The 144,179-nt window shown below is 42.8% G+C and overlaps 2 protein-coding genes across 8 annotated transcripts; one reads left to right on the forward strand and one right to left on the reverse strand.

The window, feature by feature from the left end:
* Positions 1–8,039: 8,039 nt before the first annotated feature.
* On the forward strand, positions 8,040–61,421 carry LOC119804053 (phosphatidylcholine translocator ABCB4). 5 transcript variants are annotated; one of them, XM_038315594.1, is made up of 28 exons: positions 8,040–8,058; positions 8,524–8,609; positions 10,933–10,987; positions 13,849–13,999; positions 19,000–19,057; positions 20,004–20,195; positions 21,569–21,740; positions 22,994–23,118; positions 25,415–25,586; positions 28,112–28,225; positions 29,325–29,435; positions 29,641–29,766; positions 32,198–32,401; positions 32,967–33,137; positions 34,249–34,410; positions 37,715–37,891; positions 39,103–39,249; positions 40,714–40,818; positions 42,260–42,337; positions 43,532–43,615; positions 44,676–44,879; positions 49,165–49,265; positions 51,177–51,317; positions 53,596–53,752; positions 54,292–54,489; positions 56,215–56,421; positions 60,499–60,645; positions 61,166–61,421. In XM_038315594.1, exons 2-28 carry the CDS (start codon positions 8,530–8,532, stop codon positions 61,370–61,372), a joined length of 3,846 nt encoding a protein of 1,281 aa, XP_038171522.1. In that variant the 5' UTR covers positions 8,040–8,058; positions 8,524–8,529; the 3' UTR covers positions 61,373–61,421. The 5 variants fall into 5 exon arrangements, with proteins under 5 accessions (XP_038171522.1, XP_038171520.1, XP_038171523.1 ...); XM_038315592.1 differs by lacking the exon at positions 8,040–8,058 and adding an exon at positions 8,165–8,352; XM_038315595.1 differs by lacking the exon at positions 8,040–8,058 and adding an exon at positions 8,165–8,352 and having other exon boundaries at positions 54,370–54,489.
* A 9,265-nt stretch (positions 61,422–70,686) lies between these two features.
* Crot (carnitine O-octanoyltransferase) lies at positions 70,687–106,046 on the reverse strand. 3 transcript variants are annotated; one of them, XM_038315170.2, is made up of 18 exons: positions 105,910–106,046; positions 105,314–105,399; positions 102,061–102,196; positions 96,088–96,212; positions 94,072–94,253; positions 93,619–93,743; positions 89,398–89,506; positions 86,386–86,479; positions 85,265–85,390; positions 83,847–83,948; positions 81,893–81,976; positions 81,383–81,490; positions 81,034–81,164; positions 78,131–78,254; positions 77,283–77,361; positions 77,107–77,200; positions 76,888–77,007; positions 70,687–71,536 (listed from the first exon to the last, which is right to left on the reverse strand). In XM_038315170.2, the coding sequence occupies exons 3-18, from the start codon at positions 102,173–102,175 to the stop codon at positions 71,416–71,418; spliced, it is 1,839 nt and encodes a 612-aa protein (XP_038171098.1). In that variant the 5' UTR covers positions 102,176–102,196; positions 105,314–105,399; positions 105,910–106,046; the 3' UTR covers positions 70,687–71,415. The 3 variants fall into 3 exon arrangements, with proteins under 3 accessions (XP_038171098.1, XP_038171099.1, XP_038171100.1); XM_038315171.2 differs by lacking the exon at positions 105,910–106,046 and adding an exon at positions 105,754–105,891; XM_038315172.2 differs by lacking the exons at positions 105,314–105,399; positions 105,910–106,046 and having other exon boundaries at positions 96,141–96,212; positions 102,061–102,118.
* Positions 106,047–144,179: the final 38,133 nt, after the last annotated feature.

Consider the following 144,179-nt stretch of genomic DNA (forward strand, 5'->3'; position numbering starts at 1 on the left):
CTGAAGCTTTTTATCTTATAATACATTTTATAAAATGACGGAGACATCCTTGATTGGCTACTCAGAGAACTACCCCAAGATCCTCCATGGTCACTGAGGGCAAGTCTCAGGGATATATCTGTCTTCCAGGTGACTAAGAAGCCCCAGAAGGTCCCACAGGCTCCTATGGAGTAAGGAGTCATGGAGGATTTACTTTGATCTTAGGCAATTTGAAGCAGTTGGTTCCCCAGTGTCCTGTTGTCCACAGTCTGAAGAGGGTCTCTGAGGTGAAAAGAAGGCTTTCTCAGTAGCTAGCACTATCACTTGTGGAGCAAGCTCTGGGTGGAGGTTCTTCTGTTCACATCCATCTTTTTTGAGGAAATAAGGGTAGGAACTGACCTGTCTATTATGAAAAGCGTTTTTAGAAAAAACAAAAAAAACAAAAAAAACAAAAAAAAACGCCAGGCAGTAGTGGCACACTCCTTTAATCCCAGCACTTGGGTGGCAGATGCAGGCAGATCTCTGTGAATTCTAGACCAGTCTGGTGTGCAAGAATTAGTTCTAGGACAGGCTCCAGAGCTACAGAGAAACCCTCTGTTGAAAAACAAAGCAAAACAAAAAAGTTTTTAATTAAACATTTTAAATGCCATAATCTCCTCGGAGCATTTGAGGTCTGTCTATTGGGTCTGTCTGAGTTATGACAGCAGAGACACCAGTACAGGATCTGCCTGGAGAGCTGGATCCAAGTTGAGAGGTTGTAGAGGGCTGTCTTAAGGAGATACAATGAACAGAGCTCACCCAGAGTGTTTAGAAGAGCTCATTGCTGCTGTTTAAAACATTTTTAACTGTCATTATATGAACACATGTGCGCAGTTGAATAAGTTGTACACACACATAAAGTTAAAAATCACATGCACACACACATTAAACAGGAGTCGAGTAACAATAAGAAAGGGAGAGTCAGTGTGTGCAGACTGAGGAAGCTGACTTCTCCAACTCTGATTTGCACGTTGTAACAGACAGAGCATTTAAAGAAAAAGGGAGTAGACAGGCATGCACAGGCCTTTGGAGCAGAGAAAAGGAAAAACAGTGGAGAATGAAAGCTGCCAGTGAATGAGAGAGCAGATTCATTGTAGGTGGAAGAGAGCGGGTCAGCTGGAGCATGGGTCCCTGGCAGTCCCTGCCAAAAAGCATGCCCCGTGTAAACATGCCACACGCAACAGAGTCAGTGTGAGAGAGAGAATTAGAGATAAAAACATAAGTAAAAGGTGAGAGATGAGGCAAAGAGTACCCTTAGTAAAGATGGCGACTAGGTCATCCGACCTGTCTGAATTGCCCTTAGCCAAGATGTCAGTGAAGCATCTCTTTTATCCTCAAACAAAATGGCAGTGGCCCTTAGTTGGGTCATCTGACCGGCCCTTAGCCAAGATGGCACCTGCCCATGTGTTGTAAGATACTGACAAACCATTTGTTTTTTTTTTTTTTTAGAGCAGTTGTGCTCAATTAGCAACACACACACAAAGGACATATAAAACATGCATTTAAAATCGTCAGAATCACACGCGTGTGACCGCTTCATTCACACATCTTTCATAGGTACCGATAGGACAGGAAACATGCTGGGCACCTCCCGCTCGTCCCAGGCCAGCCTGCCACTTGTCCCGGGCCAGCCTGCAGCTGGACAGGAAATAGGGAAGAAGAAGCAGACATCCACAGACAGGCAGAGAGAACAGAACACGCAGCAGGTGAAGAGGATGATGAGGAAGGACAGAGGGAGCTCGGGGAGGAGAGCATTGACAGAGAGAGCATAGGGAAAGGGGTCGGTGTCTCTTTCCATCTCCTGGATCCCTGGCACAAGCTGTGACGGTCCCGTGAAATACCGGGATATGGAGTGCCAGTGATTGGCCGTTTGGGTTGATATTTGAGGGGTAAGAACCAGTTCCCACCAGGGAGGTAGAGAAAGATCCAATGGCCTTTTATCCCAGGCATTCTAGAGACGAACTGAGGATGGAATTAAATGGCACAGGCTGCTCAAGGTTCCATCAAACAGAGCAGGGCTGGGCTGCGAAGCCCAAGAGCTGAGAAACAAGGGACAAGGTCGTAGACAAAAACAAAAAACAAAAAAAACAAAAAACAACCGAGGGCTTGGTCCTCAGCTGTGGGGACCTGCCCAAGGTGACTGTCGGCAAAAGGGACCAGTTGTAGCCATGAAGGCAGTGGCTGCCCCAGGGGGGTGGGGGAACCTCACCAATTGAAGTAGCCAGTGTTGCACAAAGTGATCCAGTGGCTGGGTAGTTGGAAAGTGGGCTGTTGGTCCAGGTCAGGGTCCCTGTTTGCCTCAGGCCTCCTACCCCCAGGTGGGAGGGACACCAGGGAGAGCCTGGCAGAGTCACAACATCAATGTAATGATTCTGCACTAGGTGGACCTTGGTATCAAGGAGCCACGGGTCCCCACAGGGGTTGAGAGACAAATATGTCATGCAGACAGAGCTTAAGTGGGGCTTTTACTGAGGTAAAGGGAGTGGGGGAAGGGAAGGGAGAGAGAAAGAGAAAGAAACAGACAAAGAGATGCAGAGACAGAAAGGGAAATGGGAAGAAGAGAGAGCTAGGTAGAATTTTCACCTTTTAAAGGGACAGGCTACTGTCTGCCATGCACACAGTCCTGACGCAGGGGCGATGAAGTCTGTCAGGTCCTCCAGGGATGGGGCCAGGTTCTCCTGGATGCTACAAAGGCAGGCTGCACACAGGGGCGTGATCAGAGTGAGCCCAGGTGTGGCACGAGGGCCCATGTCTTTGTGATGGCTCCTATTATCAATCAGTGCAATAAGAAGCGCCATGATTCAGTAGGATACAAAGGCAGATGAGAACAACAGCTCCAAGGAAAGAGACGGCAGGAAATAACCTAGAAAAGCGATACTGTGGATGAACTAGAGAGACATTTGTGTTTATTGGGGTGCATCAAGGAATGACACAGAAAAAAATATCATTGTGAGTCTTGTTACAAGAACCCACGAGAGTCTGTTAATAGATTTTAAGAATTTACTAAGGTATAAAGTGTGGACAGACACTTACTGATACAGCATAAGGGAAGCGCCCCTGCTGGTCTGAACACCCACTGTGTCTGGCTGCTCTGCCCAGAGGAGGAGGGCACAATCACAAGGCATTGTTTGCTGCTTGCTCCAGCTCCGACTACCCAAGAGAGCAAGAGAGGGCTCTCTCCTCCATTTTAACCAGTCATGTACCCAAAGAAAGCCAAGCCCATAGGGCTTATAACCCCAAAAAGTCATTGGCTAAAGGGATCGAAATCCCACAACTCTTCCCCCCATTTTTTTCTAAATAAGAAGATTCTAAACCTAACCTAAAACTATATACAATAAGAACAGCTATTAAGTATTGTGCTGAAGAAAGAAATGGTAATAACATTCACAAAAATGAAACTACAACCACCAAGAACAACATCAAACAAGAAACACATTCTAGATGTCCAGACCATAGGTAATTGGCTAATTGCAGAGATTATTCCAATAGCTGTCCTATCCCGAAGAGTCTAAGTCTTGTACCTAATATGCCCTAGCTAAGATGTGAGAAGACTGTAATTGTAGCTATCTAGTCTTCAGCCCCGTCAAAGACCTGAGAAGGAAAGTGATATTACCTGAGTAAGTAGGAAGTAGAAGCAAGCGACTTCCGTAAGATGCGAGAAATAACAGATACAGCTGTCTTCACTGTAGACAACTTAAGCATGATTAATTTCAAAACGAGCCACAGAGTTGAAAATAACTGGAAAATGCAAGCATATTAAGAATGCAGTATAGAACAAATTTAACGCTTGGCAAGACTAATCAAGTGGTTTATGCTTTTCACAGACAGGATATAAGGTAGTGGTGGGTATTGGAGCTTTCCAGGGCTGTGAAGGCAGAGAGGACAAAGAGGCTGTAGCTGCTCGCAGCTTCAGTTATGAAGGAGGGGGAAACAGGAGCAGCAAAGGCGCAAAGGTCATGGGCTGGGGGCTGCGTTAAAGACTGAACACGGTCAGCTGTCTTTCCTGTTTGTCTCACCTTCTTCTTTGCTTCCAGGTTGTGGTTAAAAGAGTGTCTAAAGAGGCATCCTGAACCAAAGACCAGTCTCATCAGTAGTAAGTTCTCTGTTTTGATTTCCCTTAGTTCTGTCTCTTTCCAGAACACATTGTCTTGATTACTGTAGTTGCATGATGAATTTTCATATCCAGTGAACCAAGCTCCCAAGTAATCTATAATTTTTAATATTAAAAGTGGAATGAATTTTCAGATGGAAAAAGCTGACAAAATTCATCACCAACTTTAAATAAATATGGAAGAGTGCTCTTAAGATAGGAAGAAGATTATCTGAGACAGTTGAAGTAGATCAAGTGTGGATACATTAGAGTGAAGGAAAGGATCCAAGATAGTGCACTAAGTTATGAAAAAATCAGAAGAAGATGATAAGTATACACATAAAACAAAAGTATCAACTCATGATGTGATGACAGTCCAAGAGCCACACATACATAGATAAAATTAAAGTGCATGGCATAACTTAGTATCAAAGTTGTGGGTACAGTAAGTGAGCCTGAGAGTTCTAGAATCCAGGCATTATCCTAGAAGAAAAAAGCACAATGATTAGCCAAAGGTACCTGTTATAATTCTGATGAAGGCAGAAACTATTAAATAAAAAGGATAGAAATGAAAACAATAATAAAAACCTTTATCTGAAGGAAATAAGAAATTCAGATAGGAAAGGAAAATTTCCAGAGAGCAAATAGAAAAAGACAGCAGATTACAAGAAAGACACACACACACGTCTCCGTCACCAGTGTACAAGTATCTAAACATCTTGCCATAAAGAGAAAATTAAAGGGCAGGAGAGAGATCTCGGACAGTCAAGTGCTTCTTTGCAAGTACAGGGCCTTAGCTCAGGGAGAAGTACCCATGTAGCACACTCACAACCCCAGTTCTTGGCAGGTGGAGAAAGGCAGATTGCTGGCACTTGCTGGGCAGTTGGTCGAGCCTCATCGGTGAGCCGCAGGACCCAGGGAAAGGCCATCTCAAACACAAGTCCCATGGCTCCTGAGGATCAGCCCCTAGGGATGACCTTTGGCCTCCAAATGCACACATGTGCATTCACTGGCACACACATGTGCCTACATACACACAGTGTACATACACACATGTGCCATACATACATACACACTCGTCACACACGTGAGTGCACACACACACACACACACACAAACACACATGGTGGGGAGTTCTTTTACTAGTGTAGTACAGAGGAGAAATACAGTTTATCATCGTGGTGTAAGCTAACTGATGCATGAGTAACTGAAGGAACATACGAGAGAGAGTTGTCCCTGTTACCAAACAAGTGCAGACGGAGCCCCCGGATTAGCTGTGATGCGGATATCCTGGTGCCGACCATAATCTTCAAAGACACCTTCCTGAACATGATGATCTTAAACGCCCCAAATCAGGATCCTGAGAGATTAAGACCCACATGTTAAAATCCTGAAATTTAAAAGTTCTTTTTTGCTTTTAGTTAGTATTTTAGTTGTTGTTAGTATTTAAATTTCAGCATCATTCTCATTGCCTGGTTTCTTGAGGAGTATTTTTAGTTCTTGAAGTTTTTATTAATTCTTATTCTTTATTATCCACTGGCACATAGTTCTTTTAGTCGGTGACCACATTGAAATGGAAACTCTGTACGGATGTTTGCAGACTCCTGATTTGGTTTAGGCACCTTTTGCAAATTTAAAGTGCATTATCACATGGCATACTTCGTGTGTAAGCATGCTGGGTGTATAAAAGCGCTCGAAAGTTCTCCTCTTTGAACATTTGCATTTGTAAAAGGGGAAATCTCTCAGGCCCTTGACTCCTTAGGTGAGTTGCATGTGCACTGGTGATTAATTTAAATAAGTATGTAGTGGGGGGGTGCTTGTTGGTTCCCGCTGCCCAGAGTTCAGACCTGAAATAACCACACAGAAACTTTATTATTTAAATTACTGCTTGGCCCATTAGCTCTAGCTTCTTACTGGCTAACTCTTACATACTAATTTAACCCATTTCTATTAATCTGTGTATCGCCACGTGTCTGTGGCTTACCAGGTAAAGTTCCAGCACCTGGCAGGGCTCCATGGCTTCTCTTTGACCCCGCCTTCTTTCTCCCAGCATTCAGCCTAGCTTTCCCTGCCTAACTAAGTTCTACCTTGCAATAGGCCAAGCCAGTACCTTTATTAACCAAAGGTTTTCAAAGCACACAGAGGGGAATCCCACATCAAAAGTATATCTCAAATAATCTTTAAATTTTTTCTATAATTGAGCCACTGGGATTTTGAATGGTTCAGATTTTCATTTTTGGCAAATATGTAAGCATAGCTATGGGATAAGGCTTCTCATTCCCTGTAGATATTCTGTGACCCACCTGCTAACTTCTGTCTTCATGCAGAGAACAGAGTAGCTCTCACAAGGACAACCTGTGGGCTGACTCAGACAGACAGACAGACAGAGCAGTGCACCTCATTCCCCCTCATGTCCAGTGTTTGTTCATGTATGTTTTAATTCAGACTCCTTTTGTTCCTTCAAACAGTCTGTTTCGCTCCGACTTTCTTATATTGGAGACTGACAAGCATATATTACCCCTTAGATCCTAACGAATTTTGTAATGTCCCCCAGTTACCCAAAACTCCCCCTTGTCCGAACTTAACAATTCTAATTGCTTTAGCCTCAGAATATCTTAAAACGATCATTTGAACACCTGCTAGGCCCGCGAAGGGCAGAACCCCATCAAGGAGACCCGCTTGTGGCTGGGGTAGGCTGGGAATTGAGCCCTAACATGTAACTCCATTCATGCCTATCATAGTTACGGTCAACTCCCCACATGCTACACGAGTCACTTTCCAGAGATACACAGCACACTCAGGTGTGGGCATCTGGACTGCCTGCTCCTCCTCTACCCTACCTGTGTCTGTCTCTTCTGCACTTTTAACCAAAATAGCAGCTGCCGTTTATTAAGTGGCCCTATGTGAGGGACATTTTACACTCATCTTCAGTCTTACTAACACCCCTATTTTAATGGACTTTGAGACTGAGTTGGCAAATAACCCACCCAGACAGCAGTAAATGGCAGTGTGGAGATTCCTGCAGGGTCTGTGTGACAGCTCCTCCACTCTGCGCTCCCTTAAGGTTGTCTAGAGATCTGAGAAAGCAGTGAGACCACTAGTGTGCTGCTAATAACCACACAGGAAGACCAAAGCTCAGCGGATAAGCCTGCTACCTGAGGAGGAGAAAAGCAAGCCCCTTATTTAACAGGTGCTACGTTTTAGAAACAAAATAGGTACTTTGACAATAACCTAGTAGGCGAGACAGACCCTTAAGAAACTGAAGCCTAGAGAAAGAAGCATTGTCTGCAAGCCACACACCAAGTTGTGAAGCTCTCTTGCTTGAAGCATGGAAAGTGGCGATGTTCTGTCAACTGATTTAGCGCCTTCATTTAGGGTAGAGGGGAGAAAGTAAGGAGAACTGACAGGGAAGCCATCTTCCCATAGGCACTAGGAATAAAAGCAACTTAGCATTGAGGGAAGTCTGAGAAAAGAGCCGAGAGCCAGGGCAACAGCAGACAGTAGGCCTGGCCTGGGTGCCAGTCCTACAGATAGAGCCTTAGGGGGCATTTAGCTGCTCTGAGCACCGATGAAAACAAAAACTAAAAGAATGTGCTTCTAATCGTGGAACCATTCAAAATCCTTTCGTCACTCAAGTTCTGGGTCGCCAAGTGCCCCTCCCCGGTGGGGGTCACCAGCAGAGTTCCTCTTCTTCAAAAGGCGTCTGGTGATGATTCTGGGCCGGACCTGCATAATCCTCAGCATCCGGAATGTTATTTGTGTTTGGTGCCATGGACTAAAGCTGAGGTTGCAGAAGTGACGGCCTTTGCTGCTCTCCCTGGGTTCTCTGAGCGTCTGGTTGCTGAGCCTGAGGACACTGCCTCCCTAAAGTGTTCTAAAAGAAAAGTCAGCTTGGGGAAAGAGTGACAGTCACTTTTAGGGGCCGGCGGCCTGCCAGGCGAGCATATCGGGTGCGCTTATCGGGGCTGCAGCTTGTGCTGCACTGTGGGCGGCTGGCAGCTCGCCCGGGTGGGCGGCAGCGGAGACGCGCGCGCCCCTGGCGGCGAGGGCGACGCGTTGGTGGCGCTGGGGCCTGCAGAGGCAGCGGGCTTGCGGGGACTCTCCTGCGGGCCCGGGCCCTAGCCCCCGCCGCAGCGGGAGGTGTCGCTGGCTCGGGACGCGTGTGGGAGGCGGGGACAAGCCACGACGAGCAAAGTCCAGGTCTGCACGGTACCCGCTGCGGCAGACACGCGCGCGAAGGCCAGGTGAAGGGAGGCCGCGCCGGGTGACCCGAGGTGGCGGGAGGGCGGCTGCAGCGGGACCTGCCCAGGAAAGGCTCCCATCCGTGCGCTCTGCTCTGAGCCTTTGGCCTGAGGTCCCCTCTCCCCGGGGCTGGACTGGGTGCACTTGGACCTGAGGCTGTGGTTTCTCCCCAGGCTGAGATGGATCTTGAGGCAGCAAGGAACGGAACAGCGCGGCGCCCCGGGACAGTGGAGGGCGACTTTGAACTAGGCAGCATCAGGTATACAGGGCAACAAAGCCACAGGCTTTGCCTTTATACCTGAGTCCTGGAAAGAAGTTGAGAAAATCGGTTGATGCCTCGTGCCTTTGGGAAGAAATTTTAAGTGGTCTTGAGGAATGTTGCCCGGTCTCCGTTTGAAATGGGTTGTCTTCAAAAGAGCTCCCCTCCTTGGGGCACGGGTGATTCGATGACTATTGATGTTGTATAACTTTCGTTGTATTTTTATAAAGTAAACATTTCAAGATAACTCTCTTTAGCCATCATCTGGCTACAGCTGGATGAGCATCGGACACCTGCTGTTGATGTCTTTGCTTCTTGAACTAGGGTAGTGAAGCAAGACCCCCTGCTCTCATTTCTCTTCTTTGTCCCTGGTCTTCCCCTACTCCCATGTGTAGGCTGTGTTCCCCATTTCCCCTCTCTGGGGGTGGTGTGTGTGTGTGTGTGTGTGTGTGTGTGTGACATGAAGAGCAACCTCATTCTTCCCTAACTTCTGCTTCCAAATCAGTTTTTGTCCAAGTGCAAGAGGGGAAACCGCGGTGCTTCCTCTGCCGATGGGCCTTTCTTCCTCCCTCTCCTCCAGCCCACAGTGCAGCACACATACAGTCTTTTGTGAGGCAGAAGAGCCCAGTCAAGTGTGTGTGCGTTTCCTCTTTCATTGTGGGAATAGTGAATCATTTTTGCCTTTAGCTTCAAACAGTTTGTGAGGCTATTACAGTCTCTGAGTTCATGCTAGGCCACCCGGAACTAAGTGACATGTGTCATGAAGTTGTCAGCTAGAGGGACAAATTTATCAGGTTCTGTAGTTGGTCTTCCAGCTGCAAGGGGTCTGATTAGCCAACTGAAAGTATGCCTATCTGATGCTCAAACCGAGGCATTACTCCTATCTGTTAATATGTTTGGACAGTGACATTGACCTGTTGTTCATTCTCAGAATCATGGCATTCATTCACAGAAAATTTAGGTTTGTCCCTATAGAGTTACAAAACCCTACGGGTGGTGTTACTTCTAATAGAAAAAATGTGGTTTTCTCATCTGACAATTTAGGCTGGGGATGACTGTGAATCTATTAATAGCTGGCATTTTCATGAAGAAGGCTATTTATGTATTACACTCGCTGAGCACACTGACTAGTAAAAGAAGGGGCAGCTCCTGCAAAGGGGGCAGTAACCCTGGCGACGGAGCAGGGACGTTCTCAGGAAAAGTTCACAGCCTGGGGTGGAAAGAGGGGAACAGCTCAAACTGAAATACAGAAAGTTAAGAATAGCTCGATATTATAAGATGGTAAGATGAAATATGAGACTCATTCTTACATAGTCATACCAAGGATTATACACTCAAGGGAAGCTAAGCCCACTTTCTGCTATGTAGAGCAAATTGTTTATGTGCTTCTTTTGAACATGGTGCACACATAGTCTGTGGCACATTCTTTCATACATATAGGTGCCAAGTATGAAGAAAAATGAATGAAGTCAGGAGAACACAGCAGAAGTACTGTCAGTTTCAAGTAGGGTGGTTACGGTAGGTCTTATTTTGAAGCCAATTATTGCAAAGAGAGTGGAAGGATATGAGCAGAGGGAGTCGTGGTTATTTGGGGAGCATCTTCCTGACAGCAATACTTTAGAGCAAAAAGACCCTGCGATTGGGGCTCTGATTGTTGTACCCAGAAAACAGAGCTAGGTACCACAGAGAAGCTAGGCTGCCTCTCTGAGACGTCTATGTAAGGCGGGGAGCGGTTGTTGCATTCACCAGGACTCACAGAGCCGGTGGACTCAGTGACCAATAGGAAGGTTTGGATTTCACTGAGAAAAAGTGCAGCAATTGTTCTTGCCTGAGTAGAGAAGTAGCTTGGGTTTTAAATGATTATGTTGGCTACAGGTTGCCAAAACCCTGCACCAAACATAAACAGAAGTGAACTGGGGAGGTTACACAGGATGCCAGCCTAACGGGAGAGAAGCGTTTGGATCTTAGATGCATCTTGAATGCAGAAAAACAGTATTTCCTGAAACTACTTCCATCACTCGGAAGAGTTCTCTCCCTATAGGTCAACTTGTACTTTTCTTAGGAACAGAATGATTTAAATGGTTTGGTAAGCATCATTAAGATGTTCATCTTCTCTCTTTCTATTATTTATCCATGTCCTCGTGGTACCATGGACAGTTTCTTGATGGCGGCCTTGCTGCCGTATTTGTGAAGCTGGACACTTCTGGCAATGGTAGTCTTCTTGTATTTAAAAATGTTCTGATTCAAAACCATAGCTACTCATATTTATGTTCAACTGATTGCTAATGACAGTTTTAAATTTGAACAATTATATTTTTTACAGCAACCAAGGCAAGGATAAAAAGAAGAAAGTGAATTTAATTGGACCATTGACACTGGTAAGCTGTGAAATACTAAATGGGAATAATTCTGCCTTTCATTCAGATTTAGAAGCTTGAGCCAATAGCCAGCGAGCAAGCACTTTAAGTCTGTCTGTCTTACGCAGCTCTAGACTGTTCCTGCTGCACCTCTGCTATAAGGCTGGCTTATTATAAACAATGGCCTCAAATCCCAAGACAGATGAAGACAGGTAGAACAATCTGGCTGTGTGTTCACTGATACATAGGTAGACAGAACAAAATGAAACATTTTAGAAACACCATGGAAGCTCATTGACTTCACGAAACATCTTGCTCCAAAAAAAAAAAAAAAAAAAAAAAAAAATCCCTGTCTATACCTCCCAGCAAAAAAAAAAAAAAAAAAAAAAAAAAAAGTAGTTGAAAAACATTTAAAGCAGGGAATTTGTAAGTGCAATTAGTTTACAAGGAAATTAGTTAAACTTATCATAACGATTATAGATTCTGGTTCTGCTTCAGGCCATTTCTAGTATTTTCTGAGGGTACAAGGTAAGGCAACATGTGTTTGGAAGAAATTGAATCTGTTTTCATTTGTAATGTGTCTCAAGAGAGGCAGGGCAGAAAAGTGTTTACTTGCTTTGGGTAAATGTGATATGTTTCAAACAGACAGTCTTTGACAGAGAGAGAGAGACAGAGTGAGAGAGAGAGACAGAGAGAGAGACAGAGAGAGAGAGAGAGAGAGAGAGAGAGAGAGAGAGAGAGAGAGAAAGCAAATGGATGAAAAAGGCATCAAAGCATCCTCCCGCCACGCAGCGGCCCCTACTCTGTTCACACTCTTCCCCCACTACTCTGTCTTTGTTTTAAACGTTTCATTGTGAGGACACTTTTATTTGCTTTGTATTGTGTGTGTACTTATGCCATATTGACTTGTATGAGTTGTAATGGACAATGGCCCAAGATCCCGCCTCGGTGCATGTCTGATGTGTGTCGAGTACAGCTGTCTGTGCCACAGCACATGTGTGGAAGTCAAGGGACAGTTTTTGGGAACAGGTTCTCTTCTCCCAAACCTGTTGGTTTCAGGGATCAAACCCATGTTGTCAGTCTAGACGGACAAGTACTCTTACCCACTGAACCGTCTCACCAGCCTAGAAAAAAGAATTTCATTTAGTGCCACGGGGAATACAGTGTGAAACATTTTAATTTCAGTTTAGAATATGTTTCCTATAGAAAAAAGAAACATACCTGATGCAAAGCAGAGCGATGGACATTTTGTTTGCCTTTACTAATTTTAGTTTAGACTGAATTTAAGTTTAATCATTATCCTGTGTCTGAGTAGACATTTTGGAAGGAAAAACCAGGACAAAACCAGTATAGTAGAATTAGAAATGCCTTGTTGTGTTGAAAAAGACCAATCTAGATTTACTTAGGAAAGCTGCCTAACTTTAAAGTTGACCTTAGAAATTTAAATTTGATTCAACTAACATGAAAGGCATTAAAACCCTCTTCACTGCCATACAGTATGCACTGAAAAGCAACACAGGCTGTCTGACCATGTACCCAGAAAAGAGGCTGGAAGATGCACATGATGGACACGGGTCCTTTCGTAGTAGTCAGGATCCTGTTTATGTTTGTTCCAGACGTTTGTCGCTGCCTGTGTTTTATTCTAAACTCTTTCTGGTTCTCAGCCTTCATTTCCGTTAGTTCTCTTGCTTGCCCCGTGTGTTTGAGGGTGGAATCTGCCCCTGCTGCCCTTGGCCCCAGATGAACACTGAAACTCTTTGAGAACTGTTTGCACACGTGCTCAGTCTCCACTGTGTGTTCCCAGACTCAGCATCACTGGTTAATTGACCTGTGTGACTCAGCCTCCGCCCTCAAAGATGCTGCTTCACCACCCTGAATCACTGTGTACTTTTCAGATAACTGTTTCTCGTCTCGAAACGGAGATTTGGGGGGGGGGGGGAATGAACAGAGTATAAAGTTTAAAAAGAGAGGAATAATACAAGAGATGGAGAGCAAGCTAACATGAAAATGTTCCAACACGGCTGCAGTCTAGAGCAAGAACAAAGAAATTCATAGAAGAGTTAATCAAAAATATTTTTGCAAAAGGTGTGAATTGGGGAAGATTAAAAAGGCAGAGTTACAGTCTTCCGAAGCGGTATTTAATTAGTAGTTAGGAATTGCATACTTCACTATGATAATTGGTACCCACCCTGCTGCCCAAAGGTAACACCAAATCCCAAAGTTCCAATGGTCTCTCCTCCCCTGTAATGTGTCCTTCAGGGATGCTGCTGTGCTGTGTGTAGTTCCCAGTCCCCTTTCTTTGCAAACCTGCAATCCCGACTTGCTCCATGGTCCCTATTCTTTTCCAGTTGATTCTCTCTCACCTTTCAAGACTCTTCATGAGCAAGACTCCCCTAAAGCCCACAGACAGATTCCATAACCTTTTTATGAGCTCTTCATTCCTCAACTACCTTTACAGGCCAATTTTACCATTTCAAAGGGTTCTGGCCTCAAACTGAGAAGGTCTGTTTGTTCCTATTTTTAATTCTGCTGAAATCATATTCTGTGCCTACACTATTGTGAAGGATATGTTTATGTGTGTGAACTTAATGTCTGTCCCCAACTCACCTTATTTCACTACACACAACCTAGGAGAGATTAAATAGTATTTCTCAATGAATCCAACTCTTTATTCCCTTGATTATATTGTAATAATTCACCCAAGTTAAACATTAATTAGTAGAAATAGATTGATTTCTTTACATGTACATCATGAAACTAATCTGATAATTATCTGGATATTGATGAGCACATTTGCTCCTGCGATAATAGAAAGAACTAGAAATAAAAATTCCCAAAGCATAACTTATTAAATGTAATCTTAATTTGTTTCTTTTTTTCAGTTCCGATACTCTGACTGGCAGGATAAATTGTTTATGCTCCTGGGCACCGTCATGGCCATAGCTCACGGATCAGGTCTTCCCCTCATGATGATAGTCTTTGGAGAAATGACAGATAAGTTTGTAGATAATGCTGGGAACTTGGCCTTGCCAGGTAATTGTTTCTCTCCTCCTCCCTTTTTTAAAAATAAATTGTATTTATTTAACTGGGTGAAAGGTAGCAGAAACTGATCTTAATCTGCGTCATCTGTTTATTTATTGATGTAGACATCTAGGTGACCCTGAATACCACAAAGGGAGTTGTGAAACTTTTATAAAAGTTAGTAAGCACTCATTTAAATCTCAAAAAGCACAGTGTGATGTTTGGCTGACTTTTAAAATAATAAAGACATACAGGAAACTCTGACCCTAAATAAAGAGGGCCCATAGTATCACTCTGCAGTGTCTGTCCTCTGGTGATGTCAGACAGCTTTGAAACACATCCCAGCAATTCTTAGATGCAGTAACTTTTGTAGGTTTTTTTCCTAAGTTTTGTCTTTTTCTCTCTTGCCCATTCTCATTTTAAAAATATCTATTTTCTATGTTTGTTTGGACTAATGAGATTAACTAGAATCGAATGAGGCACTTTACTAAATAGCAACGACCTCAGCATAAATCCAAAGGAATGACATCACATGGGCCCATGTCACCTTAAAGGGGGTCCCAGCCACACCATTAGGGTAAGGAGCAGGTCGACACACTTGTTTGTATATAGTTAAGCTTAATCTAGAACTAGTCCCATGGTTTATCCTAAGCCCAAAGGGCTTGTTCTTCCGAGAGACAATGAAGGTGTAGGAGAAAAACAAAGGGAAGCTTTATTGGTACTTAGATGATAGAATAAAAAATAGTAAAGGAAAGCCAGTCTTCATTGCAAATGTAACTGAGTAGAATATACTCCATCATTTAGATGTCATTACATATACATTTTCATAGTCCCACTGATTGAGAACTACATATTTAGTTTCCATTAAAAAAAACGTAAGTGCAATTATTTAGAGAAAATGTGATTGCTTGATTAATATAGAAGATATGTTTACATTACCACTGATAAATATTAGTGCTTTTCAGAAAGCCAATGGAAGTGTCCACACTCTGCTTGTGTTAGGACGGAATTCCAACCCAGGTCTTCCCACCATCCCAGCTATAATCATAACCTTGTATATTCCTCCAGTATAAATAAGTATGCCTTCTCTATGAGGAAAAAAACTATTTCAAATCAGTTTAGGTTTCTGATGCTAAACCAGTGACCAAAAACCTTAACATAAGCATTGTAAAGATAAGTTGAAAGGGATAATAGAGCTTTAAAGGCCAGGATGATGGCTCAGCAGTGAAAAGCACTGACCGCCCTCCTACGGACCCAGGTTCAAATCCCAAAGCTCACATGGCAGTTGCCAGAGGTCTCCAAGGACACTGCAAACCTGTGATGCATAGACATATACATGCAGGCAAAACACCTGTAGTCATAACATAAAAATATATCTTTATAAAAAATATCCAACTTGAGGCAGAGGCAGATGGATCTCTGTGAGTTTGAGGCCAGCCTGGTCTATATAATGAGTTCTAGGACAGCCAGTGATAGTAGAGAGACTCTGTCAGAAAGGAAGGAAGGAAGGAAGGAAGGAAGGAAGGAAGGAAGAAAAAAAGGAAGGAAGGAAGGAAGGAAGAAAGAAGGAAGGAAGGAAGGAAGAAAGAAAGAAAGAAAGAAAATTAAAAGTATTTAAGGAAATGAAAGAGATAAGAATTTTCTATTTGTTCCCTTTTATTTCATTATCTGTTACAATTATATATTAATGATATCCGTTATGTGTTAATTACACACACACACACACACACGCACACAGATGACTATACCAGGGTGGTACCCATAATGGAACATATCAACCAAAAATTGTCTTCCATTTAGGGTTTAAAAAATTAGATTAATGTGGGCAATACATACAATGGAATGTTGCAGCATTTAAAGGGGGATTCTGATGTATGACACAGCATCAATGTACTTTGAGGATACTATACCAAGTTAAATTAGCAGAGGAATGATGAATATTGTATGCACCATTCACTTATATGGATTGCCTAGAGTAGTAACATTGCATAGAAACATGAAGTAGTCCCCCGGGGACTGTGGGAGCTGGGTTTGGAGAGCTACTGTTTAATGTACATATGATCTTTGATAGTGCAGAAGACTGGTTGGACAAAACTATGAGAATATTTAACACCTTTAAGCTTAAAATTGTCAAAATGGTAAATTTTATTCTATGTGTTTTTATTATTATGACCTTTATTTTAAATAACCAGCTTAAAACAATGCAACTGACTTATGAATGAATTTACCCCTAGACCAAGCATCATAATGTTGCTTCTGTTTTTTTCTACAATAATTCAACGACTTGCTTATTTGGAGCGGGTTCCTTTGTTTTATGTGTAGCTAATTATGCAATTCAGTGGCTTTGAAGTTGGCAGGTACTTTGTGCTAAGGTCCAAATTCAAGGTCTCTCTGGGGAATTGAATGAGCCAGAGATTACTGAGTGGTGGGTTGAAGAGGGTTAACATTCCTGTCATGATGTCCTCAGATTATAAAGGCTGAGGTTTGGACTCCTGACTCTGAAGTCACACGGTCACAGGTCATATTGCCTGTCATGGAGGATTTGTGGTGGGGTTTCCAATAAGTGACAAATTTCTAGTCAGTAATTTATTCTGTAGGTTGTGGAAGCAATAGACTTCATTCTCTTTCAAGAAAAATGAAGTCATGAATGAACTGACTCCAACTGTGGAGTGCTCATTGCTGTGTTTATTGATGTAGGACTGAGCTAAAAAATCACCGGGGTTGAGTTCTGAAGTCTTAGCTAATTACCAAGAGGTGCTTTTGCTTGTTTTGTGTTTTTTAGTATGCTATTTAGAATTTTGTTGGACTCTTGGGCAACTAGACTTACTGAAAGCCGAGTGAGAATGGAAAGAAGGTTTAGATTTCAAAAGGCTCCAAGAACGGCTAACTGTGGCCGGAGCCATCCTTGTCAGCAGGGTGAAGTCACTTCATGACAGGGTTGCTGTCTCACAATGATTCGGTTGTGCGCAAACTGTTAACAGACGTCATTCATCCGAAACCTTAAGAACAGAGTCATAGAAAACAGTTCATCTGAGGAGAATTTGTTATTGTTTAGGGCAATTCTGTGTGGTTATAATCGTCTAGAAAGTTCTGTGGGGAAGTTGCTACAGCTTGCACGCTCTTGTATTGCTTTGTGGTAGAGAAGAAAGAATGTGTTTGAGCTCTGATTTTATTAACCATCCATAGCACCCAAACTGCCTGAACAAATCCCACCCATTTGTTTTAATGCTGGGAAATTCATGTGATAAAGGAATTCCCGAGCAATCTAGAAAGGAGTGTGTCGGTTCACTTTGAGAGTCCCACGTGATAACGCTGACGCTTTCTTTATCCCCTTAATGCCACTGCGTATTATTTTCATCCTTCTTGGCCCATGACTCTTAGGAAGAAGCGGGTAGGAACTGAAATGCTCATAGATTCATCCTTCCTAGAGGGGATAGGGGAGAATCCACTTGAGTTACATTGTCCTTGAGGAAAGATTTTTAAAGGTTTGATGTAAAGATTGGAACAGATAAAAATTTAAGGTTTCACCTAATCTCTAAGTTTACGGGGAGAAACACCTAGAGATTTCTACAAATACTGCGGCTTCAGTATTTATCTGCCTCTCACTCCAAGCATAATACTCAGGGCGGAGAAGGGCACACACAGCTGCGCAGAAGTGAGATGAGGGGATTCCTCAAAGACTAGGCAGCGTCTCAGAAGCTCTTTGCAGCAGCGCTGCAGTAGGAAAACGTGCACTCACCGGGACTGCACTCCTGGCAATCGACCCTGACATAGTTTAAGTTTAAAATAAATTTGAACTTTTTATCTTCCTTTGGAGAAAGATAAGAAGGGCACACAGCCACACAACAGCAAGAAAACATGACCCCTGGGTCATTTACACAGGACAAAAGGATAAAGAAAGAGCACTTCCTCTCCTGGGACCCAGAGGAGTGGGAAGTGCCTGCCTCGTACTTTCGCAACAATGCTTCAGGGATACTTTATCCCGGCTACTTCGTAAATGCTGTAAATAGATGGTTTGCTTCTTTCTTTTTCTGTGGGTGTGTTTGAAATGGAAATAAGCCGTCACCCCACAAATCCATCAGCACAGCGCCATGTGAGAGCAAAGGGCACTCTGCCTAGGCCTACAGAGTCCTACTTGCTAGCTGTGTGGCTTTGGACATGTTTATTTCTCTCTGCTTCCGTTTCCTTTTCCATAACGTGATAACTTTTTGAAATATCCCTACCTCGTCAGGTTGTTATGAAAGTTAAATGAATGTTTGTAAAGTATTCAGAGCAGAGCCTGGCTTGTAATGTCATAGTAATTGTCATTTAAACAGAACAATTCGGAATGTCTTGTTGACATTTTTATCGTATTAGCTCACATTAATCAGTATAATTCTTTTCGGTGAAAGCTACCTAAAACACATATATCCAGTGTATCCGGTGCTGTTAGTAAGCAAGATGTATTGTAAGACTGACTAATTACCGTAGATCCGGGGGGTCTTATTTTTGAGCCGCTCATTTGGGATTTCCCCCGTCTATAATTTTCTGCTTTTTTCACTGGGAAATATGTAAGAAAAAAGAAGAGTTTAAAAATAAAAATTCCAAGAGCAAGTCTTTTGAATCACCAAAAAAAAAAAAAAAAAAAAAAAAAAAAAAAAAAAGGCGCTGTCCACCAAATCTCCAAGTTTCCCTTCTGTCCAGTTCCTTTTGCCTCCTCTGCCTTCAGTATGCTGTGTGACACCTTGACTCTACCTTTGACCAGCTGTTCCACGTGCCTTAGGAAGCTGCTTGGCCACAGGCCCAGGAGTGCACGGGAGGGGTAGAACCAGGACAGCGAGTCCCATCTGTGCCTAAACACGTAGGCCTGTGTTTCAGGGAACTGTAAAGTACCTTGGGTGTGAAAAACAAATTTCTTTGAGAAACTAAGCTGCAGCATCACATAGTTACATTCTTAAAAGTTTTTTTTTTTAGTCTAGCAATTTCTATTAGTAATCTCTCTTTTTAAAATGTTCCTTTTTGTTTTTATTTAGTAAATTTTTCATTGTCAATGATAAATCCAGGAAGAATTCTGGAAGAAGAAATGACTAGGTAATTTATGTGTATGTATACGCTGTGTGTTCCTTTTAACATTCCGCTAAAAAATGGTCTCTTATTGCAGTGTTTTAAGAATATATAAAATACCCGATTTCTTTACCGAGATTCACCTCCGCTAATTGTTTGCGTCCCAGCCCCCAGTTTCAAGAAAGTTGCTTGCTTATGACCCTTTACCTGCATGTGATTCCTAGCAATAAATATCCTTTTCATAATCATGCTAATCTTTTAATAAAATCAGTAAAACACAGTTATTTACTGTTTTAATTCCCATTTTGTCACTCTGATTCCAATGGAGCCATTTATGACACCCGCGCCCCTTCCAGTCTTCCTAACAAATCTCAAAGGCCTGGAGCACAGTGTCTGCATATTAATGGAAAAGAGTCTGTCCAATCAGATTAAAGATAGATTTTTAAACATTGAGAAGGAATCTAGCAACTTTAAAGAAACTGTTAGCCAGTTAGTTACACTTTTGTTCCAAACCAATTTGAATTTATTACCTTTCTTATAAAATTCATTTTTTAAAAAAATAAAGTCTGCAAAATAGGATGATTTGGGGTTTCCTTATGGAAAACCTCCCACTAAGAACTGTTTACATATTTTGCACATTTAGTGCTGTTTGCCACGTGGAAGAGGTAGAGACATTTTCAGAATAAGTACACAAGCTACAAAGACAAATGGTCACCAATTTAAAACAGAGCACTGCCACCATTGCTGGAGGGAATCACAGCAGCGTGTCACTGTGTGGTGCACTGCCACCATTGCTGGGGGGTAATCACAGCAGTGTGTCACACTGTCATTGTGGTGCACTGCCACCATTGCTGGGGGTAATCACAGCAGCGTGTCACTGTGTGGTGCACCGCCACCATTGCTGGGGGGTAATCACAGCAGCGTGTCACTGTGTGGCATTTCAGGCAAACGTGCCTTCCCCATTGCGTTCCAGATACGCCTATTACTACTCGGGACTAGGTGGTGGAGTCCTTATTGCTGCCTACATCCAAGTTTCGTTCTGGACTTTGGCAGCTAGTCGACAAATAAAGAAGATCAGACAGCATTTTTTTCATGCCATCCTCCGACAAGAAATGGGCTGGTTTGACATCCAGGGCACGACTGAACTCAATACGCGCCTGACAGAGTAAGTGTATTGTTGACGTCACATTTCGATGAAGAGATGCCGCACTCTGTGGAAACTGTTAAGGGAAGGCAGATTTGAAACATTAAATCATGACTTTACGTGTTAGTTATGAATTGGGTGTGTATATCTGATAGTCATATAGACGCCTCTCTAGCTTATGGCACACGTCCCGTTCATGTTCGGGTTTGTTTCCCCCTCGGATTATTTAGTGAATCTATTTGAAGACTGCGTGTGTGTCGTACACGCATTTCTCTTTCATGGAGCATGTTACGGGCCTGGCAGGTGCCAGCCCCTAAAGATGGTGGAATGGATGAGCAAGTGGTGGCCCTCACTACAAAGACTTACTTTAGTAACTGTGGGCACTACTTCACTTGTTTAACAAATACTCGAGGACCTGTTAAATGCTAAGCGTCCTCCTGGGGACTTGGGATATGAGCAGACAAAGCAAGCTGCTCTGTCTCTTTGGTGTTTTGCTCCACTAGGAGGAATAAATGACAAACTTTTCCTCGCCGGGCATCTGGCACATGCACAGGTAAGGTCAGGAAGGGAGAGAAGACCAAGGCATTTAGGGTCTCCGTGCTTCACTCCGAAAGAAACGGCAGCCGTGACAAGGTGTGAGCTGGTGACACTGTAAGATTTCCTTTCTTTGGACGGTCACACTACAGTCACACTGACCATGAGAGAACACAAGCAAGGGAACAGGTTGAATACCTCGTATTCGAGATGCTTGTAACCAGAAGTTGGTCCTGATGTGTGGGCTTTTTGGATTTTGACGTGTCTGCAGACACTTTACCAATGGAGCACTCTTACATGGAAAAATCTGAAATGCATTTTGGCATCAACACAGTGCTCATAAAGTTACAAATGCTGGCTGTGGTAAAGAGGGAAAAGAAGAGAGAGGGGGGGAGAGGGAGGAAAAGAAAGAGAGAGAGAGAGAGAGAGAGAGAGAGAGAGAGAGAGAGAGAAGGAAAGAGGAGGAAAGGAGGGAGAGGAATATACATCTTTAATTTTAGAGAAATGATGTTTGACTTAGAATAGGACATTTCTCTGTGAATGTGCTTTGACTGCTGTAATACCGTTTCTGATTTCTTCTTTTAAACAAATTGACTCTTGGCCACAGCGTTAATGCTTCTGTGATAGGATTAACGGATTTCATAGGATCAGCTTCATAGCCTTAACTTCTTAGAAACATGAAGTCATCCTGAGTTTCCTTTGTGTAGTGTTTTCATAGGGAAAGAGCCAAGAGGCTGACTCTAAACAGGACTCACCGTAGGATGGGCATGGTGTTCTTATCTGTGTGCTTATTAAATGTCTACTTCACCTTCTGACTGAAGACCTCCTGACTGTAACCACTTAGGTGTGATCTTTTTTAGTGACATCTCCAGAATCAGTGAAGGAATTGGTGACAAGGTTGGAATGTTCTTTCAAGCAATAGCCACGTTTTTTGCAGGCTTCATAGTGGGGTTTCTCAGAGGATGGAAGCTCACACTGGTGATCATGGCAATCAGCCCCATCCTGGGGCTCTCTACAGCTGTGTGGGCAAAGGTGTGTGCAACCCCAACATTCTTCTGTGTGCTGGCCCGTGTATTCAGAGTGTACATGTATCTACTGCCCATTCAGACTTGTGCTCAGTGTCAGCAAAAGCCTTGTACAGAAGTATGTCATTCACGTAGAGATTTAATATGAACATTAATGTTTAATATGATTCCAAACACTACAGTTCTTACCTTAATCACTATTCTTCATTCACTGTTATCTCTCTGAGTAAATATTCTCATGTGATGTTTGAAATGACAGGTATGGTTATGTTTCTATTTAAGAAAACACAAATTTAAACATAGTCTTCTAAATGATCGAATGAATTATAGAAGTTTTAAATGGGGCAGGGGTTATGGTCCCTGTGACAGTTACATAGCACTCTGTCGATTTTAACTTGTATGCATACACATAAAATCATATTTACTTGAGTTAACATGTTAGAGTTGAGTGAATTTGCTAGCTATTTTTATACACTCTAAGATTGATGATTCACTTAATTACTTGTAACTCTTTTGTTTTGATTTTTTCTCCTCTGCTATCTTATTTAAACATCCTATTATCTAGTTCTACTACCTAGAATCACCATTAACAGTTTGAAAGTATCATTTTCATCTTACTTTGCAAAAATGAGGATAAGTCCTTCTTTTAAGTTAGATCCCCAGAACCCAAATTAAAAAAAAAATCCTGGGTTTGGTTTTACAAGTTTGTAAGGTCAGCACTGGGGAGGTAGAGACAGGCAGATCCCTGGGGATGGCCATTGAGCTGGCCTAGCCTAACTAGTGAGTTCCAGGCCTGGGGAGGACTGTTGAGACATCCTAGACTAAATAGTGAGCTCCAAGCCAACGAGAGACTATCTCTGAGAAACATGGATGCTCAACTTGGAATAAGATAGAGTATTTTTGCTATTAATACTATTTTTATGTGCACAAATATATACACATCTCTCACACACACACAAATTATGACATTAGAAAGGAAAAGCATAATTCATCTTTCCAAGGTGTAAGGTTTTATTTTATCTAACTTCAGAGTTGACAGAAAAAAACATATGAGAGGTGTGGAATTTGGCAGGATTCTCTAATAAGCTTTCCCTAATGATTCGGGTAGCCCGGATTTAGCCTTTATAAGAGGCACGCTAAGACCCGCCTTGAGACCTGGTTTCAGTGTTGAAAAGCGTAGGGTTTGGATGGGGAAATGGGGGGTAAAGCACTGTGGAGACTGTCTTTTACCCCTTCTCTCCATGTGTCTTTTCTCAACAGATCCTCTCAACATTCAGTGACAAAGAACTAGCTGCGTATGCAAAAGCAGGTGCTGTGGCTGAGGAGGCTCTGGGAGCCATCAGGACCGTGATAGCTTTCGGGGGCCAGAACAAAGAACTAGAAAGGTCAGGACGTTTCTTTGTCTGCTGATTCAAAGAATCCACTTTTACGTGGTTTCATTCGTTCTTTTGTGGTATGTGTTTACCGCTCTCTCTTTCCTGGTAGTCACCTTCCCCATATGATAGAAGCATCTGTCACCACTGGCTGTGACTTGTCAGGTTCACACTGGGGGTTCTCATCCTTCTGTGCTCTACAGACTCTTTTAGAGGCCTGATGATGCCTAGGAGCTTGCTTCCCAGCATAATATTTTAACTGCATAAAAGGAAATATGAAGGATCCCAAAGGCCATCAGTAAAGTACAGTTACCAAGGTACTTTCTACTTTTCCACCCCCTTAGTAGCAATGAACTGGAATACAGAAGAGAAAAATCTGAGATGTGGATCTCCTGGTCACAACCCAGGATTTTCTGTGGGGCTGGGCGAACCGGACATAGCTCTCCACCTCCCATCTGGCTTTCTGCCTCAACGCCAGAAGCCCTTCTCTATGGCCATGTGCCTGAGGACACAAGCAATTGCTTAAAAAACACAACAACACAAACAGAAGCAATTTCATTGAGATAGCATTGATAAAGGGCTCGATATACTTAGTTTGCATATCTTGATGAGTTTGGAAATAAATATATGTGTATATAAATCATTAATATTCTCATTAAAATAATTTACCCAATATAGTTGAAATATGACCCCATATAGATATGTTTTTTATGTGAGATTTTTGATACCCACAACTCTTTGAATGTGGTATCTGGAAATTTCCCAAGTTTCCAGTGTTAAATACACGGGTTCTCCAACCCCTTCCTCTTCATTTTCTGGTTCCCCGATCTTCATCCCTCTTCACAGCCAGCATGTCTCTGGTTCTCTAACCTCTTCCTTTTTTCTCTCTCACTGCTGCTTCCTGTACACAATAGTCCCCACAGACCACACTAACCCTCAGTTGGACCTCAGGATGGCAGTGTAGTCACGCCGCTCCGTTACCCAGTGAAGGTAATTACAGCATGCCCACTCTCAACCGGAGCATTGCGTCACCCCGGGGCACAGGGCAATCTTACTGCTGCATGCACCTGGAGGCTCTGCCGCTCAGCGGTGATCACAGTGTTGGATGTGGTGCCCTGGCTGCCTCCTCGAACGCAGCTCTGCTGGATGAATGCAGCATTCACAGTGGATGAAGTACTCTAGAGAACGGGGTGCTTAGAGGCGTTTAGGCAAACCTTTCTGTGTGGCAGCATACATTTAAAAAAATGACTAATGAATTTCCATACCTCATTTGGTTGAACTAAAAATATAGTGACGTTGCTGGGGAGTGTTGATAAAAAGAAATACTCCAGTTTATATGATGTTTTCCCTCAGAGTTTCATTGTAAATCCATTAGGAAGCCAACCCTGGAATTTCTACAGTGATTGAATCTAGCACGGAAGAGTGTAATTAATTTAACCTGATGTAAAAGTACTTTGATTTGTTAAACTCATTCATAAGATTTGTAAATACATATGTGTACATATATAGCTGCATATGAACTTAAAATAGTCAGATACTAAAAATCATTCAAAAGTAAGATGACAATAGGATGAAAAATATAAGAAAATATATTCTAGTATGGTAGGGGCAACAGAAACAAGAATTAGCAACTTTGCTACCAACTATATACCCGTTAATATACTAACTCCACTTTGTAATTATCCGCCAGCCTCGTGATTATCTTCCTAAGTAGGCATTAGTTGGTAGAGTTCTTGCCTCCTTTCTCAGTCAATGAAACTAAAGTCGGAAAAAATGGAGAAAGACCATATGTCCTGTAAAAGGTACTTTCTGACCTTACATCTGACTTGGCAATGAAGGCAGCTTGATTTATAAAGATCCCTTACCCAGAAGAGCAACCTAGGGGAAATTTCCTTTTCTATAGAGAGGAAAGTAGATTGAGTTAAGAATGTAACCATTAAAGAGTCTAGAGTAGCCACCTGGGGTTATCTTGTTTATTTTCCTTCTACCTTAATTCTGACTGGTGATGCTGGCCATGGAGATAATAATAAGATTTTTTTCTATCCCAGGAATGCAACTTCAATTCTGGAGCAGTCATGGGAACACTAGTTGGCATGGGAGAGTTCAGCGTAGATGAGGCAGGCCGGTCAGGAGCAGGCTAGGTCTGTTCTAGTGAGCCCTGATCCTGAATAGTACCATTTCCCAGGATGCTGGGGCTCCCAAGAGTTTATTACCTTTAAAAAAAACCTCCTTGCTGAAAAGAAGTGATTATGGTTCAGGTTGTAATTGTTTTTCTCATCATAACATTCCCCTCTTCATTTTCTGGCAGGTATCAGAAACATTTAGAAAATGCCAAAAAAATTGGAATAAAAAAGGCTATCTCAGCAAACATATCCATGGGCATCGCCTTCTTGTTAATATATGCATCCTACGCACTGGCCTTCTGGTATGGGTCCACTCTGGTCATCTCAAAAGAGTATACTATTGGAAATGCAGTGACCGTAAGTAATACCTCCAATATTTACGAGGAATCTGTGTTGATTTTCCACCCATCTTCTCTTTCTTGTTTAAAGATTTATTTTTCGTGTTATTTTAAAGGTGTGTGTGTGTGGTGTGTGTGTGTGTGTGTGTGTGTGTGTGTGTGTGTGTGTGTGGTGTGTGTGTGTGGTGTGTGTGTGTGTGGTGTGTGTGGTGTGTGTGTGTGTGTGTGTGTGTGTGTGCGTGTGTGTGTGTGATATCAGTGCAAGTACCTACTAGAGGTGTAGGATTCCCCGGACGGTTGTGATGAGTCACCTGCTATAGGTACGATGACCAAACCTGGTCCGTGCGGGAGCAGTATGTATTCTTAACCCTAAGTTATCTCTCCAGCCCCTGCCTATTGTTTTTCCGTCTTCCTTCTTTTGGAAGAATAAGTTGTGATTGTTTGTTTTATCTTTGCTGTCATGTGCGTAGAGCTGACCTTCCGACACATACAAGTCCTAGAGATGAATGGGACCAGATAATAACGTGGTTTGACCACCAGGGAAATACTTACGCATGCAAAGGGAAGTGAAGATGGAATGAATTTATGAATTTATGAGTGGAATAGCATGTATTGGAATTACCCTTATCCTCCTGTTGAGTTTAACTTGAGGATACCGTATACGTCTATTATCATAGATAGGTCATTGTATAAAATAGAATTAAATTCACAACACAGTAAGTACCAGCTTCTTAAAATATGAAAGAAAATTTGTTAGTTCACTTGTCTATGTGAAAGTGAAAATACCCTCATGACATGGTTATGAAAATGACATATTCTAATTATTCTAAAGATTAAAATAAACACTTTTAAACTTTAAATTACTTACAGTCTAAGACTTCATGTAGACTTGATGGTGAATTTTGGTATGTAGTTTTCAGATATATACGCTTTCTCTCCCCAAATTGAGGTCATAATATCTAGGTCTTTCTTGGGCAATCTTTTCTATAAACCATTGATATTTTGTGATCATCATCCCATGTTGGGGTTGGTCAGTACAAAATCATTTAAACAGAAATGTTTCAAAACTTGTTTCTTGCTTGTTTCTCAAAATGAAAATCCTAAGTATAATTTGGTCCCTGAACTTTTTCCATACAGAAACTTAAATCTCACAATGTACCCTATGCTGGCTTCACCAGGCCTTGGGCAAGGCTGAGGGCATTAGTAACAACCACACCGCCCCAGCCCTCTCTTCTCTGGCGACACTGTGGCAGTTTGCCATATTTTCTCACTTCCTCGTTTCCTCCTGATGGACGCGACAGAGTCATGTCTTGACTTTGCCATTAACCTTGTGATGAATTTGTCCACATTTGTAGCATGAGGAGAATACCCGTGTCACAAGGCTGAAAGTGGCTTCCAAGATAAAGGGAACCTGGCAAGCCCCACACAAAGGGCTGAGGCTATTTCATTAATGTCTTAACATCTACTCTGATGGAGAAGTTTTTCTCATTGGTCCTTATTTATATTGAGATAAGAGACAGATAATTAAATATGTTTGGGTTTTATAAACATGAACAAGACTGTTGTTTCAGAGAAAATAAGCTATATGTAGAAGTTTTACTATGCCTGGAGAGAAAAGAGTAATTTCTCTTCTATATTTTTCTTAAATTATGTATGCTATTAATCTGGTTTCCTGAAACTGTATTCTTGGATTTATATATCAGTTTATTTTTCAATGAAAAAACAAGAAAAATGCATTGTTTTGTGTGCTGTAGAACAGAATAACCAGAGTCCTATAAATTTTGTGTCCTATAAATGGGTGAACTGACTAGGAATGGCCACACAGACCTTTAATCTCAGCACACAGGAGACTGGGGATAGAGAATAGGAGTTCTTATGAGGCCCAGGTCAGCCTGGGCTTCATAATGAGTTCCATACCATCTTGGTCTACAAGAAGATATTTTTTAAAAAAAAAAAAAACATAAGTTAACATTTTGCATAAAATTTTGTTCATACGTCCATACATAAGTCTGCAATAGCCTTTTAAGGGAAAATTCCATGGGGTCAAAATCTGTAATGTTTCCTATTGAACGATTTGTGCAGTTCCCTGCAGAGATAGAGAAAACGATAAGGAACTGAATAACACTAGTGGGAAAGTACTTTGGTGGCATTAACTTCCGCGCTAATGAAATGGGTTTCAGAAGTCTTTATGACAGGTAACTGTATAATCAGAAAAAATGCAGCAAATAGTTTGGAAGACTAAGCAAAACTTATTTTTGATGCTGAAAAGCACAGGTAATAGAATGCTATATTAATTTTTATAAATTTTGTTCTCTGCTGAAGCAGTTTTTATTTTTTATTAAAATGATGAAAGTGCTTATCACTCTAATTACATACATGTACCAAACTATCACAATGTGCCCATAAAGGCGTACAAATACAATTTCTTAATATGAAATAAAGATTGCTAAGTGTTCAATAAATCTCAAATCCCCTCTTTTGTGCATGGCTGTAACTCGGATGGTGTCGTTCTGCCCTAACCATTCCCCACGCTCTTCCGCTCAGGTGTTCTTCTCAATCCTCATTGGAGCTTTCAGTGTGGGGCAGGCTGCCCCCTGTATTGATGCCTTTGCCAATGCACGAGGAGCAGCTTACGTGATCTTTGACATTATTGATAACGTGAGTCTTTCGTTAGCTGAAAGCCGAGGGTCATGGCGGTGTCGGTAACTGAGTCTGGCTGCAGGCTACACACTTTGAATCACGTGTACTAAGCTAATTAGTAAACTACACTGTAAGAACGAGAAACCACTGAGCCCTCCGTGGAAACAAAGGCAGTGAGAGGGCTCTACAAGTCTATTTGATAATATAGTATCACCAAACTCATCTGTCTCTATATGAGTCCATTACTATACTATTTGATAATATAGTATCACCAAACTCATCTGTCTCTATATGAGTCCATTACTATAGTGCAGGATAAATAAGGTTTGCTTCTGATTTATCTGCTTCTTACATCATAGCCAGACGGACAGTTTTATGATTTCTGTATAGAATAGTGTGTGGAGAGATAAAATGTTTATAGGACCAAATTAACATTGAGTTTCGCAGCGGTTTCCTTTTCTCACTGAATTGCTTATTTTGAACTTATAATCAGCTGTATTGAAAAGAATTGAATTGAGTACATTGAAAACGGATGATTTTTATGTACTAAAGTATGTTATTACGTTTACGCAGTAAAATTTAAAGTTGTAACTAAAATTAGAGCGTTAGATCTAATGCTGAATTCTAATGAGAGGGTACACAGTTCCTAAGTCATACTGGGCTCTCCACTCCACCAGTCTCCTTGACTCGTTCTGTGTGTTTATTATTGAGGAAGAAATAACTTTCACTGAAGGCAGAAATACTTGGACTTATCTAATGTGTTTTTGTTATTTGTAAAAGCATACCTATTTGGCCATTTAGAAAAGTCTACGCATATAAGCCAAAAACTGGAAGTGAAATGTTGCATGAAATAAAATGAATATTCCCCATAAACTTTTCAGGAAAAAAAGTTTCATGTAACACAATACACACATGCATACACACATGTATACATACATAGACATAGGCGCCATGCACATGCACGCCCGCACATCCACATGCACACACACACCACACCTTCACTGTGTGTTTGCTCACATGAACAAGATTTATTTTTAGCATTTGATGAGCCTTATTCCTTAAAAAATATAATTGCTTATTCTTTGATAAAATAGCCATTGAATTTTGTTTTATTTAGAATCCTAAAATTGACAGTCTTTCAGAGAAAGGACACAAACCAGACAGCATCAAAGGAAATTTGGACTTCAGTGATGTTCACTTTTCCTATCCATCTCGGGCTAACATCAAGGTACCGTCAACAGTACTGGAATTCCCAGCTTAAATTAATCTCTGATCATCGTTCTATAGTCTACTTCCTGGGATGTTTATGTACTTTGTCCTGTTGGAGTTAAACTCTTTATTGATACTTTTTCCCCCTAGTTCTAACTAGTATTGAATTATTCCTTTTTTGGAGCTGTGTTCTGAAGTGTGTTCTGCCTTGCTTTCTCCTGCAGATCTTGAAGGGCCTCAACCTGAAGGTGCAGAGCGGACAGACAGTGGCCCTGGTGGGCAACAGTGGCTGTGGGAAGAGCACCACGGTCCAGCTGCTGCAGAGGCTGTACGACCCCACAGAGGGTACGGTAAGTGGGAAGAGCCAAGTTCCCCAGCTCAGGAAGCTGGGCATAAATAGGCCCTAGATATTGTTTTCTTACAGATAAATCTGTGTGTGCATCTGAGCTTGACAAGAGCACACAGTGTCGCAACACACTGGGACAGGCACATAGTTTTGGGTATGGGGCAAATGCTTTCAGTGAAAGCCTTGAAACAACAGGCCCTGGACGGAACTCTTCTGTCACCAAAAACTGCTCCCAGCTGAGTCTCAGTTGACAAAACAAATTCCACAAAGTTATTTCTGACAGTCTGGAATTGTGGCCACAGATATCTTAAAACTGCAATTACATTCAGCAAAAAATGGTTGTTTTCTTTAGCCTTAGTTTAACACGGAGAAATCAGAATCTCCTACCAGAACAGAGGTGAGAACAGGCTAGCATATTCTGCTTTCCCCCACCTCAGGGAATACTCATACCCTTCACTTAGATCTACTATTTATCTTTATTTTTGACCCATTTACTTTATTCTCCTTTTCCATGTATGTGGGCTATGGTACAGGATACGACAGACTTCAGAATATGCTTCCTAAGAGGGCTATATTCTCTTGTACAGAGAATGACGATCGGAATGGTTGCAATCCCAAGTTAACAAGACTAACTCAGTTTACACTCCTCCAAAGCTGTCCCAAGTGAAGGACATTGTGCTTGCCAAATATTAGTCATCAACTATGAAACATGACTTTACAAAGGGTCTTAGCTCTCTTTCTGTGGCCTTGACAAACACCATGGCCAACAGCGACTGCGGGCAGGAAAGAGTTCACTTGGCTTCTCCTTACCGGCGACAGTCCATCACTGAGTCAGGATCTTGGAGCAGAGGTCATGGAGGAAGTGAGTTGGCTAGCTGGCTCTCTCTGTGTCATGCTCACTTACATCCTATAGTCCAGGCCACCTTCTCAGGGAACGAAACTACCCACAGTGTGCTGGGCGCGCCGACATCACTTAACAGTTTACTATTTTAGAAATTAATGTGAGTCTATGAAAGCAACCCTGCTGATTTTAGGATATGAACAAACAAATGATTGGAGAATAAATATGAAGAGTTATTTTCTTTACGTACCCTGGTAGGTCTACCATACTCTAGTGCATGACTACATCCAAGAGCATATAGACAACAGAGATTGGACTTCATTTATGTGTGTGTGGTGTATGTAAATGAAGACACATAATTTTATCTCTCTATATAAATCATAGTTTATATATGTATATATAAATAAGAGTTTTGGGGTGTGGAAGGGAGCTGGATCTGGGGAAAGCTGGGACAAGAGGGTGAATGTATCAGACAATGTATGGAATTCTTAAACAATTAAGCTTTAAAGGAGAAGATAAATATCAATTTACAAAGCATTTTTGAGAAATGGTCAGCTTAAATTATGGGCTATAGATTCTGGGAGAAGGACAATCATTTCTTTACTTGTATACTCCTGTCCCCATGAGCCCACCAGGCTCTAACAGATAGTTCCAAACCCATAGTCACAAAGATGGCCTTGGTTAAGCTCAGTGGGTCAAAAAATACAGCAAAAAGACATGAACCAGGGAAAGGAACTGTAGGTAGGAGGGAGAGTTGACAAGGGACAGGGACGGGAGGAAGATAAGAGGGGACTGGGGTGAAAATAAGCAGAATGCATTATTTACAATATATTTGTATTAAATTGCCAAAGAACAAACAATTAAAAAATGGTCAGCAATGGATCCCAGTCCTAGTAAGGTATAATGAAGAAAATGCATTATGTATTTCTGCTTGTGCTATCCATTACTAAATTACTTATGAAGTGATGTATTTAGCTTTTCTTCATCAGGGAGTAAATGCCCAGCAAACAGCAGTAAATTGGCATTAAGAAAAAAAAGTCTTTCTTCTCAACTTAGTAATTCTCTGCTTTTAGAAAAATTTCTTTTTGAAAAAAAAGAAATGTTCAAACGTTAAGAAATGATAAAGTAAATTATGGTATGTTAAACATAACAAAACACCAAAATGTCATCTAAATATATGTGGATTAGTTAGGTAAGGGGGCATGTTAACTTAAATTTATCATTAGTAATTAAAACAGTGGCATGCCTAAAACAGAACTGCACTGGATGGGTGCTGCAGAGGAAGAGCCCTTGAGTGTATAAAAGGCCTTGGGGTCATTTTTTCAGCACTGTGTAAATAACTCTATATCTAAAATAAACTATATATCCTCTTATGGAGGATAACATAATTTTTTCTTTAAAAAACTATATATATGAAAATACCAGGAGAAAGTATGGATGCTTTATTTTATTCTTGCATATTACTGTTTAATTGTTATATCTAACTTTTGAATGAATTCAATACTAGCTGAGATGTTCTCACAGTAAAGAGCCATTGTGCCTTAGAGATCAGGTTGTTTAAGATACCGAATAGAAAAATCTTTCTTCCTTCCAGATTAGCATTGATGGGCAGGACATCCGGAACTTCAATGTCAGGTACCTGCGGGAAATCATTGGAGTGGTGAGTCAGGAGCCGGTACTGTTTGCTACCACGATCGCCGAGAACATTCGCTATGGCCGTGACAATGTCACCATGGAGGAGATAAAAAAAGCTGTCAAAGAAGCCAATGCTTATGAGTTCATCATGAAATTACCACAGGTAAAGACTCCCTTAGAATCAGAACTGAAACATTAGGGATTGAGTTATTGCTTCAAAGCCTAAAGTTGGTGTTACAATGTTGCTCAACCTGGCTGGGTGAATCCCTTAAATTATTCAGTTAAGGGTGACAGACTATATTTGCATGAAAACAATATAAAAGCATATAGGCTATGTGGTGGTAATTTTTTAATTCCGTGTTCATTTGTTATAGCTAATGACCCATTATGGCAGTCAAAGCTTCAGCCGTGTCTCCACCTATTTCTACAAAGTCTATACTTTCGTATTTCAAATATTTGAAGAAGGCTGATATGAGCTGGAGAGATGGCTCAGCACTTAAAAGCACTGGCTGCTCTCTGGGGGGGTCCAGGTTCAATTCCCAGCACCCACATGGTAGCTCACAACTGTCTGTCGCTCCTCTTCCAGGTGATCCCTCACACAGATATGCATGCAGGCAAATGGTGGACGGCTTGCCAAGCATGCTCAAAATCCTCCTGGGTTTGATCCCCAACATTGTAAAACTGGTTGAATGAATGTTTCCAGAGTTTTTTTTGGGTTTTCTGTTTAGAAATTTGACACCCTGGTTGGTGATAGAGGGGCGCAGCTGAGTGGAGGACAGAAACAGAGAATCGCCATTGCTCGTGCCCTGGTCCGCAACCCCAAGATCCTCCTGCTGGACGAAGCGACGTCAGCCTTGGACACAGAAAGTGAAGCTGAGGTACAGGCGGCTCTGGATAAGGTCAGTACCTGGGGAATAAACACCCAGGATTGGGGAGAGACAGCAAATTGGAATGGTTTGCAAATCTTTGTCAGTTCTTTTGGAGTCTAGATTGAGAAACAAGCCCATAGGGCAAATGAGGTCATCTCTTGGGGTTTATTGATTCTCCTGGTCTGCTGCAGAGAGAGGCCAATGGTCTTGGCTACCGTCCACCATGGTGCAATGAACCTAGATTAAAGCTTGTGGGAGGAACCGTATAGTTTTGCTTCTTCCTTGCACTTGGTTCTGTTTGACAAAAGCACTTATGGTAAAATATGTGAAGAAATTAATTCTAAAAATTTATAATTTCTAAGTATTTTTCTTTATTTTTTTTTTTTTTTTGGTTTTTTCGAGACAGGGTTTCTCTGCAGCTTTAGAGCCTGTCCTGGAGCTAGCTCTTGTAGACCAGGCTGGTCTCGAACTCACAGAGATCCGCCTGCCTCTGCCTCCCAAGTGCTGGGATTAAAGGCATGCGCCACCACCGCCTGGCTAAGTATTTTTCTATAACAGTTTTTAGTGATAGCATAGTGTTCCTTTCTGTGGTTTACTGTACTTTATTTTAAATTTTAAGCTATTTCTTTGTAAATTTACTAATTTTGTTAAACCAATAAAAAGACAAATACATTGAAATATATGTGAAATACATATAAATAAATATGTGAATATATATGTATGTAACATATAAATTATGTTCAGATCAGGTTCTGGAGAAAGCTATGGCTTCATAATGACCTCCCTAAAATGTTTCTGCCAGTGTTCAGTGCACCATACAGCTCAGAGGTAGGGCCCCTCAGACAAACATGAAGACACCTATCAGGTCAAATCTTTAACTTTCTTGAGTATCAGATACCACATAGTGTTTCAGGGTAATCAGCCCTCATATTGAAAGGGTTGCCCCCTGCCTGATCTGCAACTCAAATGTGACTTTTGTCTTCTATGGACGAGAGCTGCCTGTGCTTTCAGTACACCAAAATGTGGCTGTCACTCTCACCTACTTCAAACAGAGTCTACCCAAGGCTTGTTTGTGCCTGTTGATTGACAGTGTTGGCACCATAATCCCAACGTACCACAGATTTGTCCATTTCCCCTTTAGGCTAGAGAAGGGCGAACCACCATTGTGATCGCTCATCGACTGTCTACAGTCAGAAACGCAGACGTCATCGCTGGGCTTGAGGATGGCGTCATCGTGGAGCAAGGAAGTCACAGGGAGCTGATGGAGAAGGAAGGTGTCTACTTCAAACTCGTGAACACGCAGGTATCAGGGGCCAAGCTGCTTTCCCTCTGCTGTCTGGATGGCTAATACGGCAGTCTTTAAGTTACTAAAACAAATTGCAGCTAATTTCACCCAAGGAAATAATGACTAGATCGAGGCATTAAAATTAGGCAAGCCTTAAAAGCCTTAATTCATAACCTGGGAAAGGGCGAAAGGCTCAGGGGAAGACGGGCAAAGGCAAAATTCACAGTTAATGTACCCATTAGGTCAGTGATTATTGATTGTCTGGGGCATGTGTCCAAACTAACAGGTCCTTCTCAGTGGATGGAGAGAGAGATCTACAGTGGTCGGGGAAAGGGCTGCAATTTCCCGGTCCTTTGTAGACAAACTTGGTAAAGCAAGTGGCAACACTCATAGCTTTCGGAAGTGAATGGTTGGTTTTAAAAAATTTGTTTTCTCTAGCCACTAAAACATTATCACCTTGTCTCCTGTTGTGTACTCTCATTTTAGCAGCCTTGAAGAATAAGTAACCTTATTACTTATTCTATAGCCACGTCCCTGTGACTATAGTTCATACATTTTAAACTATGTGTATCTGCTTTGGCATTATAATAAGCTCCTGCGTGTGTACTGCCGATTTCCCCCTTGACATTTCAGGTACACATCATGAAATATTATTTCAATTGCTCAGCGGTAGTCATAAAAATATGTGAAACTATTTGTTTCTCTAAAGTTGAATACTTAGCTTGTTTGGTTTCTTTTTAAACATTTTTTTTCTTTATTTAAACATTGCAGTACAGGCACAGATGGAAGCAATGCTAACAATTCCCTCAGTTTCCCGACAAACCCCAGCCCGCTGAGTATCAGTCTGGCATTTGGATTAGCAAGCCTGCTGTGAGTCATTGCTATATTTCCGAATGCCTAGCGCTGAAATGTGAGAGCTAGGCTGTTGCTCTTTAGAACAAGAAATAGAATTATGGTTTGTAGAGACTGGGGAGTGGTAGGGAGCACCAGAGAGAAGATGACTGACAGGTGCAGAGATGCAGGCAGAGGGAAGGAATGTTCCAGAGCCCAGAAGGGCAACTGTGACTGACCACAGTGAGTTCTGGATGTCAAAAGAGCTGAGACAGATCGTTTCCTTTTCTTTTGTGCGGACTGAAACCAGAGCCTTGTTGTGCAAGGGAAGCATTCCACCACCGAGTTACTTTCCTGGCACACTAGCACAAGGAGGGGAGACTTTGAAAAGTAACCAAAATGTCAATCACCCTGACCAGTCACGGCAATTTTAAACACCTGTAGAGAAGCACACTGGTGGCTGGGATGGCAGCTCAGTCAGTAGCATGCTTCTCTTCTAAGCACGAGGACCTAAGGAAGTTTCCAGAAGAAAAAACAAAAGTCAGGCATGATGGCATGTACCATGTAGTGTCTGGGGACAACAGGTAGATCTTTGGGGGCTTCTGGGCGGCCAGGCCAGCTTACTTGGCAGCATCCAGACAAATGAGAGACCCTCTTTCAGAGAAAGAAGAAAGGTGGACAAATCCAAGGCACCAAACCTGAGGTTGTCACCTGCCCTTCACTCACACGTTCAGGGGGCACGCATACACACACACACACACACACACACACACACACACTCCCACACATACATTTGCATCCCACACAAAATAGCACACTGAGTTCACTCAATGTGTGTGGTACATGTCAAGTAAAACATATATGCTAATATATCACACATATTACATACATATCCTAAAAAGTAAACAAATTACACGAACATCTGAGTACCCTGGAAAGCTACTGACCACTTTTACAGGATGGATTCGCTATTTGTTTTGGATCGTGTCTTACTGAGCTGTTACTGTGTTTTTAAAGACCCGGACACAGGATAGTTTCAAGATTTCAAATTCCTCAAAGAATGAAATGTCAGAAAAAAAATTTATAATTCAGTTTTATATAAAGCCTCTTTATGAATTTCTGTTTTAAAATAATTATAAATAATTATAAAGTAATTATAATGGGTAAGGATGTCACTTGGACAGAATCTAGACCCCCCCCCCCCAGGGCCTCTGAGACAGGTCATCTTGGTCTCACTAGTGATGTGGGAAGACCCACCTTGACGGTGGGTGGAGCCATTCCCTGAGCCGACAGTCGCAGACTCACAAGCACCATTGCTTTATCGCGCTCTGTTTCCTGATCCACTGTAGCTGCTCCCTCAAGCTGGGATGGACTGTAGCCTGGAATTGCCAGCCAAACAAAGCTGTTTTCTCTCCCTTAAGCTGCTTTTGCTCGGCTATTTTATTACAGCTAAAGAAACAGAGACATGGTATTTTAAATCCATTTTAGTTTTCATGTTGACATGATTATTAGCAAGGCATTGGGATGGCATGTGGGATCCTCAAGTGAAATAACTCTTACCATCCTCGCCTGTCCCACGTCTGTTTAACCCGTAAGAATGACCTCACGATTGCTCTAAAGTCTGTACCATATTCTCTTGGTCTTCTTTCCCAAGAGAACGCGTTCATTTTCAAACTGAACGGCGGTCCAATATGAATAAATAAACTGATACGGAGCTAGTTGGCAGTAGTAGTGCTGCCAAATTTAGCCAATTAGGCCTTGTTATCCCATGTGAAGTGAATCTGGCTTACGCTGAATCACCTCTGCTGCTTCTGCCAGTTCTGGGGATTTTAGGACCTGTGTGTTTCTCCCTTGGTCCCCTCACCATGCCTACTTCTGAGTTTTGTTTTGCCCTCCCATGTAGTGGCATTTCAAATGCATTCTAATAAATAAAGACTGCCTGAAGATCTGAGAGTCAAACAGTCCCACTGGTCACCCTTAGAGACCAGGTTATGGTAACACACACCTTTAATCCCAGTAGCTACCCTAGTTGCCATAGAAATCAGCCCTAGAAAGGAATATAAAATGGGGTGAGTCTGCTCTCAGATGCAGGCTCCTGAGATTCTAGGAGGAAGGATCACCATTTCAGACTGAGGTCCAGGTTAGAGTTAGTGGCTGGCTCTTTTGCTTTTCAGATCTTCAAGTTGAACCCCAGTTTCTAACCCTGAGCTTTTATTAATTGTGCTTCATTCCCAGTTCCTTGTTGATCCTTTAGCAGAGATGGAGGATGGAACCATGGTGACCTTGAGGGCTCACTGGATGCTCAATTTAGTGCTGTTTCTTTGTTCTCAAACCTCAACCTGGTTTTAATTCAACTCTGTAGATATCTTGATACATATAACATTTAGAGTTGCTTTGTTATTCTAAACTTGGAGATTCTATTCATCTGGGGACACACACACACACACACACACACACACACACACATTTTAATGATTTATCTGTCATTCAGACATCAGGAAGCCACAGCCTGTCAGCAGAATTTGAAGTTGAACTAAGTGAAGAGAAGGCTGCAAGCGGCATGGCCCCCAACGGCTGGAAATCTCACTTATTCAGGAGCTCTACGAAGAAAAGTCTTAAAAGTTCAAGAGCGCATCAGCACAGGCTAGATGCAGACGCCAGTGAACTCGTAAGTTGTTTTCCGCTCTGGGTAAAGCCTTTGTCTCGGGGTTTTGCTGTTGAAATCCTTAGCCTTGAAGAATACGTGTTTCTTACCGTGGGCTGCTGCATGCTTTTTTAAAGAAAAGGAAATCCAATTTTTAAATATATTTGACAGTGAATTAAACAAATGGGAATGAAAAATGGATTTCCTAGGGAAAAAAAGATAAAATATAGTCTTTGTGCTGAGATGTTTAATATTTACCTTCGTAGTCCAGAGATAATGAAGCTAGTCCCAAGTGAGTCCTGGGATGTAGTGGGAGGCCACTTGTCGGTTCTCGGCTGCTCAGCCCTGAAATAATCACACAGAAACTGTATTATTTAAATCACTGCTTGGCCCATTAGCTCTAGCTTCTTATTGGCTAACTCTCACATCTTAATTTAACCTTTATCCATTAATCTGTGCATCACTATGAGGCCGTGGCCTACCAGCAAAATCACGTCTGTCTCCGGCAGTGACTCCATGGCTTCTTCCTGACTCCGCCTCCTTTCTCCCAGCATTCTGTTTAGTCCCCACCCCACCCCCCCGCCTAGCTCTGTTTCCCTATAGCTCTGCTATAGACCCAAAGCAGTTCCTTTATTAACCAATGATATTCACAGCATACAGAGGGGAATCCCACATCACTGGGTTCAGCCTATGTGATGAAAAAAGTGGCTGAGATTAATCTGGCAGCCCTGGGCAGAGAAAGGAGGCCAAGCCATGTCCCTTGATTATTGATAATGATCCTGTTCTACATTTGAGAGGATATGGATCCATCTGTTTCTGTCTATTGCCTCGTTTGATCTGATAGCATCACTGTTAGAAAGGCAAGGCCATAGTGTGATACGCTGATAGGAAACTACAGCTCAGCTCAGGTGGCCTAACCGTGACTGTCACACAGACCCCGAGCTGAAACTTTGATCCTGCTACCTCACAAGCCGCAGACCAGAGACAGTGGCCACACCGTGGAAGTTTTCACCTGTGTGTAAGGTTCATGCTCAGCCCTGTGTCATTGTAGGTACTGTCAAGGACAGGACATATTTTTTTGTACTGAGTCTGCATAATAGATCTGCATAATAGTTGAGGGTAATAGCCATGCCTCCTCTTTGTCTACAACACCAGATGGCTGTGTGGTCACCAGCTCGTGTCTGCGGCACCAAAGGGCGGTATCACCAGTTTGTTCTGACATTTATATGTTCTAGGATGCCGATGTGCCACCAGTGTCTTTTCTGCAAGTCTTGAAACTGAATCAAACGGAGTGGCCCTATTTTGTGGTGGGAACCGTCTGTGCCATTGTCAACGGGGCCCTCCAGCCGGCCATCTCCATCATCCTGTCAGAGATGATAGCTGTAAGTGTGCAGCATCCATGGCAACCTGAGCAGAGACAGGTCATCAGCCACTGCTCAGCTCAGCCTCGCCAGGTCTGGGGCTCAGAAGCTCCGGATTAACCTAAGCCAAAGCCCTTAATTCTTTTTTAAGGTCAGTCTTATTATAGGAGGAAATGAGTAGCCTTTGAAGCATCCTGTCACAACGTTAGGGACTTACAAAGTATAAAGTCAACGAAGAAGTCACTCTGGTTAACTGTCATCACTTGGGTGAAACCTGGGTCAGGTGGTAGCTCGTATCTGTTTATCTAGAAGGGCTGGCAGTTGGCTCACAGGACCACAGGCCCGGAGGGGTGGGAATGGATGGGAAGGTGAGTTCATGTCTTACTCTCCTGCAAGTCCAGGTTCTAGGCACGGGCTGGCCTCCATGTTGAGCATGTGGGTGACCCCAGGAACTACGCTTCCCATTGCACAGTTGTTTCTTCATGTGTGGAATAAGCCGCCTCACAGAGTGCCTGGGAATGGAGAGCACATAGCTAACCATGTGGGGGCATTTCAGAGTGTCTGCCCAGATATGCAGCTTCAAACCCAATCATTAAATCCAGCGAAGGACACAAGTATGAAGCTATCCGAAGTGTCTGTCTTTGTGTTGTGTAAACACCTTAACCACCCTCTATGATTACTGGGGATACTTGTTGAATAGAAACAAATCGGCCTCCAATATGCTGAAACGTATTAGTCTCATGATGTCGGGCATTGGTCTATGTTAAGACCATAAACAACAAAAAATTAGAAAGGACCCTCTGAGTCCTTAAATTTCAGTCTAAGACAATCTGTGGCTTTCTTGCACCTCAAGAGACTCATGACTTGCAGGCATATTTTTTAAGGTCCAGACACTAGAAAGACAGTTCATGAAACAAGTTAAGTGTGCCTACAGCAGCCACCTTCCTTTGGCGTCTCTCACACACAACACACACACACAAAGATACAGCCTTAGAATGTGCCCGGTGTTAATAAGGGTTTTAAGAGCAGATCATGGGACAAGGGAGAGGTGAAGGTTGGGCAGGGTAAGCTCCTGAAGGGGAAGGCTAAGGGCTGGCGCTAGGGGACAGAGGAAGAGGAGAGGCACCTCAGAGGTCCCTGCTGTTCTCAACCTATGTATGACCCATAATCCCCCAAGTCACAGAAGACGCCAGGGCCTACAAGGAGGAAGAACAAAGAGTTGTTTATTGGGATCATGAAATCACGCTGGCAATGGAGGGGAAGCATAGCTCTATGACAGTATGTATGTATGTCAGGCCACTAAACTATACATTTAATAATGGTTAAAATGGTTGGTCAATCCTATGCTAGTTGTACTTTCCCGCAATTTAGAAACACCACATATTGAACAACCGCTTTCACAGATGTGACCTTCAAGCCATTGTCTAGGGTAGGAGTGAGCAGGCTGGATCTGGCCATTCACGCCTGCTTTAACGCTCTCTGTAGATCTTCGGCCCCGGGGACGATGCAGTGAAGCAGCAGAAGTGTAACATGTTCTCACTGATCTTCTTGGGCCTGGGAGTCCTTTCATTCTTTACCTTCTTCCTTCAGGTAAGCAGTGACGATTGCTCTGCCTGTCTGGGACTGGAGAAACTGGTACAGACCTAACCAAACAACAGATACTCACACTGAAGTGAGTGAGTGGGAGGCGAGGCTCGCTAGAGGGCACAACCCTTCACCGGGAAACCCCAAGTGTGCAAACAAGTGTGTCCTTGGCAAATAGTCTTCATTATGGCAGAAGAAGTCCCAGGCTCATCCACTGGAAACTGAAAACAACCAATGGAATAAAATCCTCTCTTTTTTTGTTACTAATTTCCCAATATCAAGTAACTTTGAATTTCTTTTCCTTCCTAATTGGCGAACTATTAGAAAGGACATACATTTATATCCATATATTATAGACCAGGCCAGGAAAGCTAGTCAAAACCAGGCAGGTGGTACATATCTATAATCCCAGCACACGGGAAATTGAGGCAGAAGAATCACAAGTTAGAGGTTGGCCTGGACTACACAGTGAAGTCCTGACTCAGACAAGTAAAAAAGAACAAGAAATCGGTACCTGTTTTTCTTTTCTACCGAATTAAGCTTTCCCCAAGCCATGGTCAATCCAATGGGCATGACGGGGTTCTCAAAGACAATCTAGGGTGCCAGCAGAATGTAACTAGTCATGCCCAGCATGCTTCTCCCTTTTCATTATGGAGTCAGAGGTAACGGCAAGGTGAGATTTTTATCTGGAAATCATTGCCGTGTCAGGAGCGCCTCAGAGGTGCCAGGCTCTCTGGGGAGCAATGGGACAGCATGCAGCAATCCCCGGGCAAAGACAGGTGAGGACAGGCCTGTCCTACACAAGGAACCTGTGAGGCAGCTGCACCCCACTCTCCCTCCTGGCTTAGTCAAGAGTTCAGCAGCGTGCCCTCACAAGCGTTCACCACAGCCGGCCCCGGCACTCACAGCGTTGCTGGAGCCCAACCACGCCACGTGCTCCAGAAGCAAGGCCAGCTCTGGACGTCTGGGCTCCTCTCCAGCTTGGACACAATTGTTAGGGAGAGGGAAACTGTCTGGCAGGGGAGGCTTGGAGAGGAAGTGAAACCTAATTGCTGGCTCTTCCAGGAGCAGGTGGGGCTGTGCCAGTGGAGGGAAATCTCCTCCTCCTACAGCCCAGCAGCCAAGCCTGTCTCTGTGCAGAATTTGGCTTCATTACGTTCGAAGTGTTAGGAACACGACAAACCTTCTAGTTCAATGCGGTATCTTGGTTACTGAGATGCTGCCCTCGAAAGTTACTGAAATGAGAGAGAAGCCAAAACGGGACGTGTGCGGGTTTTCAGTGTTACCGCTCCAGCTCGCGCCACCGACTCCTCAGCGCCTGCGTTTTAAGTTGGCCTTCATTATTTACATTGACATACAGATACTGTAAAATCGATGCGAATGCATGCAGTTGTGTGAGGACAGTCATGAGAATCCAAAGGAGCCTGAGCCTTTTTCTCTCCCCCAGGGCTTCACATTTGGGAAAGCTGGCGAGATTCTCACCACAAGACTGCGGTCCATGGCCTTCAAAGCGATGCTGCGGCAGGTGAGGGCATGGGACGTGGTACCCAGTGTTTAGATTTAAGACTCTGCCTGCTTCGCTTGGCATACCAATGGTCATATACCCCCTCTGAGACTGCCATGCCAGGAATGACTAGGGTCCTACAAGATGACCTAGTCTTGAACTAGCCAGTGACATCTCAGGAGCTTCATGGGAGCAGGCTTTTCAAGACAGTCAGCTGTCTGTCTCCATGCAGATACTCCATTTCCAGTACCTGTATCTGTTTCCTGGATTTTGCACGGACACTGGCCAGTCTTTGGAGACTGTAAGGTGCCTTTGTACAAAGGAGGAAGTAGTTGGTAGCACCCACGTTCATGTGCCACAGTCGGCCTTCTACCAAGGCTTTCCCAAATGCTAGAAGTTCAGCTATGTTTTGCGTTGAGCTCTGTTTCCACACAGATTTGACTTGTTAATTCACTAAAATGTGACTTATTATGTAAGTTCTCGTTTTGGGGTAGGGTGTGTGGGAAATATGAAAACACATGTTTCTCCTTTAAAGAAAGAGGAAGGCAATTGACTTGAATTGGTTGCATCTCTTTCCACACCAGGCACAAACAGGCATCAGATTTTGAGCACATCCGAAGTGATGAGTTCTTTTAGAAACTTTTCAAACTCCTGCTGTTTGGGGCAAATAACTTTATATGACAGTAAAAGATACTGTCAATAAATATTTATAAATTGTGTCAAATATAAGATATACTTTTAAAGTCCTTGTTTAGACAAAATAAAGCAGAAGTATAGCATTTCATTTCCATGTTTACAATTTATTTTTTTTCATGTTTACAATTTATAAGTTCTACTATTTCCAACTAAAAGTATCTTTTCAGTTGGAAAGAAGTTACCCTACAGGGCAGCGGTGTCTGTAGTGCCAGTTGTGACCACTTAGTAGCTGGAACAGCCACAGGAGTCCAGCTCTGGGTGGAGCTGGCAGTTGAATCTGTTTATCTCTGACTAGAGACCCCTTCCTATCATGGGAGGCAGTCAGGACCTGTGGCCTAGTGCGTATGCAGTGGGCTGCTCAGGGTTGCCCCTGGACGGCCACTCTGCGCAGAAGGTCTCCCCTGAATTTCAGTAGCCACGTTCAGGGTGGCTATTTCCCCTCACTGGAGTGCGGAGAGATGGTTTTATTTCCGCTGGTTTTAGCTGCGAGTTAATTTAAAGGCGTGTTTAATTCCACAGGACATGAGCTGGTTTGACGATTACAGAAACAGCACCGGAGCCCTCTCCACGAGACTCGCCACGGATGCTGCACAAGTCCAAGGAGTACGTAGGCTGCGCTCTGCTTGGCCTTTCCTTGATAAAGTGAGCCTGCTTGCTCCATCTCCCGAGATGCTTCCAGCGGTGGGGGTGGGTGGGATGTGTGTGGGATAGCTCACTGGTGGACAGATTGCCCGCAGTGTACAAGGCCCTAAAAACATCTTTCAAAAGATACTTTCAGTTGGAAATAGTAGAGCATCCCGTTGAAACTAACATGAACAGCAAGGGGAAAGTTTAGACTTCAGGGTGGCGTGATCTGCTGGCGTCAGAGACCCCAAGTTCCTTCTGTCTGTTTGGTGAGTCGCCTCCTCGGCATTGGCTTCATGAGGCTCATCTCTTGGCTGGCAACCAATAGCAATTAGAACTAGAAGCTTCTGTGTTTCCCGTCTAAGGAAAGGACACACATCTGTGCCCCATCCTTCAAATGAAAGCCCCTCCACAGCTCCAGTTGCTGCTCATAAGTCACGCTCAAGCCTGGGGCAATTTCTGTCTCAAAAGAAAACGGTTCTCTGGCCAGCTTCCCTGCCCTGTGAAGTTCCCTCATTCCACAGTAAGAGAGGAGGGAAAGGGTGAACCAGGGCGATGACAGCATTGCCCATGACAGTGGGTCCCGGCTTTCTGAATTGTACAGATGACTAATTCAAACACAGTATGTTTTATGGTTAATGTCACCTCATAGGAGGTGAATACTTTGTACTATGGTTTCTAGAGGAGTATAAATCTCTGTCTGCTAACTGAACCAAATTTTTATTCATATTACTGAGATTTAGGTTCCCCATTTGAAAAGGTGTGTGTGTGTGTGTGTGTGTGTGTGTGTGTGTGTGTGTGTAAGAGAGAGAGAGAGAGAGAGAGAGAGAGAGAGAGAGAGAGAGAGAGAGAGAGAGAGAGAGATCACAGTTTATCCGTACAGTAGGTGATTCATGGGCTGAAGGGATGAGGGTGAAACCTGTTGGTCCAAGCGTGGCTTTACTGAGAGAATGAAACCCATCACGTCTGGTAGGAAGCCGAAGGCAGGAACCCATGGTTTGGAACCTCACCCAGCGCCCTTACTCTTTTTCTCTTGAAGGCCACGGGAACCAGGCTGGCTTTAATTGCACAGAACACAGCCAACCTCGGAACCGGAATTATCATATCGTTTATCTACGGTTGGCAATTGACTCTTTTGCTGTTATCGGTTGTCCCATTCGTCGCTGTCTCGGGAGTTGTGGAAATGAAGATGCTGGCTGGAAACGCCAAGAGAGATAAGAAAGAACTGGAAGCCGCTGGAAAGGTGAGCTAAGCGGGTGTCCGCCAGCACGTGCTGCTTGCAGACAGGCCTCACTTGAACGGGCACCTTTACCGTTTCCATCCAACCTGTGCAAAGTGTTAACTGCATCAGTAACGCCTAGAACTCAAAGATGGGATGGATCGTGCAAAGCTTCCAGCTTCCAGGCAGAACTTGTTATAAAGATCTTCCACATTTGCCCAGACGCACTTTATCTTGACTGTATGTCCTGAAGTCACCGATAGAACAAACGTCACTATTTTATAAACAAGAGCTTAGCTTTTACCTTTGATCTGACAGCTTCAGCAGCTGTCTGCGCTCCCGAGCCACTGTGACACCGTGATGCTTTAAATCTCAAAATTTGCCCCGTGTAACTTTTGGCTATCAAAAGACACCTGTAGGCTTTTCTCGGGGCTACAGAGTCTAATTATTCTCTGTAGCCCTGGGGAAGAGTTTAAGGCAGAGTATGACGTGTGGACGAGTCACAGCCTGTTGCCTACACTCGCCCCCAACACCACTGTTATTTTTATTGTTAAAGTTAGCAGCCACCAGGTGGCAGTAATTCCTTATTTTGTGGTTCTAATGTGCCGTGACAATAGAGATGGTGTGACAAACGTATTAATATAGGAACCTATTCTTAATGTCATCACGGTCATCCTGTGAGGCCGGTGATAATGCTACCTCTCAAGTGTATGTGTGTACACGCATGCACACACAAGCGCCAAGTGTGCAAGACCATAGAAGCACATTGAGCGTGGTCCTTTTTTGCTCTCTACCTATTCCCTGATAGATGGTCCCAGCATTGTGCTTAGAGGAATTGGCCAGTGAACCCCCCCGGGATGGGCCTGCTATACTCCCACACCCTGGGGTGACAGGCCTCTTCCGTGGATGCTGCATATTTGAGCCGAGGCCTCGTGCTTTCAGAGCAGGAACTCTGACCTGCCGCGCCAGATCCTTCGTTTTTTGCAAATATAGGGGTGTGGACAGGAAGCAAGATACTCTCTAGGTATCATGCCAGACTCTCTAGGTATGTAAGTGTGTCTGAATCGACACATAAACATTTGATTTGTAATGCGTACACAGTCAAATGGTAAGGTGCAGATTGTGTCCGAGGACACCTCTGTTCTCGTGGATGTAAACATCATTCTGTAGTGAAAACTCAGGGGGTAAAGCAGATGGTTTAGTACAAACTGGTGGTTCCTCCAGCACCAACCTCAGATCACTCACAAGCATCACTTCGAACACCTTCATGACAGCTGTGTGTGGGGTGGGGGTGGGGTGGGGGAGTCAGCGTCTCCACCTGACGGGGAGACAGACTTTGAAGTTGAGTGACTGTCTACCTGTAGGTGGCTGGCGTAAAATGGTAAGATTAAAGCCAGTTGTGGTGTTCTGTGCTTGTACGCTCATCACTCAAGAGTTAGAGGCAAGAGGATCGCCACTAGTTCAAGGCCACGCTGGGACACATCGCAATACAGTGAGCAAACAACAGCAGCCAAAACCCCCGAGACTGGTGTTTCCACTAGACAGGTTCTCTCCCTGAGATCCACCCCCCTCCTCCTGTAACTGGCCCTGGCTGTCACTCCATGGGTTAGTGGTCCCCAGCTTCAGTCAGAACTCTTGTCGTTTGTACTTGACCTTGCCCTGGAACCAGAGTCCCCTGGGAGCATGTGTGTTGTGGGTCCTGGACTTCGGCCTTGCGTGTTCCCAGTTGCTGAACACAGTCTTATGTTCTGACCTTAGGTAATGGAGGGTACCATTTTCTTCGCTCTGTGTGCCATAGCTGACTTCTGAAAACAAACAAACAGATCAACCAACCAACTAAATAAACAAACAAGCCAATAACAGTTGCTTTGCCCACACTCCAAATCTTGGAGTTCATCTTCATTCCTGAAGAAAAAAAATTATCAGAATGAAAATAAAATTTCCTTAGACAAATTACACAAATAAAAACATCTTGAATCTACCCAACATAGTAATCGTGACTCTATTCAGAGAGTTAATATTTTTATAACAATGAAAATTGCCAAAATTTTGGAAAAAGTAAGGCAGTAGAATTGAACAGTGTTTGAGACAGACATAAACTCTCAGTTCTTAGTCTTGGCCTTCTGCTCAGACCTTATGATGCTGGAGAAAGCTTCCAGGTCCGGTGGCCTTTCTACATTGGTGAAATGGGACTTCATGGTGCTGCTCAGGCTTTTTCATAACCTTCCTAAAGCTGCCATCCTGGGGATCAGATGAATGGCTTGCCATGCAGTCTAATGATAGGTTTGAACATTGTGAGGCACTAAAGCTGTTTTACTCTCCAACAATTCAGTCAAGGTTCAATTTTGTTTTCTCCATTAACTGTTGATTCACTGAGAGAACTGGGGTTAGAATGGAGTTTCTGGTGTGGTATGGTGTGGGGTGGTCGCTCATAATCCTGGTACTTCGAAGGCAGATGAAGGAGAATTGCTGCCAGTGTAAGACCAGTCTGGTCTACATAAAGAGCCAGCCTGGTGGAGTGCCATCATGGGATTGGGGTCAAAGGAGGGAGTGGGAGCCTGGATGTTCTCCTCCCCAACACCTGTTCTAAAGAAAGTGCTCATTTCCTGGGGTATACATTTTTATTAATGGGTAGAGTATATCAGGCCCTGGGACAGTCCCATTTTAATTTTCCAAGGAAAACTTAGAATATTTGCTGCTGTGCAGTTGGGGGAGGAAGGTAAAGTAAGATTATAGCCACAAATCATATGTACACTTGTAATGCAATCCTGTAAATATAACATTAATATATGCACATTCTACTAATTAGCTCCACCAACATGTCCTTTGTAATCTAAATAATGGATTTATATCGTGGATGTCTTGACTAGATCCCATATTCCGAGCTCAGGAGCCTGTGATATCAGAGCTAGACCTCAAAGTTAACCCAGAAAATCAAGGGTTGATGGGAAACTTGTTTACAACTGGTTTCCCCTTGTGCAAATCTCAAAATAGAGCAGCACAGCGCAGCTGGCTGAGAGCAGACTTGGCATCAGGGGCCCTGCAGTCCTCACACCCTGAGTTAATTCTGAGGCTTCAGGCCTGTGGGGAACCGCCCTGCACCTCCATCACCTGTCAGAGCAGGAGTAACACTGCCCCAGAGTTGTCCTAAGGCCAAAGGAGATCGTGTCCTTCAATGTGGCAACGTTTTGGCTGATTCTATTATCCATTAGATTATTTATTAGCTAAAGAGATAGACCATTTCAGCCCAAGGTAACAAATATCCTTCTCTGCTTAACAATAGGAAGCTGAAATAAAAGATATTAAAGCTGATGAAACAAAACTAGAAAATGTAAGATCCTCGTGTTGATGGTATATCCATGGAACATGCCTATAGAACAGAATTGCAGATTCAGTCGCTAATCACAGACAGTGCTCAAAGGGTAGCTTGATTACAAAAATTGAAAACAAAATCATAAACCTTCTGGTTGGCTTGGGTTAAAGTGGTTTGACAAAAAGGATATATGTCAAGTACAGGCAATAGGTTCACAGGCTGTGTTCACTCTGTGTCTCTGTCTCTTAGGTCCTCAGACTGTGTTCTCTCTGTGTCTCTGTCTCTTAGGTCCTCAGACTGTGTTCTCTCTGTCTCTTAGGTCCTCAGACTGTGTTCTCTCTGTGTCTCTGTCTCTGAAGTCCTCAGACTGTGTTCTCTTTGTCTCTGTGTCTGAGATCCACAGGCTGGATTCTCAGTAAGTGTACCTGCACATCTGTTTCGTTTCCCAAACATCTGCATTCAGATCTGCTCCCTAAGTGATGACTACCCCTCTGAATCCACAGGGCCTCGCAACAGGTACTTGCCTCCACCTCCAGGAAACCGAGTCTGATTAACCAGGATCAGGCCTGTTTCCTTCATTTAAACAGCAGCTTAGAACAGGGCCGTATTATTTCAAGTTGGAGTCTCCTTCCTGCTTTTGGGTAGACAGCTTGTCTGAGAAGTGGTGTGTCACAGTGAAAACGACCATCATTTCAATGGACCCCTAGAAACCATTGCTTAATTGTGCCTTCTAGACTCTACCCTATGAAGAAAGTGAGGTCATTCATGTTTCATTCTGGCCCTCAGTCACAAGCCTCCTTGAGCATCCAGAGACTTAGCTGCTCTGGTGTACACAACCCCAAGGCTAATTTTCTTAGGAAGCTAGTCTTAAAAAATGTATTCTGCCCTTTGAAGAAATCTAAGAAGTCATTGACTTGACCCTCAGAGTACATCTGACAGAGATTTTTCATTTCAGAAATAAAAGTATTATTTCTAATTGAGGTTTTTGTGTTACAGATCGCAACAGAGGCCATAGAAAACATTCGAACTGTTGTATCCTTGACCCAGGAAAGAAAATTTGAATCAATGTATGTTGAAAAATTGCATGGACCTTACAGGTAATAAGCGTGTGATTGCTGCATCCCTACTGCGTTCCCAGACTGGGCTGCTGTCCCCTGAAAGCGTCAGAAATCTCTGCTCTCAACAATAATGACCTCTTCTGATGATAATCATCTCATCAAATTCCAGGACTCAATTTTCTTTGCTCTCGTGAACCCAGTAAGGATTAAGTCTCTAAGGGCCAAGAGGTATGGGGGCTACAGAAAACTTTGTCACTGTGGTGTAGCCCAGCTGGGTGGCTCAGGATGAGCATGCTCTGAGGAAGTTGTTCAAACCTTTCTTTCCTTCTATTGGCTTTGTTCCAGAGGACAGTGTCTCCCTCGTCTTCTAAATATGGACCAGTTCCAGGCTCCTTTCACTGGTTTAGAGTTGGCTCATTTGAAAACTCCCTGCGTTCTGTTTTCTACTTGTCTGGTTTTGTAAACAAACCACCTTCACTCTGACAAAATTAGCACGATGTGTAGACTAAAACAGTAGATACAGCCTTTCTTTTCTCTTTCTTTTCTTTCCTTCCTTCTTTTTCCTTCTTCCTTCCTTCCTTCCTTCCTTCCTTCCTCCCATCTTCCCTTCCTTCCTCCTTTTCTCTCTCTCTCTTTCTGACAGGATTTTACTATGTAGCCCAGGCTAACCTACAATTTGTTATACAATCCAGGCTAACCTTGAACTCATCACCCTTCTGCCCAGCTAACCACATGCTGGAAAGCATGTATCACCATACCTGCCTTACGGAATCAGTAGTTTTGAACACTTGCATATCTGAGTGAGAATCTTTGAGATTCTCAACATGTTCCGGTTCTTCCATTGTGTGTACTTCCATGATGCTAAAGAATACGCAGCTACCATTTTCTCTTTGATATTTAATGTGTATGTGAACCATTACCTCATTATCTTATGGTGTAGTTTTAACTTCAAAGAACAAAAAGCTGAAAAATTATTAATTTGATCATAACTTAATTATGTAACCATAATGTTAAGTGTAACATTGTAATTACAGTATTCAAGTTAATGCCCAAATAAACACAACACCATAGTCACAGTACACAAGTGACACCTCCCAAATCAACAATACAATGAATTTCCTTTCACCAAATACTTCCTGGTTTAAGAGTAAGAAATTACTGGAGCTGGATTCAGAAATCTTATTAAGTGTAGCAACAATTCTAATTAGAAACAGTATAAAATAAATTAAGTATGGGGCTGGCAGGATCTAGCCTGGAGAGTTTTGGATGTATAGCTATACAAACATCAATTATCCACCTTTTGTGAAACCGAAATAAGTTTGCCATGTGACTACAGCTTGTTGTGTGTACAGGACCCATGATAAGAGTATGTGAACAGGCTGGACTGTGGTGGTGCACACCTTTCATCCCGGCACTCAGGAGGCAGAGACAGGTGGATCTTTGTGAGTTCAAGGCCAGCCTGGTCTACAAGAGCTAGTTCCAGGAGAGGCTCCAAAACTACAGAGAAACTTTGTCTCGAAAAACCAAAAAAGAAAAAAAGACTATAAGAATATGTGAACAAATTATATACAGATGATCACAATGCTATTTCTAACATTGGTATCTGTAGTACTTTTGACATAATTATTACACAATACGGCTTAATATCCGAATTATTAACCAATGTATCATAGCAGCTATAGTTTAAAAACCACCACGTGCTAGGCACGACGGTAGGTAGTCATGTTGTTTAGTGCATTTAGTTCTCAAAACCGCTTTTCATGATAAGAAACTATTCATCGTGTAAGTCACAGATACTTGGATTTACCTACTGAACCGAATACCCTAGAAGACAGGCGTTTAGCCCAGACTGAACAGGCTAAGCTGGGCTCCTTTAGCTAGAACGGAGGGTAAGAGAAGCTGGACAACGGCTGTGAGTATTAATCGTGAACAAACGCATCTGCCTTTCAGGAATTCGGTGCGGAAGGCGCACATCTATGGCGCCACTTTCAGCATCTCGCAAGCGTCTGTGTATTTTTCCTACGCTGCCTGTTTCCGGTTTGGCGCTTACCTCGTTGTGAATGGGCACATGCGCTTCAAGGATGTCATTCTGTGAGTAGCTTGAAAATAGCAAGATGATTTATACCGGTCCCGTCATAGGGCATCTGCGCAGGTGTGGCACGGGCAAACCAACCACCCAGAGATGAGATCAAGGAGTTAGCTTCCTATAGCTGTCACCCTGGCAGGCACAGAAACCTGATCTTGTCACTACACCAAGCAGACTTTCATCATCCGAGTGCTCTGAAGTTCACGAAGCTTGTGAAGTTGAGATTGCAAAGCACGAGGCTGGTTGTATATGTGAGCCACTATGGGACGGAATGTAAGAGAGGAAGATGTACGGATGTAACTAGAAAGTCGTTGAAGCTCATAGACTCAATACAGGGTGAGGCTAAGTAGCTTGCTACTTTTCCGTAACCAAAACACGGCCTTGACCATGCAATGGGAATGTCCGACTAAAGTCCGGCAAACCTGCTCTTTCTCCTAAGTAGGCGAGAGGCAGATATCAAGTGTCTGTCTTCTATATGTGGTCACCCAGGGTTGCCGGCGTCATTGTTTATTATAGGGGTTGCCCTTTGTCTAGCACCTGTTTGGGGTGCTTTTGTTGAGAAACCACTTGATAAAGATGCATGGGTTCATTTCTAGGATGTCTGTTGTATCTCTTGGTTTACGTGTCTGTTTTTATGTCAACACAATGCTGACTTGGTTGCTGTGGCTCTGAAGTTTGTACCAAAACCAAATATGATGCTGTCTCTAGCTTTATTCCTTTTGCTCGGTTGTATTCTATTTTTACGTGCATAGTTCCACAGGATTTTAAAGACTTTATAGTTCTGTGAATAATGTCATTAGTATTTTGGTGGCGACTGACTGCAATAAATCTTTAGATTGCTTTAGGTGATATAATCCTAAAACAACGTATGAGAATTTTCCTTTTCTTGTTTTTTTTTTTTTTCAGTTTCCAAAGTCAGCATTTTTGTTACAATGGATTTCCATTCTTGGTCGAGTCTATTCCAGAGCTATTCATTTACTTATTTTTGTAACTAATTAAAGTGAGATAGATTTGTAGTCTCTTATCTCTCATTTTACTTACATGGGTCTTCTATTTTTTTCCTGGCTAATCTAGTTCAAGGGTTTTTCATTTTCTTTTAATTTTCTTGAAGGACCAACTCTGTTGCGTTTATCATTTGTACTGATTTTGTTTCCTGTTTATTGTTTTCTGATCTTCTAATGTTTGCTTTGTTTTGTGCTTTCTTATTTATTTTACTAGTATTGTGTAGTGTGTGTGTGTGTGTGTGAGAGAGAGAGAGAGGGAGGAGGGGAGAGAGGAGAAACAGAGAGAAGGTGAGGATATATCATGTATTTGGCTCAGCACATGTGTGGAGGTCAGAGGATAGTTAGTCTTTGGAAGTCTGTCCCCTTTTTCAGGCTTGTATGGAACATGATTTTTTTTTCCCACTGAGCGATGCCCTAGGCCCTTATTCTTGCTTCTCTAAGTCCCGGGATGCATTTTTAGGTTGTCTATTTGAAACCTTTCTTTTGACGTTGGCACTCACTGCCAGTTTTTTCCTAGTGGTGGTTTTCTACAACCCTCAAGTTGTAATAGGCTGTGCTTACACATGCATCTGTCTGGGGGACTTGTTTTAATCCTTGCTGACTCCGTTAGTAGCCTTCTGTTCGTTTACCAGCCTTTGTTCCATCTCCAGGCATTTATAAATACCCTAAAACGTCTTTCATGGTTGGCATCTCCTTTAGCTCCTTTGTGACCAGAAAAGATACGAGATCTTAAATTCTTTAGAATGAAGACTGCTCTATTTTAGAGCGAGCACTGTGAACTCCTTAGAATGTATACTCTGCATCTGTTAGATGAAACAGTCTGTAAATGTATGTCTAAAAAATTATTTGCTTTGGTGGCTCTCGTCGCACGTGGTGCGGGATTGTCCAGACCACACACTGGAAGGGAGTGGTCTCATCATTCGGTCTGCCACTCTTTGAGCCCCTTGGTCCTGGGGTGTTTCAGTTTTCTTCGGTCTTAAAAAGGGCATGCCTGGCAACTAAAATGAGTTGAGATCACAGATAAGATTCAATTATAAGTCACTCCAGGAAAGTGAACACCTCTGGAAGTCACATTAGCTCAGAGCCAGAGCCCCTGCTGCCAGAAGGTGAACAGAGAAAACAGCCCAAGACAGTGGGTCTTGCCTCCCTTCTAGACTTTGTCGTTGCTACTGGAATCTCGCAGAAATGTATGTGGGCAGACACGCAAATGTTCGTTAAAAGTTTGTCTTTGGCCTTTGAATGCCACAGAGCTAATTCTGACACCTCCACTTCCATCCAGGGTGTTTTCAGCAATTGTGTTTGGTGCAGTGGCCCTAGGACACGCCAGCTCATTTGCTCCAGACTATGCAAAAGCCAAGCTATCTGCTGCACACTTATTCAGCCTGTTTGAAAGACAGCCTCTGATTGACAGCTACAGTGGAGAAGGGCTGTGGCCTGTAAGTTCCTCTGGCCAGAAGGCAGAGCTTTGTCCTAAGGCTTTCTTTCTGCTAGACCCCAATGACATCATCTGCATAGTTGGGATAATTATGCGGCTAGTATCTCATCAACTTTTTGGCACTTTAAAATTTTAACACAAACTTTACAAAAGAGAAATGAAGGTATCTGAAACAAAATAATGTTGACAAGAGCTTAGTCTGTTCTACAAGAAGGTCTATGCATCTATTTCAGTCAGGATGCTGTAGTTTGCAATTTCGCTTTAGACACTGCTGCTGCTTTCTGAGGCCCTTGGCTCAGTGTTTACACGAATCAGAAGCTGTGCTTTGGTAGCCTGACTTTTAGTAAGTCCTGCTCTAACTAATCTTTTTTCTACCATAACAAGCTTGCTCTTGGCATGAACTGGTGCCGGCACTACATCCAACAGGCATTTCATGTTTCACTGGTATTTATTTGTGGTAAAGTTTCCTTGAAATACTACTTTTATTTCCAATGATTGCGAGATCAATTTAATAAAAAAAAATATTGTAAAAAATTTTAGGATAAGTTTGAAGGAAGTGTGACGTTTAATGAAGTCGTATTCAACTATCCCACCCGACCCGACATCCCCGTGCTCCAGGGGCTGAGCCTGGAGGTGAAGAAGGGCCAGACGCTGGCCCTGGTGGGCAGCAGCGGCTGCGGGAAGAGCACAGTGGTCCAGCTGCTCGAGCGGTTCTACGACCCCAGGGCCGGAACAGTGGTGAGCACACTTTCTTAGCAAACCCATTGCAGGTTGTATTTTATGTGAGCGAAGGCCCAAAATCCTGTCTGGTGTAGTGACCACGGCCTGTAAACTCTCAACTAGCACCCGTATCAAACAAATATACGGGGCACTTGAGGAAGGATATCAGAGACTTAAGCGTTGCACTAACACTGGTACAGGATGGATTTCTGGCCTCGGGGGACTTTGTCTCAGTTCAGTCCTCTTAAGCAAAACTAAGCTGGCTTCTGAAGGCGGGAAGGAGACTACATCCTCCATACACAGCAGCCTAAAGAGGAACAAAGCTACTTCCCGACGGCTTTGCTCTCTGTGGTGCTTCACTTTCCGTGATCTCTGCTTTGCTTCCCACTGAATTCCTGGCCTGTATTGTGAGAAAAGAGGAAAGGAAACAGCAGGCTGGCAACCCTCAGAGAGAGCAGAAGAAACCCAGCGTCAACGCAGACTCTCAGGACAGGGGTGTGCCAGCTCTTCTTGCCCCACTGCCATCTTTTTGGCCTCATTTCTCTAACCTTGAACTCTAGGCTCTCTGACATTGACCCTTAAACTCAAGTTCATTTACATTTGGCTTTTATCATAAATTTATGGCATTTGCTCTCTTCGCTGAGTGAAAAGTCTGTCTCTAACTGATATAGTGTAGATGTTAGCAGTGGACAATGGCTCACTAGGTAAAGTCTTGCTGTTCAAGCTTAAAGAATTAGACTCAACCTCCAGAACTTACCTCATACCCAAAAGTACTTGGCCAACACTAAACAGATTTCATGTTATCTGTGTGTGTGTGTGTGTGTGTGTGTGTGTGTGTGTGTGTACGCACTTTTTGTCTTGTTTTGTCTTACTGGGAGTTTTGATCCTCGTTTTCTGTTGCTTGTTTGTTTTTAGAGAGAGATTACGCACTTGCGTGCAAGTAAGGTTAGGGAGATGGACTGGTTGGGAGGAGTTGGGGGAGGGAAAGAATATGATCAAATTATATGCAAAAGACTTAATAAAATAATAAATATAAAAAGTCTGGCATAGAGGTGTTTGTCTGAAATCCCCACTAGGGAGGCAGAGAGGGGCAGAGCCCTGAAGCTAACTGGCCAGCTAGTCTAGCCACATTCAGTTGCTCCAGCTTCAGTGAGGGACCCTGGTCAAAAACTAAGGTGATAAATGGTTGAAGAAGATACCCAACGTGAAGTTCTCGGATGTGCATGTGCAGACAAATGCATGTGTGTGCAACCACACGATCATTTACATGCACACATGCACACACACACAAATAGGAGAGATGTTTAAGACTGGCTGCTTTCACAGAATAAAAGGAAAAGGGACCAACTTCCAGAATCTAGGACTGTATTACTAATCCACTGTTCTTTTTCTAGGGCCACAAGGAGGGCCATATTGAAGGAGTAAGGTCTTTAGGGGCAGGAGGTCTAGTGTCAGATTTTGACTCAGACTTCCTCAAGGCACCTGGCACAGAGATGCCTAATGAGGGCACAGAGAGACAAAAGACAAGGTTAAATGTGTTTCATTTTCCCTTCTAGACCACAGCAAAAGAGTCTTGCCGCAAGAGTCACTCTGCTAGCCATGATATCCTTTGGGATGTTGACGTCAGACATGAGGCTTGGCTGGTGCACAGTGAAAGAGCCTACCCGATCCGGCCACTTCTTATTTAGGATTGCTTCTTTTTTCTTTGAAGACTCTAATAGTTTGTGGATTTCTGTTTTTTAGCTTCTAGATGGTCAGGAAGCAAAGAAACTGAACGTCCAGTGGCTCCGAGCCCAGCTAGGCATTGTCTCCCAGGAGCCCATCCTGTTTGACTGCAGCATCGCCGAGAACATCGCCTATGGAGACAACAGCCGGGTCGTGTCCCAAGATGAGATCGAGAGGGCGGCCAAGGAGGCCAACATCCACCCCTTCATCGAGACGCTGCCCCAAGTGAGTTAACTCAGAACTTCTTAGCTAAAATGAAGGCAGGCTCATGTTTATCCCGGAAGCAATCCTCAAAGTTCTTCCAGCAGTCTAGTCAGGAATGGACTGACGTGTCAACATGGTCGCTTTGGGGACAGCACTGACCTGGGTGACAGGGTGCTTCACCGCCCTCATGTAGTGAGGAACCAACAAGGTGAGATTCAGTTCGGAGAGCTCAAACCAGTTCTCACATCTGCACCCCATGTCAACTAGGGTTTGGTGTCATTTCTGTGCTACTTCCCCACCCCCAAATTTAAGCTTTTGATTTTGAGAACCTTATACATTCACACACATTGACATGAGATACAGAGATACCTGCGTAGCACGGTTAATAAAAACCCAGGCGCAGATATTGGGGTTTAAGCAGAAGATCAGAAAAACAAAACAACCAAGCCTCTAGAAAAGCCTGACCTCTAGGTGGGCACCTCCAGACTGGGCCCTGAGCCGCTGTCTCCTCCCGTCTTATAGTCCCTTTAGTGCTGGGATTAAAGGTGAGTCACACCACTGCCTGGCCTCCAGAAGCTTAGTTTTACCCTCTGCTCTGAGGCAAGCTTTATTTCTTAAAACATAAACAAAATGTTACTATATTCCTGTATCCCTTATCGAGTCTCCTCTAATGATAACCTCTTTCAGAACTATAATAGCACAGTAACCAGGATGCTGACATTATGCTCTGCTGGTGTTATCCATACCGGCTTACTCACGATGTGCGTGTGTGCCCCTGTGTGTGTGCACGTGTGTGTGTGCATGTGTGTGTATGTATGCATGTGCATGTATGTGTGCACTGTGTGTACACATGTGTGCATGTACGTGTGTGCGCACGCCTGTGTGTGCATGTGTGCATGTTTGCTTATGCATGTGTGTGCGTGTGTGTGTGCATGTATGTATGTGTGTGCATGTATGTGTACATTGTGTATGCATGCGTGTATGCACGTGTGTGTGTGCATGTGTGTACACATGTGTGCATTGTGTACATGTGTGCATGTTTGCGCTTGCATGTGTGTGCGTGTATGTGCACACGTGTGTGCATGTGTGTACTGTGTGCGCATGTGCGCAATGGCAGTACAGATTTTGTGACGCTGCAATGCAGATGCACACTCTTGTACTGACACTGGAGACAACAGCATTTCTGGCACATGAAGATCCCTCCCACGGCCATCTTTCGGTTCATAGTCCACTCCCCCACGTCAGTCCCCACAGTTCTGTACATACTAATCTGTCCTCAGTTGACACCACTTTTCACGGTCAGGATCTTATATACACACAGTGTGTAAACTCGTGGGACTGGGCTCTCACTCTGAGCCCTTGGATTTGCTGAGTGACATTTCACGCCTGGCTGAACCACAGGTTTACCTTTCTCCTGAAGAAACTTAGCACAGTTCATCTAAACATGAGGCTATAAATTCCCGAGTCTTGATGGTTTATGTGAACCTAGGGTCTAGTGTTTCTGGATTACACACCCCTCAGTGCAATCGTTGACACCTATCATAACTGCATGCTTGGTTTACAAAGCAGTACACCAGTTTCCTGTAACTGCCATTTCCAGCCCTCCCAGCAATGGATGAGGGATACAGGTTCTAAAGACTTGCCAGCATTTAATGGGGATATGAGACTTTTTTAAACTTTGTATATACTGTTTGTGGATTTCACGTCTTGCATCCCAATCTCGCTCATCTCCCCATCCCCTCACTTCCAACCTCTGCCCTTGCAGCCTCCCTTCCCCTCCCCCCCAAAAAAAAACTCCCTAAGAAAGTTTTTTCTTAGGAGTAAAAACAAAAACAAATAAACAAAAAGATTAAAATCTCAGTGTGGAAGCTGCAGTGTGGCCGAGTGAGTCGCACAGTACACCCTTAGTCCTTGGACATCTTTGCTTGTATTTATTGCAACGAGTCATTGGTCTGGTTGAGGCCTCTGGCTTCTGCTACACCCTCAGTACTGGGCCCTCACTGGGATTCCTCTTGGATATCCTATTGTTGCCTGGTGTCATGGAGCTCCTGTAGCTTTGGATCTGCAGGTCCGGCCCCTTCATATGCTCCAAAGGCTCATAGATGAGGTGGATGTTGGGGTGGGCTACCTCATAGTCCTGTTCTGGGCCCAGTTGCTGGGTTGGTCAGCCTGCCGGCTTCCCCTCGTGGTCACCAGCAGAGGAGCTCTCCGGCACTGCCCTGGCTTGCTCACCCAGTGCAGCAGACCGCAAGGAGCACGGCCGCTTCTCTTGCTCACCTGTACCCACACTACCAGGGCCAGCTCTACGGTTTTGGCCAGGTTACAGGCAGAGCCTTCCCTTTGGACTGCTGGACCAAGTGATGGGGGCAGGGCTACCCTTCCATTCTGAGGCCACCCAGATTGGTTCCCCCGCCTGTCACAGGTTGCAAGGTAAGGGGAGAGCATATTTCCCTTACCTTTGTCATTCTATGGCTTACAAGGGAGAGAGCAGGCATGAACCACAGGCCTGGCTTACCCCTGCATCCCCACCAACAGGAGCAGCTCTAGTGTGCTGCCCAGGCATGCTGCTATGCCCACTCTTCTGGGTGCTCAGCTGGTGAGGGGACACGAGATATTTATCTGCAACCATTTAATAAAATGTAAGCTATGTCACAGTAGATTTGTGTTTACCAAAGGAAAAGCGAGGCTTCTTATCATTTAATACTTACCTGCAGCTATATAACCACTTCCGTAAACCATCGCTTCAAAATTTCTAATTATTTTTAATGGTTGAGCTTGGAGTCTTTTATTAATTCTAATTAATTTTATATATGTGCTTTCTAGACGCTTCCCTCAGCCTGTGATTTGGTTTTCTATTACTTTAAAGAGATGCCTTACGGAACGGACCTTTTGTTTATGTATCAAAGTCGCCCCCCTACATACACGCCCCAGCCCCACCCACTCCTCTGCCCTGTTTCTCTCCAGATACCGGTGGGCGTCCCATGAATATCAGCAGTCCATGGGATACCAAGCCGTAATGAGACTGGGTTCCTCCTCTACAGAACGGACTTTCTCATTGTAGTTAGGTCGGATTTATGTTCTTTTCATGCGTCTCCCTTCTGATGTCAAATCTGTGACAGCGCCTGCACATCCCTGTCTCGAAGATGCTTCCATCTTTAGAGACTCTAGCTGCTGTAACCTCCCGCCTTCAGTGTGTGGTCCATTCTGTTACACATTGCTCGCAGCCTATATATGGCAGGATAACTCCCAGTAGGGTGATGCTACCGATGCAATTAGTTTTATGAATTAATCCAGAACTCAAGGGCCAACTGCAGGAGAACTTTATTTGTTCCATTGCATTCTGCTGGGAATTGCAAGTGAATCACACAGACGACTTGAAAGCTCTCTGTGATGACCCTCCTTACAACCTTTGTGTAGACTCTGACCTCAGACAGGCAGTGGTGACTGAGAGTAGGAAAAATCTAAACCTTCACCTTTTAATCTGATCTTGAAACTGGACCTTGGGAGACGAATTTGCATGGTGTGCATCACCTTGAGCTTTGCAAAGATGCCAACCCCATATGTACCTGTTACCTGTGCTCTCCCCAGCCGGAAAGCTTTCCTAAAGCCAGCCCCCGGCACTAAGCAAACACTTCTCTCCTCTCTTCCACTCCCCTTTTTTAAAGTCTTTCTTCCATCTGATCCCCCATTCTCTTTTATATTGTGTAATATAATTCTTAATAAACCTTTAAGTAAATATTATTAAACTATTAAAAGAGAATAAATTATTTTATACATGGGCCATATAGATACTTCAAATTGTAAAAAAGAAAAAATCCTTCATAAGTCTAAGCTGTGATTTCTCTGAAGTCATATAAAATGGTATTAATGTGAATGGCAAAAAATTTAAAATACCTCAAATTCCTGTGACAGAATACCATTGAAAACTAAAGACACTGTGTTCTAGATCAGTTTTGAAGGCAAACATTCCCTGGAGCTGAAAATGTATCGTTAAAAACACAAATATCTTGCTATAGAAATGCCTGCTGATGTTCAGTTTTCCTTCGTAAAAAGAGCTGTCTTAAAACTGTATTGCGTTTATCGATGACTATCTTGCAGAAATACGAAACAAGAGTAGGAGACAAGGGCACTCAGCTCTCAGGAGGCCAGAAACAGAGGATTGCTATCGCTCGAGCCCTCGTCAGACAGCCTCGGGTCCTGCTGCTGGATGAAGCCACGTCGGCTCTGGATACTGAGAGCGAAAAGGTCTGCCTCTGCCTGTCTGTGCTACTAACCTAGTGAAAGAAGAACGAGGAAAGCAGACACAGGGAAAGCAAGCGCTAGATAGAGATGCAGTTAAAGTAATAGAATATGTGATTCCAATGTTTCTAACGAAGTACATATATTTCCTAAACATAAAGCAAGCATGCAAAAGGAAACGTAACAATTTTGGTACATTAGCCGTAAATGAAAAACCCAAAAGGACTAAAATAAAAAAAAAAAAAAAGGAGCTAAATAAGCTGATATGGCAATGAGTCGGAAAGTTTAAATACTTGCCAGGGTCATTTGTATCATGGAAGCCTGTTTCTGTTATAATCACAAAGAAAACGTAACAATGTAGATTACAGCGACAGCTGTGTGAAACGCACATGCATAAAGCCGTGTTCAAAGAGAAGGGGGATTGTGAGAGTAGATGTTATTAGGATGGGAGAGCTTTAAATGTCATGGGATAGTCACGCCTGCTGCTGCGGCTCTCAGCACACAGCTCCTCTTGGGCTTTCCACAGGTGGTCCAGGAAGCGCTGGACAAAGCCAGGGAAGGCCGCACCTGCATCGTGATCGCTCACCGCCTGTCCACCATCCAGAACGCGGACTTGATCGTGGTGATTCAGAACGGCAAGGTCAAGGAGCAGGGCACCCACCAGCAGCTACTGGCGCAGAAAGGCATCTACTTCTCAATGGTCCATATTCAGGCTGGTGCACAGAACTTATGAACTCTTGCTACAGTGTATTTTTAAAATAAATTCAAAACGTTTTACACTTTACGACGTGTAAAAGAAGTTTTTCATTGATGCTACAAAGTAAAGATCTACTTTATTAAAGCACCCGAAGCTGGAAATCTGGAAGGGACACCAGCCTTGAGAAAACTGAACCAGGGACAGTGTGGCTTTCTCCCCGAGCCATCAGCATCACTCAGGGAGACCAGCACAGCTCAGGCACGTGCGTGAGAAGGATCAATTGAAACCCCAAACTAGGAGCAAGTTCCCACGGTTCTGAATAGGTAGGTGTGTGACAAGATGACTCGGGACCAGGTTTCTGAGTACAAAGGAGAGTTCAATTTACCCTCTGAATTATTCTACTGTGGAATAGGAGATGTTGCTTGTTATGGCCGTGTTGAACACTCATTTTTTATTAACACGTTCCATCCTACATAGTAACGCAGTTCAGTGTGGTACCTGGAATACGCATGAGCAGATCCAACCACCGGTTCCCATTCCTTCACAAACCCATCCCAATCGGCAGTACCCACTACTCTACACGCAGGAGTCAGGTTTAGCGTCGCAGGAGTGAGGGCGTGTGGTACTCGTCTTTCTGTCCTGCTTTTTCACTTCATACACACACAGTGCTGAACACTGTGACCTCATTTCCTGGCTTTTTTTTTTTCTTGTGCTACTAGAGATCAAACTTAGGGTAGGTATACATTCTTAGGGGAGGCATACACACTTAGATTTCTTTCATCCTTCCTTATGACTAAATAATATATTAAACATAGCACATTTCTTGATGCATTTCTCTACCGACAGAAATCAATATAGATTGACTGTACATCTTAGCTGTCATGAACACTCCTAAATGAAGCGTGGCCATGTGGGGATATATTTTGTATGCTGCCTCATTTTTCTTTTCTGTTGATGTTATAAAACGCCAACCAAAAACAACTTGTGGGAGTAAGGGGTTTATTTGGCTTACAGGTTTATCAGTCCATCATCAAGGGAAGCCAAGGTGTGAGCCTGGAAGCAGGACATGAACCAGAGGCCATGGAGGAATGCTGCTAACTGGCTAGCTGCCCACAGCTGACTTATAACTTTTTTCACTGATTTTATTGAGCTCTACATTGTTCTCTGCTCCCCTTCCTGCCTCTCCCCTCCCCTTCAGCCCTCTCCCATGGTCCCCACGCTCCCAATTTACTCAGGAGATCTTGTCTTTTTCTACTTCCCATGTAGATTAGATCTATGTAAGTCTCTCTTAGTGTCTGCATTGTTGTCTAAGTTCTCTGGGATTGTGGTTTGTAGGCTGGCTTTCTGTGCTTTATGTTTAAAAATCACCTATGAGTGAGTACATTGTCTTTCTGGGTCTGGGTTATTTTATTCAATATGATGTTTCCTAGCTCCATCCATTTGCCTACAAATTTCAAGATGTCATTATTTTTTCTGCTGTGTAGTACTCCATTGTATAAATGTACCACATTTTCCTTATCCATTCTTCAGTTGAGGGGCATTTAGGTTGTTTCCAGGTTCTGGCTATGACAAACAATGCTGCTATGAACACAGTTGAGCACATGTCCTTGGGGTATAATTGGGCATCCTTTGGGTATACACCCAAAAGTGGTATTACTGGGTCTTGAGGAAGGTTATTTCTTAATCTTCTGAGAAATCGCCACACTGATATCCAAAGGGGCTGTACCAGCTTGCACTCCCACCAGCAATGCAGGAGTGTTCCCTTTACCCCACAACCTCTCCAGCATAAGCTGTCATCAGTGTTTTTGATCTTGGCCATTCTTACAGGTATAAGATGGAATCTCAGAGTTGTTTTGATTTTCATTTCTTTGATAACTAAGGATGTTGAACATTTTCTTAAGTGTTTTTCAGTCATTTTAGATTCCTCTGTTGGTAGTTCTCTGTTTAGGTCTGTACTCCATTTTTTATTGGATTATTTGTTCTTTTGATGACCAATTTCTTGAGTTTTTGTATATTTTGGAGATCAGCCCTCTGTCTGATGTGGGGTTAGTGAAGATCTTTTCCCATTCTCTAGGCTGCCATTTTGTCTTGTTGACCATAACTTTTGCTTTACAGAAGCTTTTCAGTTTCAGGAGGTCCCATTGATTAATTGTTTCTCTCAGTGTCTGTGCTACTGGGGTTATATTTAGGAAGTGGTTCCCTGTGTCAATGTGTTCAAGTGTATTTCTCACTTTCTCTTCTATGAGGTTCAGTGTGGTTGGCTTTATGTTGAGGTCTTTGATCCATTTGGACTTGAGTTTTGTGCATGGTGATAGATATGGATCTGTTTTCATTCTTCTACATGTTGATATCTAGTTATGCCAACACCAGTTGTTAAATATACTTTTTTCCCATTTGATTTTTTTTGCTTCTTTTTCAAAAATCAGGTGTTCGTAGGTGTGTAGATTAATATCTGGGTCTTCAATTCAGTTCCACTGAATTTTATGCCAATACCAGACTGTTTTCAGTACTGTAGCTCTGTAGTAGAGTTTGAAATCAGGTATGGTGATGCCTCCAGAAGTTCTTTTATTATACAGGATTGTTTTGGCTATCCTAGGTTTTTTGCTTTTCCATATGAAGATGAGTACCGTTCTTTCAAGATCTGTGAAGAATTTTTCTGGGCATTGCATTGAATCTGTAGACTGCTTTTGGTATGATTGCCATTTTTACTCTGTTAATTCTACCTACTCAAGAGCATGGGAGATCATTCCATTTTCTGGTGTCTTCTTCAATTTCTATCTTCACTTATTTAAAGGTCTTGTAATACAAGTCTTCCACTTGTTTGACTAGAGTTACTCCGAGATATTTTATGCTATTTGTGGCTATTGTGAAGGGTGATCTTTCCCTGATTTCTTTTTCAGCCCATTTATCCTTGGTGTAAAGAAGGGCTACTGACTTTCTGAGTTAATCTTGTATCCTGCTACATTACTGAAAGTGTTTATGAGTTGTAGAGGTTCCTTGCTAGAATTTTGGGGTCGCTTATGTAAACCATCATATCATCAGCAAATAGTGAGAGTTTGACTTCTTTTCTGATTTGTATCCCCTTGATCTCCTTTTGTTGCCTTATTGCTGTATCTAGGACCTCAAGAACTATATTGAATAGATATGGAGAGAGTGGACAACCTTGTCTTGTTCCTGATCTCAGTGGGATCGCTGGAAGTCTCTTTCCATTTAGTTTGATGTTGGCTGTTTTTGCTGTATATTGCCTTTATTATGTGTAGGTATGTTCCTTGTATCCCTGCTCTCTCCAAGACCTTTATCATGAAGGGACGTTATATTTTGTCAAAAGCATTTTTAGCGTCTATTGAGATGATCATGTGGTTTTTATTTTTCAGTTTGTTTATATGGTGGATTACGTTGACAGATTTTTGTATGTTGAACCATCTGCATCCCTGGTATGAAGCTGACTTGATCATGGTGGACGATGGTTCTGATGTGTTCTTGGATTCGATTTGCCAGTATTTTATTTAGTATTTTTGCATCAATGTTCATGAGTAAGATTGGTTTATAATTCTCTTTCTTAGTAATGTCTTTATGTGGTTTGGTGATCAGGATAATTGTAGCCTCATAAAAAGAGTTTGGCAATGTTCCTTCTGTTTCTATTGTATGGAACAATTTGAAGAGTATTGGTATTGTTTCTTCTTTGAAAATCTTGTAGAATTCTGAGCTGAAACCATCTGGTCCTGGGCTTTTTTTTGGTTGGGAGACTTGATGACTGTTTGTACTTCTTTAGCAGTTATAGGTCTATTTAATTTGCTTATCTGGCTGTGATTTAGTTTTGGTAATTGATATTTATCTATAAAGTTGTCCATTTCCTTTAAGTTTTCCAATTCTGTGGAGTATAAGTTTTCAAAATATGACCTGATGATTCTCTGGATTTTCTCTGTGTCTGTTGTTATGCCCCCCTTTTCATTCCTGATTTTGTTAATTTGGGTATGGTCTCTCTGCCTTTTGAATAGTTTGGATAAAAGTTTGTCTATTTTGATGATTTTCTTGAAGAACCAACTCTTTATATCACTGATTCTTTGTATTTTTTTGTTTCTATTTTATTGATTTCAGCTCTCAATTTGATTATTTCCTGCTGTCTAGTTCTCTTGGGTGATTTGCTTCTTTTTGTTCTAGAGTTTTCAAATGTTCATAGGCATATCTTTGTTTAGGTTGGGAAAGTTTTCTTCTATAATTTTGTTAAATATATTCTGTATGCTTTTGAGTTGAACTTTTTTTCCTTCTTCTATCCCTATTATTCTTAGGTTTGGTCTTTTCATAGTGTCCCATATTTCCTGGATATTTTGGGTTAAGCTTTGGTTAGATTTAATGTTTTCATTGACTGATGAGTCTGTTTGCCCTATTGTTATCTTCAGCGCTTGAGATTTTCTCTTCCATCTCTTGTATTCTGCTGTTTATGCTCGCATTTGTGGTTCCTGACTGTTTTGTCATGATTTCTGTTTCTATAATTCTCTCGGCTTGTGTTTTCTTTATTGTCTCTATTTCAGTTTTCAAGTCTTGAATAGTTTAATACGTTTGATTGCTTTTTCTTGGTTTTGTTTAATGTTGATGTCTTCCCATTTTTTGTTTGTTTTTTACTCCATTTCTTTGAGGGAATTTTTCATTTCCTCTTTAAGGGCCCCAAACATTCTCCTAAAGTTATTTTTTAGATCATTTTCTTCTGCTTAATCTATATCTGGTTGTTCAAGTCTTACTGTTGTAGGGTCACTAGTGTTTACTGGTGTCGTGTTGCTCTTTGGGTGTTGCATGTGTTCTTACCTTGTCTACCCATCTTTTTCTCTGATTGGGGCTGTCTGTGATTCTGGTGATCAATCTTCCAGGTGCCAGTGAATCCAAGGCTCAGATGGTTGCTCCTCATGGTGCAGTCAGTGCCATGGTTCCAGTCATCCCGTTGATCACTCTGTAATCCTGGAGGTCACTCGGTGCTCTCCGGGTTTGCTCTGCTTCTGTGGAGTTCATTGTCTCAGGCCTTCTCCACCTAGGTCGCTGGCTCAGTCCTCTAGTCTGGCCAACTCAGGCCAACCTGCCTACAGGTAGCTCCCCCTACACTGGGGTGGGCACTCCCTCTTCAATCATGAATCAAGAGAATGTCCTACAGACAGGCCAACTCACTAATTCATGAAGGCAATTCCTCAACTGAGGTTTCTCCTCCCATGTGTGTTGGTCAGCAACCAAGATTAGCCAACTAGACATGCTCATTCCATGTCTATTGGATATACACTCAGAAGTGGATTAGCTGGGTCGTATGATGATTCTAATTTCAGCTTTTGGAGGAACGGCTACCCTGTTCTCCATAATCCTAATCATAAAATGTATTCCTACGAACAGTGCAAGGAAGTTGTCTTTTCAGCTGTATTAGTATTTTTTGTTGTTTTTTTTCTTTATGTTCGTAGGCATAGCTATGGTGGTGCATTAATGACCTTTTTATTGCTATGATAAACTACCATGGTCCTCTGCTGCTTCTCTCCACATAGCTTTCCTTCTTTCATTTCCCATATATTCAGTGGACTTTTGCCTTGCTCTAGACTTCTTCCTCCTTTTCACAACCTCTGCTTTCTAGTTTCATAACCTACACACACAGACACACCTACCTAAATTCTACACATGTGGTACTGGGCTATCCTCTGAGGCAAACTGCCACTGTCTTCAGGACGATGCCAGGACTGTTCCCAAGCAATCATGCCAGCGGGGTCTGATGCCTGTTCTCTGTCCTTCTGGCGGACTGTTCCTTAGCTGTTGCTGTGAGGGAATATGGTGACCAACTTGGGAGGGCAGGGTTCTACATCACAGCCCATCACCAAAAGAACCAGGAGGCAGGAACCAGGAGGCAGGAACCAGGAGGCAGGAAGTGAAGCAGACGCCATGGAGGATGCTACTTATTGACTCGCTCTTTGTGGCTTGCCCAATCTGCTTCCTTGTTATAACCAAGACTACCTGCTAAGTGGTGGAACTGCCCACAGTGACTTGGGCCCTCCGACATCAGTTATCCATCAAGAAAATGTACCACAGACCTAGCCACAGGCCAATGTGATGGGGGCATTTTCTCAATTGAGGCGCCCTCTTCTATGACTTTAACTTGTTGAGGTAATGTTAAAAACTAGCCAGCACTGAAGGGTTGAGAAAGGTCATGGGACATTAACCTGAGTGTCTAGCCATTCAACAGACTTGTATGCAACTCTGCCCTTATTGCCCATTTTCTGGAGGGAGAGGCAGGGGATATAGATAGGGAGGATGAAAGGAGGGAGCTCCACCTACACAGCCGTGGGGAAACCATCATGCCTGCTGGGTGTAAACCTTCCTGTGAGGCTGCTTTAAGGTCAGCTATGCACCTGCCTCACCCACTGCTCTCTAAGTAAGTCTAATAAATTAATTGATTCTCCTGGGTGAACTTTGATGGACTCATGTCTGTCTGTAGATCTTAGGAGGAGGAGATGTTATTTATTTTAGTAACAGTATGTGAGAGAATGCAAATATTTCTTTTACAGCTTCCTTTTTATTTTTTAATACTAATTAATAATTGCTTTTTCCAGCCTGACCACAGCTCCCCTACTCCCTCCTCTTTCCAGTCCCTCCCCCAATTTCCCTCCTGCCACTCCTCCTTTCTCTTCACAAAAAGGCACGCCCCCATGTATATCAGCTAGCCATGGTGTATTAAGTTGCAGTAAGACTAGGCATCTCCTCTCCTATTAAGGCTGTATGAAGCAACCCAGTAGAAGGGAAGGGTTCTAAACACAGGTAACAGTCAGAGACAGCTGAGTGAAACCTCTCTGATGATAACTGGGCTAGGCACTTGTCTATGAGAATAGCAGTGTATCATTAGGAATCATTAGGAATCATTAGGAATCATTAGGAATCATTTCACAGACTTTTTTTTTTTTTGCCAGTCATGTTTGGTTCTATACCAGGTCTCTGGGCTATCAAGTCTCTGGGTCCTGAACTTGCAGGCAGTGTCAGTAGAGAGCTCCCTTTTTGTATAGGTCTCAAGCTGGAGCAGTCGTTGGCCACTCTTAAAATTTCTGTGCCATCTTTACCCCAGCACACCTTGTAGGCAGGACAGATTGTAGGTGAAAGGGTTTGTGGCTGGGTTGGTGTTCTAATCCCTCCGCTGGACGTCCTGCCTGGTTACAGGAGATGGCTGGCTCAGGGTCCATATCCCCCATTACTAGAAGTCTTAGCTAGGGTCAGCTTCATAGATTTCTGAGTTTCCGTTGCAGTAGGTTTCTATCTTGACCCAGAAATGGCCTGATTTCAGTTGTTTCTCCCAGTACTCTCTCCCTATATCTTCCCCACACCCGATCCTTCCTGTTCCCATCTCCATCCCCCCATCCAGACACCTCATTCACCAGCAATGTCTACTCTGTTTTCTCTTCATGGTGAGGGACATGTGTTCCCTCGAGTTCTCATTGTTACTTAGCTTCTCTGGACCTGTGGATTGTAGCACGGTTATCCTCCTTTATGGCTAATATTCACAAGGGATTACATACGTTTGTCTTTTTGACCCTGGGTTATCTCACTCAGAATGATCTTTTTCTAGTTCTACACATTTGCCAGCAAATTTCATGTTATTAACAATTGAGTAATGCTCCATTGTGTAAACATTCTTTGGTTGAAGGACATCTGGATTATTTCCAATTTCTGGCAATTATGAATATAGCTACTATGGACATAGTTGAGCAAGTGTCCTTGTAGTACAGTAGAGCACACTTTGGGTATATGCCTAGTTGTACTGTATCTCGGTGTTGAAGTGGTACAGTTTCCAATTTTCTGGGAAACCACCATATTTAATTTCCAAAGTGGCTGCACATGTTTGCATTTCACCAGCAATGGAGGAGTGTTCCCTTTGCTCCACACCCTCAGCAACACGAGCTATCACTTGTGTTTTCGATCTTAGCCATTCTGGTAGGTGTGAAGTGGAATCTCTGTGTCACTTTGATTGCCATTTCCCTGATGTCTAAAGTTGCTGAACATTTCTTTCAATGCTTCTTGGCCATTTGAGATTTCTTTGTTGAGAATTCTCCATTTAGATATGATTTGGGTTTTTTTTTTTTTTTGATGTCTAGTTCCTTAAATTCTTCATATATTTTGGATATTAGCATTCTGTCTAATTTGGGGTTGGGGAAGATCTTTTCAAATTCTGTAGGCTGCCGTTTTGAGCTATTGATGGTGTTTTTGCCTTACAGAAGTCTTCAGTTTCATGAGGTCCTATTTATTGATTGTTGATCTCAGTACCTGTGCTAACAGTGTTCTATTCAGAAATTGCCTTTCTGTGTCAATATGTTCAAGGCTATTTCTCACTTTCTTTTCTATCAGGTTCAGTGTATCTGGTTTTATGATGTTGAGGTCTTTGATCCATTTGAGTTTAGTTTTGTGCAGTGATAACTATGAATCTATTTGCATCCAGTTTGACCAGCACCATTTGTTGAAGAGGCTGCCATTATTTTAACCCCTCCCCCCCCGTGTTTTCTGACTTCTTTAAAAAAAAATCAGGTGTCCATAGGTGTGTATATTTATGCTTGTATCTTCAAATCAATTCCATTATTCAATGTGTCTGATTTTGTTTCTTTGTGCCAACACCATGTTTTTATATTACATGGTTTGACACAAAATATCCGTAGTACAACTTGAAATTGGAGATGGTGATACCTCCAGCATTTGTTTTATTATTCAGGATTGTTTTAGGTATTCTGTTGTGTGTGTGTGTGTGTGTGTGTGTGTGTGTGTGTGTGTTTCCACATGAACCTGAAATTTGTCCTTTCAAAATCTGTAAAACTCGTGTTGGGATTTTAATAGACAGTGTAATTAATATGACATCCATTTTTTTACTATATTCATCATACCGATCCATGAACATTCTGTCTTCTGTTATCTTCTTCAATGTCTTGAAAATTTTATCACATATATCTTTCATCTTCTTGGTTAGAATCAAAGATATTTTATATTATTTGAGGCTATTATGAAAGGTGCTGCCTTTCTGATTTCTTTCTCAGTCCATTTGCCATTTGTATATAGGAGGGCTACTAATTTTTGTGAATTAATCTTGTATCCAGCCATTTTGCTGAAAGTGTTTATCAACTGTAGCTGTTTCCTGATGGAATTTTAAGGGACACTTATGTATAATGTCATATGTATAATATCATATCATCTGAGTCCTTTGGAAGAAGAGTCAGTGCTCTTAACCTCTGAGCCATCTCTCCAGCCCAGACCCTAAATTTTTAAATGTTTTATTATACAATATTTAACTGATATCAGAAAATGCCAAGAAAGAGAATAGGAATCACTCTTCTCAAACATAAGCTGAAAAGCTATAGGATTCTGGATACTTTATTCTTTGAGAATTATAAACCACAAAACTGAACAGCAATGGGGAACAACTGTAAAGTCCTGAGAATATTCAACATTTAACCCTTTCAAAGTCACTAGCTCTAACAATTGGGTTTAAATGGAAGTGCATTCATTTTGTGAATACAAAATGAATTACAATATATCATATAGGTTTTGCTAGGATTTTTTCCTGTGTTAATGTAAATTTCTATTATACTTGAAACTTTTATCTATTCAAAGAGCTATTTTAGATCACTATTGAAATGTAGTGGTTTTCCCATGAAACCTAACAGACTTGTATCCCTGTGTTGGGTATAGAAGGCACTGACTTCTTGGACATTAGCATCTAGCCATGTGCTTCATATAACCTCTGGCAATTAGAAAATATTAAAGTGCTTGGAAAGTAGTCTACAATTACGTTCACAGGGGACAACTGCAGTCTATACATGTGTCAACAAAGATATTTTAAAATCAGAGTAGGGTTTGCATTGTAGAGGCTCATGTTAAACACTGCATAGTCCTATATTCACTGTCTGACTTTGCATTGCTGCTGCAACACAGGAAGCTTTAAGATGTTTCTACATTCTAAGGTAGAATAAATCTAGCGAGTACGACCCTACTACCACCACAGTTAACAAATCTCCTTCAAGTCAACATTTCTCCCATTCCAGCTACTCTCTGTACCGAGTTGATCTGTGTCTGTCTCTGAGTTTCTAAAGATGAGACGTATTCATCAGCTGGATCATGTCATGGAAAGCATTAAAAGTCATCTGAACTAGCTTTTCTGAATCAGTCTCCGGACATGACTTCCAGGCTGAACATGCCACCACAAACCTGCGAAATACAATACATGAATGGTTATGCCATAGCGTCTAAGTTGTGATGTTAGATGTTTCATCTGGCTGCTCACACAAAATAGGAATTCGTGATGATGTTAGGTATATGTAACCTGATACAGCTGAAGACAGAGTCACAGTTACACACACTTACACAATGCTATGGCCCACAAGCAACCTCTGGAACAGGAGATTATGTTTAAATACAACGAACCAATCAACTAAACAACTAGCAACCACCAACCAACCAACCACCACCAACCAACAACCCACCCACCCAACCAACAACTAACCATTCACCAAACAACCACCAACCAACCACCCTCCAAACCACCAACTATCCACCCACCTACCAACCAAGCAACCAAAGAAGCAAACAAAACCCCACAAAAACTTTAAAAGAACCTAGAAGTTGCAACCAGAATGGGCTATAGTGTGAGCTCATGTCATTCTTTGTATTAAAATCTGACCTGTATAGCACTTGACAAGCATTTTTTAAAGGAGAGAAAAAAATGACAGATAAGAAATAGAGAAAAGATATTTCTACAAAACCCAGAAAGGTCTTGTAAGACAAGTCTTGCCTTTTACCATGTCCTCCTAGATCCCCCAATGGTACAATTCTAGATCTGGAAAGTGAGAAAAATGGGGCTCTTGGGAGTTGGAATAAAAGGAGAGAAGCTAGCTTCTGCAAGACTCCCAGCAGAACATGTGCCTCCTACCCTTTGTAGACTAGCCTTGCAAAGCATTTAGGAAGTTTGTGGACAAAGCTCAAAGCCAGAAGAGCAGGGTAAAGAAGATTTTTGCCAACCATGCCTCCTTCACATCACTGAAAATGATGGCAAAGCACATCTTCAACATGGGCGTTAGCTCAAGCAAAATGAAAGCCTGCTCTTCCCTCTGTTCTAGTGATGGAACTGTTTTGGGCAATGTTAGAGAGCCTGAGGCCTCTTGTATGCTAGGAAGTTATGTTACTGTTCAATTATACCCTCACAGAAACTGGCTTTGTGTACTTTTTTTTTTTTTTTTTTTGGTTTTTCGAGACAGGGTTTCTCTGCAGCTTTAGAGCCTGTCCTGGAGCTAGCTCTTGTAGACCAGGCTGGTCTCGAACTCACAGAGATCCGCCTGCCTCTGCCTCCCGAGTGCTGGGATTAAAGGCGTGCGCCACCACCGCCCGGCTGGCTTTGTGTACTTTTAGCAAACATTAAAATACATAAGAGAATCCTGAAGTTGTGCCTTATTTTAGTATAATAATTCAAGGGTAGTATGAGTCATTTCCCAGTCATACTGTGAATAAAATTCTCAAATATTTAGTAATATCAAAATGTTCCTAAGACCCATGGGTCTGCCTGATGCCATTCTGCTCAGAAGGTGTCAGCCATCCACAGGCCAGTCTGGGTCCTCAAGGCCTGGCTGATGGAAAGACATCAAAACCCACCTGATGCCATTCACGTCAGGCTGGGGATAACCACCCACAGACCAGTCTCACGGCCTGGGTCCACCCCTTGCCCCAAGGTGGGAGCCATTATGATGAGCAAATGTGTGGTGGAGAAATGGGAGAGAAAGAGAAGCAGAATGAAGAGTAAAGATGGTGAGAGTAGGCTGGCGTGGCTGGTCTGGTTGCCACCCAAGGCCATGGTAACGTATGAACCCTGGGTGCTGCCACATGTCCACGATCCTACCACAGCTGGGGCGTGTGGCCCATGATGCCAACAAAGACCACACGGAAGCCCAGGGTCTGGGCGACAGCCTGTGGTCTTGTTGGAATGTGAGAACCACACTGCAGCTGGGACCATGCTAATCTGGGTGGCCTGCTGCCCTGGGGCCATGGTGTTGTATGGGCCTAAGCTGCTTCCAACAGCCATGTCTGGGTCAGTGGCCCTACAGCAGCCAGGGTCTGAGTTGACATCCAAGGCTCCTTCTGATCAGCCATCTGAGACCACATTGGTGTCTGAGGGCCAAGCTGCAGCTGGGGCCATACAGACCTGAGTGGCTTGTGTTGCTACCCACTTGGGCCATGGTGACATCTGGGCCAGAGCTGCAGAGGAGGCCATGTCTGGGTGCACAGCCCTACTGCAGTCAGGGTCTGGGGCGCTCTCCATGGCTTGTTACCACTGAAGGCCTTGCAGATGCCAGAGATCTGGGCTGCCACCCGGGGCCGTGTTGGTGTCTGAGAGTCATGTTGTCACTGGGGTCACACCGATCTGAGTGGCCTGTGCTGCAATGGGGCAACGGTGATATCTAGGCCTGGCTGCTGCTGAGAACCATGACTGGGTCTATGGTCCTGCTGCAGCTAGGGTCTGTGCTGCAGTCCAAGGCCCATCCATGGAACCACGAGTGATGAAAAGGGTGCCACACTGTGCCAACCCTGTCCTTTGCTAGCCCTGGAGGACTGGCCCTGCTCCTCGCTGGACACTGCAGCAAGAAAGCTGGCCCCAACCAACATAGACTAGATGGCCCTGATGGCACGGGCATTGCAGAGCTGGCCCCGCCCCTTGCCTGAGGGTGGCAGCCCCAGTGGCTTGGACTGACCAGTTCAGCTACCACCCAGGTCTACATCCTGGGCCTTGGCTTGGCCCACACTAACATCTACCCCATCTATAGCCTACTGGAGCTCATGAAGGAGCTGGTTATTGTCACATGCAGGGCAGCTGCAGAGGAGTTTTGGTGACAGTCCAGTGAGGATGGCATACCAGAAACCTGAGGCTCTGAACCAGACCAATGAATAAAGCTGACTGGACAAAAGGGTGTACCATGTGACACACTGCAGCTCCTATGAAGAGATGCTGGAAAGGCAGGAAAGATGGAGGAACGAAGAAGTTTTGTTTTTAATTTTTCTCTTTTTTAAATTTCTTTTTTTTGGGAGCACTGTAAGGGTAAGGGGCAGATATGAGGGACTGGGAGATGAGTGAAATTAAGGTACACAATGTAAAATTCCCAAAGAAGCAATAAAGAAATTATATTTAAAAGGAAAAATATTTCTAAGATTAACTATTTGTATTTAAGAATTTACTTTTTAAAAATTATATTCCTAAATTATAAACAGCCTTTTGTACTTAGACAACTCACAAAGAAGCATAAATGACAATAATGATGAAAAAGTCTCTCTATATAAGTAAAAATTTGAAGTTATATTACTTTTGTCAAACCTATAGTTGGAAATTATATGATGAAATGACAAAGGGCATATAATACTTATGCTAACTTGTAATGGTGGAAAAACAAGTTAGAAAAGTATTAACAAATTGTGGAAACTTATCTCATGGAAGATTGAAAATTATTCCTTAATACATGAGTAAGTCCTTCATAAAAAGGCTAAAGTATTCAATTTTAAAATATCTCAAAACATAGTAAATGGCAATGGGAACTGCCTCTGTATCTCAAGAAAAAGGAAACGTGGCAGAAGTAAGTGCACTTGCCTTGAGGATGGAGCTCATGGAACATTCAAGGACTAAGCTTAGTGTGGCTGGAGTAGGATGAACTAGTATGTGTGTCACGGAAGACAGCCACAAAGACAACCAAGAGCAGGACCACATACATGGTCTCAATGCAAGACTTTGGATTCTACTGTGAGTGAAATGGGAAGCCCTGCAAAGTTGTGAAGAATGACATGGCCTGAGTTTTTCCACCATGTGGGTTGCAGAGTCATAGTCTTAGAAGCATGAACCTTTAACCTTTAACCTCTGAGCCATCTTGCTATCCCTGATTCATATTCTTAGAAGGTCCACCAGAGCTACAGTGAACAGAATGGTTGATAGGGTAGGATGTGTAAGATAAAAAGGGTGGTGGATTAGGAGACGTCTCCACATTCTAGAAAGCGGTATCTTCTTGAAACATACAACCGATCACTCCTCATCTTTAACATCTGAGTTCTGTTATCGCTCTTCAGGGAGGGACCTGACCATGCTCTACAAAGCACTCCTCTCTACCAGTGAAGCAATCTGATGTGCTGGCAGGTCACTTCCTTCACAGTATTCACCATTAATTAACTAATCTATAAGTAGAAAATGAAGTCTTTAAGAAAGAGAATCTTATTTGTCTTTTGTCCTTCATACCCAAAACAAAGGGCATACTATTAGAGTCTACTAAATATTTCCTAAATGAGCAAATGGATATTCTCTCCAGGAACATTAAAAGTAGTTTTCTTTAAAAAAAATGAGATGAGCTACGTTATAGTGATATTTTATTTATGTCTTAATAAATAAAGCATGGCTAAAGAAGGGCAAAACTAAGCCGCTAGAGGTCAGGCAGTAGCAGCACACACCTTTAGTCCCAGGATTTGGGACACAGAGGCAGATGGATCTCAGTGAGTTTAAGGTCATACGTTTAATCCCAGTACTAAGGAGTCACACCTTTAATTCCAGCAATAGAGGAAATATAAAATGAGAGAGGCTTAGTCTGCTTAGTCTACAGTCACTCAGCCTTGGTAGAGGTAAGACTTCTCTAGTGGCTTGGCTGGTTTTCTTTTCTGGTTTTCGGGTTGAACCCCAATATCTGTCTTTGGGTTTTTATTATTTATGCTACATTTGGCACCCAATGTGGGGCTCGAATCCATGACCCTGAGATCAAGAGTCTCAGGCTCTACCGATTGAGCTAGCTGGGCCTGAACTCATGTCACTGGGTAGAACACAGAACCTAGTATTTATCAGGGAATATGTTAAAATGCTTATTCATGCTCAATTATTATTTTGGTCCTCAAATTCTTTTACGAAAAATATCAAGATCCATGTATACCTTGTTGCTTACATTTTAATTTGTATATTAATGCGCACAGACCATCCTATGGTGACATGCAGTTCAGGGTCTCAGAGGCCAGCAGTGACAAGTGACACTGTGTGTCTATACACAGACCATGCAAAAGGAAAGCAGGTAATAAAATTCTCTGAAGGGAGTGTATGAAACTGAATCACTAGAAATTGAAATACTAATGTTCTGTATACTATTACTGAATTGTCTGCATCCCGCCTGAAGTTCCCAAGCCTGATTTCAGTCTGCACATGCAGACCCACTCATATGAAAAGCCACATATATTTATAAATTTTGACTTGTCAAAATAATATCTTGCATAGGTCAGATATGTTTTTAAAATGTACAGGTTTCACAGATGATGATATGGTTACTATAATATCCTGAAATATCATTCTGCATAAAAGCCCCCAGAGAGTGATTTTAAAAGGATCTCAAAAGCAGAGTAGAGAAATATCGACACATGTTGAATACCCAGGTGGCAAAGTAGCTAGTCCTGTAGCAAATGGCAGGCAACACGAGTAAAATCATAGTGTAGACAAATACTAAAATCATAAATGCATCAGACTTCCTACTCTACCCGAATAATAAAGGGAGTGGGCTCACCTGTCATCTCTGATATGGTAGAAAAATCCGTATCCATTGTGTACCATGGGAACCACAACTCCCTGGATTCGCATGTAACCAACCAGACTTGTTGAGAGAACGAAATTCCCGCCTCCTCCACTGTGTGGCACAAAGGAAAGATCAGAGGTAGGTGCTGCGTTCCTTCTAACATCCAGAGAGAACCATATGATGTACACAATGGCCCACTGCCCAGGATACCTTCTGGAGAAAAGTGGGTCCTCAAACAGCTCTGGGACAGGGAGACCTTCCTCTTTCGCTATGAGCAAGAGACCTAGTAGGTGACGGTCAAACCCTGCAATGAAATCCCAAACGTGAAGTCAGACAAAAAGCTTCTGGTAAAAGAATTTTCAAACAGAACAATTCATCCTAAGTACCTTTTCCATTTGAACAATCTTTCATCATCTTATTATGCTTGGCAAAAGCTTGTAACATCTTTTGCTGCCGTTCAAGAAGCTGTGTCAAGAGCAAGAACAGTAATTTTCAATACAAATCAATAGATCAAATCAATAACAAATGGTATAACCCAAATAAATAGCAGCAAAAGAAGACCGATGTCGTCATGTTAGAATCTAGACGAAGGGGAAAGGAGTGCGGCTGTGATGATGCTCCCGTCCTTCCTTATTCTACTGCCCTTCTGTCCCCATACAGCCTTGTCTTTTTATTTTCTTCTTTTCTGAAATTGGAAAGAGCAGTGCTGAAAACTGCTTTGAGGCATTTGTAATAAACAAACAAAAGGTAGAATTTTAAAACTAAAAATGTAATTTCTATGAAAATAACATAATTATGTCTCTTCAAATTAAAACAGGCAAAATTTCAAGTTAATAGGGAAACACATTGTTGTCTAAATACTTAAAATGATTCAAAATAAAACACATGCAACCAGTTCTCATCCTAGTGACTTCAAGCAAAAACCAGATCTTCAGCTACATGACGAAAAGCCTTCTTCCAAAGGTCTTTGGAGAGTTCTACACTGACTAATGCTGGTCAAATGTAGACCAACCGTGCTGAAAAACTGCACTGAAGACATCTGGCTTAGAAAATCCCACAAGGGGTTCTTTTCAGATCTGCTGACTAGTGTTCCTGGCACACTTCAGTGGCAAATTAATACTTTGAAAACTTTAGGGAAAATGCCTTAAAGTGTTTTAATGATCTGGGGGCGGGGACAGAAGCAAGGAAGTCACCCCAAGGCCAATGCTGTGAGTTTCCTCTTTCCAGTACTCACACTGGTAGAGGGATCCTGCATGGACTGGCACCAGCTGACTGCCTCGACTGTACACGAGCGCACAGTCTCTGTTCGGCCGTGGTAGAAGTATCTTGTCATAGCTGTTTCATAGCAGCAACCAGGGCTAGAATCAGTGTTAAGAGTACCATGAGGAAATGTTCTGATATTAGTACAAATACAGTCACATACTAAGCAACTGTCAGCTCAGACTAGGCCTACAAATCATTCCAGAATTGAGACTTTCAACAGAGGCTGTTTTCAAAACCAAAGAGCAAAAACCAGTTTGTTAGCAGGCTGTTTTTAAAGGCTCGGCTGCTTTTATGTTATATGAGGTACACTTCATAGTCCGTGACAAGCATTCTCAAAGAAGCCACCAGTGGCCCACGCCTCTTGCTAGTCATGTTTTGGCACATTCTAAATGTGGGTTGGAGTCAGTGACTCCATTTAACGCAGAGACAATAGCAAAAGTCAAGGGCTTTTTTACAAAGAGAGTTCTTTTTACTTCCTTGCTCTGAAAAAAAGCCAATTACCACGGTGAGAACTGCCGTATGGGGTGGAGTAGGCAGTTAAAAACTGAACACGTTTCTCTAGACTGCACTTAGGGAGTAGCTGAGGCCTCTAGTAAATTTGTGAATGATCTCAGAATCAGACCCTCCCTCAGGAGAACTGGCAGATGAAATGCACCAGGTCCTGAAAATACTCTGACCACAAGAGCAGAGCCATGCACCAGCCACACTGTGCTGCACTACTCCCCTATGGGAGCTACGCTACAACCAACACCTGAGTGCTAATCAGAATGGTTCTCATAATTATTACGCAGAATACACACGGAGTGCTTGGCTGTTAAATGATGAGAACTGAGGAGTTCCCCAGAAAAACCAGCTGTTTCCCCAACGGATGAATGACACAGTTTTAGACACAAAGTGTTCTTATTTTGCTGAAGCAAAGTTAGTTACAGTTAATGAGGATCAAGTCAGTGAGAGTGGGAAGTCTGCACGATGAGGCCACTGGGACTTTCGTGGTGCAAAGCTAAGATGTCTTTTTAAAAAGAGAGGGAGGGGAAGTTGAGCCCCTGGGTTTTATTTTTTAAAAAGGCTGCTCAAGGCTTTGTAAATTTGTCAAGAAAACCAGGACTTAAAGGCCAAGATGTGGAGAGAAGATAAAATAGTTTGTTAGACAAGTTGACTAATGATGCTTCTTAAGATTCATGAACAGGCCGGGCGGTGGTGGTGCACGCCTTTAATCCCAGCACTCGGGAGGCAGAGGCAGACGGATCTCTGTGAGTTCGAGGCCAGCCTGGTCTACCAGAGCTAGTTCCAGGACAGGCTCCAAAGCCACAGAGAAACTCTGTCTCGAAAAACAAAACAAAACAAAAAAAAAAGATTCACGAACAGAAGGACTGGTGTGAATGAACAGGACATCACTGGTCAAGCACAGACACTGGACAGGGCTCTGGGCAGAATTACTAGCACTCAGGGCATGAGTCAGGAAGGCTCTGGCCAAGACCACAAAAACAGGCTCATCCACTCATCTCAATCGATATGGAAAAGCATTTGACAAAAGCGTTTACTCATTCACAATTAACACACAATAGACCAGGGACAGGCCAGTGGCTCAACATCACAGGGCTTCTGTGAAAACCCGGGTAACACAGGAAGAGAGAAGGTCTACTTCTCCACCTCCATCTGCATCACGGCCCCATGAGAAAGGAAGGAAAGCCCCACACCGAAAACCACTTGTTACAGATTGCTGACTTCATATTCAGAAGGCTTCCGCATATTCAGTGTCCTCCACTGTGCTGGGGGAACTTGATATCCACTGGGGAAGGCATGAAATTGGACCCGGTCTGATAATTTCAGATATTAACTTCCTTGGAAGAAGACACACCCAGAAAGTGGGGATGTTTCCAGATGACATTAACATTTGTATCAGTGAGCTATATGGATCAGAAAAAGTTGGCCTTCACCATGTGGGTAGACATCATCTAATCCTACTGAGAGCCTGAATAGAAAAAAAAAAAATCAGAGGACAGGAAAAAATCACCCCATGAGCTGGAGCATTCTCTTTTCCTCCCCTCAGACACTGGAACTTCCAGCCCTTGGGGCTCAAGGACTGGACCCTCAGACACCGGGGCTTCGGGTCCTTGGGGCTCAGGACTGGACCCTCCAACACTGGAGTTTTCGGTCCTTGGGTCTCGGAACTGGACCCTCAGACACTGGGGCTTCCAGTCCTTGGGGCTGAGGACTGGATTGGGGTGAAGACCATGTCATTTGATCCACTTCTCGGAATCTGGGCTCACACTGAATCACAGCACCAGAGTGAATCACGGGACTGTAGGTCACTGCCTCTGTATGCCAATTCCATTACAAGCTTCACCCTTTAAATACCCCCCAACCACATGGATATACACAAAACAGGTTGACTCTATGAAGAATTCAAACACAGACTCTTTCCTTACATGATAGATAAAATGATCTTAAACGGGCCAGAGATCTACAGTAAGAACTAGCAATCATAAATCTTAGAAGGAAATGGGAAAGTCTTTATTGCTTTAGATTTGGTTGATTTCACTGAAAAGCAACCAAAGAAAAAGAAAATATATTGGTTCTCATCTAATTGTAACTGTGGGGGTCAAAGGATACTGTGAAGAGAGAAAATGACATCCTATAGAATGGGAGCTAATGTTTGCAAGTCATTAGTGTGCACACAATTTCACATGGTAAAGCTTTCCTAGAGAACGGATCCTTCAAAAGTACCAAACACTGGTGACAAAGGATGGAAAACCTACACAACTGCCACAGCTAGATGCTGATAAACTGATGGGTCCCCAGAGAAAGAAAAGGTGAGAAAATCCACTGTGGAGTTAGAAGTCAAGACACGACAACAGAGAACAGTAGGTTTACCGTCCATGGAGCCTGTAATAGGCGAGCTGAAGCGCAAGCTGAATAAAGGTGTCAGGGTGCAGTGCCTCCTTCTTGGTGAGCCTTTTGCCGAAAGACGTGAAAGCATAACCTGTAACCTGCAGGTCAGACGCCTGGCAAAGACAAACAGGAGCAGTGAGAGGTCACCGGGCGGGTGAGTTCACAGAGGATCACATGATTATTTGCATTAATCACCAGACAAAGAATTAAAGGTATTAAGGTTATAATTTTAAAATGTTTTATGAAGTCATGCTTGGCTAATAGCTACATTTTCATATATGGCAGATAACAGAGAAAACATTACTAATCTAAAAGAAAAACTAAAACCTACCGCTTTGAGGTGCTGGGCTTTGGCTTGGTAGATGTCGTTTAGTATTTTCTCATCCACAGTGAAAACCAACTCCTCTGGAAGTGGTATATCCCGGACTTTTTCTGAACCCTGAAAATAGAGGGCTTTAAATATATCTTTGAAAATATGAGTGATGTGGGATTTCTATGCTATGAATATATTTTATTACCACTGGTTAATAAAAAGCTGCTTTGGCCTCTATCAGGGAAGAATAAAACCAGGCAAAAAACCCAAACAGAGATATAGAAAGTAGGCAAGATCAAAGAGACATCATGTAGTGTTGAAGGAGACAGATGCTGGATCCTTACCAGTAAGCCACAGCCTCATGCGGATACACAGATTATTAAAGTGGGTTAATTTATAACATAAGAGCTAGTGAGGACTATGCTAGAGTCATTGGCCAAACAGTGTTGCAATTACTATAGTTTCTGTGTGATTATCTGGGTCTGGGCGGCCGGGAACAGAGAGCATGGTGGACTTGCTCGGGCATACCTTCCATCTTCCCTCATTCTCCAAGATCCTCTCGTCAACATAGTGGGCAATGTTCACCATGACCATCGCATCAAAAGGAGCGTGCTAAAATGAAAATTCAAGATTGTGAGTAGTTTGTGTCAAATTAAAATCTGAGCTAGTATTTTTTACTTTCTTTACGTTTAATGGACAAGATACGCCCAACTTCCAGTACCTGACTTCCTAATGATGAAATAATACAATTCTTTCCTACACAATAAGAACTGTTTATTTTTCAAGACAAAGAAAAAAACAAACAAGCATTCAAAATTGTAAGCACATAGTAAAGCTTTTAGTTTTGGCTTTGTAACTGTAAACACAACCCAGAGAGGTTGCCAGGAGTTCGAGCAGGCACACCCTGTGTCATGTGAAAATATTCTGAAATTATAAAAACAGTGTAGTGTCAGGTGAGGACACCAGATGAGGGCAGTTGAAATGAGCATGAATATCTCTAGCTAAGAGAGGACCACTAAGTAAGCAGCAGAAAGCGGCGCTGCTGTGTACAGATCTACAAGGATGCCCAGATGTTGCGATGTTCAGCAATGGGGGGAAGATGGGCTGCATCACTCTTATTACCTATTTATCAACAATCCACCTACTTCAGGAATAACTGCTGCTTTACTCTTTTTAGGTGACCACCACATTCCTCTGTGTTAAATATAAGGGGACTGAATCTACCCATGAGGCCACGGCCAGGGTAACGAGAGGATGTGTGTTTCACATAAACCAATAATAACCAATGAGAACTATTTCAGGACCTTTTCTGGAGCCATTGGAACAACTTGGCTATTTCCACAGGAGTCAAACAGCTAAGAGAGCTGCAGTGACCCTAAAGCTGTAACTACAATGATCACATTGGGCTCCAACTGCTAAACTGAGGAAATGTCTTTATAATGGAAATATCTGGACACTATGGCTGCATTATTCACATTTAAGAATATAACTATACCAACATCTCTTAAACTAATTCCAGATTATATTTCATCAAATAAAACTGAGTGAAAGATCAATAAAACCATTGGCAAGATTAGGACCATAGCTCAGTGTAGACCATTGCCTAACATGCACACAAAACCCTCTGTTCAACCTCCACGCCCCTAACACAAAGCCCACTAGGCCTGAGGCTTGCTTGGGGTCTCTGTTTAGTTTCCTTTCCTTGGCTTACAGATTTCTCGAATGGAAGACAGAGCTGGCCAAGTCCATTGGAAAAGAAAAAGAAAAACAAGGGAAGCAGGTTTTTTTTTTTGTTTTTTTTTTTATATGAGTGGCAAACTACTAGCCATTTCTAGACATCCTACTGTGTCCAGAGAACCTTCCATTTAGGAAAACAGTCATGTAGTCTTTCCCTTAAACACAGAACATCTATACAATATCAAACAGTATCTTTCAACTTAGGGTGGTAATTTTAGCAAGAAAATAGGTTTTCAAATTTTTCACTGTTTTCTGAAAATACTTTTTCTTTTCCTTTTGAGATTATATTATCCCAGCATTTCCCCCTTCCAAACCCTCCACAGACCCCTCATGCTGTCTCTGAAATTCACAGCCTCTTTTCTCATGATGGCTGTTATGTGTATACATACATCCACAGGTATATACATACATATTTCTATATATAACCTGCTCAGCCTGTGTAATGTTACTTGTATGTTTCCAGGGATGACCACTGGGTACTGCACAATCGGCTGCTGTGCTCTTCCCGGGGAGCTATCTGATAACAGTGGGCTTTAAGATACTACACTGCAAAAAAATTACATTCAAAATCCTTTCTACAGCTCCAAACGGTTAGCCTACAGCAGAAGGAAGAACTTGACCTATGTTCTGCTTTCACTGACTAGTCAGACCTAAACACTACAATGGCGTAAAACTAAAAAGTATGACACAAGTATTCGTAGTTAACGTAAGAAAGGGTCCAGCGCCCTAGAAACAGCATACTCACATCGCAACAACAGCCAAACACTCCATTAGCGAAGGAAACCAAATTATAGGACTTGTCACCCCAGCGCTCTGCTGGGTCTCCAGCAAGAAGCATTTCCAAGACCTAAAACACATTTTATTTTTTCTAATTAAAAGTGTTTTGCCTAAGTCAAGTAGATTTAAGATTACATATTTCACTTTTTATATTTAAGTCAACTGAATTTAATAAAATGACAGTTCTGTTAAGATTCAGAGAAACCCTGTCTCAAAAAACAAAAGATTCAACAGATACAGATAATAATTCTGGGTCTGACTTTGGCTACTTTTTAAACCTCAAGTTATGAAAATCTATCCAGAAAATAGAATGCTAAAACATTATTCATTAATGTTCCCAGAGCATCCATATACTTCAAAGCAGAAGCATTTCCAAACTTAGGTAGTTTAGGAAACCTAGTAAGTTCAGAGTATCATGTCTTAACAATTCACATGACACTGAGACCATTTCTTTCCAAACTGTAGATTCTGGCACTAATGAGTCATGAAACAATTGCAGCAGCATAAATAATATTCCTTACAAACAATACAACAGAACAGAAATAATAGAGTACATGACAGATAGTGTGACACTTCAATTACGTGTGTGTGTGCAGAGAGGTGTGTGTGTGTGTGCCTGTATGTGCATTTAATTATAGTGGGCTACAATCTCTGTTTCCAAGTACAGACTATGGTTCGAACAATACTGAATTATTCCTTAAATGGTACTTCAGCAATTTCCTCTTGTCTGAAATAAAAATTGGTTTCTTACTACAAGATTTTAAATCCTGGATTAGTTCCCCTATAATTTATACAGATGAATATATTATGAAATAACAAATTCTTTCCAAAGGCTTTCTAAATTGACTATGCTTCCTAGAAGGTAAAGGCATTATCCAGGGTTGGGAAATAAAAAATATAAGCAAGCCACATTTATCCATAAACTCACTTAAACAGTCTGGTCAATAAAACTGAATGATATAATCAGTTGCTTGCAAGGGTGATATAATTCTGATTGTGTGGTACACACAATTCCTAATTGGTGTGGTACACTGGTGTGGGTTACAGGTAGAGTCATACATCACCTTTGGAAGGAGACGTTAATTTGCCTCAGTGTTCTATGCAAATATTCTTTGTATGCGATTGATGACAAGATTAGAAAACACTAACATGCATGCAAATAGCCACACTTCTTTAAACAAGGTTCAAAATACATCTAAACAGACTTAAACATCAAGTATTTACAGTGCTCACTATGCATGAGATCTGATTTAGTACACGATGTAGTTCATACCTGAGAAAAATTTTAAGACCCCAATTAAAAAAAAATCTCATGTTTAACAGATAATAAGAATCCTCCAGAAAACTGCGTAGAAAGATAACAGAGAAAACTGCGTAGAAAGTTACCTGAGAAAAGTCTTCTGGGGTTACATTTGGACTAGTGTCTTCCATGGAATACACGAATAAACTGGTTTGAATTTTTTCTAATAAAGTCAAGTTTTCTGAGTCAAGACCAATCAGATATTCTCTTGCCTAAAGGGCAGGGAGATGAATGGATATTCAATTTAAATACAACACATCCAGAAAGTATCAAGAGTTTGTTAGAGAAAGTCTATTAAGAACAGCACAAGATTGCAGTTAACCCAGAGACTCACAGCTGCACAGTGTTTAGAGGGTGAGAGACTTTGGGGCACTCAGCCCTGAGTAGGATGTCGCTGTCACCCCCACTTGAGGCTCAGGGGTTTATGCAGAAGGGGGTGGTGGTGGGAGGACTCGAAGAGCTAGCGGTGGTGGACAGTTTGAAGGAAGCAGCGTGTTCCAGACACAGCAGGGCAGATGCTCACATGACCTCACAGAGGCGGGGACAGCAGTCACATGACCTGCCCAGGCTCACAGACACAGGCCAAGCACGTGACGGAATGGGCACGAAGGCCCAGTGCTCACAATGACAGCTGCTGCGAGACAGAAGTCAGGTTCCTTCTCTGGAGTGAAGCAGCCCCGCTCCAGGCAGGCCTCACACTTAAAAGTGGCTAGTCAACACAATCTGACTCTCGGCTAGTGGTAGAGAAGCAGCTAGTGAACACAGTCTGACTCTCAGCTAGTGGTGGAGAAGCAGCTAGTAGTCAACACAATCTGACTCTCGGCTAGTGGTGGAGAAGCAGCTAGTCAACACAGTCTGACTCCGGACTAGTAGTGGAGAAGCAGCTAGTGAACACAGTCTGACTCTCGGCTAGTAGTGGAGAAGCAGCTAGTCAACACAATCTGACTCTTGGCTAGTGGTGGAGAAGCAGCTAGTCAACACAGTCTGACTCCGGACTAGTAGTGGAGGAGCAGCTAGTCAACATAATCTGACTCCGGACTATTATTGGCTTTTTCTGGTTTTTAAGAGAGAAAACATGAAGTTTGGTGGGCAGAAAGGGGAGGAAGATCTGGGAGAAATTGCATGATAAAAATATACTATTTAAAATTCTCAACGAATAAAAACATAAAATAAATCAGCACATGGAAAAAAGAATATAAATTATTACCTTTGCCCATCGAGTTCGCTCCTCACTAGTTAGTGCTGCGACACTGGGCCCAACAGGTTCACTACAGCATTTCTGGTGGATATACGTCAGTTGTCTTATGGAAGATTTAAAAAAAGGCATCTCAGAAAGAGCATGGATAGGACACATAGGAATTACAGACATCTTTACACACTCACACACACATATAATACATATATGTATGTATTTTAAAAAGTGATTATTTTACTTACACAAAAAGTATATTGGAGAATAATTTATATTTAAAAATAAGCTTAGACAATATCAAACTTTGAAAATGTGCATTTCCAGGTAATTTATTTATCAAATAAATAAATACCTTCTCTATGAGAAAACTTAAAAAAGTATTCTGGTAGCTAATCTTATGGTTATTATGTATCTCTGATTAAAAATATATCCTGTGTACACACACATAAAACCAGAGATCCTACTGTGTGTTCAATTATTATTTGTGTTTTACCCAGAAACAGAAGTACCATGTAATCAGTATTAAATGCTTTCGTAAGTATCATTGTATTAATGCTGATAATTATAAAGAGTTAGCTATGGCCTGTAATTCAAGCACTTCAGAAGGCAGGACAGCATAGCTAGCCTGGACAATACAGCAAGACCACACATCTCAAAGAGAGAAAAACAAAGTGGAAAGAAAAGACTCTCATGTTGTCTAAGACGAACTGTTGAATCCATCTTTAAACACACAGCAGGTGAATGCCAGGGTTTGCACGTGAAGAAACCTTCATTAGCCAAAACTGTACAGAGTTTTAGTTTTCACCCTCTTCCTCACAGCCCATGCAAAGACGCTAAGCTTAAGAACATCCAGGGATTACTCAAAAGAAAACTGTAGCTTAGTAAATGGTCAGTGAGCTCCACCGTGGCATCCTTTATTTGGTGGGACCAGTTTCCTGTTTATTTGTATTTGCGACACTGGCGAAGAAATACTTTCCTTGCAACAAAAATTTCTCTTTCTTTTCTTTCTTCTTTTTTTTCAAGGCAGGGTTTCCATGTGTTGCCCTGACTCTCTCTGTAGACCACACTGGCCTCAAACACGCGAGATCCACCTGCCTCTGCTTCCTTGTACCACCACCCGCTTTCCACTTTATCTTGAAACAAAAGATATTCTATGAGCGCATGAGGTTTCTTCAAAAACACCTGCATCAATGAGGTAGTGACTTGCCTCTTTCTGCTCACTTTAGAGAAAAAATTAAAAATACAAAAATGAAGTTCATGTGCCAAAGTTTAATAAGCTGATTGCATTCAAATTAAGGACTATCAAAAATTGCCCAGTAGAGCAGAAGACCAAATCAGCCTCATCTGTGTAGAACACACACATCCAGTCAAGAGCTCCCGTGTACAGAACTACAGCATCATCTACCAGCTAGGGTGCGTATTAGCAGAACTGTGCCGGCCACCGTCCTCATCTATGGAAGCTGAGTGCAACCTGCCCCAGGACTCGCCAAATCCTCCTGGGTATAACCCAGACAGGCAAGTCTCGGATAAGGGATTTCCCAGGACAGCAGCAGGTATGAAACTCTCACCTTATAGCTCATGTCATTTTAGAGAATGGCAATTCTGGACATTTGGTTTTTTTGTTTGTTTTTACTCAAGCAAGAGCTTGAGAGCTAAGGATATCCAACAAAGCAAGCAGTCTGAGACAGTCTCCTCAGACACTCCCTCCCAGTGGGTCAGGAGCTGACTAAGGCCAGGATGATCTTGAACACCTTAATCCCTGATCCTCTTGGTGGAACGACAGGCCTGAGCCAGCACTACAGTTTTAGAATGTAGACAGGAGGAAAGCAAGGCACAAAGGTTTAAATAGGATGGGTAGGAAACGCAAGATGGCTGGTTGAAAAAAAAAAAAAAAAAAAAAAAAAAAAAAACAGTGTGTGTGTGTGTCTCTGTGCGTGTGTGAACAATTTAAGAAACAGAGGTCATGAACTGAAAAAGAGCAAACCAGAAGTATGTCCACGTGGGAAGGGGTGAAGAGGGAAAAGGGGAAATGACATACTTGTATCTTAATTTAAAAAAAATAAAGCTATTTTTAAAAGAAGGTATGAAAAAGCCATAGCCATAGAACCCTACTATCTTATAACCAAATTAAAAACATAAAAAAGAACTTGAAGGAAGATATCCCACAGGCTACATCAGGTCACTGACTAAAGTCCCAGTGAGAGGTGTGGGGTACTTCCACAGGAGCTGTTGTCCAGGGCCCGGGAAAGCACCCCTCGACACCACAGTATGGTCTCCTGCTGTTCCTCTTATTAGCTGTGCTGGGCAGTTTTAGTTCAACTCGACACAGAGTCATTTGAGAGGAAGAAGCCGCAACTCAGAAAATGCCCCACCCAGACTGGCCTGTAGTGCATTTTCTTAATCAGTAATGGATATGAGAGGCCCACTGTGGCTGGTGCCACTCCTTAGCAGGTGGTCCTGGGTCCTCTAAGGACAGGCTGAGGAAGCCATGAAGAGCAAACCCGTAGGCAGGGCTCCTCCATGGCCTCTGCATCAGTCCCTCCCCCGGGAACTTGAGTACCTCATAAAGGACTATGATCAGGACATACCAGCGGAAATGAACCCCTTTCCCCAGAACTGCCTTTGCTTGTGTTGTGTTAGTATAGCACAGAAACCCTAACCAAGACAGTGACCAACCAGAACAACTAAGATCCTGCAGCTAGAACCATGGTGTCTCTCTACAGCAACACAACAGTGAGTAATGAAGAACGCTGACTTCTGACAGAGTCTCAGAGAAGGGAACTGTGCTCTTCACTTGTGTGCCCACTGCTGAGCCCAGACAGCCTTGGACAAACTCACTGCGTCAACAAAACAAAGTCATGGGAATGGAGAGAGCTGCACAGAAAAGGAGAGCTGACAGGGAGGCAAGAAGAGAAGTTAAAGGAAGGAGAATTAGAAGACATTCTATGTGTGTATAAAACAGCCAAGGAACAAAATTAAGTGATTAAAATGCAAATGCATAATTCATTTAAAATGCAGTTTATAAACCTGAGAAGCTCTGGTGGGGTGATCAGAGTCCCTTCATGCAATACATCAAAGACAAAAGCTCGGCCTCGACACAGCACAGCAATGTGGCATGGGCAATGCCCTTCACTCTCTGGAAAAAGACACAGAAAACATAACACTCAATAAAGCTGCATTCAGCCAACAGAATGTAATTCCTTTAATGTGTGTGTGTGTGTGTGTGTGTGTGTGTGATATAAAATATATCACCTGGACGAAGTCCTCACGAGGAGGGAAGATGAGGAGAATCTTTAGAACATGAAGCTATGCTCAGACAAGAGTAAATTCTGGTCTACTACTTCTCAGCAAGGTAAGCAGACCATGACCGTGAACAGCATATTTCAAAACGCTAGGAGAAAAGACTGTGAATTGCCATAAGGAAGTGACAGATGTTTTAGGAGACAGGCATGTTTAACTTGACTTTATAATGTAGACACTCGTTAACAATATATGATAGGTCACTAAAATGATCAGTATACAACTTTTAGGTTTAGAGTTATTTGTTAGAAAATACAATTTAAGAAAAGCTTCAAGGCTATACTTAAAGCCTACTGTGCCCGAAACCAAGCATGCTCCCTATAGCCACAAGGAAGAAATCACCAGTTAACAGAACTCCAGATTCTATGACATAAACACATACTCTTGAAAGTTATCCATGTGAATCTTGAAATCCTTGAGTTCCGAGTATTTGTGTACTGTGAGAAACACCCTGTGCTGTAAGAACTTTTAAGTTTTCCTTAAGAGATAGGAATGGGAAGAGGAAAGGGGGTCTAAGGAATCCTGGACCACTTGAGAAGTTTCTCATTGAGATTATTCTAATGTTAATTTCTCATCAGATGATTTAATTTCTGACTACAGCTATTCCAGTCTCTCCCCTCACTGCAAAGTGAAGGAGGGCAGAACACTGGGCCAGGGGTGTTCAGCACTTGAATGGGGGATAGTTTAACTGCAGCACTATCTAGCAAGGATTCCTCAGTGAGCCCACAGGAGTGAACACAGTCTACCTTGACTAAAGGTCAGAGTTCAGACCCATTCTTGCTCCTTTAAGGTTCCATGACAGGATGTTTTGACCTATAGTATGGCTACAGGATGTTTTGCCTAGAAAAGGGTATTTTGCTCTAAGTGTGGTTACCTGATGTTTTGAGATGGAAGGAGGTCATTACATTTATTTGTTCTTTGTATTATGGTAAAGAAGCCTTTTGCCCCCCCCCACTTTTGGATTGGGGTGTATACGGGCTATGAGAAATAATCTGGGTGGATTCACTGGATGCCCTCCTGATTCTATCTGTCATCTCTTGTCTATTTTTTCTTAATCCTCAACCCTCTCCCCAGCATAGACGAATTAGTCAGGCAGAACCCCGAGAAAAGTTTTCAGTAAAAAAAAATCATTATGTGCCTGAGTGTCAGGGGAAGATGACGTATGTCCTCGTCTACATCTGTCCTTGTCTCTAAGACAGGTAAGTGAAAGGGAGTAAAGACACACAGTACCACTGGAACAAAGTTAACTGCTTGGGATTCAGGATTCACTGCTTTTACATGATTTCTTGACATGTATTTATCCACTATGAGGAGAAACCATCTTTTGGTAACCCCATTACTTCCTCTTACACCCGACTTCCTCAGTATCAAGGAGATAAATATTTTTGCTCCTCGGGTTATTTCCAAGTAATTTCTTCTCTGACCCCTTCAGACATCGCCCGATCCTTTCATGGTTACCACAGATACCCTTTATTACCAGCATCTACTGAAATCCTTTCCAAAATTCATAGCTTAACAACAAAAAGAAAATAAACCGGATATCCATTTCTGATATCAATTGTTAGCATTCAGGCACACCTGGCACAGTGGGTCAACCCTCTGCCTCTGTGCATGGCAAGCAATACCCTGACTGTCCGCAGGTGCCAAGGTCCCTTTAAGAGACAAGCCCCGCCTACTCTCACTCTCTGAAGAGGCAAGCAGGTCTTTGCCTCTCTCCTTCTCCCTTTCTCTCCCCCTCCCCTTTACCCTTCTCTCAATAAACTCTGCCTTCGAGCTCTGCCTGCATGGTGTATCTGTCTCCAGCCCACAGCCCTCACCTGCCAAGGTCCCAACTTGCACCATATTCAAAACATCCATTTAATAAAGAAATAGTTGGAAGAATGTGTGCCAGGAGTGTGATCCCACAAAACCAACTTCTAAGGATATGTGAAAAGATATTTGAATGAAATGGGAAAATGAACCATGGAAGTCGTGCGTAGTACAGACAGAAGGATCAGGAAGTATAAAGATATTAAGACAAAACTGAACTGGTTTGCTTAGTACAAAAAGCTCAGGGAACCCTGAGCAGAGGTGAGGCTGAGGCCAGACCAGCTGTGACTCTCAGGGCTTCCAGTGCTCAGCATGGTGGAAAGGAAGCCAGCAGGTGGTTTTACATAGTAAACAGGTAGCAGTAAAGTTGTGTTTGTGCTCCAGCAAAGCTAGCCTGAGGGTCAGAGAGCAGAGCTAGGCACTAGCTAACCACAGAGGTCTGGAGGAGGTCTGTACAGACAGACAGGAAGTGATATGGCTGGGCGGAAAGAGAAAGTGATAAGGTGGGAGGAGACAGGAGCTCAGTCTCTTTTCCCTGGGAAGTTGAGTAGGTAAGGTGTCTCTGATCTCTCAACATTTTCCCCTATATCTGAGTCCAGGCTTTTAGTACTAAGACCTATTAGAGCTCATGCTACAAAAGTATTATGATATGAGCAGCACTTTAAGAAGTCCCCCAGGGGCTATATGAACGAATCAGTGGATAAAAAGATAACATAACCAGATCAGTTACTAGGTAATGAAAGTGGTTCAGGAAGGAACAACCTAATGGAGGTTCATTGGTTTGTTCTTTTTGAGACAGGATTCCACTTTGCAACCCAGGCTTGCCTTGAACTCCTAATCCCGCTTCAGTCTCCAGAGTACTAGACAAGTCTGTGCCACCATGCTTTGCAGGCATGATGGTTTTAACTGCAATGTGGCACTTGCAGGGAAAAAAATTTTCCTTTTAGTATGAGAGATAACACAGATTGGAGCTACCTACCACAGCAAGAAAATTGGAAATGCAGAGGAGAAAGAGAGGATAATGAACAAACAAGAGGAAGGGGACCTCACACAATTAGTAGCATCCCGAGGATCAGACAAGTTTGCTTTGTCAGTGGTTCTGTGGCTGTGCTCGGGGCCTCACAGGTGCTGACAAGGCTGCACCACAGCTTCTTCTTCATCTACGTTTCAAAAAGGAGTGTGAAGTGTACAAATGCACTATAATATACTACAATTACCAAGTGACTTGAAACAACACACCTTTATGATTTAGGGGTTTGCAGGATGAATCGGAAGCATGTTTCTCTTTGGTAAATAAAGGTGCCACTGTGTTCCTTCCAGAGGCTCTATAGATGCTATTCCTTCCTCAGCTCAGGAGTCCCCTTCTCCATCTTCAAAGCCATCAAGGGGAGATCACAACCTGTCTGTGCTGCCATCTCTGTTGCTCTCTAAGAACCCATGATTCTCAGGCTTGTGATTAGCTCAGCATAACCTCATCTCCAGGGCAACTGACTGACAACCCTAACCTCCATGCAGAGGACCGGGATGTGGCATCTCTAGATTATTCTTCTCATAGCTGCTGGTCAACCTCAGGTTAAAGAGCAATTTTTCTGTATTTGTTATGAATAAGAAAACAGTTCACTAGTTGAGAATGAGGTAGAAAGGCAAGAAACAGTGCTGTCTTTAGGTGAAAGAATAAATTGAGCATTATGTTACGGCCCACACGAGAAGAGCACAGCTGTGCAGAACAGCAAGGCCATGGAATGTACATCACATATGGACGCAAAAACAGCCAAGGTGGAGTACTGACGGGTGTGGTGCTCACGGGGATCCAAGGAAGAGCGCAAATTGTAACATGTGGGGTTAGTGTAAAGGGTTAGCTTATGAGTTGACAGGAACTGGGCCACGTCTGCAGGAGAAAGGCTTTACTAAGGAACAGAAATTAAGGTTCTAGTTTAGGAAACAAGGGGGTAACATACTAGAACCTGAAGTATCAAGAATATTACTGAGCTAGCAATGGAAGAAAGACAGCTTCACAGAAACTTCTGATAAATTTATAAAAACCCTATTATTTCAAATAGTATATTAGAAATCACAGCAAAACTCCCCAAATCTCAAGACTTTTCAAAAAAATTACCTATGTTCTCTGTGTTTACTTACCAGTCCTAAAATAATTCATAATCGAATCTCTAGCAACTCCCGGAACCTTGCAGGTAGAAAACAACATCCGGAACTGGTTCATGTCTAGAGGAGTATTCCCAGACTTATGTGCAGGCAATTTTTCTCTATTAAAAAAGTATTTTGATAAAAAAAAAATGATTGGTAAAACTCACTATCAGGCTATCACAACTGTATCATTCTTCCACTGAATAACTGAGCTGGGTAGATATCATTTGCCTATTTTCCACAATGGGCAAACCTAACCTCAGCCCATGCCAGGGCCCTTAGAGCCCTCACCTTCACGGTTCAGCCCATGCCAGGGCCCTTAGAGCCCTCACCTTCACGGTTCAGCCCATGCCAGGGCCCTTAGAGCCCTCACCTTCACAGTTCAGCCCGTTTCCAGGGCCCTTATGCTCATGGCTCAGCCCAGATTAGGGCCTTTACTACTCTTACCTTCTTAGCAGCTGCCAGTAGTTCAAGTTATGCCAAAGAATTATACTTCCTCTTTCTAACTGTGTGCCTTCCTTTGCAGGCCAGTAGTGTTCAAAATGAGGAGAAGGGCCCACGAAGTTCACATTCAGCTGCGATGGTATACGCACATCCAGGTAGGCGACATTGAGCCACCACTCTTCCAGCTAAAAAAATAAGAACACTGGTTCTTCAGAATAGTTGAACATGTAAGTGCTAGCCAGTAAAGAAAGCATGCGGTATTTGTTCCTTTTATTTTAAGTCACTATAGATAATGAAAGACCTACTGTACTGACCTCCCTTCCTCTCTATCCCTCTCGCTTTTGGAGCTGTAAACTACTAAATATGAGTTGGTTTAACTACGCTATCAACAAGGTACTTAAGCGACTCCTAGGGTATAACAGACATTCTCTGAAACCTCACTTAACGATAACAGCCATTGATAAAGCTCCTTTGCTGAAGAGAAATGTAAATTCCAGTTAGAAGTGCAAGACCCTTCAGTGTACTTCAAGCAAACTCACACTTTTCTCTGACAGTCCTTTTTCTGTGTCCCCTTCATAGCACATAACCGAATTTCTTACCCGAGTAAAGAGAGACCAGATCTCACCAGTCTACCTGGAGGTTTTTGCTTTTTTAAAATGATAGCACCGACTGTAGCTCCTAACCCGGAAAGAGGCCAGAGTGCAACGAATCAAGCGGAGCGACCACTTCTTCACCTCTGCCCCACTTTAGTTAAAATCGCCCTAGATCAACTCTGAGAGCGAAGGAATCTGTAAGTAGGAATTATTTTTCATCAAAAGGATAAATGCCTTATATAAAAACCAGACACTTGGGGCTGGAGAGATGGCTCAGCGGTTAAGAGCGTTGCCTGCTCTTCCAAAGGTCCTGAGTTCAATTCCCAGCAACCACATGGTGGCTCACGACCATCTGTAATGAGGTCTGGTGCCCTCTTCTGGCTAACTGTATACATAATAAATGAATAAATATTTTTAAAAATCCAGACACTTTTCTTTTAAAATTGTAAGTTACCATCATTAGTTTCCAGCTAAGGCAGTGCTTTTTTAATTACGAAGTCACCCTTTAAACCCACATCCTGAGAAGTGGCTGAGCTGAATCAGAGACAGAAGCTGCTGGCTAATGGAGACCTGGTGACCAGAGCAGCTTCTCCTGCAGTCTATCTACTGGAACTTCAGAATATGTCCAACTGGTTCCCACTTCTCCATCCCCTGCTGTTTAAATCCACCTGCTTCATAACCACACGGAGGGGGAGGGTATGGCTCAGTGGTAAAGAGCTTGCCCCGCATGTATAACCTAGACTCTATGACGAATATTGGCCAAAACGTATACCACACAGAGGAATTAAAATAAAGGTTTCTGGGTCTCATTTGGACTTACTGAATCAAAAATTACTAATTCTAGAAAACCTGCATTTTAATACATTCTCAGTTAAGACAAAAGTTCACTTATAAAATAAATGTTCTGGGCTGGAGAGATGGCTCAGTGGTTAAGAGCATTGCCTGCTCTTCCAAAGGTCCTGAGTTCAATTCCCAGCAACCACATGGTGGCTCACAACCATCTGTAATGAGGTCTGGTGCCCTCTTCTGGCCTGCAGGCATACACACAGATAGGATACTGTATATATAATAAATAAATATCTTAAAAAAAAATAAATGTTCTCCAATGACATGAATCATTCTTTTTTTTTTTTTCCTTTGGTTTTTCGAGACAGGGTTTCTCTGAAGCTTTTTTAGAGCCTGTCCTGGAACTAGCTCTTATAGACCAGGCTGGCCTCGAACTCACAGAGATCCGCCTGCCTCTGCCTCCCGAGTGCTGGGATTAAAGGCGTGCGCCACCACCGCCCGGCTCGACATGAATCATTCTTTTGTGACCATAATAACAATGACTCCAAGCATTTTATGCAATAATTTAAACAGCAAAGTTATATACATTTTAAATTTTTTAAATGTCATGTTTCCAATTATAAGTATATAAAATAAATACCCAGTTTCTTTTTCCTTTAGCCCTTTCAAGTAATTTCTGATGCAATTTCTCACCAACTCCATTTTGAAACTTTCGAACTATTTCTTCAGTTTTCTTATATTCGTCTTCATTCGCAAACGGCTTTACTATAAAAAAGTGATTAATTATAATAAGTGTTCCCATATCACCTCACTCATTTTTATACAACTCTAAACATCACTAGCATACTGTAAGGTTTTAGTCTACAGCATGAAAAATGCAGTGCAAATGCTATTATTTTAAAACCAGAAATAAAACAGTAGATATTTTAGAATGGAGTCACAATATCTGAAATTATCACCAAAGTACTTCTGATGACAGTTGAGGCAAGCTGCCACCTAGCTATTATGCAGTTGAAGGTAAGCCCTACTAAACCACAGGTTTAAATTAGAACCATGACTCTTATACAGACAATGTAAAATATATTTAGGGTGCCTAAGAGCCAAAAAACAGTTTTCTACTAAGGGAAAAAAAGGGAGGAAGAAAAGAAAAAGGGAAATAAGAAAACCATCCAAATTTCCTAGTCCATGAAAATCAATTGTTTTAAAAATTAAAGTATATTAGAAACTAGTAAGTTTTTTTCTTCTTTAAAAATCTATCGAGCACAATGTAAAGTCCTATTTAAAAATGTTGTGCTCAGAGAAAAAATGTGAGTACTCTAGAAGGCAATAATCTGTGAATTTCAGAAGTTAGTGTTCCCAGAGGAAGGTAGACTTAAAAAGGGAAGAGAAAGTATTTCGAAAGCAAAACCAACTAAGGCTGAGGTGAGATCCGAACTGATACAGTACTCACCTTTTTAGCAAAAACCCATGTTAAAAACAAAGTATGAAGCAGAAGCAAGTGCACACCATTCCCCCACCCCCAAAAAACCAATAAGAAAAAGGAAAAAAGGACAGCATACATTCACACACACACACACACACACACACACACACACACAGCTTCCAGTTCACATCTATCTCCACTCCCTCTAGAAACCCAGTAAAATGACAGTGGAGCAACCTCAGGAGCACAGGGCAGGAGATGGCTCAGTGGTTGAGCTCATTGGCTCAACCAGGGGTCCTGAGTTGAATTTCCTCACCCATATGGCAGCTCACAACCATTTAATGGAATCTGGTGCACTCTTCTGGTACGCAGACAGATACATAAAATACATTTAAAAAATCTAAACTAAGTAATAATAAAGGGAATGAAATCTACAAAGGGGACAAGGAGACAGACAGACAGACCAGGGGTTGGTGGGCAGATATTTCAGAAACCCAGAAAACACGGTGAGCCAGACAGGTGGCAAACCTGTAGTATCCCAACCACTGGGGAGCCGAGGCTGGAGGAGTTAAGGCCAGCCTGGGCAATAAACTGGGACATTGTCAAAAAACCAAACCAAACAAACAAACTGGAAAGACGATGACTGGCCTTGTAAAACAGAGAAAATATCTAAGGCCTGAGGAATAAAAGGTTACAGAAAATACAAGTGGGGTAAATGTAAGTCCATAAATAAGCCAATTCTGGTGGCAGAACCTAAGATTCAAGATTTAAGGCACAAGGTCCCCTAGAAGGAAAAACAAAGGGTGAAATGAGACTGTCGTGACGTCTTTACCAAAGCCAAGAGAGACAGCCGTCCCGCCCACACAAGGTTTGCCCGGTGCTAGAGAAAACCAAGTTGAAACATGAATTAGATAAAAACAAAAACCTGGATGTTGGCCCATACTAAAAACAAGGTATTATAGATCTTATTTTGAGGTATTATTCACAAAATTCAAGTAATGGAAATACTTAAGTATTATTTGTAATAGCCAGAACTTGGAAACAACCTAGATGTCCCTCAACCAAAGAATGAATAAAGAAAGTGTGGCACGTTTACACACTAGAGTACTACTCAGCGGTAAAAAAACAATGACATCTTGAATTTTACAAGCAAATGGATGGAATTAGAAAACACTATCCTGACTGAGGTAACCCAGCCCCAAAAAGATGATTATGGTATGTACTCACTCATAAGTGGATACTAGCCATAAACAAAGGACACTGAGTCTATAGTTAATAATTCTAGAGATGCTAAGTAATAAGGTGAACCCAAAGAAAACTATATATAGACCCACCTAGATAAAGTGGGGAGGGTCTTGGACTTTTTAAAGGGCAGGGTGTCTGACCCTCTCTTAGGATTGGAGGGGGTTGGTGTTGAGGGAATGGGAGAAGTGGAGGGAGTGGGAATTTGGATTAGTATTTTTAAATAATAATAATAATAATAAAAAGAATTGTTGGGATGGTTGCAGGGTATTACTGTTTTGCTAAGTCCAATAATGAATCATGATCTATATAAGGTAAAAAAAGAATCTAATTGATCCGGTGAATTAGAATGGAACGTAAATTGGGGTTATAAAGTGCTAAAGGGGGAACTTAAAAAGAAAAGAAAGAGAAAAGGGGACCTGTCTGAGTCACTCAAATGAAGTAAGGGGCACAGGGATAAAAGGCCAGGAGAAGGTGCAACCAAAATGAAAACATATATAGACCCACCTGGAGATATATATAGTCTCTGCTCTAGGAGACCATGTAGAAGCCTGTGTTTGTGCATGCTACATAATAAATATAGTATGAGGGAACTGTAGTGAGGAGCAGCGGGCTGCGTTCCTGCTGCCCTGCTCCCGGCCGCCTGGCTAGCTTATGCCCCAAAATAACAATACACAAACTGTATTCATTTAAACACTGCCTGGCCCATTAGTTTCAGCCTCTTATTAACTAATTCTCACATCTTGCTTTACCCATTTCTAATAATCTGTGTAGCACCACAAGTGGTGTCTTATGGGGGAAAGATTCAGCATGTCTGACCTGGTGGCTGGCTCCATCGCGTCTAACCCAGAGAGGAGAGGCATGGCGATTTGCCTGAAGCGTCTAACTTCCCTTCTTCCCAGCATTCTGTTCTGTCTACTCCACCTATCTAAATCCTGCCCTATCAAAAAGCCAAGGTGGTTTCTTTATTAACCAGTGAGAGTCCTCCATCAGGGGAGAGAGTACATATGACATCAAAGGATGCAGAAGGGGTACCAGAAGCTAAAGGTTTAAGTGGGGATGGGGATGGGGTGGGAGAAAGGAGGTAGAGAGGTTTGTTATCCAAAACTAAGGATTTATGAAATCTCACTAATTTGTGACCTAATCAAAAATACATTGGGGGGGGGGGGCAGGTTGTACAAAGGTGCCCTATATTAGCAAACATCTTCTCTTTGTTTTCAAAAGTATCAGGTGCCTTGAACTCTTGAGCTAGGGATGAGTTCCCTTCCTGTGAGTTACTGTTCAGAGGCACCGAAAACAACACAGACTACAGGCTATTGCCGTTGTTCTCTGTTGCCCACAGTGACTAAATCAGCCGTTCTCAACCCATGGGCTGCAACCCCTTCAGGATCAAGCAACCCTTTCATTGGGGTCACAAATCAGATATTCTGCATATAGATATTTACATTAGGATTCATAACAACAGCAAAATCACAGTTATGAAGTAGCAATGAAAATCATTTTATGGTTGGGAGTCAGCACAACATGAAGAACTATAAAAGGGTCATGACATCAGAAGGTTGAGAACCACTGGTCTAGAGGATAAGACCTTATTGCTAAAAACATCATACACATTTTGGTTGCAGGACACAGAGAAATCAATGAACTAACCAGAAAACCATCACTGCTGGCTGGCTTGCATACTGCAGGAAGGTGCTAAGGAGTCTGATGGGGCATAAATGACATCAAAAGTATATCCAGTGCTGGGCGCTGCATGCTACACTACCAACCTTAAGGCAACATTGTAACCACTGCTGCAATAGAGGCAAGACTGCTTATGGGGGCAACAACCACTCTCTTTTCTGGATCTGAGGCCTGCTCTTCAGGAGAAAATCCATGCCTCATCCTGCAAATATAATTAAAGCCCATCAATAGAGAAATCCTAAGCCCTGGCAAAGAGAACTAACTAATGTTTTCCTAAATGACCATGTTGTCAAAGTGTTCTCTAAATATATTCCTAGATTTGTGCTGTTCCCAACCTTGGTCAGAGAAGCTTCTTATTGCAATGGGTAATGGTTAATGCCGAGACTCATGACTGTTTAAAGGGCAAGAGTAGGTGACCGAGTGTGTGGCAGTCAATGGGACACCAAGACTGTGGTGTCAAGGAAGAGGGGTTGGAGTGGATGTGAGGGCAGAAGGCTGAGAAGGAGTACTGTGAGGTGCTGTTTACTCATGACCTCCACAAGATCAAAAGAGGTCATTCTAGCAGGGAGTGGGAAGGGACTCCCAAGGTTTTACCACTAGCTGAGGAGCTGACAGTTGCAGATGGAAAGTTACATTTTTATTTTTAAGATGTAGCATTTAGTTGGCTTCCCATACCCCCACTGGATGACTGACACTCTACTCATACAGGCAGCACCAACTGGAATCAATGGATTAGTTAAATAAATTAATAATTTTAAAAGATACATAAATTTGAAAAAAAAACAAAAACAAAACAAAAAGGGGGCTGGAGAGATGGCTCAGTGGTTAAGAGCACTGGCTGCTCTTCCAGAGGTCATGAGTTCAATTCCCAGCAACCACATGGTGGCTCACAACCATCTGTACTGAGATCTGGCACCCTCCTCTGGTGTGCGGGCATACATCGAGGCAGAATGTTATATACATAATAAATAAATAAATCTAAAAAAAAAGATACATAAATTTGGGAAGATGATGGGATGGGAGGTACTATAATCTTTAGCAGGAGGGGATCCCAAAATCAGAACATCATATTTCCCATACAGAACAAACAAGGCCTTCAGAATTCTTAAAGCACACCCAATTCAGAATTCTACACAGAGCTAAACAATCATGTAAAAACAATTAGCTCTCTTTTTGCCCTCTCAAATACTCTTTTGTAAGTAGTTACAAGGGTGAGCAACATAGAAAGCAGACAAGAAAGAGAGAACACAGGAGAGGAGGGAAGAGAGCTGCCAGGTTGCTGGCACCTGAAATGTCCTGAGTCACAGCTGTGGAGCAAACTCAAGGCAGTCTATCCTCATTGAGAGGAGGGGAGGAGAGGGGGAAGGAGTAGGGGGAAGAGAAGGGGGAAGGAGAGAAGAGGGAGAAAGAGAGCTCCACAATGCACATTTTTAAAAGGAAATAAAATTGACTCAATATTTTATGTCTAACTGTATACAAGAATGTTCATTCATTCAAGTGTTTAGAAATAAATTATGAATACAAAGGAAAAAATTAAGAAATGAAAAAGAAGGTGGAAATACAGCAAATAAGTCCCAAAAGTAAATGACTGGCTCGCTTATGAACAACTAAACCAGAGGTTCTCAGCCTGTGGGTTACAACCTCTTTGAGGGTCACCTATTATCATTGGAAAATATAGATATTAGCACTAGGATTCACAACAGTAGAAAAATTATAGTTATATAGTAGCAATGAAAATAATTTTATGGTTGGGGTCACCACAATATGAGAGACTGTTTTAAAGGGTCACAGCATTACAAAGTTCAGAACCACTGCTCTCAACCCTGAAAAGCCAGGGGAATTAAGAGAGAGAGTTACTAAAACCAGGTACTGTTGACTTAGAATGGTGACTTTGTATATGGGTGACGAGAATCAGTGGGGAAATGTGGGCATGATGGACAGGCGTTAGCAGCAAACTACACAACTATTTTAAGGAATTACAAGGTCCAAGAAACATAAGATTAGTTCAAATATGGTGATAGCAAAAGAAGCAGAAAGATTTGAAGATCTTTGCCCGAAGTGTACACGCAGACGGAGACAAAGGTTTGATATTTACACTGCAGGCCTATTAATATTAATACTATTGGGTTTTTCACACCGAGGAAAAATAACTTCTAAAAAGCTTTGCATAGTTTATGAGCCTAGAGGCATTGGCAATCAGACCCTCATCAACCTCATTTCTATGTCACTAACAATATGAATCTATACAAAAGTTTATAAACCTACCTGATTCAAGGTATTTTTTCAATGATTCCTCAAGTGAAGGAACAGGCAATGATGGGAGAGAATCCTGGTACTGAAATGTCCGTTCTTCAACTGACTTTGCCAGTTGATTTTCCATGATATAATCACAGTAGAAAAACTGAAGAAAAGAAGAGCAACGTCAGTCACAACTTCAACTTCCTAAGTATTTGCAAACTTGTTGGACAAAGACAACAAACTTTAACATTAATTCAATATGCTACGGAACCAAAGCATCATCAGCGGGACCAGTCGCCATCCTCATTAAACACCAGATAGCGCAGTGTGCTACAGAAAACATGCTCGCATATGAGAACCAAAATCTCCGACTTAGTCATTGGTTTGAGGGGTTGTCCTTGGTACCCAGGCAGATCTGTTAGGTTGTAACCTCTCCTTCCACAAGGCAACGTTAAAGGGCATTAGGGTGAAAGACCCCAACCCTAGTCTCCATCTTAAGATGTTTTTGGCCGGGCGGTGGTGGCGCACGCCTTTAATCCCAGCACTCGGGAGGCAGAGGCAGGCGGATCTCTGAGTTCGAGGCCAGCCTGGTCTACAAGAGCTAGTTCCAGGACAGGCTCTAGAAACTACAGGGAAACCCTGTCTCGAAAAACCAAAAAAAAAAAAAAAAAAAAAAAAAAGATGTTTTTGTGATCACCTAGAGAAAAACAGGATACCTATGAGTAGTAGAAGCAGCCTTGAGACCAGCTGCACCTGCCAAGGGGGCAAAACAGGATATCTGTGGGCGGCAGGAGCAGTCTTGAGAAAAACACCCAGTCCTTTGTGTATCAAAGCTCAGGAGGCAGAAACTGGCTGAAAATTGGCTTTAGACTTGTTTTTGTTCTTAAGGTTCTGACAACTTAGTAACAGCTTTAAGTGCACAATCTATACAGTTAATAAGATATGCTGAACCAGAGAATACTGACAGTTTACTGTACAACAGCCTTATCAGTGAGTGCTGTGGACCATTTCTACCAAAAGGAAATGCACTTGTTTTCATCCTATTAGACTTGTTTTTATCTTGTTAGACTTGTTTTTGTCCTGTTAGACTTGTTTCCATCCTGTTAGACTTGTTTTTATCCTGTTAGACTTGTTTTCATCCTGTTAGACTTGTTTTCATCCTGATGTTGATCCCCCCCATATGTTAATTTGAGTTGACCAATGATATTGCTGTTGCTATGGTTCCCTGTTATGTAACCCTGAGACCTTATAAATGCTTGATGGAAGAATACCAGGGGGGCTCAGTCTCACTGGAGAAGTGAGTCCCTAGTTGGCCCCTTCGACATTAAAGAATCATCTTTCTGTTTGCATCCATTGGCGTGGCTTATTGAGTCTGGGGGATCCTTCCCTGAACCCTAGAAATTAGGGTCTTTCAAGGGAACCTGCAGAGTCTTATCGGGTGGGTAGGATTGGATGTGTAGGAAAAGATGATGATCTGAAAAACAAGGCAGAGGTGTGGGAGTGGGTCGTAGATGTTACAGACTACTATGTAAGAATTCATGTGACGAGCTGATCTAACTCAAAACTGTGCAGATGGCATGGGACCTAATCAGACTGGCTTTGAGTATCACAAACCAATCTTAAATATGTTCTAGATTTGTGGTATTCTTGTCAAAATAAAACTAATCCCTTTTAAGATTAGGGTATATTGGTTTTAAATAAATAAGATTTCTGAAAGAATAATTTATAAACTCCATTAATAAAACAGTAACTAAAAAAACAAGAAATTAATGTTGAATGAAAACTTCCCGTCCTTTCATATCCTATTTTAAAATGGCAAAGCTACATATTCCACTTGTGTTATAAAAGTTAACAGTGTCAGAAACAAAGGTATGGCAGACTTACTTTGGCTAATACCTTAGGACCTCAAAGTTCAGCCTCTTCCTTTTTAATGGTTTCACTTACATCCCATCTGAATACTGATAAACCGCTTTGGAGTTAACAGAAATGCAGTTCTTGGTTCTAAATACAGACTCAGCTACGTTTTAACCAACCATTCGCTCCTAGGCACGTGACTGGAAAACACTGGGAGCATGTATTTGGTGGTGGTGGGGGTCACAGCACACATGTGAAAGGAAACTTGCAGGAGTTTCTTCTCCTCTTCCTTGTGGGTCCTTTGCACTCACATGTGGGTTAGCTGACTTGGCTGCAGGTGCCATTATCTAGCGACCTCAAAGGACCTCAAAATTTGCCCTTTTTATTTATTTACTTACTTTGAAACAGAATCTCACTATATACCCCTGGCAGGCCTGAAACTTGCAGTGCAGACCAGGCTTGTGTGAATTGACATAGACCTGCCTGCCTCTGACTCCCTGGTATTCGGATTAAAGGTGTGTGCCACCAGTACCCACCAAACTCTAGGTGAGTAAATAATAGAATCTCTTTACCTTTGAATGTATAGTCACACTGTCATCAGATTTTTTTTAATGCCCTAAAAAGCATGCCATAAAAACAGTTCATCCTGAAACAGCTATATCATGGACTAGAGTATGCAGAATTTTTTATGATGACCTCAACTCCTACCTACACTTTTTAGCTCCCAGAACTTGTCATTATAATAGAAGATCATTACTCCTATGGTTGCAAATGGGTTTCCGCTACGGGAAAAAAAAAAGCTTAAATAGTCAGGACTTAACCGAATTATTTGAATCCGTGGGGTAGAGATGCTGCCACTTCTATGTCTATACCCACAACCTCAAGGAACTCAGAGGCAAAAAAGTACTAACAGGAATGGGACCCTCAATCCTGCAAGTGAGCAGGAATTAAATTCTGCCAACTCGAATGAACCCTAACACCTCAGAAAATAACTCAGGCACCTTGATCTCTCCTTTTGAGATTCTGTGTAGGATAAACAGCTAAACTCAGACTTCACAGAAGTGCAAAGTCTGTTCTTTTAACTGCCTGAGATCATCTGTTGTGGTAGCAACAGGAAACTAATATGGAATGGCAAGCCACTCTCTTTCCACTTCCCTGTCAGTTAATAGACCCCATAAAGCCCAGAACAAGAATACTAATTTTATGACCACCATGGTGCTTAACCCCTGCAACAGGTAAAGCAGATTTCGCTAGGAGTTGTCTTAAGTTTTCGACCACACAGATTAAGTTAAAGGGTTACAATAACATCAAGAACACTATTACTATGGGTTTAACTAGAGTGGATTTCCTGACAGTAAGGTAATGTGAACTCAAAGAAGTAGAAACGAGAACCAGGAAGAGTAAGCAAACAAATAGTGTCACATACCAGCAAACCAAGATGAAGTGTTCAGGCGTGCCAGAAGCTTGAACAATTCTGATGTGAAAACACGGGTACTTGAACAAGGCTGGTGACTGTAGGAAGAAATGTGAGGAAGTAAAGATCAGAAAGTGGGGGGAAAGGAAGTGAAAGAAGCTGCAGAAACAGAACGGTCATCTGCTAGTTTAAATCGCTGTAGAGCTAGCTATGTTCCAGGCAGCTAATTAGATGGACCCAAGAGGCACAGAGCACCTTCCGGTGCCCGCACTTTGGCTGAAACAGAAGCAGAAAGCAGCGAGAAAGTTCAGAAACTCCTCCCACCAACCCAAGGGCAACTCCGCGCAGGGGATGAGGACAAGTCGGGAAAATTAAGAAACAAACAAAACCAAGCAACCGATCAAGCACCCCCGACCCGCTAGCTGGGCGTTGCAATGGGGGATACTCCGGACCCGAAGGGCGAGATGCCTGCGAACGCCACACCCGCGCCTGACGGGAGCCTCTGAGGGCGCTGCCCGGCTGCACCCGGCTCGGCTCGGGGCAGCTCCACTGCCCCTCGACCGCCCGCCGCCGTGGGAGGGGACGGAGGGAGCCGCCTGCTCGCTCACCTTCACCTCCGCCCCTTGCCGGATCCCCAGGGACGTCGGCCTGCCTGCCCTGCGCAGCCCAGAGAAGCCCGACTAAGACGGAAAGCCGCGAGGGTCCCGCCCCGCGCACGTCGGGGAACGCGATTGGACGGAAAGCCTCGAGGGTCCCACCCCGTGCTCGCTGCCCCCGCCCCGCCCCCGTCGGTCTTCCAGGCTCGGGTTGCGCTCGGGGGTACCCGCCCCAGGAACGCGAGCAGAAAATCCGATTAGCGTCCTGCAGTCCCTGCTAAAGCAGCTTCCTGCTGGATGCTGCGGCTTGTTGGCCGCGGTCCAGAGAGATGGCGGAGGCTCCGCCCACACACGGGCACAACCCCGTGGATGGGTAAGGAAGCCCACGGCTCAGCCTGGTTTTCACCGGATCTCTCCGCCGCCGGGCGCCGCGTCCAGGTCTCTTCTCTCGCCCAGTCGCCCCTCCCGCTAGCGAGTGCGAGCCTCCTTTGCAGGACCCTAGCGAGGCTTTACAGAGGCATTTGATTGTTTACCCTGTGTGCCAGCAAGAGAATAGCAGTGGCGCTGATCCGGTTTGGCCTCGTCGCCTTCTTTGAGACTGAGATTGGGCCAACTTCCAGCCATCCCTCTGCTGCAAACTCTTGGAGTCTCCAACGATGTTCACCCTTCAATCTTAGGGCCGGTCTGGAGTTTTTAATCAGCCCAAAAAGTAGCATTTTTAATCCATTTACCTTAATTTACATTAATCTTATGTACACTGTTTCTTCTGCTGTTTGATTTTCGTAGAAGAAAAAAAAATATTTTACACTCTATGGCTTAGTTATCCAGCAAGGTTTTAAAAAATTCTTTTCAACTACTACATTAAAAGCCGCAATCTGTCTTTCCAAATTCTTTTCAATAGTAAAGTCTGCCCTGAACTGAGTTGAGGCTATGTGTCATTGAAAGATTTACAGTGAACCAGTCATAAGTTTTCTACAGAATTACTAATATGATTCATGCCTGAACAGCTTGTTGGAGGTGTTACGTAATCAAGTTGGATCACGTCCCTAAACTTGTCAAAGTGACTGTGAGATTAATCCCTTTTCCCCCCTCATGGTTGTAAGTGTTACATTCTGGGTAATGTTAAATTTTGCTTACAAGGTAGAATTCTTAAACTGACTGAGCATCTCCGAAACCTTCATGGTACTTTTTATTTTAGTTTAAAAAAAAATCGACACCTCTTTAAAAGTTTGAGTATTGAATGTTTGATGGTGGCAAAGAAGTTAGGATCACTCGCCTTCACTCTTTTTGCTTGCTTCGTTGTGGGGATTAAGCCAGGCTTAATTAATGAATAGGGGTCTCTACCACCGAGCTACATACATCAGCACCGCTTTGCGTGCGTCTTCCTGGTCTCCTTAGAAACGACGCGTTTCTATAAAGGCTGCGGCTTCTCGGAAGGAGAGACAGTTGTGGAACTGAAGATGATAATGTGTGAAACATGGGGTATGTAGGAAAAAAATGATAATCTATATAAAAACACAGATCAGGAGAGTTTTTAAAGCATGTTCTTCCAAATGTGTAATTGATATTTGAACGTCAAATTTCAGAGTATGTAGCATTCAGATCAAACTTGAAAGAGCTTGCATTTCTTCGCGCACGACGGACAGATCTTGACTGGTGAGGAAGATGCTCCAAGCATTTGGAGCGTGGTTTATAGCAACAAGTTGTCTGAAGACCTGAAACTGATTACTAGTGGTGTTTATAACTTCTTTAAGTTTCTATAAAAGCCATGTATTTGTAGCACTATGCAGCTCTTTCTCGATAAACCACACATTTAAGAGACCTTCACAGGCAAGTCTGGATACAGCTGGCCTCAAAAATTATAAGAATATTCAAAATTCTCATTTCTCTCTTCATAGCTAGCTTATTGATAAGACTTGTGAATTTAATGTAATGTAATATATAGCACTAATCTGTGGGGTAGATCTCTACTCTGAATTTACCCCAGATGAGCAAGTTGAAGAAATACTTACTGAAATGAAAAGTATCAGCTCAGGACTCCCAGTGCCAAGTTCTCAGCACAAAGGAGATTTATTTGCCCCAGAGCAACTAAGGACAGAGGATAAGGGACAAACACAGGAGGATATAAGGGACAATGAAGGATGGGAAGGGAACAAGGGAAATGCGGCAGGGGTATTTCCTGAAGGGACAAAGGAGTGTCTGGATAGAGAGGAGACAGATGTGGCATAGAGGAAAATGGTGGTTTTAAAGGTACCAAGGGAATGATGAGGTGTTTAATTAGGTATGTGTATTAGGTGAGCCAGAGGGGGCTTTTGATTGCTGGACTTCAATACTTCGATAGTTAGTTGGCCCTTGGTAGGCAGCCTCCGGAGGAGGAAGTGGCCAAGTAAGGGACTAGATCTTGGGGGCTAGCTGGGAATGTCATCGAGTGGAGGCAGTGGGGGAGAAGGGCAAGGCCTGCCAGAGCCACAGTCATGATGCTCAAGCTGTCCAGAGTCCCTTCGCTTATATTTTCTTATTTTTAATGAGAGGAGGTTGCATAGGCGTGGTTATTTTGAGAAACAGCCAATAGCAAACTAAAGTCTGCTAGATACAAATAGATGATGTTAAAAGTTAACTGTGCTGTCTCACTAGGCCCTCCAAAGGAAAAAAAAAAATGACCCTCCCTTCCAAGAGCACATACACACTGTTTCACATATGGGCTTACTTTAGCACCAGCGATAGATTTTTATTGTCATTAATGATATTCTTTTATATGAAAGTCTGCCCCCCAAATCCTGGGGGAAGTGATGACTTAACAATGACCTTTTCACATCTCAGACAAGTTCCTTATGGCGAAACTGAGAATTTAATTTTTACAGCTGAATGGAGATGTAATTAATTTACATACCAAAAACCACCCCTTTAAATCACATAAATAAATATTTAACTGTATTTACAACTATATAGTCTGTATTAATTTGCCCTCTGTTCCTGTGGTAAAACACTGACCAATTCTGTTAGATCAAGATCCATGGAAGTAAATAAATCCATGGCAATAAACTAGACCGAGCTCTACAGAAGCAAATTGTCCTTTGTCCAGAAGTCGCTCCTGTTCTGTCCCCTGCGGTCTCAAAGTTGCAAACACCGAAGGAGTTTATATTTATCTTATCAGATGCTTGCAGATCCTTGCCTGCTGAAGCTGTTAGCAGCAAGTCAACTTTCCTGTCTAGAGTTTCTCAGCTCACCTGAGGTTTCATTAGCTCATTACAAACCAAGTTGAGGAGAAGGGGCTTATTTGGTTTGTGCTTTCACATCACAGTTTATGAGTAAGAGAAGCCCACGCCCCAACTAAAGCAGAGACCATGGAAGAACGCTGTTGCTTACTGGCTTGCTTCCCACGGCTTGCTCAGCCTGCTTTCTTAGCTCAGGACTACCTGCCCAGAAAGACACATCACATCAATCAGGAAAAGGGCCCGCAGACATGTCACATGCCAATCTGGTTGCAGCAATTTCCCAACGGAGGGTCCTTCCTCCCAGGTGACTCTAGTTTGTGTCAAGCTGGGAAAACTAGCCCGCAAACAGTCATAATGTGTTTCTAGAGCATTTTGTCATTCCCCCAAAGAAATACCATTAACTGTCGGTCAGTATTCAGCCCTCCCCACAACTTTCCCAGCCCTGTGTAACCAGTCTGTACACTCTGTCACTGTGGATTTACCTAATCCAGGCACTTGGTATGAATCATACATTATTTGACCTTTTAGAACTGGAATTCTTTTACTTACATTGTTCAGATGCATCTGTGTTTTAGTCTATAACAGCATTTCTTTTTTTATAGGTCAAATGATACTACATTGTATGGATGGATATACCAATTATACACAGTTGTTTGTTTCAGATTTAACTCCACCACCTGCCAGCCGGATTGGTGTCTCTCGCTCCTAATGAGAAGGTCTTTATCTCTATCTTTTCCTTTACTCATGGCCCATGTGTCTTACATCCCCAGGAGGAGCGGTAATAATCCCCAGATTATTTGGTTTTCCTTCTGGGCAGGCATGGAATGAATATTTAGCCAGGTTGGTCTCCAGAGGACAGGGCCCACAGCTGTAATTGTGATAACCATGCATATACCTCTAAGCCCCCGAGACTTGGAGGAGTCTTCCAACCTAGTAAAACACAGAGATCCTTGTGGAACGTGGAGGGCCCATATGTGGTAACCATGGCTACCATAGTTTCATCCATAGTGCGTGATAGGACCCATAATACCCATAATACCTATAATACCCATAATACCCATAAATACCGAAACTGGAATATGTGGGTTGTTGGCACTTTATCAGTCCATCAGTGAGAATAGGAAAGTCGGGGAGAAGTGAGTCTCTGCTTTAGTGGGTCCTGGGCATGGGGAAATACAGTCTATCTTTAGTCTTCACCCTCTTTGGGTCGTCTGTCTGGGACGAGCCTTTTAGGTGGGAGTGGTACAGTACACCCAGGATTTGATTCCATCTACTTTCACTGCTGATGGGGTGGTCAGGAGAGGGGTCCCTTCCAGCAAGGCCACAAAGATTCCTTTTGGTGATGTTTGACCCAAAGGTTTTTTGGTTTGTATCTGTGAGGTTTGGGGGGGGGGGGATAGTTCATATATATACTAGGGCAGAGGAAACAACCCATTTTGGGTATATTGCAGGGCCTGTACAGACATAAGCAAAGAAAGATTAGATATTTCAGCTAAAACCTCAAATCTGATCTTAGGCAGAAAGGAGGAGACCTACCAAACATAATCTCATGTGGGGTCTGTCCTTGAGTATGGGGGATATTCCTAACTCTAAGGAGGGTCAAGGGGAGGAGGGCCATCCGGCACTCGCCAGTCTCAAGGGTTAAGTTAGTCAAGGTCTCTCTTAGAGTCTGATTCATCCTCTCTATCTGTCCTGAACTCTGGGGATGGTACGCACAATGAAGCTTCCAATGAATCCCGCAAACCTTAGATAGTCCCAAATCACCTGAGATACAAAACTCGTTCATTGTCTGCGCTAGTGGAGCGGGGACTCCAAACCTAGAGATGATCTCTAGCAGTTTCTTTGCCACTATGGGCTCTGTCACTCCTTTTGTTGGAAAGGCTTCTGTCCAACCCCAGAAGAAGTCCACCATACTAGTAGGTACCTATGTCCATAGCACCCGGGCTTCACCTCAGTAAAGTCTATTTCCCAAACGATTCCTGGCACCATACCCTCTCTCCTGTTTTCTGGGCTCCTGATGATGGCATAGTCCACAGTTGGTGGCCTGGCAGGAACTGGAAACAAGGGTCTTGAAGCATACGATTTAGGGAAGGAATGAGATAACTTTTACACAACAAAGTGAATAATGTTGTTTTACCAGGATGGGTGCACTCATAAAGCTGTTTGATTAAAGTCCTTCCCAGGGTCCAGGGTAGACTATATTTCCATCCACAGAGTACCACCATCACCGTTTAATTGACCCAGAGGGCAGACCTTGGAAAAAGTTGAATAAATGGGTGTCTCTGGGAGACTGGGTGCTGGTAGCAGGAACACTGCCAGTGTCAGAGGTCCCAGAGCTGCTGCCCTCACTGCTTGATCTGCTTTGTGGTTTTCGAGAGCCTCAGTTGGTCCCTTCCCCCACTGATGTCCGGGGCAGTGCGTTACTGAGACCTGCCTTACGAGGCAATGGGCTTCCAGGAGACCAGGAACCTTGATGGAGGATTTTCATTGGCTAATAAACAAACTGCCTTGGCTTTTTGATAGGGCAAGATTTAGATAGGTGGAGTAGAGAGAACAGAAAAAAGGAAGTGAGGTAGATGGCTCAGACAATTGCCCTGCCTCTCCTCTCTAGGACAGTCGCCATGACTCTCCTCAGTGAGCCAGACGCAATGAAGCCAGCCGCCAGGTCGGACATGCTGAATCTTCCCCTATAAGACACCACTCGTGGTGTTACAAAGATTATTAGATATGGGTTAGTCAAGATGTGAGTAAGAGGCTGAAATTAATGGGTCAGGCAGTGTTTAAATGAATACAGTTTGTGTGTTGTTATTTCGGGTAAAACTAGCCAGTGGCTGGGAGCTGGGCGGCAGGAACTTGGCCCGCAGCTCCACACTACAGAACCTCTTGTTTGTTTTTGATCACTTCAGTGGTAAGGCCTCTTTCCCTTTAAATAGCTCCATGCTCTTGGGGCATGGCAAAAGCATATAGCAACTGCCAGCAAAAATATTGATTCTCTTTCCTGTACCCAACCTTAGGGCTGCGGTAAGTGCCACAATTCAGCCTTTGGGGCAGAGGTGCCTGGTGGAAGGGCTTCCACCCATAGTGTTTCCTTGAGGGTGCACACCGCAGCCCCTGCCAACCTCTGGCCCCCTTTTATAAACTGCTGCCATGGGTATACATTTCCAGATCCAGGAGGCCAACCAGGCATCAATCAGGTCAGGTCTGATGTTCTGGAAACTTGATATTATGTCTATACAGTTATGAAGGTGTTCTCCCTCCCTCCCGGGAACCATGGAGGCCGGATTGAGTATGAATGGTTGGGGAAAGGTTGGTTTAGCAGGCTGGGTCAGCGGAACATTTGTTACCCATCTTTCGGGAACTGGGGGGGGGGTCTCCTCAAGAGGCTCTTCACTGCATGAGGAGCTATGGTGATCAGGTTCTGTCCCACAGTTAAGCTATCTGAGTCCTTAACAGGCAAGGGTGCTGCTGCCGTAATTCTCTAGCAGGTTGGCCATCCAGCCATTACAGAATCCGGTTTCGCAGATAAACATGCCATCGGGTAATGCCATGGCCCAAGTTTCTAAGTGAGCACCCCTTTGGCAACTTCTGATTTTTCGTCCACAAAGAGACAAAAAGGCTTAGTTATGTCTGGCAGTTCTAGGACCTGCACCAAGATCAAGGCCTGTTTGATGTCAATGAAAGCTTTAGCCTCAACCTCAGTCCAAGGCAGTTTACCCTCTGGGCCTTTGGTGCCCTCACAGAGTGTCTTGGCCATTTCAGCAAACCTGGAGATCCATAATCGGTAGCACCCCACACTTCCCAGAAATTATTGCACTTCTCTCTTGGTGATGGTGGTCGGGATCCCCCAAATGGCTTGTTTGTGGGAGGTGAACCCCCCCCCAAATCCCAGACGAGCCCTCAAATGTTAGGGTCCGAGAATCTGGGAATAATACACCACAAAAGGCAGTTTTCAAGCAAGCCAAAAATTTATGTGGAAAAAGTGATATATCAGGGAGGCAGCATGTTTCAGGCTCCAGACCACATCACTTATATAACCCAGAAAAGTCTTTCAAGCGATATAAAAATTACATTATGGCTACGTTCTATTTTTCAAGTGAATGAATACAAGAAAACAGCATGCTTTCCATGTCCCTTACATGATTAAACATTTTACATATTACAGATGAAAACAAGTTGTTCCAAGAATACACATATATTTATGTCCAAGCAACTTGTTATAGATTAACAGAGTGTGATCAAACAAGGTATTTTTCTCAGCCAGTCCTTTTGCTGGCAGGCTGAACCAATCATTTTATTATTTATCTCAAAAGGTGATCTCATCAGAAATCTTAGAAGAAACACAAATCTAAATTTATATATGAAAAATAGTCAGCTCTGCTTTAAATCTTTAGGATACATGCCCACCCATCAACAGTTTTTTCTTAATCAGGAGGTTGAGGGTAGAAATGGGTACAAGGAACTAATCATCACACTTGGTCACAAGCTCATCCTAACAAGAAAGGCACATCAGCTCATAATAATTGGACTACTTTGTTTTTGCTCCTTGACCTTAAGGACAATCATGTGCCTTTCTAAAACTTTAGATTGTCTTCTTGGGTTTTTCCCCTCAATGCTATTTGGCAAAAACAACTTGGTCTAAACTTGTTATTTTCTTTTTTTTAATTTATTTATTATGTATACAATATTCTATATATGTGTGTATGTCTGCAGGCCAGAAGAGGGCACCATACCCCATTACAGATGGTTGTGAGCCACCATGTGGTTGCTGGGAATTGAACTCAGGACCTTTGGAAGAGCAGGTAATGCTCTTAACCTCTGAGCCATCTCTCCAGCCCTAAACTTGTTATTTTCAAAGCTTTATTTCAGATATGATACACTGCAAAACCCGTGAACACATCTAACATTAAGATTAAAAGAGCTTAAACTATTTGGGCTACTGAAACTCAATTGTTTCCTCAGTCATTAACCTAAGCCATAGTTTATATGGCTTCTCAATAGAAACTCACTTGGCAGGGTGGTGGTGGCACACACCTTTAATCCCAGAACTCAAGATGCAGAGGCAGGCAGATCTCTGTAACTTCAAGGTCAACCTGGTCTACAAAGCAAGTTCCAGGACAGTCAGAGCCTGGTGTGGGAGAATTGTCTGTAATCTGTCAATCATGTTTTAAATAAAACGCTGATTGGCCAGGCAGGAAGTATAGGCAGGAAAACCAGACAGGAAGTAGAAATGATGTAATGAGAACAGGAGAATTCTGGGAAGGAGGAAGTTGATTCCTCCCACTCCTGCCCAGATCACCGAAGCAGCAGGATGTGATCTGCCCCACTGAAAAAAAGGTACTGAGCCACATGGCTAACATAGATCAGAAAAATGGGTTAATCAAGATGTGAGAGTTAGCCAGTGAGAGGCTAGAGCTAATGGGCCAATCAGCTTTATAACTTTAGAGACCTATGTGTGATTTTCTTTGGGGCTAGATAGTTGTGGGAACCGGGCAGAACAGAAACCCCAATAAGCAGGAGCCTCCATGTTACAAGAGCCTATCTCGAAAAATCAAAATAAATAAATAAATAAATAAAAGAAACTCATTTGTTTTAGCTGTGTGACACTTCCTTATTTTATTTTTTATCCTCTGTAGCCTCTGCTTTATCAGAACCCAACATTTTATCCTACCTTTACCTATGTTAGTTTTCCCTCTATCATAATTCCTTATTATATTTATTAAAAACACTCCATCATCAAAATCCTATTTAAACTAACACTATTACTGTATAAAATCATTGCTTTAGTTAAACAGTACATCTTAGGGGAAAATCATCTTCACAATAATCCACACATAAAAATGCCCAGTAGAACAGAATATTTTCAAGATGTGATTAGACTGCATTAAGGGCAGTGGGGATCTCCCTAGTACCCATTCGTACTGTGCCAGATATCAGAGAAAAATGGCAGTGGCAAGCATGTAAAGACATAGCAGTAGCCAGAGACCCTGTGTGGCTGAGGCTCTCAGGCCTTGACTATCCGAGATTTACCCACCAGAGTTTTGTTTTCTGGTGGGCTGATCCCCTGAGGTCATTTGCCATCTGCTGCTTGTCTGACATGGCCAAGGGCACTGTTGACAGCTAGAATGTAACAGTAACAACGTAATAAAAATGTTTTGTTTTTTGTTTGTTCAAAACAAGATTTCTCTGTGTAACGGTCCTAGCTGTCCTGGAACTAGCTCTGTAGACCAGGCTGGCCTTGAACTTACAGGGATCAGCCTGCCTCCGCCTCCCAGGTGTTGGGATTAAAGGTGTGCGTACCACCACCCGGCAATAAAAATGTTTTTAAGCAATGCAAAACACAAATGCTTGGAATTTTCCTTTAGCAAGTGTCCAGAGGCTTGATGTTATTTATGATTTGAATGTTGCATTGGCCAAAGTATAGAAAACCATTCCTATAGCGCTTTAGAGCTGTATTGCTTATTATAGCTTTTTTTCTTGACAGTGTCTGTGTTATAGGGCAGAGGTGCTCAGGTGTGGTATAATGTCTCTACTCACATCATCACATCAGAGTCTGTTCCACATTTGAGGACTCCACTCTTGTTTTCCCTTGGTCTACCATGTCAACTTCATCTATGATATGTTCTACCATGTGAGGGGCTTGAAATAGACACTGTATGCAACTGAAAGATAATTTTATTGAAGTTAATGAAGCACTAAACCTCGTTTATAAAGATTTCCTATCAGGTTACCATAACCGAAAGCTCAATAGTTGTTCTTAAGGCCCTGCAGACCCTCTCAACAAGAGGGAAACCTTGCCTGGTACTGGGAAGCTAGATAACTATTCCAGGCTAATGAGGTCATGATTTATGGAGAACTTTCAATCTCCACTTTGCTAAACCAGCATTATCCATAACGACATTCTAAATATTTGTCCTTATACCCATTAGTTCTAGTAGGTCTTAATAATAAAAGTCCAGAGTCAGATATTGGGGGAAATGCTGAGAGATCAAAGAGACGAAGGAACAAAACCACAGCCACGTTACTTTCAACTTCCCAGCCAAAAAGGGACTGAGTTCCTGTTTCTTCCCGCCTTATCACTTCCTCCCTCTTCCACGCCATACCACTTCCTGTCTGTCTGTACAGACCTCCAGACCTTATGGTTAGCTAGTGCCTAGCTCCATCCTCTGAACTTCAGGCAAACTTTATTTGTACAAACAAGATATCAATACATTTCTTTTTTTGTGTGTCTAAAAACTTAAAAAGGTTATAACTAATATAAGAAAAACTTTATACAAGAAGTACAACGACTATATACAATATATACAGGCAATAAAAATACATCAATCATGTCTAGTCCATTAACAATTGACAAACTCAGAGAAAATATTTCATGTCTATCCTATCTTGGTGAAATGAAAAATTGTACCTAATTCACTTTCTATTCTAACTTGCATTTCCAAAACTTATCTTTTTATGTCTCTCAACCTTATACACTTTATATTTCTTTGGTGAATTTATCTGGTAACAAGGAAAACTATAAATAAAACTATAAAGTCTTCAACTCCATCAGAGACTGTCGAAGCCCGTGTTGCTCCAACACAGAAAATTATCTTTCCCTACTAGACTCGTATGGAGACACAAGGAATAATCCGAAACAACCTACACGGTCATCCTTGAAGGGCAAGATCACTCTTATTTATTCTCCAAACACCTTATATACCATCACATCAATTGAGCGGGGGGGGGGGGGGGGGGGGGGGGTGGGGGTGGGGGACACACACATTAGGTTGTCTCCTAGGTAACCAGGTGAATGGCCTTTTGTCATGTCTGCATTTAGCTGTCACATAAGGCCTGAATTAGCATCTCTATAAGACATCCTCCAAATTACAAAAGAAAGGAGCACCAAACATCCTGATCAGCTTCAGCCAACACCTCTCCTCAGGCGATCCACATTAATAACAAAAGTGGAAGGAACAGCACATCCCGGCTATTGTTAGGCTGAAACAGCTTGTTTGCAGAGCTACGGGACCACCTCAGACCGGGCCTATGGCTCTTGTGCCATACCGAAATATGGGCCTACAAGAAACCAAGAAAGAAATAATATTATGTGAGTAAACAGGAAGTTTAAGCAAGCAACTTTCAAAAAAATGTGAGAAATACAGAAACAGCTGAGTGTCTGAACAGTCGCCAAGGTTCTTCTGCAACATTGGGGCAGCTATCTTCAGCCTGTAGGCCTGGCATCTCTGTCAAACTTTTCTGTGAAGCAGGATATTCTGAAGGGCTGTTCTACGTTGTTTTGGCAAAGTTTGGCAGTCCTTTCTTTTGTGTCCTGCTTGTCCTATATTTACAGCATACTGTCAGCAGTCAAGGCAAGGGCATTTTCTTACCCAGTGGCTAACCTTTGCCACACAGAAAGTAAACTCCATGTGGCGTTTCTTTGATGCCCATCATCTTCTCTGAAGTAGGCTGGTGCTGCCAGGAGCAGACATGTCTCATTGTGATATATAAAAAAAGAACATTTAAAACATCTTACATGCCATATTCTGTAGATCTCGGAAGTGTTTCAAGACAACCTCTCTATCTAAAATATAACTCTGTTTGACCTTGGAAACATACCTAATGTGACTACAAGTTCAATTGTAATAGGTATTACATTAATTGATAACTTGCATTTCCTTATTATCCTAAATAGCTGGTAATAATAACTTTCAAGGGCTGGAAATTTGCATTACATTGTTAAATGACTTGCATAGGTACCATATCTTGAATAAGATTAGAAATGTATATATAGTATGTTCTAACAAAAATAATCTCAATTTTGTGTCAATATACAAAAAAATCAAAGCCAATATGTAAAATATTTAAAACTAGTAGTTGCTTTTTTGGTTTAAAAGTAGATTCAGTAATCTACCTTTTAATCATATTTCTATACTTCCACTTATATCTTTTCAGAGTAGATTCGATAATCTATCATATCCTATCATATCTATATCCTTTTGAAGAACCTTGACTCTAATTTCCTTTGTTTAGCCTTTTTCCTGATCATTACCAATAACAACTTGTAAACACCCCCCCCCAAAACAATGACAAATATCCATAATATACAAGTAACATTATTCAGACTGGGCACGTTTTATTTATGCATTTAGGGGTATACATTAAACAATTAATTTTTAAAAGGCCACAGATTTGAAAGAGAGCAAGGTAAAATACATGAGATGATTTGAAGGGAGGAAAGAAAAGGGGGAAATTATATAACTATAATCTCAAAAAATAATTTTTAATATGTAAACCTGGAAATACAACCTTCCCCATTTTGAAAAATAAGACAAGAGAAATTCAAAAGAGTTTAAATTTTCTGCTGTGTCGACAGAATCTAGAACACAGATTTCCTGCCTGTCAGACCTGGCTGGTGTGCTCCACTGTCTTTCAAGATTACTTTTGGCAACCGGAAGCCACTGTGGATTTGTAAGGCAGAAAGTGCTGCAGAAACTTCAGCCGTGAGCAGGGTTGTGGTGACTTGTGCCTGTAACCCCAGCACTCAGGGGGCTGAGGAGCAAGAATTGAATCTAAGGTGAGCCTAGGCTACATAGTGGGACGTTGGCTCAGGAAAAAAAGCAATGGGTTAGATGTGTTTCCCAATTGCTATGACAAATATGCATCAGAAATAATGGAAAAAAAATAATTATTTTAGTTCATGGTTTTATCTGGCTTTATTACTGGGACGCGGAGTAGCAGACTGTCCATGTGGAGAACCATGGCAGCAGGATGCAAGGAGGTCACACACGGGTAGGAGGAGGCGCATCTCCAAATTTCTCCCTCCGGTGACCTAGTTCCTTCAATAGGTCCTACATCCTAGCGTTTGCACCATCTCCCAGAACAGCCTATCGCAGGGGGAGGAAGCCGTCAGTACATGAACCCACAGGCAGGTGTTCACACTCAAGCTGTCTCACGCCCAATGAGATAGACGTGGTAGAGAGACGGACCAGAGCAGAGTCCCAGTCGGTGTGTCAAACTCAGGAAAGCATTCACTAGCTAGAAAATGTTTCCCACTGCCTGAAACATTATTGTTTCAACTTGTGTTTCACAAAACACAAGAGCCGGCATAAGTTCTGTTTATCACGACTGAAGTGTTAGGAGTGCCCCTCCTGAAGTCCCACTGGTGACCTTTGAACTCTCCCATATGACGGGGAAGACATAAAACCTCACTAGAGCTTCCCACTTCCTCCGGTTCCTCGCCTCTCTTTATCAGAAGCACGCTAACTACACAGCCTGCACGTTCCTGGCTCTCCCCTCTTGGCAATCATTATGACGTATCTCAGCTGAGTCCCCGTGTTTCTGAAGTTGACTAACCGGAACAGCCATCAGCTGCGACCAAGCAAACTGATCTACATGTTAACACTGGATGCCATAAATGAGTTTGTTAGCGTTCCAAGTACTTTGGACTCTGCTTTAGTGTGTACAAGGGTCATTTATTTTTTTTCTTTCCTTTCCTTTACTATTTTTCCTTCCTTACTTCCCCTTTTTCTCTTTTCCTTTTTCCTTTTTTTTTTTTCTCATAGAATCTATAGTGTGATTAGCTAACAGGGTCAAAGGTCATACAAATAAGCATTCGTTAAGCGTTATAATGATAAAAAAAAAAAAGATACAAACAATGAGTCAGTTCTGAATTTTTCAGGTTCATGATTCCGTGTATGTGACAGCTCAAAGAATTTGGCAGCCCGAAGATACTTGTTGTATTTTATGGTGAAGCGTTCCCATTAAACAGTAATCAGATTGTCCAAATGCGTAACTTCTGAAAAAGGTATCCTTACCATTTTGCTTATATAAATGTGCATGCTGTATTTATCTATATTGTCTTTACTTATACATCACCTTCTCGTTAATTCTGTCTTTTGCATTCATGTTCACTTTTAAATGAAAATTCAATATAGGGCATGCATAATTTTATTTTTTAAGAGTCAGCATCATGCTATATTGCCAGGCAGAATCCGAACTCTTGGGCCAAAGCAGTTCTCCTAATTCCGCTTTCCGAGCAGCAGGGACTATAGGCGCGTGCGCTCAGGTTCGCGTCATTATATTAGATACCCGTGACTTGTCGCTAAGACAACGCCACGCTAAAGCCAGTGTTGCTGGGGCTTTTACATGTGAGCAAAAGTAGCAGACAAGACCTACTATCTCTGGGATGTGAAGGCATGGGATATTTTGTTCTTCACACTCTTCTGCATTTTCCAGCTGCAAAATGTAAATAATTTATATGCAGATATGCATGACCACACACATACACATTATATGCACACATGTACGCTCATAGCAGGGCTTCAGGATATCAGGAAGTCCTTATCCTGCCTTCAGAAGATCATGTGCCATTATCCCTACAAACAGTAGATCTTCAGGAACTCAGAAATATTAAAGGACTTTCCCGGGATTATACAACCAAAAAAGTGATGGCGAAGGGACCATAACCAAGACATATCTATCTACTGATCTTAAATATTCCATGTAAAAATAAAAATGGCAGGTGGGATTTGCAGCCATTCTTTCTGCCCAGTAGAACACGCGTGCGTGTGCGCGCGCACACACACACACACACACACACACACACACACACACACGTATTGTCGATTTTATTTTAAAATTCTAATATTCCAGACTTAAAGTATACAGTCTAGGGTGTGTGTGTGTTTGTGTGTGTGTGTGTGTACGTGCATGTGTGCATGTGTGTGTGTGTCTGTCTGTCTGTCTGTCTATCTGTAACCAAACTGAAGGTGTTTTTCTTTGGGAGAATGCATCCAACAGTGTCTTACAGAATAGAATGCATGTATTTGACACTCACATGTTTATATTATGCTTTATTTCTCAGATAAGGAAGAAAAGGGTTTTTTTTATATAACAAGTCCAAAAATATGTTAATGGTAAATATTTAACGCTTTATGTTGCTGTGTGAAAATTATATCAGAATCCCTTAAAATATGTTGGAAGTTATAAAACTTCCACTAAGAAAAATACAAATAGATGTACACTGAAAGAGAGAGAGAGAGAGAGAGAGAGAGAGAGAGAGAGAGAGAGAGAGAGAGAGAGAGAGAATTTAAAACATTTTTGAAGGTCCATAGTTTCTCTGAAGCTTGTTAGTTTGAATTCTTGGTAATGCTCAAACATGGGCAACATCTTTCATTAGAATATTTGAGGTGCTTTTGTTGAATATAAACGTCTATATTGCTCTAGCTCTCAAACGGCAGAGTTCAATATAGATGGACAATAATTCAGTATTAGTACTTTGTCGTGTGTATCTTTAAGCAGACTTTGCCCATGCTCACCCTGTGGATGATAAACGGTGCAAAGGGCATTGGGTAGCAATCACAGTCTGACAGCCAGCACTTGGCACCACAGAGCAGGTGAAGATCATGGTAGCTCGTTGGTGGAAATGCTAATTCTTGCGTAGTTTGCAGATGGGAACAGAACAGTTATCTACACTAAGCAGACGTATTTTCACAAACCATGAAGCTAATGGATTGGCTTATACTCTGGTTAACTGAGGCTGGCCTAGGCTGCTTCTCTGTTGCTGTGGGTAAAATACTGACTCAAAGCAACTTGAGGAATTACTTGGATTACAGATCACAGTCTATCATAGTGGGAAACCAAAGCAGGAACTCAAGGCAGGAACCAAAGCAAAGACAATGGAGGAACACTGCTTACTGGCTTGCTGTCTGCTCTGCTCAGCTAGCTGCTTTAGACAACCAGGCTCTCTTGCCCAGGAGAGATACTGTCTACAGTAGAGTGGGCCCTCGTCCATCAATCAGCAACCAAGAAAATGCCCCGTAGACAGCCAGTCTGATGGAGGTAATTTCTCACTGAGCTTCCCTCTTGCCAAGTGTGTCATGTTGACAACCAAGTATAGCCATTGCAGAGTCAAAGCTTAGAAACATACAGCCAGACATACTTAAGTGATGTGACTGTTGGCTTTGAAGAAGGGAGGGGGCCCCCCGAGTCAAGGAAGATAGGTGACTTCTAAAAGCTGTACAAGGATCATCCTGAGCCTCCAGAGAGAATGGAACTTAGTAGACATTGACTTTAGGCTCCTAACATCCTTTTGTTGTTGTTGTTGTTGTTTCTGATCTTTTAAACTGAAACAAATTTTTTAAAAATGTGTGTTGTTTTTTTTTGGCCATCAGGGAGTGGTACAGGCAGGGCTCCACAGAAGGCTTAGGAAGTATGGCATTGTTGGAGAAAGGGTGTTATTAGGGGTGCTCTTTGAGATTTCAAAAGCCCACATCAGGCCTACTGTTGCTCTCCCTAGCTTTGCCTCTCTAGTACCACGCCTGCCTGCTTTATGCTCCCTGTCACAATGATCATGGACTAAGCCTCGGAAACTATAAGCAAGCCCCCGATTAAATGCTTTCCCTTGGAAGAGTCGCTGCAGTCATGGGTGTCTCTTCACAGCAGCAGAGCAGTGACTAAGATAGTTTCTGATTTCTTAAAACGAAGCAAACAAGCTGGGTGATCATGACACGCGCCTTTAATCCCAGCACTCAGAGGACAGAGGCAGAAGGATCTCTGAGTCTGAGGCCAGCCTGGTGTACAGAGCGAGTTCCAGGACCGCCAGGGCTACACAGAGAAACCCTGTCTCAAAAAGCAATAAAGAAAAAAATGGAAAAAAATATGCTTTGTTTTAAGCACTTATTTTTGTAGCACTGAATTACAGCAGCAATAGAAATTAATGTGACACAGATATATCCATTACTTGACCAGGGCCACTTGACTCGCAAGTGATGGGTCAGGAATCAAACCTAGATGTCTCAGACTTTCTGTTTATGTTCAAATTCCATAAACAAGGCAGGAATAATTGACAGTGAGATACTATCATCAGGGACTTGGTCTAAGGCCTGAGGCATCTGAGGAGAGAATATTGTCAGTACAGAGATTCTTACATTAGTTTGGGGGATCAAATCAGCCTGCCATACACAGTCTTTCGCAATCAGTGACCCCTAACTGCAGCCAAGGCCAAGAGCGAATTAAGTGAGAAAGGGAATATAGCATCTCTCCAAACACTCTTCTGGGGCATTGTGGCCTACTTAATTTCACCTCCTGGGAGCTTACATACTCAGCAGCAGGTGATGCACTTCGCTTGTGTAACGCTCACGTTCCTTTGCCAACGCTAACATTTCCACAACATCCTCCGAACACTTTATTGACATGCAGGCTTCATGCTGTCGAACTGGAGTGAATTAAAAGAAGGAGGAACCACAGCTTCTGGCAGGCTTGAGTCTGTCAAGAGCTGCCTCGGAGTGGCAGGACACGCAGAGCCACGTCTGGATGACTGACAAGTGGCCACCTTCTCCAGGTCGTGATCACTGCAGAGTCTTAAAAAGTAGTCTAATCAGGACGATTCTCAAGGTTGCTTTAAAAACTGCATTCACAGGGCTTCCCTCCCTTGCACGCCTAGCTCTTACTGCAGAAAAGAGTATGCACAGACCCGTCACGTTCTTTTTGTTGGGGATTTTGTTTTCGCTTGGGGGAAGGATATATTTTGTTCTTTTCTGATTTTTAAAATGATGCTTTTAACAAAGCAATTCAAAGTATAAGATTAGGGTCAGTGTCCACAATCCTTTTGTCCTCCAAATAGACTCAGTAGTTAGAGGAAAGGTAGGAAGGAAACTTCAGGAGCAAGCAAGCCTCGGTGGTTTGGAGATGTGCCTCGAGAGTCAGACAAAATTGAATCCACATCTAGATTCTTCCACTTGCTGGCTTTATGGCCTGTGTAAGCCACTTAACCTTCCTGGGTCTCAGGCTCCTCATCTACAGGATGCAGTGGCTTCCTCAGGGAGCAGTCCCAGTGAAAGGCAGTTCCAGTCAGAAAACAGACAACGCAATTTTGCGTGGCACTTGAAATATTTTTCCTTAAACTGAAGCAAAACTGACCCTCTTTCCTTTGTATTATGCCTTTGGGGGACTCTGCTCGTTCGCGTGACCTTCAGGCCCAGTCACGTGACCTTCAGAAAACTGTTTCTTGAAGATGGGTGCCTGGAGAGGAAAGCCTCGCAAGGGCCCTGACTTCTCCTGGCTGTCTGCGCTGTGACCGTCACACTCATCCTTGAACATCCGAGAGGAGCCTGTTTATTTCCATCTTCTTACTGATTTTAATTTTCCCAGTAATGCCAATATACTTGATGATTATAGTATCATTTTTATATCTGGCATTGTCTACTGATTTAAGTTATTTTGGGGAGGAGATACAGTAGACACTACATTACACAAATGCCTGGACCACACCATTTGAAACTCAAAAGGGAAATGAGCACTAAATGTACACTGTAATAAAACACCACCCTTTAGGTCACTTTGGAAGTCATTTCCTTCACGTTCACTTGTTCAGTTTCTCAGTCTCGATCCCTTTGGTCTTCCCTGAGAGCTACCTAATTCTTCATCTTCTGCACAAGCGTCTTGGCATTCGTGGTTCATTGGGGACTGCTTTACGCAATCCAGGCTACGCTTTTCTGTTAACTTGTCTGCCTATGGCAGACGTTGTTAACGGCAGTGGGAGTGTGGTTACAAAGGTTAAGATAAAAGGAAAGTTGCAACACTTTGACCTAGTTTGTTGGGCGCTGACTCTTCACGTCTTCGCAAGAGACTCTTCACCTGTCTTCACCAGGATCCGTCTCCCGCCCTCTGTTTGTCACTCCTTGTCTTCTAACAGGTTTGCTGAGTGAGTGCCCTCCTGATCCCTAAGGTTTCCACACCCAGGACAGTGAGCGGGATTGAAGTGGAGAGAAATTTGGACCGGCCACCCCTTGCACAGAGAGCCTGCACATTTACCAAAGTCTTAAAGGGAAGAGAGGATGAGAAACACTAATTTCTAGTCCTTGCCCTTGGGTCACAGTAGCATTCTAATACACAATGCTGTTTTTAGTTTGCTAAAAAAAAAAAAAAAATTGTTTTGGATTTTTTTTCCTTTATGTTCATGATTACTCTGTCCTAAATTCTTAATTTCCAACAGTATCCTTACAAGAGTTTGTTCTCCAGGTTACGTTAGCCTTTTAAAATATGATGGACTCTCTCTTTGTTCTCTACCAGTTTGAGTAAAACAAGGCTTATTTTTTTTCCCCCTTGAATATTTGCTAGAGTTCACCAGATGAGTGCCCCGGGCCTGTAGCTTTCAGTCAGCGTTCTGTCACTTGAAAGACTGTTGCTGGCTTTGCAATTTTTAAAGTTAACTCTAACCGCTGAGGTAAGCTTGAAGGTGTTGCTTTAGTAAGCACAGGTGGACAAGAGTCACAGGGGAAGGACATTTTCCCCAGATTGCAGTAGTTACACCTCACCTAACTGCAGTGCCTGTCACCAGCAGGAACTGACATTGAAGCCATGTGAGGATATAATTCGGAGTGCTCCCATTATGTTACCTGTCCGTGGAACCACAGGGGCAGCTAAGGTGCAGGACCCTTTTGTCACCGGGAAGAGTGCCCTGTGCTGCACTCTGATACAGTCGTTCCCTTCCGCTCTTCTTTTGCCCACCACACGCAACTGCGGGTGGTCACTGGACTGTGTACTGTTAACATAACTATGTCCTTTTAAAACTGTGGTGTAAGCTTAGGACCCCGGACTCAGATGATTCCATCCGAATCTAACCCACAACCTTCCTTCCTTCCTTCAGACCAGACCAGACTTCTTGGTTGCCTAAGGAAGGAAGCAATCAATGGATTTTTTATACAGCAGGGATGTACATTAAAGACAGCAATGACAGGCATGGGAAGATAGCCCTAAAGGTACAAAAGTGGCTCTCATATATTGGCTGTCACCAAAGCTGTCTCGTGAGACTTAAGGCCACTCAACAGGAGGGAAATTACGGATGGTACTAGAAGTTTCGCCAATTACCGAGAGCTACAGAGGCATGGATTTTTAGAAAAGAATCTACTGCTAACACTTGCTGGATCAACATGATTTTCTTCCTACATTCTAAATGGTTTCCTTATACTCACAGGCAAGTGTATTTGCCTTTTCTTCATCTTGTTTATTCATTTAAAAAATATTATTCCTTTTTTTGTGCCACTAGGGATGAAACACATGGCCTTATGCATGCCAGGCCATCTGTGTGTCACTGAGTTACTTCCCCAGGCTGGTCACATCTTAATGAAGTCTGTTGTCGAACCATTTTGATCAGCTTCAATTTATCAGCTGTTCTGTTTATGGATCATATTTTGGTATTTAGCCCCAAAATACTCAAGTTGTAGCCCTGGAGATGTCCTCCTTCTCATCCCTATAATTGTTATAATTTTGTATTTAACATCTATTTTCCATTCTGAATTAATTTTTGAAAGAAGTATAAGATTTAGTTATCTTTCTGCTGTTCTCCATCTTCCTTCCTTTCTTCCTTCCTTTCTTCCTTCCTTTCTTCCTTCCTTCCTTCCTTCCTTCCTTTCCTTTCCCATCACTCATAAACATACCATTGTTTTGGTTCCATAGAGAAATATTTGTTTCATTTTATGAATATTAGATCATTATCATATTTGTCTTCTAAAATGCCACAACACACACACACACACATGCGTGTGCGTGCCCCAGCTATAATATAAATCCATCTTTTGTTCCTATAACAGATTACCCTAATACAGGTACCTTAGTCCCAGTCCTTGAGACTAAAACCTCTCAACCCCTTGCTGCTTTTGCTAGGGCCCTCTTGGCTGCATCAAATAGTGACAGACAGCATCTTGGCAGAGGTGTGACAGTGGGACAAGAAGTCAGAGCATGGGAAAAAGTTAACCTGGTTCTCTCAAGTTATTTCACAAGAACTGCTAATCCCTTCTGTGGGCAGAGCCCCTAGTGACCCCCTTCACTCCTCTCTCACAAGCCGCTCCCCTGCTGATCTCCCCTGCTGGGAACCCAGCTCACCCACATCCACGTGCACCCACGCTCACACCTAGGTCGAGTGGCTGCCTCTTTCCTTCCCACGCTCACACCTAGGTCGAGCAGCTGCCTCTTTCCTTTCCTTCCACTCCATTTGGTATACTCTTTTTTTTTTATTATTCTTGAAGAAGTTCAATTAATCTGCCTTTAATTTTTCTTTATGTTTTTGGTGTCATATCTGATTATTTATTTCCAAAGTCAAGAAGATTTGCTTCTATGTTTTCATGTTGATTTTCTATCCTATAGCTGAATTCTTTAGGTCTAGCCATTTGTGTGGAATCTTCAGGTCATGCATTGAATGTCCTTGGTTCTTTATTCTCCCCGGCTTTAGGCAGGTCTGTTGAAAAGGGGTGAGAGAATAACATGCCGCATGCTACCGATAGATGAGAAGGCCCCTCTTAGGGTTTTATTTTTATTTATTTCTTTTATTTGCTATTTAAAGACAAAACTTTCTGAGCACACTTAACAGTCACTTCTCTAAGATGTCCACCAAGTGGCTCTAACTTGTCTTCCTTAGGGATGGTTTGTGACTGTCTTATCCATTTGAATGAGCCATATTTTCTGTGATGGTCGATCTTGACTGTCCGCTTGGTGGAATTTAGATTCTTCGAGGAGATACACTTCTGAGCATGTTTGGGACAGAACTTCCAGAGGACTTTTTTTCTTACTGAGGGGATAAGACCCACCCTGGCACCTTCCCAATGCAGTCCAGATACAACAAAGGGGAGCTCCACTTCTTTCTCCTCAGTGTGTCTGCTGCTTCTATTGCTATGCCCCGCTGACGTCAAACTCGAGTTTCTGTGGTCTTCCAACGTGGATCCAGCACCTGGATTCTCCAGGCAGCTCCCAGGCATCCAACAGCAGAGACACGCTGACGTCAGCTGCTTTCATGAACCTCCGAAGTCTCTGACACTCCATGATGAAGCCTGTCGTTGCTGGACTATCCCGTCCCTACTGTGCGAGTCAACCCCATCAATCCCTTTTGAATGCATACACACTGTATTGGTTGAGAGCCTCTAGAGGGTCTTTTCTAATGCATTTTCCAATTTAAAAAATGTGGATTTTCTTGGCTTTTTAAAACCACTTGGGTTTGTGTGTAGGAGTGTTCTTTATTTATGTGGTGCTGCAGTTGAACACAGGGCTTTACTAGGAGAACGTTCTACTACTGAGTTCCAGTCCAGTTTTCAGCCATCTTTAAAAATGATCTTTTTTCTCTTTGGAGATTATCACAGAATTATATCACTTCTCCCATTTCTCGCTCCAAACCTTCTCACAATACTCTTCCTGGGTCTTTGAGATTCATTGTCTCTTTTTCATTAATTGTTGTTACATATATATTCCTAAATATTGTTACAACACAGTGTGTGTGTGTGTGTGTATTCCCAAACCCTCAAAGACAACCTTCTCAGTCTGTATAATGCTATTCACATGTATGCCTCGGAGCTGATCATTTGGTATTAAATAGCCAACTGGTGTGCTCTTCCCTGACGAAGACCTGTTTCTCCCGCTCTCGGCAATCCTTAGTTATCTGTGGTGCTTTATGTAGAGTTAAGAACAAAAATTTGTTCGCTTACCTAGATAGGGAGGGGGAAGGAGGAGAAAGAGAAGGAGAAAGTGACGTCCTGCCCTAGTTTTTTCAGATAGGCCCTGCGTTGGGACGTGTCTTCAACACTGAGCCGAAACTTTGCTGAGGCGAATCTTGGGAATTAGCTGAAGCGAAATCCTGAGTTCTGAACTTAAGACAGATCTTGTACTGATCATGTGTATGTCCTTTCAAATTCCTCTGAACACAGAGAAGCTAACTAAATTTGCCTTTCTGTTGTTGCAGCTTGATGTTGGTGAGCGGTGGAGGCCGCAGAGGAGGAAGGGGAGAAGCTAGTGGTGGAGGAGGCAGAGGAGGAAGGGGAGGAGCTAGGGTCTCAGGCAGCCAAGGCTGTCCTGGAACTCCTGCCACCGATTTTCCTGCCTCCGCCCCTAAGATGCTGAGATTCAAGACATACCTCCCACCCCCACACCTGCCTCTGAATTTACTTTCTGGATGCCCCATTTTTCAAACACAATTCTCTCCTGGACGTTTCCTCCCCATCCCGAAGTGGTCCGCTGTGATTTCCAAGTGCAACCTTGCCCTAGGCAGCTGCAGGTTTTCTACCCTCTGATGTTCTGAGCAAAGTCTTTTTCTAGCCTAGGTAAGTTCCAAATTAGGAAAGCAGAGGGAGAAAAAAAAAAAAAAAAGCCCATTGCCTCAGCCCTTCAGGCAGCCCCCAGGCAGAGTAGGGAAGAAATGTTCTGCCCTCTCAGAGCCAGGGATGAAGATCCCACAGCGGGCTGCTCTCCTCCAAACCATCCCTGAGCAAGGGAGGCTGGAAACACTGCCCCGGCTTTCCTAGCCGTTTTCAGTTGGCTTGTGTTTATGTGGCGGTTCCTTGCTTGTTGTTTTGCAGAGCTCTCACAAGGCTGGTGATGACCCTGGGTGGAAGAGGGCTCGCAGCCTCCTGCTGTCTGCTTAGCTGTCCTTCCTGAAGTGACCTTCCGAAGGGCTTGTTTTCCCTTCAGTGCCAGTTCTGTCCCTGACGTTAATACAGCTTGAGATGGCGTGTATTGGGTATTGGGTATTACGCCAGCGGGAGAGTGGTTTCCATCCACGTCCTTTCGGCGAGCTTTGCCTGGTCCCACCCGACACTCACTCGACACTCACCCGACACTCACTCTTCACTACAACACCCAACCCTCTCACACATATTACTGCATGTGTGTCTGATGCGGAGCTGCAGCCCTTATAGAGATCGCCACTTGTCTCTTCTCCTCTTTCTCTTCCTTCTTAAAATATTTTATCATTATTCTTCTCATTTGAAAATAATATTTTCTATTCATATCCTTTTAGCTCTCGCCTTGGAAACCACAGAAGAATGCTTGCCCTATTGATCCACGTGAGATTTTCATCTCAGCCTCACGAGATTTGTCATTCATTCTGTTTACTTACAGCAAATTATTTTACAAAAGCCAAGTTTTACTTCGATTGAGTTAGTTCCAACTCACCCTGCCATGTCTGAGGTTCAGATGTCCAAAGTCCAGGGGGAACGTTTTGAAGTACAAGAGAAATAATGATCGGTCTCCCAATCTTTTTGCCAAAAAAAAAAGAGCAAATTAACATTGAAGGTCATTAACACTGAAAAGAATTTGTATATTTGATATTATAAATATTGTAATTATTTCTAAGTAATTGAGATACAAACCCCACTGCACATATTAGTGCCCTAGCGTCATTAACAGAACACCACAGACAGCTGGTTTAGCCACAAAGTGGTCTGGAGGCTGCAAGTCCAAGAACAATGCGCCTGCAAGTTTGGTTTCTTCTGAAACCAAGCTCTGTGGCTTTTTCATGGCATGTCACAAGGCCCACTTCTCTGCATATCTGTCTGTAGGTACTAGCATCTTCTTTTGGAAAGAGCACCAGTCACAGTGAGCTAGGACCAATCATAAAGGCCCAACATTAGCCTAACTGCCTCTTTGAAAGGCCACATCTACTAACGAGCCAACCTGAGATGCTGTTTCTATGGCAACAGTACTGCGTCTAAATGCAAAGGGTGGTTATAACTTGGTGTCTCTTTGTTGATGGTAACAAGGTTAAGTAATTTAAAGTCAATAAGTTTATCATAAAACAGGCAAAGATGTCAACACAATTTGCTTATCTGAGCCACCATCATGGGCTAAGTATGGGACAGAATTAATAAAAATTAACTATGGTAGCCTAGTGAAATATATGCTTGCTAGCAGGAAGATGTTTGATGTCAACCCATCTAAAAAAAAAAAGTGTCCCTAGAGTTTGCTCTCTGTTCTGTGATAAAACCATGGCCCAAACCAGCTTGGGGGAGAAAAGGGTTTATTTGGCATACACTTTGCAGGTCACGGCCCATCACTGAGGGAAGTCAGGGCAGGAACTCAAGAAGACACAGGAGCGGAGCCATGGAGGAAAGTATCCAGTGCTTGCTCCCAGGCCCATATTCAGCTACATTTTTTACACAGTCCTGGTGCATGTATGGGGGGGGGTGGGGGTTGCCACCCACAGTGTGCCAGGAAGTCCCACATCCAGAGTCCCTCGAGACAATCTGTCACAGGGCTGGCCACAGGCCAATCGGATCAAGGCAGTGTTTCAGCTGTCTGCAATACCTGCGCTTGTGGCTGTGTAGGCACTGAGGTGCCCGCTACCTCTCAGCGCCTACCAGGCCACCTCCATCCATGCTTCTGGACAAGAGATTCCATCCATCGTGTGGCTTTACCTGGGGTATTTGACCACACACCTGTTCAGCCTAGACAGGGTACTGACAACAGATCAAAGCAGCAATTTCACCCTTGTCTGGCTGGATAGATCAATAAGTTGAAAGGTGGATTATCTGTGTGGGCGTGGGTGACTTAAAGGCAGCTATGCGACCAAAAAGAATGAATGACATGAATGACAACTCTAAAGGCTGCACCCCTAGGACTCCCCGCCTGACTTACTTCTACTGAAGAGGCCCCACTCCCATAACAGTTGTTCCCTGCTCACGTAACCTTGGGGTGGGGACTTACAACCCTCTGAACTTCTGGAACCCCCAAACTTCATTTGTTTCTGGGTTTTTAGATGCTTTCCTCTTTCCTCCAGGAGAAAAATGTCTCAATTCAGAGGAAATAATTGCACAGTGGTACTCACGACTGCCATGCATGGCTGGTGGCCACAGCAATGTACCCAGCAGAGGACAATAGTGTGAATGCTAAAAACCAAAGAATTGCTATCCCATGCTCCATGACTGACTCTTTCACATATATCATCGCTCATATCCTCTCAATAATAGCCCTATGAGAAAAAGGCTATCTTCTTCACTGTATAAACATAGGAAGAGGTGGAAGCAACTGGCCCATATTCCTGTCTCCTTTGCTTGGTTCCCAAGCCCCAGCTTCTGCATTCCATAGCCTTGACTGCTGTGCTCCCTGAAAAGAGGCAGCATTTGCTGCTCTGTGCCGCTACTTCAGCTTCCACACAATGCAAGGAAGGTGGGGACTCTGAGCCAACTCCTCTGTCTGCTTGCCGCACACCTCTTAAAGAGCGTATTTGAGCAGAAGTCATCCTCAACAGCCTCCTGCTTTCCCTTCTTCTTTCTCCCTTTGTTTTCTAATTAATCACATGTGCTGCAGCTTGAAACTGTACCCTGGTTTCTAGAGCATCCACCTCCTGCATAGGCTTGTTCCAGTGGCACCAGGGTGGATGAATAGGGCCTTATTATCTAGATTTCTACTCAGTGCGCAAAGTAAATGTGATTTGCTTTGCACAGAGTTGGCAGCTATGGCAGCTTTTTGGCAATGAACGCACAAGAGGAGTGTTGTGTTTTGACAGGTCACCAACTTCGGAGGAGCCAGCCCAACTCCGGAACAAATTGGAAACAAATTATAAACCTATCAAGAGTGCAAAAGAATGCCATTCAAAAATTAGAAACATTTTATCAAGTGGGCTTCGGGAAGGGAAGTCCCAGAAGTAAAGGGTAGTGTTCAAAGAAATTACTGATACTTGCCCCAAGACTGATCAAAGTTTTAACACTGACGGGGTGGGGAGGGTAAAGGGTTTATAAATAACTTTTGTTTTAAAATTTCTGAATATTTGTTGTTTTTTGATTTTAAGCTGTTTCAGAACGTGCTAGTCTCTAGGCCTGTGATATTGACAGTGTGTGAGGCAGGAATCATGGGATTGATGCCCCAGAGCTTGTTGAGCCTTGGGGTGGGGTAAGGGCTCAGAACTGCTGAGTCAAATCAGGTTTGACCAGGTCTCCAGGGGGTTTCTGTGCAGTGGCCTCCCCCTAACAAATGATAGCGGTGGCTGGGGAGGCCTTGCTGTTTCTTTTCTGTGGGCAGGGGACTGGCCGGTATGGTGGGGTCCTTCCTAGAAGAGCTTCGGTAGGTGAGGCCAGGATCCAGACTAAACAAAAGGACACATGGTACCTAAACTGGGGACTCACGTCTGGGCAGCAACACTTCCTTTCCCTGAGTCCATTACGCCTGCAGAAAGAAGGCTGGTGAAATAGCACAGCCAGTTCCGGTAAACTGAACCCTGTAGCCTCAGCTCATGTTCTGTTAAACTCTTTTTTGTCAACTTGACCCTTCTGGGAATCTCAATGGAGAAACCACCTCCTGCAAATTGGTTAGCGGGCAGTTTTTGGCTGCTCATTGAAGCGGGAAGTCTCGGCCCACCATGGGCATTGCCACCGCTGGGCAGGGGATCCGGGTGGTGTAGTAAAGCAAGCTGAGCAAGCTATGGGGATTGAGCCAGCGAGCAGTGTTTCTCTGTGTTCTCTGCTTCAGTTCCTGTCTCCAGGTTTCCGCCCACACACCCTTTCCTTCCCAAGTTGCTCTTGGTGACAGTGTTTTTCAGAACTCCAACAGTAGGTAGCTTTAATATTCATCTGCTGTTTCCTCATTCCAAGCCCCTCTTTATAATTTTCTAAAATTTCCTCGATGCTTCCGTTTTACTAACATAACGTTGCCATATTTCCCTGCACTGCTGCAGGGCTTATGTAATGTACGTGTATGGTATGTTTGTGTGTGGTTGTGTCATGGGTGGGCAAAAAGATGCCGACCAGCCTTTTGAGATCCAGTTTGTTAGTCAAGGAAAGAGTCAAAACGTTCTTTTAAATTCCAAACTCGGTTTTCAGAAACAAGAACCCTGCATGAATTATAGAAATACTATTTAAAAATGCTTATACATGAGAAACAGAGTGGGGTTGAGGAACATATACGATTGTTTAAATTCGGGATCCTGTGAAACAGAAGTGGATAATTATCGGTAGATTGTTCCAGTAGAACTGAACTTAGAACGGATTCTCTGCACACCAAAAACACAAGCTACTAGCTAAAGCAGTGATTATCTAGATTGCTGGTAATTAAGAGCTGAAGAGATTGACGCAGAGCCTGAAGTTCTGGTTTGTGCTTCGAGGCTTGGGGGACCATGTCTCCAAAAGGGGAAGAAGACTTGGTTAGAGCTTGTCTCTTAGAGTGCTCGCCGAGCATGTGTGAGGACCTAGGTGGGATTCCCCAGTACCCTCCACCCAAAAGTAAGCATTCACATTCAGAAACGGGGCAGTTGTCAGCAGGTTTGCCAGGACTGACCGTGACAAGGAAGGATGGAAAAAGCTTTTTTGTTGTGTGTTTACTTTTGAGATTCTATTTTAATTCCATTTCTCTCTTCTACTTCCTCCCTCCACACCTCCACATATACTGTGCTTGATCTGCTTCAAATTCACAGCCATTGCGTGCATATATGTATTTGTATATACATACGCATTCCCAGTATACCCTGTTAAGTCCGTATAATGTTACTTATATGTATTAACGGGACTTATGGTTTAGCACTAGACAACCAACTGGCGTGCTCTTCCCCCGGGAGGCCATCTCTCCTCTCCCAGCTTTCCTCAGTGGCCTGTAGATTTTTGTGTGGGTTTGAGGTCTCTTGGGAAGTGCATTTAGTCTTTACGGCTACGGTTTCGATGTAAAGTGTTTTCCAAAGGCCCCAGGGTTAATGGCCAGGTCTCCACAACAGGTGGTAGAACCCATAAGAGGCAGGGCTTAGTGGAGAGGGCTGTTGGGGGTGTGACCCCAAACACCGCATCCTTCGCTGCCTTGCTGCCATTGTGTAAACAGCTGTCTGCGCATGCTCCCGCCATGCTGGGCTGCCTCCCGTGAGGCCTCGTTTAAACGACCACGTACTGTATTGTAGGGCCCGGGTCTACCCTTGTTCCTGGGGTTCATCTTGAGGACAATTGGCCTATGAAAATGCTAATAGATTTTGTCAAGAGGTTTTACGCCCCCATAGAAATGGAGATTTAAATGACTTTATCTTCCAGGTGCTCTGGATTTTAGAGGCAATGATATCGATAAAAGATGGCGAGTGGGACCAATTTTATTGACTCTCTGTGATGACTAGAATAAATTTTAGTATCAGGGCGCATCTTAAATTATTTGCTGATCACAACGGTTCCCATGTTATAAGTTTAGAAAATAGTTTGGATTTTTTGAATTTTTAAAATCCTTCTGGGTGCACTTACTCTTCCTATCATGGCGTTTCTGCTGTTTAGAACAGAAGTCGGGTTCCCTTAGCTTCTCTCTGTATGGGCCGCCCCTTAGTCTTCAGGAAAAGCATAGCCAGAGCGTTGACTTCACCTCTGTCCTTTCTCCAGGGCATGGGGACTCAGTAAGCTGTCAGACATGCATAGTTTTGCCCCAAGTTCTGATACTGAGTTAAGAAAGAAGCTTTATCAGCTTGCTTCCAAGGGGGGCTGTGACATTCTTTGCCATCTGGTCTTTCAGGAGTCTCTACTGGTAAGGAAGGAAGACAATTCTCTTCTTCTATAGACTCCCGTGGAATCTCCGCCTCACCCCACCATACACCTTAGAGCCTTTGCAGAACTGCTAGAGTCTAAGACCACATGAGAACCATCTCCCCTGCGGCTGCACCAGTAGGGAGCCCTTTCCATAGGACACAGAACATCACTGCCGAACAAGGGTGCTTCCTCTTGTTCGTTTTCCTTCCAGGAGCTTCTGAAGAACCTTCGGCTGTTTCACTAGGTCTTTAGAAATTAGACCTTCCATGTTTCCCAACAGTAGTGGTGATGACCTCAGCGAATATCCGTTAGCTACACAAAGTCCAACGGAGGCTCTGACGGCCAGTTTGTCTTCCGTTTGCACAACCCAGTTCATGGATACTAATCTTGTAAACAGATAAACAGGTCAAAGGGTTGTTTTTCTCTGTCCCGAGTACTCCCCTGAGACTGTAGGCTGAAGATGTGTGTTCTCTTCTCTACATGGATGGTTTCCAAATAGTTATAAAAGCTATTTGCTGTATTGTATTTTCCTAAAGAAAGAGAATAATCTGAATGAAAATTTGATGCAGTCAAACGAATCCTTACAGTTTGCTCCTGTCACTTTTAGTCAGGATGGTTTTCCTTACACCAGTCCTGCCTGCAAAGGTGGGACTCTGGTCTCAGGAGCACACCCTTTGATGTCATATTTTCAAAGAAATTTGGCATGTTTATTCTGTGAGACTTAATTCCCTACAACAGTGGATTTATGTAGAAACAAAGCAAAACATATATTGTCCCCTGATATACATACCCATCCCCCCCCCCCCCCCGCCCCACGTCTTTTTAAATTAAAAAAAGAAAAACTGGTAGAGGAGGCGCACCTCTTTAATCCCAGCACTTAGGAGGCAGAGGCAGACAGATCTGTGAGTTTCAGGACAGCCTTGTCTACAGAGTGAGTTCCAGGACAGCCAGGGCTACACAGAGAAACCCTGTCTCGAAAAACAAAAAACCAAAACAAACAACTAAGAAAAAAAAAAAGCAGACTGTCGGGCTCCTTCGAGAGCTGGCTGTGATGAAGTGACACCTGCTGGTAGAAACGGGTACTGCATGCTAGCAGCACTGCATACTCCCTATGCGGAGACCCTCACTTTCCTTTTCATTACCCCTTTTATATAGTTTGGTATATATATATATATATATATATATATATATATATATATATAGTGTTTTTTTAATCCACAATTTTCATTTTCTTCATAATAGCGTAACAAATCAAAAGTGTACTGTTAATATCATATCAACATCCATAATGTGAAAATCAAAGCGTTTTTTTCTATGCTATTTCTAGGACTGGTTTGTTATAATTATTGCATTTTGTATTTGCCAATTACATAGCTATTTAGAATCATGAAATTTCTACCGTGTGTGTAATTCTTGCGTTGTTGTATATTTATTGGGCACAGTGCTTGCTTACACAGGATGTTTCCATGCGCGCGCGCATGCTCGTGTGTGTGTGTGTGTGTGTGTGTGTGTGTGTGTGTGTGTGTGTGTATTTTGAGCATTTTGAGCATACTCTCCTCATATCCTCCTTCCCTCATTTTCCCCACCCCTCATAGTGTTAGTCCCTTGTTCCCCTGACAGTTTTACTTATAACACAATGTTGATTTTACATATCAGTGGGAAAATCTGGACCTGACAAGTGGGCTAACAAGCAGAGTTTGTCCTGAGGCGGACTTAATTTGCTTCCTAGGGTTATCTCCATTTGTGTCTGTTTTCCTGTGAATGGCAGGACTTTACTATTTTTGAGACAATGTAGCCCAGAATGGCCATGAACTTGCTATGCGGGGAAGGGTGGCCTTGAATGTCTGACCTCCTGTCTTCACCTCCCTCTTGTAGAAATAATCCTTCAATTCACAGTCTCTTTTTTTAAGGGTTGTTGGAGTCTTTGAAAGCCTTTTCTCCATATATTGAGACAGTCATATAGTTTCTGTCCTTGAGTCCACGTATGAATATACTACATTTATTGGGTTTTATATGTCTGATCATTTCTGCATTTCTTAATGATATCTTTTGATGTACCCTGTGCTGACTAGTTTTGTGTCAGCTTGACACCAGCTAGAGTCATTGGAAGGAGAGAAGCTCGGTTGAGAACATTCCCCCCACTGATTGGTCTTTACGCAAACCTGGGTAACATCTTCTTGATTAATATTTGATGTGGGAAAGCCCAGTCCACTAAGGGTTGTCATTTAGTCCTGGGTGCTGTAATAAAATAAGCAAGCCATGAGGAAGGAGTCAGTGAGCAGCACCCCTCCGTGTTCTCGTTCCCACTGCAGCTTTCCTTAGTGATGGGTTTATAAGCTAGAGGTGGAACAAACCCTTTCCTCTCCAGGTTGATGCTGGCCATGGTGCTTTATCACAGCAATGGACGTCCTAACTGAGGCATCCTCCTAATTTCCATTTGCAACTACTTTGTGAAAATTGTGTATCTATGTTCATTAAGGAGATTGGCTGTAAGTTTCTTTTTTTTCTGTGTGTCTTATCTGGTTTCAGAATCAGGGTATAATACTGATTTCGCCTTTGGATGAAATAGTATAATTTTGATGGTATAATTATCAGTGAATCCACCTGGATGCCCTTGCCTTGATGAGTCTTAAGGTTCTCAATCAATTCCTCTGATCAAGTTTGGCTCCATAAACAGGGTTGAAGGTAGATGACAGTGTTGGTTAGAAAGTTCATTTTTATTCCTTTTTTTCCCCACGAGTCATTACTGGTCCTGGTCCTTTAGAAGGGAACAAAGCAGTGTGCACACACACTGACACACAGACTCCCCCCCCCCCTCGTTAGGGAACATGTTATCCAGATCCTCTCTTCCTCTCCTCTCTTCACTGCATGCCCCTCCCCAAAGGAGAGAAATATCTTGGGACCAAAATCCATTGGAGTCCTTGCTCCTGGTGGAGACCATTGTGAGTGACAGGCAAGCAATCTGTTAGCCGGCCTTGCCACCCTTCTTCTTAACTCTGGTGAGGCCCTAGGTTATGGGATGAAGGTAGAGGCAAATACATTAATGCCGTTCTAACTTTACAGAAGAAAAATACACGTATCAAAAGAGTATCAGTGTGCTAGGGCTGGCATTACAAAGTTCCACAGACAGGTAGCTTGAACAGGGGAAATATAGCACATCAGATTCTGGAGGCTTGAGGTCCTAGATCATGGTGTCATTGGGGTGGCTTCCTTCAGATAACTGCACAGGGGGATTGGCCCCTTGCTGTCTGCTAACTTCCCAGGGCTTGCTGAAAATCTTCAGTGTTTCTTGGTCTTTATTAATATCATCCGGAATTCCACCTTCGTGTTCAGAGTCTTAGATGGCTTGCTCTGTGTGTGTGTGTGTCTTTTCACAGAGGATTCTTTTTTAAAAAAATTCATTTATTTATTATGTATACAACATTCCTTCCATGTATGCTTGCATGCCAGAAGAGGGCGCCAGATCTCATTACGGATGGTTGTGAGCCACCGTGTGGTTGCTGGGAATTGAACTCAGGACCTCTGGAAGAGCAGTCAGTGCTCTTAACCTCTGAGCCATCTCTCCAGCCCCACAGACCATTCTTTAATAAGGATGCTGATCAGTGGATTAAATGCCTACCTGTAGCACGAATTCTAATTGATCTTAATAATAAAGACCCAGAGTCAGATTTTTGAGGGGTGAAAGCAGACAGCTCAGAGAAGCAGAGCAGCCAGTCTCTAGTTCTTACCACTACAAGCTCCTCAGACTGAATGGGTTCTCCTGTCTCTACATGTCCTCAGGATGAACGCAGTGAGCGCCTGTCTCCTCTTGTCTAGTATTCCACTCTCCATCCAGCCATACCCTTCCTGTCCCCATCCCCCTAAAACCGGGACTAAAAGTGTGTGACTCCCAAGTACTGAGATTAAAGGTGTGAACCACCACCTGGCTTGGATTCTCTCTGACACTGGAGCAATCTAGTGTAGCCCAGGGTGGCCCTGAACTCACAGAGAGCCAACGACCTTTGCCTCCCCAAAGCTGATACTAAAGGTGTGTGCCACCACTGCCTAGCCTCTAATGGCTAACTAGTAGCTAGCTCCGCACTCTGAGCATCCGGCAAGCTTTATTTGTTAAAGCACAAACAAAACATCACCAAGCCTCCCCTATTCCCTTATGTCTTCATTTTATTGAATTGAATTGACATAGAGGCTGACTAAAAAGCAGGAAGGGTTCAAAGAGAAACACTTAAATAAAGAATAAGAAAATATATGAACATTAGGAATTTATAGAAAGTACACATGCCTAGAAATAGGATCAATAATCATCCAACTGGGATTTGTGTTTCAAGAAAAATAATTTAAACTGCAACTGTTACATCTACCCTTCTAACCTGTAACCTGAAATGGCAAAGAAGGGGAGGAAGAGGAGGAAGGAGGAAGAAGCTGAAAAAGGAGGAGGAGGAGGAGGAGGAGGAGGAGGAGGAGGAGGAGGAAGGAAGAAGCTGAAAGAGGAGGAGGAGGAGGAGAACGAAGGAAGAAGCTGAAAGAGGAGGAGGAGGAGGAGGAAGAGAAGGAGGAGGAGGAGAAGAAGAAGAACAACAACAAGAACAAGAAGAAGAAAGAGGAGGAGAAGGAGGAGAAGGAAGGAGAAGAAAGGATGAGAAGGAGGAGAAGGAAGGCTTTATGAAGGAAGAAGAGGAAGGCTCAGGAGTCTGAAGAAGAATAAGAAGTCCAGAGAAGAAGAAGAAAAAAGAAAGCAAGAAGAAGAAGAAGAAGAAGAAGAAAAGAATTCTATGCTTGTGGTTAATTATTGTTAAATTGACACGAACTACAGAAGCACCTGGGAAGAGGGAACTGAGTTGAGGAACTGTGTCCTTCACATTGGCCTGTGGGCATGGGAGGGCTTTCTTGATTGGTAGTTGATGTGGGAGGGCTGAGCCCGTTGTGGACAAATAGTCGCGGTTGTATAGGAAAGCAGGCCGTGAGAAGCAGCTAGGAAGCATCATTCCTCTGCGCTCTCTGCTGTAGTTTCCACCTCCAGGACCTGCTTTGAGCTCCTGCCCCGGCTTCCCTTGATAATGGACTCTCACCTGTAAGCCAAATAAACCCTTCCCTCCCCAAGCTGCTTTTGGCCTTGGTGTTTATCACAGTACAAAGTTCAAACTAGAAGAATTCCTTATCAAACAACTGTGGTCATGAGCGAGCTATGCAAGCTGACATCACACGCCCCAGACTTAGTGCAGAGTCCGCAAAGGAAAGCTTTCAAAGTGGCTCTTTGGAGTGTGGCTCACCTGCTTGACTATTGCTCTGCCATAAAAGCTTGCTTAGTCTTGTCTCTGCATGCTTTCTTTCCCATCGCACTATGTATTAGACGTGTAGTGACCTTCTTGCCTGTGTCCCCTGGGTGCAGTTTACAGAAGCATACCATCATCTTGCTTTTCTATGATGACGGAACCTAGAGGCTCTGCGAGAAAGGTCTCCATAGAGTCTGTCGATCTCTCCTTCAAACCCCTCCAACCTTCTCTGCCAGCATCGCGATGGCTCTGTTTCCCGACACACTCAACCCTTTTGTTACTGTGTTGTTCTTTTCAGTTGACACATAGTAACTGCATGTGGTGTTTGTGGCGTTTCAGTGCAAGCACGCAATGGGTGATGATCAGATCAGCGTGGGTGTTCTGTAGTCGTATATGGCCAAATAAGCTGATGGCATTGGAACGGGGCGGGGTGGACAAAACATCATTTCACTTAGGATTCAGTTGTGCCCTGCCGAGTTTAAGATAACACATATCACCTAGGCACCCTCCAGTCCCAATCATAGCAAGGTTTTGTCCTACTCTTGATCCTTTATTTCCTAATTTTATTTGATAGATTCTATAACTCCTTCCCTTTCAGATTGGTGCTATGTTCCTTCACTCAGGATTCAACTGATCCTAATATTTTTATATTATATATTGTAAACTATATATTTAAAATCTGAGACATGCCATTTATCCATCAGCCTTTACCATGTATAATTAATAACCAAAATTCCAGGGCTTAGAATTTTGGCTCAATGGGAAAAGGCATTTGCTACCAAGCCTGATGCCCAGAGTGCTGTCCCTGGATTCCCACGTGGTGGCTGGACATAACCTACTGTTGCAGGTTGACCTCTGCTGTCTACACACATTCTGTAGCGCTCACATGCGTGATGAATAGAATGTAAGCAAACCATCGAGATCTCCCTTCCTTCACTGGAAAACTAAGCCGAAAATTAACCTTATTTTGTATCTTAGGAAAATATACTTCATTTAACATAATATAAGAAGTATTCTTAATAAGTCAATATCAAAACACAGGTTGAAGTTTGAAAGTGCTTCAGCGGCCAAGTTGTACTCTAAGATTCACATGGCACTTTTACTGGAAACTTTTCGTACATTCTGGGAGTCAATGTATGGAAATACAAACATATTTCCAGGTTCATTGGAAAAGCCAGCCTTCTGCGTATCCAGTGCATTATCCACCAGTGAAGAAGGGACTGTGATTCTATTTGATGTCAAAGATAAGCCAGCCTTCTGCGTATCCAGTGCATTATCCACCAGTGAAGAAGGGACTGTGATTATATTTGATATCAAAGATAAAAAGGAACGGTATACTCCGTTTAAGCAAGGAAAAACATGAATTGAAAAATACATCAATTGAATCACCAATTTTCCACTTATCAAAAACAGCAAAAGTTGGGGCTGGAGAGATGGCTCAGAGGTTAAGAGCATTGCCTGCTCTTCCAAAGGTCCTGAGTTCAATTCTCAGTCACCACATGGTGGCTCACAACCATCTGTAATGGGGTCTGGTGCCCTCTTCTGGCCTGTAGGTATACACATGGACAGAATATTGTATACATAATAAATAAATAAATAAATAAATAAAATAAAAAAATGAAAAAACAGCAAAAGTTGTAGTTAAATTTCTGGGCAGATTAAAGTTGTATGTCTTTGAGTCAAAGCCTGAATATTTAAAAATGCCATGGAGAATGTTTGCAGTAACTCTGGGTTCTAGTGTGCAAACTGCTGGTGAAATTCACTCTTGGATGAGGAAACATGAACTGTTTCATGGAATTTAAAATGTAAACATTACACATTCCCATTTGAGGGAATGAAAAATGGGGAGAAATAAAAATATTGTGTTCATTAAAATTAAACTAATCAGCTGGGTGGTGGTGGTGGTGGCACACACCTTTAATCCCAGCATTCGGAAGGCAGAAGCAGGTGGATCTCTGAGTTTGAGGCCAACCTGGCTTACAGAGTGAGTACCAGGACAGCCAGGGCTACACAAAGAAACCCGTTCTCAAAAAACAAGAACAAAAAAAAAAAATTAAGCAAATTAGATTCTCTTTCTCTATTAGGGGGAAAAATTCCTAAATCAGTATGCTGTCCAAGAGTGAACCCAAGCATATTTCTCTTGGTGGGCATTAACATCGGCTACATGCAGAGTGGTTTGATTCATTAATTTGACAAGAAATACTGTGTTCCACTTTCACACACTGAAACTGTTCCCAGAAGTGGATGTGATTGTCTGAAACAACTAAGCCCCTAACACTGTGGAGCTGAAGAACAGAGCTCAGCAAAGGCTCTTGGGTTTACTAAAAGATGAGGAGAATGAATTGGCATTACTCCAGTCTTTTTCTGAGATTAATATAGATGGGGAAATTTTCTAGAAATTAAAGATGGGGTAAAATATTTGTTTTATGATTTGTTTTTTAATGCGACAACTAATACCTGGTTGCAGTGTCTCACAGAACCTATGTAATGCAATCAACTAGCTTTCCAAGATGTCTCTGTTCCATTTGCTCTCTCTTGGGTGCCTTCCAGTGTGAAGCAGGGTTCACTCATTTTCAAGAGTGGCTGTGGACTTCCGTGGTGTTTCCACAGCACCTTCCTTCTCTCTTAGCCCAAGTTTATAATGACTCGTTCTGTATTCGAGCTAAGAAACCAAAATCACTGGAGCAAAACGCAATGGAAAAATCTTATCAATTATTACCCAAAAGAACGAGGGTCCTGAATATAGACCAGGAGAATTGCAAATCTGGTGTGGGAGGTCCTTCTGTCTGTGTGTTGCTTTTATTGGTTAATGAATAAAGAAACTGCTTTGGACCTAGAGCAAGGCAGAACTTAGGTAGGCAGGGAAAACTAAACAGAATGCTGGAAGAAAGAAGGTGGAGTCAGAGAGAAGCAGTGGAACCGTTGGAGATAGATGCTCAGAACTTTACCCGGTAAGCCACAGCCACGTGGTGATACAGAGATTAATAGAAATGGGTTAAATTAATATGTTAGAGTTAACCAATAAGAAACTAGAGCTAATGGGCCAAGCAGTGATTTAAATAATATGGTTTCTGTGTGATTATTTCGGGTCTAAACTAGCCGGGCGGCCCAGAAGAACAAGCAGCCTCCTCCAACACAAACTGGTAAGGGAAAGGATGACAAGATCAAGAACAAAATGAGCAAAGGGTTTGCACAAGCAAGTCACTATGAGGAAGCCCCGTGGCTACCACACAGTGGAATAAAGACGGTTTCAAATCTGCACTTTTGACACAGAAGGAGAACGTCTAAAGAGTGGCAGAAATGTGCATGTGCACAAGCATTCTTTGTGACAAGCCTGAACATTGGACTTACCTGCCTAGACCAAAAAAGAAAAAAAAAGCAGTAGGCATTGTTACGAATATGGAGCTGTTAGCGCTGACCAATGGCTGCTTTAGAATACCATTTGAACACATCCATGAGGTGTAAGAGATCTGATCCCTCCTGTCACTGGTATAGAGCAAAGAGACCTGACATGTGCTCAACACTTAAGACAACTTAAATTTCCATGAGCAGAAAAGCAAGTAAGTGGATTATAGAAT

This window comes from Arvicola amphibius, chromosome 18 (assembly GCF_903992535.2).
Source record: "Arvicola amphibius chromosome 18, mArvAmp1.2, whole genome shotgun sequence".
Classification (NCBI taxonomy): Eukaryota; Metazoa; Chordata; class Mammalia; order Rodentia; family Cricetidae; genus Arvicola; species Arvicola amphibius.

What these genes read in the sequence shown, in the direction of transcription:
- LOC119804053 (XM_038315594.1), top strand. Translation starts at nt 8,530, where the DNA reads ATGGATCTTGAGGCAGCAAGGAACGGAACAGCGCGGCGCCCCGGGACA. An exon ending in TCTTTACCTTCTTCCTTCAG is followed by an intron (nt 40,819 to 42,259) that starts GTAAGCAGTGAC and finishes TCTCTCCCCCAG; the next exon opens with GGCTTCACATTTGGGAAAGC. An exon ending in GTGGAGAAGGGCTGTGGCCT is followed by an intron (nt 53,753 to 54,291) that starts GTAAGTTCCTCT and finishes AAAAAATTTTAG; the next exon opens with GATAAGTTTGAAGGAAGTGT.
- Crot (XM_038315170.2), bottom strand. Translation starts at nt 102,175, where the DNA reads ATGGAAAATCAACTGGCAAAGTCAGTTGAAGAACGGACATTTCAGTAC. An exon ending in AGAATGAGGGAAGATGGAAG is followed by an intron (nt 81,491 to 81,892) that starts GTATGCCCGAGC and finishes CTCTATTTTCAG; the next exon opens with GGTTCAGAAAAAGTCCGGGA. An exon ending in TATTACAGGCTCCATGGACG is followed by an intron (nt 78,255 to 81,033) that starts GTAAACCTACTG and finishes CACTGATTCTAG; the next exon opens with CCCTGGTTGCTGCTATGAAA.